Source organism: Rhamphochromis longiceps, linkage group LG1 (genome assembly GCF_057381845.1).
Source record: "Rhamphochromis longiceps isolate RC_006_pf linkage group LG1, R_longiceps_female_GT1.1, whole genome shotgun sequence".
In the NCBI taxonomy this organism is placed as follows: Eukaryota; Metazoa; Chordata; class Actinopteri; order Cichliformes; family Cichlidae; genus Rhamphochromis; species Rhamphochromis longiceps.
In genome coordinates, this window is record NC_140557.1 from 17,436,890 (window position 1) to 17,581,068 (window position 144,179).

General features: G+C 39.6%; 1 protein-coding gene across 1 annotated transcript; it reads left to right on the forward strand.

Moving 5' to 3' along the window:
* Positions 1–46,970: 46,970 nt before the first annotated feature.
* On the forward strand, positions 46,971–118,875 carry mafa (MAF bZIP transcription factor a). Its single transcript, XM_085400766.1, has 3 exons — positions 46,971–50,183; positions 57,588–57,655; positions 116,217–118,875. The coding sequence occupies exons 1-2, from the start codon at positions 49,216–49,218 to the stop codon at positions 57,613–57,615; spliced, it is 996 nt and encodes a 331-aa protein (XP_085256892.1). The 5' UTR covers positions 46,971–49,215; the 3' UTR covers positions 57,616–57,655; positions 116,217–118,875.
* Positions 118,876–144,179: the final 25,304 nt, after the last annotated feature.

A 144,179-nucleotide genomic window follows, 5' to 3' on the forward strand; every position in this document is an offset into this window, starting at 1 on the left:
TTTCTTCAGTCTGCTGCCTACAACACAATGACTAGCTGGAGACTCGGAGGTTTTCATGTTGCAATAACTATGTTCACCAAAATCAATAGCTCAGGAGAAGGGGCAATAATGCAGACTAAGTGAAAGGAATGAAATCAGACAAAACAAGAGGGGACAGAAGAAGTAAATAAGGTGATTTGTATTGAAGAGTAGGCTTTTCATTAAACACAGACCTTCTGAGTGTTGGCCTGCAACATTCAATTCTGGACCAAGTATTCTTTCAAATCCCAACCCTAAATTAAATATTCTGTGTCAGCACTATTTCATTATTGCTATTTCTCTCAGGAAAATAAGCAAATCATTAAGAATTTAGCTGTGTGTTTTACATCCGCAGTAAGAAATTTACTTTGTATACAGGTCTTATATAAATGCATCTCAACCACTGTATGTATATGCTGTTATAAATTTCACAGTGTGCGAGCACTGGCAACTTTTCTCATAAACATATTCCTTTTATCAAGTTACTTAAATTTCTCAACTTGTCTTTTCAGATTTTAATTAAAGCACACCACCCTACCCTACTTCCTTCCTGCAGTCCTGAGACCCCTGTGCAGGAGGATTATGGGATTACATCAATAGGGTCCTAGCTTGTGAAAGCCCTCTGTAGCAACTAGTGTACAGCTAGAAGCCCTGTGGCACAAAGGAATTCTAGGTGGAATTCTTCAGGACGACTAACAGAGCCGTGGCCTTTGTAAGCACTAAAGCACCTCTGCCAGCATCTGATGGCAAGTTTCCATAGTGGCCCAATAGTGAGAATAACAGCAACTGATTATAAAAATGATTATCCATGTATTGAGCAAATTAGAATTCCCTCAACTTGCAATGCCAAAATTAACCCTGAAGTGGTATTTGTGTGTGCGTGTGTGTGTCTGTGTGTGCGTCTTTGTGTGTGTGTGTGTGTGTGGTTGTTGGTAGAGGTGTGGTGAGGCTAGCTGCTGTTTGCCCCTGTAAGTGTGGCAGAATTAATAAGACCATTACCTCAACAATTACTGCTCTATGCAGCACCCAGGATTCATTTCTGTGGAAACTCAATGCTACTAATTAAAACTGTTGCCATTGCTCGAGCATTAGAGTGATTGTTTCAGAAGATACATTCCCCACCAAATTACAAAGGCAATTTTATGAGTTGGAAAACTGAGGGCAATTATTTTAACAAGCATAAAGCATTTTCTATCGAGCAGCAGTCTTGGCTGATCTAATATTAGTGCCCATACTAAAAAGAGAAAAATAAAGAGTGAAGCCAACATCAGGAGAGAATGAGGCTCCCTTTCTCAGAAATCTGTTAGGCAGCAACGTGTAGGCCTCCTGCTGTTACTCTCTGTGTGGTCACAGACTGCCTGGCCATTTTTACAGGATGCACAAAGACACACACAGAGTAGTTTGTAAGGACGCAATATGTTATGAATGGCACACACTGGACAGAAAGACAGTGGCTTTACTGCATGTGTGTGTGTGTGTGTGTGTGTGTGTGTGTGTGTGTGTGTGTGTGTGTGTGTGTGTGTGAAGTTTATACTACAGAAACTGCAGCTGATTGCTACTGACGGTATCATAATGACTCACTTATACCAAGATTTTATTTGCATGAATCTGGTTTAAAGCAAGTTTGCCATTATATTCAAAACTGGAAAACTGCCAGCCAATTACATTCGCAGATGAACACCACAAATGGGTTTGTATCATCATGTTTGAAAGTGTACTCTGTGTATGTAATGTGAGACTGTGGGAAGGATTTTCATAAACTTCAAAACTCCACATTCATGGTAAAGAAGCTCTAAGGATTACATTTATATCCAAATTACTAGTTGGTTGGATGGGACACCTTTTAACAAAGAGTGTACTCTAGTGTCTAATTTTTCAAAAGGCAGAGTTTATATTGGTAATGGGTCTCCTTTAACCTTAGTCATAATCATTTCATAAGCTAACCAGTTAGCTTTTGCTAGTGAATTAAGTTAGTTAGTGAAGGCAACATAACGGCCGATGAACATAACTCTAAAAAACAGAAAACAAAGTTCAAGGCACCAAGAGCCTCATTAACATGCTTCTTATTTATGCCAACACCACTACCTTGTTATGCGCACTTGTGCTCTTTCCAAGAAAAAAAAAAAAGTTGGCTCTCCGAGTCCATTATTGCTAAAAAAGACCTTTCAAGTATGTACAATGCCAGAGGCATCCGACAAAAAAATCAGCATTTGATAGCCCGGGATAAGAAAGTGTTTGACTGCTAACAACACTAACATATTAACACAGCATTATGATTATTGTCATAATCGCTAGAGGTGAGTCACTATGTGAAATATTGATCAGTTTTTACGTATGTCTATGGTTGGGGCCTGTACGAAGCAAGGTCATCATTCCCAGAATGTATTTTCCTTATGTGGCTTCACTTACCCTAACATGGTCAATAAAGCTAAGCAGTCACTTGAAGGTGGCTACAAATTTGATGAGTCAACCCCAACAAGTAAGCCAGTCCAAAAAAATAACAGTGGAAGTGAATCTGGGGTCCACAGAAGCAATATCCAATGTTCAAAACAAAATAAGAACATTCAGATAAAGGGGTGGTACTGGCAGCATATGACCAACCTAAACATAAACATGTCTATTGGCAGAAGAGCTGCTTATTTTTCTGAGTCAAAGCCATTATACACTGAGCGTGTTGCAAAAGAAACACCACCGAAATTCAGAATTTTTCTGATTCAAACTTGTCATGCACAGTGTGCACACGGTGAAAATGTTGTGCTTTTGCTGAAAATGTGTTCTTAAAAACTGCCCTGTGAAAAAAATGAAATTGATGTTAAGTCATGACGAGCTGATCCTGATGTTTCTAAACAAGAAAAAAAGGAAACAGAGATTCTGGTTTCCATGGAATTCTTACAAGAAGGCGCAGCAGGGAAGATTTGATGGTTTGATCCCAGAGTTGAAGCTGTATCACCACCGCTTTCATATGTCAGGATGTCAATGGGGCAGTTTGAGCTCTTGTCAACACAGTTGGGACCACATCTGAGGATGCAGAGAAAGAATTTTAGAGAGCTGACTGACCCAAAGCAAAAATGTGTCACACACAGACACTGCCATAAAAGCTGAAAAATTGAGCCAAAAATTAAATTAGGAAAATTACTCCAGTGAAATTATGTGGTCAGTGTGAATGTGTGGGAATAGGTGAATCCAGAAAATATTTTTAACGCATGAAATATTTGCACAGATTTTACTGGTATACTGGTGCTTGTCCTTGCAGCACTCAAAAAGTCTCATAATCAGAATCAGAGTCATAATGTTTGTCAGTGCTAATCCAGTGCAACTGAATTAGCAAAGATGTGACATGTGATAAAAGTAAGAGCAAACCAGAGATTTAACGGTACCATGCAAAGTGAAAGCTCAGTCAAAAGGTAGCCCACTGCTCAAGGATGATTTAGGTAGTGTTTTCATTGCCTAAAGCACAAATCTGTAAACAATCAAGGACTTGTTAGTCATCAAACTTTTAATAAAGTCTAAAAAATAAATAGAAATTTATATGTATTTTCATATAAGCATACTTTAGAGCTGAGAAATATATATACCTTCCCCCTGTGTTTACTTGCTCAGATCCACAATGTTCCATAACCTGCAGCACCATGTCCTGACCTCATCACACTAACTTATAAAATGTGACTTTTCACACAAGGCCTGAACAGTATGCTGTCTCTCCTTGCCAAAACACATGAAAGATTCCCCTACATATCCAGTCTACACACATTCGTCAGGCCTCCCACTTAGTTCAGCGGTGTCCCTTCATTCTCCATTATATTCCCAATTAGGGTGGAGTTTCTGGATTTAACAATATTTTCCCTGGTAACACCCACTGTTTACAATACCAGTGTCTCTATGGATGTCACAGGGAATTTGTCAGATCTAGGAAACTGAGACCATTAGTGGAAGGAGAATGCTCTGTCATTGAAGGGGCCTCTTTAATAATAGTCATGACACAAGATTTTGTTAGTGAAAGTTTGTGTTGTCCTATTGACATGTCAGTGGTGTGCTTTAAGTCCCAACACGTGCGAAACTATGTATTTTCCAGCAAGTTAAAACAATATCTAGATGCTTAGATCCATAAATAAATATCACCAGCTAAATCAGGCAGAGCATGGATTTTGCTTTGTAAAAAGGCACTAACTCAGACATCAATAATAATAATAATAATGGATTGGATTTATATAGCGCTTTTCAAGGCACCCAAAGCGCTTTACAATGCCACTATTCATTCACTCTCACACACTGGTGGAGGCAAGCTACGGTTGTAGCCACAGCTGCCCTGGGGCAGACTGACAGAAGCGAGGCTGCCATATCGCGCCATCGGCCCCTCTGGCCAACACCAGTAGGCGGTAGGGTAAAGTGTCTTGCCCAAGGACACAACAACCACGACAGAGAGCCCGGGGATCGAACCAGCGACCTTCCGGTTACAGATACGCTTCCCAACCCCTGAGCCACGGTCGCCCCTAAACAATATAATGCAAGATAAATACGACATGCATTATATTACATAGCAGACTGTCATGTGGGTACTGCATGTCAACATGAGATCTGGACAGAAAAGAAATTTGCTACTACCAAAACAAATTCACTGTGGTATATGGATATCCATGTAAAACAGTATACATGGTAAAGAAATATGTAACAAGCTGTTTATCTGGCTCTGTCCTCAGTCTCCTGTACAGTCTCCTGTACATCTGGCCCTTAAATTACAGCTGCTGAAAACAGGGAGAAATTTACAGTGATCTTGACAGGGCTTCAGACTGGGCACAGAGCCCAGACCCCTGCCTCACACAGGCTTGGAGCCCTGAGCACACATGGGGGCCATTATTTGTAAAGTAGCTGCGGTGGCACCAGGGAATGATTTGAAAGTAGCGAGTGTGTGTGTGTGTGTGTGTGTGTACGCGTGTCTGTCTGCATGTGTGTGCTGGAACATGCAGCCCGAGTATGTTTACTCTTAGTTATCACATCCCCACATCTCCAGTAAGTGGCAGGGAAAAAGTGTGTCGTGTAGAGAGGCAGATATGGAGAGATTATTGTGCTGTTTAAACCCTAAACTCTCCCACCCACTCCTTTCTCCGTAAAAATGGATTATCTTTTCAAGTATTGTAAAGCACTTGAGTGAAATATTCACACACACATTTATCTCACTTGCCATTTGGCAGTGAAACTCTGCCAGATGTGTTATTACAGCACTAGATAAAGCACAACCTAGAAAGTGTGCCTGGATACCAAAGAGATCTGGAGGTTTATAAGTGCTACTACATTTAATTTAAAAATAGAATATTAAATAACACATTAACCTGGGAAAAAAAAAAACGACATAAATGAGAGCGAAAAGAACGAGGGGTGGTGGCTAAACGAGGGGTGATATAATAATAAGGGAAAGGGGATAATATCTCTGGCGTGCAGCCCCTCAGTAAAGGCACTGGTTGGTCATGGCTCTGGGCTGCAGACGGACCGTCTCCTCGCAGCGCTGGGTGAATTAGGCTGTGGTTCCTCAGCAAACCTCAGCCAGCCTCAGCAATGTGCTAAACCCAGACGTGACTTATGGCTACCCACCAGAGATTTGGCCTTTGGACCCAGGACCTACACCACAAAACAGAAAGCCAAAAGACGTTTTATCACAAATACTGCATTACCAAAGAAAGGACAATGCATGACATATGCACTGCTACAGTGTGGTAAGCTTCATGCAGTATAATTGTTCTAACTTAGCATGGTCAAATGCAGAAAGGCTGGGTTCTGACCAGCCACTGCCTGGCTGTGTTCGTGGTCTGCTGGTCAGTACAAAGCCACAGGGCAGAGATGTTCTGAGACTTCATGACCACAGCTCATAGGGATACTCCCAAGTGGGACAGCTCTGAGTAACAGTGGTTAAAGATGGTTTAAAAAACATGATTTCTTCCACTTTATTCTTTTCGGTTGGATTTTTCCTAAATAAAGGTTTTTCAAATCCTTGAAAGGGAATTTTTGTCTTTCTAGGAAGAGCAAAAAATGGATTAAAGTCCCTCTCAGCATAGATATCTTGCAAAATGAGAGCCTGCTTCATGTCTGTATTTAATATGTACCACCAAAGGTATAGTAGAAACCTAAAACTTTTTTGTTTCCTTTCCAGTCACAATTAAGTCATTACATAACAAGTAAAACCGCAATGTCAGTGCTGTCTTAAGGGTAAGCTCCATGTGTGTCAGAGTGACTTTAAAGTTTTTGCCTTGTTAGAACATGTTCTGATAGTTTAATACACAACTCTCATTGTCATTCAATATGGGACTCTTTCTCTTTTCATATATAGCGAGGCGAGTAGCGCTTGATTAATCAGACTCATGTATCAAGCATCTTGCTTTTCTGCTTGCCATAGAATCTGTTTTTCATGCTTCAGCTAATAGACGCCATGCCCTGCTATCAAGATAGAGTTTCCCTAAATAAAGTGACTATTCATTTATTTGTCAAAGCTTCCCCGGGGAAAACTTCAGCACAAACTTGTACCATATTTTGTCATTTTATTACAATCATATAAGTTAGAATTGTGTTATTATACTACCCTTAGCCTTGGCCCATATTTAATATGCATGAGGTTACGATAAGCAGCAAGCACGTTAGCTGGTATGTGCGCTTGACATAAGAATTATGAACTACCATTGATGAGATTTACAGTTTCATTTGCAGCATGCAGTCATTTATTGATCTGGAGGAGCTTATTAGCGATCCCTTCCACATGCTTTATCAACAACATGTAGCTGTCATCCCTCCTAAGCAGCAGGTTCCTGTGAGAAATCTATGGCTTTGTCACTCACTCTAGGGAGTTAAAGAATGCCCTGTCACAATACACAGCTGTCTATTTTATACAATATACATCATGACACAGCTTCAGGCTATGCTCTCACTATTCTACATTTTGGGGCAAGGACATCCTTTAACTTGCTGGTCTTTTTTTTTTTTATAGATTGGCCCAAAACACTTCACATCATTGTCAATTCTTTAGTTTGAGGTAGTAAATATTCTACTTCTGCTTCTATTGTTTTTGTTCATTTAATTGCATTTTTTAAGTAGATGTTTTGTTTTGTTTTTTAAAGTGGTCAGTGTCACTCAAGTCTGACACTATTTTGCATGTAGGTTTTGTATTTCATATATGTGTATAAGACAAGTTCATAATAAGAGCAGCTGGTCAGCTATGCAAAATGTTAAATGGACTGGTTCTTATATAGCGCTTTTCTACTCTTTCCGAACACTCAGATCACTTTACACAACTTGCCTCATTCACCCAAGGACTTTTTTCTATGCTCTTTCTATGCAAGTGCTTTCTGTCCAACATTTGCGTGCATTTATACTCTTACAGACAGACTGGAGAGAAACCTGGGGTTAATATCTTAGCCAAGACTATACTCTTTGCATGCAGACTGGAGCAGACAGGGATCGAACCACCAACCTTCCAATTGGTGGTTCTGATGCACCTGAGCTACAGCCACTATTGAGGCAAAAGTGGGCATGTCTTCATTTCGCCACAAGGAAAGGCATACTCACATGAATTCTGTCTACAGCTAAGACTAAGCTTGTAAAGCAGTGACTCAAATGTTTATAACTTGTGAACTTCAAGTTGATTAAAATCTGATATTGATAAATCATATATTGGTTATCCCAACTATGTTTGTGATGATTCAGCGCCCAGAGCTTGACCAAATATACACGTAAGACACGTGATGTCAGTGGCTTGAAGCCTCATCTTTGCTCCATGTTTGAATTTTAAAACACGCATTTATCCCAGATCATTTATACAGCTTCGCTCTAACACATTTATTGGCCATCATCAGTCTTGCTTAAAGTATCCATGCATTAGAGATGGGGTTGCTGGGGGGGAAATTGCCCTAGTTTGATAATGAGGCCTGCAAGAGGTAGGTTGATGGCGGTGGGTGGGCTTGGGGAAAGAGACTCAGTAATTAAAGTGTACAGGTGATTCATTCAAAGAGAAGGCAGAGTATGGGAATGTGACAACATTGCAGTGAAGATGAAGCTTAATTGCAAATGTTGGCTATCTCTGAAATGAATTATTCTTACTGGGGTGTCCGTCTTAGCAGAAGCCGTGCTGTGAGGATGAGTTTATCTATGAGAGTTTTACTTTACTTTGTTTGTAAGTATAAATATAAAATATGTCTAAATCTTTTTTTTTCCTAATTTTTTCATACATGTAAATGATTCACATGATGGTCATCAGACTTGTGTACTGGCCAACGGTCATGATATAAGATTGTAAATATGATTTAAGGACAAATATTTCTTTATCTTATGCAGTTACATACAGTAGAGCACATCCTCACTCATGTTTATTAAAGCTGAAATGTAAAGCGTAACTTAATATCAGTAAACACTCATATTTTACTAAATATCCCAATGATTTCTTTATAGCCACCATTAAGGACAACCTTAACAAGAGTGTGCAATGTATTTAATTGAAATAGCACTTACAAGGAAGAATGTAGCCTTGAATGCCATAATAGCATGGCCTAAACCAGTGCACTGAACTGAACACTGATCTTAAATAGCTTAATACCATTAACTTGTCCACTCATTCTGTTTACAGCCTGAGAACCATCATCGTGTGCATCTTGTGACCAGTGGTTAGGAGATGCCATTGTAAATAGCTAATGGCCCAACATTTTTTAACTGTCCACATACAGACAGATCTTGTCTTGTACTTTCTTTTTTTTTCCAGCATAAAACATGTCTTTAACTGTATTAATATTAAAAAACAAACAAACAAACAAAAACATTGGATGCATTTCATAATTATTTCTGCCTACGGTGGTTCTGAAAACAGCAGCTTAAAGAAATTTGGTAGTTATTGTAATTGAACAAGTTCTGTGCTCCTAAAATGGAAAAAGGGCTGAAAAGTCAGAACGAGGAGAATTAATGCTCTAAAATGCAAAGGAAAATTCAAATATGAGGTCTTATAGAAAGTAACGGATTTGCAAAGTTTAATCCCTTTTTAAATAGACTGTACAGTGAAGCTAGTCCTTAATCTAGAGGAATTCACAGTCCATTTCAGATGTTTGGGCATAGTGGCTCCACAGGGGTGTCACTGTAATAACCCCGAGTAGGAATCCAGCTAGTCCATCCACAATAATTACTGTTATTACCAAGAAATGAATCTGGTCTATACTTAATAAGGCTCAGATGAAGACTTTTCTGACATGAACATGTTGACTTACTTTGATCTCAGTTGAAGAAAATGACACAAACTATCCAGTTCTCGTAACAGCAGTCCTGAGAATAAAATTAAATTCAAAATCTGTGTGCTATGTACATCCACACAGCTATAAACAAAACCATGTTCTTTTTCCTGCATAATAAATATTTATAAATATTTATAAAAATTATTTTTCTTAAGTATATTTCAAGTGTTAGAAAGGTGTATGGAGATATGGAACACCATTCTTCTTTTGATGATTGTAGTGGACAGTTTTGCGTTACAAGCCCTGTGCTACTGGAAGAGACTACTTCCATCACAACATTAAATTGATTTGTTCCCTCTAATGGGATACATGAACCAAAACCATAAATATATATGTATAGCTTTGTACAGTACCATTAGATACACAAAGTAAATTTGTGTAACCAAAACATGAAAACTGTAGTGGAATCTTTTGTGGTCAGAGAGGTAAGATCTGCCAACACGTTTCAGAAAGAACTCTGCATTGCTTTTTAACTGTGAATAATTAATTCCAGGGGCTGAAAAAAAATTAGCTATTCATGACCTTGATAGTGCACACATTAAAGAGGGTAGCGTTTGCTAAACGTGAAATTATATGCGACTAGAAAGGCATAGCTACATCACTGAAGTCACCCCAGAGTAAACAAACGAGTTCAGCAAGCAGAGGAGGGATTACCATATCTCCACTTAACTTATTTTATCCTGTGAGAATCATCAATATTAAAGGGTAAGGAGAGGGAGAGAAAGTGCTGAGGTGGGCTTTTAGCAGCAGGGTGAACCACTGTGTTTAAGGAGAGAGATAAATGAAAGATCTCCCTGGAATCTACAAAGAGAGTAAATATAGTCGTTTCATCTTTTCTTTTAACTACACAAGGTCTCTTCATTTTAAAATAGTTTAATGCAGTTTGATGTAACAATCATCCACATTCCCGTCCTCTCGTGTTATTGAATAACTTCTTATAGGTAATGTGTTTGTGTTGTCAACCTTTTTGTTTTCCTGTGCAGAAACAGACAAACACAAATATTGACTGGACAGTTTTGAACATATCTGCAGCCATGGTAATATTATTATTAAATCAATCATGGCTACATTTTGCAGGTCATTGCAGTTTTGACACATAAACACAGTGATTCTAACTGAGGCGTGACCTGTGTTTTTGTGCCTTTGGGCAATAAAGCCAGTGAATATGCTGTGCTTGCCTGTCATACCAGTATTTTGTACCATACAGAGGTAGACAGTGCCCCAGGGCTATCAGAGTCAGCATGATGTCTTTGCCAGATAAATAATCCTACAGGGACAAGTACTGGATTGCAGATCTATGGACTTTATTTCTGTTACTTTACTTCTCTTAACTTATCTGTCAGTCAAAAGGGTGTGACATTAAACAGCACACACACACGCACACACACACCCACCACCACCACCAATACAGTGTTTTCACACATGCCACACACATGCTAGTCAAGGCAGACACAGCCCAGGAGGAGGCCACTTGTTACACAGCCAACCTCCAGCTGATATAAGTTATTGATATTTTCCTGGCTGCTATTAAAACTTTAAAGAGGCTGTGATTAGATGGCTCTCAAAGCCTTTATTTAACTGTATAAAGGTGTCCCTGGTGTGTAGCACTGTGGGGCCATACAGGTATAACGAATGAACATCTGTGCTGCGGTCCTCCAAATCTTGGGTTCCATGTAAAGGACTTTACCGCTACTTTCTAAAGTTGTTCATTTACATCCTTAAATCTATTACAGTTTTTCTCAAATGCTAAAACACATGTCACAAACGTTACCACCAGGTCCCCCAATGTCCAAACACAACACCCTTCTCTAAAGCTACATAAACACAACCACACCTTCCCACTGCAAAACTCAAACTCCCACACCAAGAGAGCAGCTCGAAGCTGTCAAAACTGTAAACACTATACACAGCATTACACACTACAGCAAAACAATTGAAAACACAATGCTCAATTTGTGAGAAGGTTCTTTGTTTCATAACTGCCAATGCATATTTTAGAAACTATACAGTAACGGATCGTCGTAGATCTCTGCAGAAGATTAGGCATTTAGATTTGTGAGTTTCATATGAATAGTATAAATCTATAGAAAATCCTGCATGTACGTACACTACTGTAACACAACTCAATGCAAAAACAGAATCTATTGCACACAACAGTAATCTTGAAAACATGAACAGGGTGTGAAGTTTTTTTATTTACGTTATTCACACCACACACACACCACAATCACTGTGCGGCATCATGTCGCTGAGCTGTTGCTCGCATCTCGTCCGTAATGATGGTGCGAGGTTGTCTTGCTCTCCCTCCTGGACCTTCTCCTCTCCCATGTTGGCCTTCTCCTCTTCCTCGTTGGTCGCTCCTCTTCCTCCTCTCATTTGAACTCCTCTTCCTCATTGGCCTGCTCCTCTTCTTCCAGGGCCAGCTCTTCTCCCTCCTCTGCATCAAATTCCTCTTCCCCTGACTCTGCCTTCATCCATTGTGTTTGTTTGGAATCTTCAGCATACTGTGCACTCTGAACTTGCTTTTACATGTGGGTACAGCATTAGCAACAAGTGTCTTCAATTTTGAGACATTGTGTGTAGTGAATGACGCCAGGTGTGTTCCCTGTGTTCAAAGATTGGTGACTGTGGCAAGCATTTTGCATCACATGGGCTTTCATTTGAGAATATGAGCAGAGTTGTTTTGCAACATGTGTTTTAGCAAGGAAAAATGTGTTTAGATTTATGAGTACAGAGGGTTGTGTTTTGTGACTTGTGTCTTCATGTGACATGTGTTTATGGTACTGGAATATGGTGGCTACATTTAGTAAATGTGTTTAGACTACTGGTCATTTGGGTTACAGGATTGGCTTTTGTGTTTTAACATTTGAGAAAAACTGTAATAATGTTAGTAATTCCATAATGTAGTGTGATTTAATTCTGTTACACTATCCCTCCAAAATGCTTATTTTATGTTTAGTAAACTGTAATATTTGTTCTAGGTCACACAATATCCATTCCCCCCCCCCCCCCCCCCCCCCCCCCCCCACACACACACACACACACACACACACACACACACACACACAAATAGTAGAAGTTGTGTTTAAGCCAATTGTCTGTCACTGGAAACATCTTTTTTCTTTTTTTTACATGTTCATTGGACCTATAAAATAAGCTGGATCAAAAAAAAGAAAGAAAGAAAGAAAGAAAGAAAGAAAGAAAGAAAGAAAGAAAGAAAGAAAGAAAAAAAGAAAGAAAGAAAGAAAGAAAGAAAGAAAGAAAGAAAGAAAGAAAGAAAGAAAGAAAGAAAGAAAGAAAGAAAGAAAGAAAGAAAGAAAGAAAGAAAGATGTTAAGTTTGCATTTCATGTTTTCCCAGTCTTGTTTATGGTAAAATTGCATTATGCCACTATGGTATTAACCTGCACTATAAGTATGTAAAGTCTTTGAACCCATTATTTTTTGGACTTTTTTGGACAATTTGCAGGAGTAGACTTCATTTCTATTGATGCCTTTGCTATACAGCAGAAAAAGATGGCTCAATTTCATGGCCACGTTTCATCTCTTCACATCGTCTACATAATTTCGCTGTCATGTTTGCTGCCAAACTATCAACATTTTTCAGTCAGGAGGAATTTATTTGGAATGATGATGTCAGTCATTTGTCTCATACAAGGTATCTTTTTTTATTCTTTGGGGTCCATTTATAGATGCTTCACACTGGACTGTGACAGACATTAGTGTGCGTCAGTACCATCTTGGACAGTGCTAAAGAATCATGACTCTGATGGTAGGGAAATATGAGGGTAATTTTACTGCAAATAAAGAGTACACTGTGCTCCTTTAAGGCATTTAAGGCAGTGAAATACAGTTGAGCCCCTCAAGAGATCACAGGGTTTGGTTTTGGATTTTTTTGATTGATTAATTGTTTGCTTGTTTATTATTTTGATCTTATAGTAGTCACAGTACTAACATAGTGGAATGCCTCATGTTTATGTAGCAATCCAGAATGTAGAACTTTGGCTGCTATTGCCTGACCAGAGTAATAAAGCATATATTTAAAAACAAATTCACAGTTACATAGACAGGTATAATAAATTAATCTTCTAGTAGTTGATACCACACCAAAGCTTTCATGGTAACAATAAGGATGTGGTAAGAAAATGTAACTGACAATTAAGTATGAAACCAGGGCTTTTAGAGTACTGTTTGATACTCATACCGAAAACCTGAAGTAGGGGAAATATCTCTGTGTAAGAGTATTACTATGTTCATTTATATTGTATACATTTACTTCTTTATTTATTTTTAATTAGCAGCTGTATTATTGTTCACATGTTTGCACAAAACCTGGGATCAGCGCTGAGGAGTAGAAAGCCTAGTCTAGGGTCATTTCCCTGTGCACTGACCATCCTTATTATAAGGCAGCTGGAATCATGGGAACTTTTAACGTTGTGGTTACAGTAACACGAACAGGCCACAAACAACACCCGTTAGTCTCAGCCCCCCCCCCCAATAATTCATTATTTTCTCCATTATGATCTCTCATTCACTTAATATTCACCCTTTCTTCCGCCTCCCTTGTCTTTTGGTCTTTCCTTCCTCTGAAACACCAACTGAAGCCCTTCAGGCTCACCGTATGCTGAACACTATCCTCTAAGACTATGAAAGGTTTAGGTGAAAGATGAGCTTTACGCAAAACAACTGTCTAATAGCTTGGAAACAGATATGCTGACATAACATCTGTAATGTCAAAATATCTTAATATGACAAAAAACAATAAAACAAAAACCCAAACAATAAAAAAAAATGTATGCAACAATTTATCCCAGTGTGTGTTTGTGTATATATATATTTCTCTCTCTCTTTCTCCCTCTAAACATTTTTTTAAACACTTTTGCACTACATGAGTAGATAGAAATTTGGGATATAAATTATTTATAACCTCACTGAAGATTTTGTGACAAAAATTATGTAACAACCTCAGAGAAGGTTTAGTAATAGCAGTCTATTAACAGAAGAGTCTCACTGAGGTTTCAGACCAGCTTTCATTAAATTCTTAATTAAAAAAAAAAAACTACAGAAGCAGATAGAAGTAAGTGTGCTATACCACTGAATGGAGCAGTTTATTACTTTCAATTTACAACAGATTGTTTTTGTGTGTTTTTTCAGGGGATTTTGTGGAAAGCTTTTTTTTATTACCACAACACAAATTATAATTAAAAAAAAGGAAAAGAAAGATAAAAATGTAAAAAATACAGTTGTAATGAAATTCTCTAGTAATTCATTAAAGGTGTTTTAACAGCTCACAGGTAATTTTGGTGAGGACTTTTATGGTATTTCCTTATTTCATGGTAGATTTAGATGGTAGCTTCCATGAAACACTTATCTGTCTTTCTACCAGCAACTGCTTCGTGTCTCTTTTTTCTGCCCCACATTCCTTGTTATTCGTTTTGTTTTTGTACCACTAGTGCTTCTGTCTTCCTTGATTTTCTTTCTGCCTTCAGTCTTTTCAAGCTTCCTTTACCTTCCTTACTTTCTTCTATTAATTGCACAGCTTTGTGGGCTGCTACAATTCCTGAGGGAGGTTCTACCTTGAAGAGCCAGTTTTGGAAGTTGGCTCTTTCCACAAGTACCACGTCCAATTTGGCCCATCTATGGTGGAAAAGCCGAGTGGCGACCACATAATGACCACTGTCTGAGGGCCTGGCTAATTTTTCATGTTCAAACAGGCGGCTGACTCCTGGACCCAGACTAGGTCTAATGTAAGGTTTGTAAGTGCCTCCAGAGGTCATAAAACACGGTAACCTGTGTGTCTGATCTCTTTTATGTAATCTAAACCATGACTTTCATGACAGCCTGCTGTGGCAGTGATAAATTCACTAAGATACATTAGAAAAGAGTCTTAACACATTTTCCTAGAAAAGTCTGTGTCTTTATCAGTTAATTTAACACAAGACTGCTTGGCATAATAAAAGAAACTTTTGCCAATATGTTCTTTCAAAAAAAAACAACTCATTTTTAGATTATGCATTTTTAAAAATCTACTCTCTTCTTCTGCACCGATCTCATCATTTCTGAAACAGAGGGGGTAATTTAGGTGGTGTGCACACGAAAACCAGTTTTCCTTGCTAGAAATGCCAGGCGCTCATCTGAAAACACCCAGCTGGGACCACTTGAGAGCATTTTGGAAGCTCAGTGTTTTATCAGCTGTGAAAATTTGGTTGCTGTGATACAGAACTTGCTTGAAAGTAATGTGTTGGAAAGGAAAGTACCAGAGTCTAGCTGACTGCTGCTTACCTGGTAGACCCACAGTACAAACTCAATTGAGTAATACACCCAGTTATTCTCTGTAACTCTGTTTCATCGTTTTATTTAAAAATTTGACTGAATTCTCTACATCTGACATCTTGCCGTGTTGGACCTCATGCTCCTCATCTCTTGCTCAGTTCAGGTGTTGAAGAACATTTAAAAGGTGTGCATCTGTTGGAATTCCAGACAGTGTCTTGATAGTCCTGTGAGAGTACAAATATTGTGGTGTGTTGGGGGATTGTTGTATAGGTAATAATATAGTTTCTCCTTTGCTTTCCTTTGCCTTTGCCTCCTTTGCTAATAGAACTTGAACACTTGAAGTAGGATGTAAAGTCAGTCTAGTATTTGTCCACTTCAGTTTCACTATAATTGGATACCTTGGTAAAAATAATGATAAAGAAAGAAAGAAAAAAAGAATAAAAGAAAATAAAAGAAATAGACAGTTATGAGCTACTTCATTTAATTCTTGGAGATCTGAAAAAAAAGGGTTATAATCACTTTAACCATTATAATCACCTTGCCACAGTGTTAGTGTTTTTAGCATCTTATAAAAACCAATCTAGCATAAAAGTGGATCTAACAACAGAGACTTCACCCACTGGTTTTGGACTCTGCATTAGAGCATTGAACATCTTGCTTTTTTGAAGCCAGAAATGATCTTACATGAGACGGTAGACTGCACAAGTTTTCAGCTAATAATAGCTAGCTTGGTTAAAAAAGACCTTTAATAAACTTTATCTGTGCAGCTCAACACACAGAGACAGTGAGTACAAAGTGACAAATAAAATCACTGAAACTGAAGAACAAACTTCTTGGACAGTCTGGACCATGCTGTTAATCAAAGCACCTGTCGCTCTAACTCAATTATGCAGATGGATGAATATAAGAAGAAGAAAAAATCACCCCACTCATGGTTTTTATTACAGATGTCAAAACAGGCTGTAAATAAACTTTCTAATGCTGTAAATTTGAACATTTATCATAAGAGTTTAGGTGAGTTTAGACTCCCTTTCAGTACCAAGTGGTACAAAGAGGAACTGCAGTTGTGGGTTGGGTTTTTCAGCTCTGGATGTTGCCCCATGGTAAAAATACAATGCTCCTAACATTTTGGCTTTATAAAAACACTCCTGAGTAAATGCTCCCTTATGTTAGCAGTTTTATTTTAGAGCTTGAAAACATGTCAGCTAACCCTTGTACATATTGTCTGAAACCGAAGGCTATTACTCTTGATTCTGTCATGTTCCCATTAGTCCCATTATGTACATTTTCTTTTGACCACAGCTCCCCACAGAGCAGCTGCTCTTAGCTTTTGGGGCCTGTTGCTTGAGTTCTTCACTCTCTTTCCAGCCTGTCCAAGTGACATTGGCTTTTTGGCCTGATTCTGTGTGGTTTTGCTCCAGTAAACTGCACACAAATCATGCTTCCAGCAGGCAGAAAGATAAACATCCTAAATGTATTAGCAATAGCATTCTCACTGCAGTATGGCAAAGAAATGAAAATATGGTTTTGGAAGGCAGTGCATCATAACTGTTAAATACGGAGTCAGCTACACTTTGTGGGGGTCACTTCAGATTTTAAATAGGTTAGTGGAAAGTATGCAGCAAAAACAAATGTCTTGCGTCATCTCAATCCTCTAATTATTAGTAGGGATAAAAAGAATAAGACACGCAGATGAGCCACAGTAAGAATAATAGACCACCTCTATTGTGACCTAGATAATCCATTATGTAAATGGAAATATTCACTGCTCATATTGTGTTAGCCGTCTATATTAATTTCTACTGTGTATTTGTGGGTGCGGTGGTTTACCTCCTTGTGTTTACAGTGAGTTGTGAAAATAAAACAAGATGTAAGACAAATCCACAGTGAAGAATTGCCCCTTTAGTATAATTCTTGTACAGTATAATAAGTATATCTTATTGTAGAAGAATATGTCTTAATTATTTTGAGTGATCACCTTTGCACCACTGTTGTGTGTAGCCACATAATTACTTTGCCACCCAAATACATTCTGGCAGAATAAGGTAACCTATTGTTATGATGTGTCATTGTTTAAAAAAACAACAGCATTTCACTGACTTATATGAACTTTCTTCAGGAACCTTAAATCAAATTTTAACCCTAAAACTTAATAGCCCCCTAAGAACCAAGGAAAAAATAACCTTCCTATTGAACTTTGTTTGTGATTTCCTGCCTCTTTGGAGCTAAAAGAGGCCACCCAAACACATGAGATATCAATTGAAAACCCAGGATGCCCTCTATTTAGCACATCAGGACTAATAGGGTAGTAATAGGGTAATAAGTCAAAAGATACAGACCAAAAACAAATGTCCATTACAGAGGACATAAATAAATAGGCTGGTTCTCAGGAGCATATAGAAATATATGATAATCTGCCACAGTCTTCCTCTTCCTGTAAGTGAACACCACAATAAGTGATAATCTGTTGCAGTGTTCCCATTAGCCTTTAGGTAATTTACATCATAATTCTTACAGTGGATCACTTTGTCTTGCACATCATCTTTTAAACCATATCCAGTAAACATACGGACCCGAACTGTTCATTCTTGCACTGACAAGCTCTTTCTCGCTTACTCGAAATGCCTCTTTGTGGATTTCCTGTGTGAGGAACACAGACTAGTCAGCTTCTCAACGAATCCGGACTTTTTCTTGAGGTCTTCTAATGAAGGGTGTTGTTACTGCAATACAGGATGTAGCTCACTGGCATCTTCATGTACAACTTAAAACTTGAAACCTCAATGAAAGTACCTTGTGGCCTTGTGAAATACGAATGAAGAACTGCTTTTTAACAATTAAAAAAAAAACTTCAAGCAAAGGAAACGACTAATGCGAGAAAGTTTTCCTCGTGTAGTCATTTCATTACTATAACAGTTGTGGTTTTAGAAGGTGATTACACTGCATGCTCTGCAAATTGTCAGTCTAAAAAGAGTTATACATGTTTTGAATATGTTAAGTACAACTGTTGTTAATGGGGCAGTGCTCAAGGAGATGAGTGGGAGATGTGTTTTCTAATGCAGAACAACTAGACTATGTACTCTCAAACACTGAGGTCTATTCAGACACATATTCAATTTAATCTCTATTTTAAAAATGGTTGATACTCAAATCTGCACTTAAGGAAGCATGGGTTTCTCATTGCCCTTGCTGACATACAATATCCCAATAATTGAGTTGTATTTATGCCAGTGACTGGAAATCTAATGCAAATGTGACGCAAAACAGGGCAACCTAAAAAGATGGTTGGAAAAAGAAAGGACAGCTACTCCACTTCTGGGATTGTGGCTGTAAAGTAGCTGCCAAAACTGAGACAAACTCAGTAATTCACCCAAATGTTAGTCTGTTAATTCATGGTATCTATACCAGACAACTGTAACGCCAACAAGAAATCTAAAAAGACACAAATGCGCAATGAAGAAACTGAAAAGCAGTGGTTAATTCTGTTCTGCATTTCTGAAGAAAATAAAATATTTTTGGGTGTGAAAAATCTATGTTAGTTTAAAAAAACACATTTGCCCACTTGTACATAAAACTTCAGATCATCTTTTTGTGCACCACAGACGATTTAAGGGGAAACACTGAGATTGATGCAACAAATTGACTTCTAAGTGAACAAGAATTACAGTCTTCTTTTAACACTTAGTAGGTTTGAGTTAGACATCATCGACATCATCTGTAAAAAGCCATCAAATGAATTTTAACCAATATTACCACTTTCATCTACACTAGGATGATGTGTCCTAAATCAATAAGTAATCAAAACAATGTATTTACATTTACTGCCAAAAAATGCACGGTAGTTTAACACTGCACAAAATAAACCTGTGAAAGTTAATGACCTGAAAGCTATTCTATTATAAAATGCTCTTAATCACAAAATCCGAGTAGACGATTGGAATAACAAAGGAAGCTTCAGAGAGAAACTTATTAACAAAGACACCTCTAACCTTAAAGGACACACATTTGTTTATGTCTGGATGTGTGTATATTTTTTTGAGTGGGGGAGGAGGAGCTGTCAGTGGCTTGTCTCATCTGTTGGCAGGCCTTCCATCCATCAGGGCTTAAGTAGTTTTCCAACAGTACATTGACCTTGAGTGCCTGGTATCGATTTCCTGTGGTGTCGCACTGAGAGGGGTCGTTACCACGTGGCCCCTGCCGTGGGGTGTGATCAGGAACAGATTCTTGAAATCCCGATGCGATGGTGATGGATCGGCAGCCTCTGCAGACCATCAATCCTCACCTACCGTAACCAGGGTGACACCTGAACTGAATTTATCATCATACAAGCCACAGACGTGGCAAAGACAAGGATGCAGTGTTACACTGTCAAATAAACTTTCACGCAGGTACAAACAAATACACACTCAGTTGTGTGTACTATATCTGACCTTAGCTGAGAGCATATCCTTTTTCTATCTACGGTGGGCCCGTGATTAAACTGAGGATAGAATTTAGATTGCTGATGTGACAAGATGATGTATGACTAGATAAGAGTGTGTCCAGATATAGTTGTTCAGCTACATATAAAAGGCATCAACACAGTAGTAAAGATATCCTCTCTGTCTATGTGACATTGTAAAGAGGAGAAACTGAGCGAGCGCAAACTTCTTTAGCATTTAAAGACAAAAGCTCAAGTGACCTTACATGACTTGTCATCACTGGGTGTTATGAGCAGGTTTATTCTTACGATAGAAAGGTTATAAAATCAGGTGAAAAAAAAACACTCTCCTTTTTTAAAAAGAAATTAAATTTGTTGTATCTATATTTTCTGTATCCCTGATATTGTCTCTCTGAGCAACAACCATGGTGATAAATTCAGTTCAGGTACCTGTATTATTTGCTTTGTCGTAGAGGGAGTAGTCTGTCGTGCCCTCCAGACCACAGCTCAGAGCCACAGCTGTAGGCCCCATGTGGAGGACATCAGCTTACAAGTGATACCCAACAGAACGCTCTCACAGTACAATGCTCCTTTTCTCTGAGTTCCCCAACAGGCACCACACGATAAGATTGAGCCAGAGATTTTAAGAGCAAGCAGATACACGCACACACACACACACACATACACACACACACACTCGTCCAAGTTCTTATATACTTATTTCATTAACTCTGACAGCAAAAGAGATTAATGCAACGCACCAGTAATAGCAAAAAAGCAGAGTCTAGAGGCCCAAAACTTCTCCATATGCAGATGCCTCACTCCCAACATCCTCACAGTAAGACCTGGATTAGGTAGCATCAAAGGAAGACGACTGTAATCAATCGATTTCTTTTTTAATGTTAATTCTTTCATCAAAAGTAAAACTTTAAATTACTCTTACTTTTTATTTTCAATTAAGATAGATAGATAGATAGATAGATAGATAGATAGATAGATAGATAGATAGATAGATAGATAGATAGATAGATAGATAGATAGATAGATAGATAGATAGATAGATAGATAGATAGATAGATAGATAGATAGATAGATAGATAGATAGATAGATAGGTTCTTTCTTGAATTCACATGATGAACTATGTACAACTGTTGACTAGACATACAGAAAGATCTTGCTGTGATAATTGTACAAACGAATGCCTTTTCATGTGCTAATGTACAGTTTTTTTTTTCATTGTTCTTTGATCTTCTCAGTTTGACAGTGGACTGGCCTCCATCTCACCAGTTTGACTGAGAACCAAAGCAGACAGGACTAATCTATCCACACACAGAAGATGGCCTAGACCGTGCTTCAGAACAGCACGCTGCTTTGATAAGGAATGGCTTTGAATGATTCCTTAAACTATTGATTGGCTTGAAGTTGACATCCAGCAGCAGGAGAAAAAAGACAAAAAAGAAAGATAAAATCAAAAGGCTTCTTACTTATAACCCTTTAAGGCAAAAGTTTTGTATGTGAATATCTACGTAGTTTTCCTACTTGTTTTCTCTAAAATTTCAGTCTTACTTGCACATAACAATTTATTTCTATTTCTACAAATGTTTTTAATTAAATATCAGAAGATGTTTTATGTAATTAGTATAAATTGTCCCAAGAACTAAGAGGCTTTACCAATTTAGGTGTCAAATTAAAAACATTTTTAGTGTTTAAAATATACTGATATGAATTTATTTAACAAAACACAATACTAATGATAAATGACAGCACTTAAAAATAAACCTATGGCGGCATCAGCTTGCATAGTTTCCTTCATATTTGCGGTTTCAGTGTGGTACAGTAAATACATAAATAAAGGCATTGGGTTGGAGGAGTTGCAATGAGTCTTCCTGTTTCCACTTGTGGTGTCCTTGTCCGTGGTCTGCTTCTGGCTGCACAGGCTGTTGTAGGAACAGCTTCTCTCTGTGCACCACATAATTCAGCCTGGGAGGTAAGCTCACCCCCTACAGCAAAGTCGAGACAAGACATTGCTCAGTTCTTCCACTACTCCATGTACTTCTACATGAATTAGTGGAAGAACATGTAACCATCCACATTTCTTTCTTTTTTTGACAGAAACAAGCTTGGGAATCGTGGCTTTTCGAGTTGTTATAGTTAAAACGTCTGTATTTTCTGATGAATTTTCTTATAAAAACATAAAAACATAAATAATAGCAATATGCTAACAACTACACAGGGAATTTTCAGGATTCTACAATCCTTTGTTCATATGTCTGTGTCCTTCCAACCACTGTGCGCCATTCCTCTTGCCTCTCTCTCCGAACATTGACAACAGCGTAATTTGTACTGCTTTTCCCAGGGGCCTAATCGTTTACTTCCTGCTTGCAGAATATGCAAGTATTGATTAGATATCAGACCCTAATTGGGGTGCAATCTCTCTCACCCTCAAATGTTCAAATCTATGATGGAAATGGCAGAAAGTAAATAAACTAATAATACTTGTAAATAATTCTGGCCACTTGCCCTGCCACCACATAAGTACATTGTCTAATATTCATTCTTTCATTTTAAACCCAAGCCTTTAAGATCACAACAGTGGAGCTAAACTTTGCTTTAGCAAACATCTGCCTATTAGATCCATGTAAGTGATAGTTTCACTCTCTGTATTGTATGTAAAAGGATTGACCTACATGACCCCAGCTCTAGAAAGCCTGCACAGCTTTCTGCTCTGCTTGGCCTCTTTGGAATACTGTGGGCGGCTCCGGGCACACGGTGCAGAGCATGGCTGGAATGGGAATAGACAGTTAATGGGCACTTACAGGATGGTGAAAACATTTTCCTCTGGAGATTGTGTGGTTTGGAGATTTCTCAGCAGGACGTAGCATAGCCAGTGTCCCGCCACTCACTGCCTCTGTGTCTATGTCAATTTTTTAGTGTACTTACCCAGTTTCTCTTAATTTCTGGTGTAATAGCATTCAGCTGTCGGCATACCTCAATGGTAAATTGCAACTGCTGGTATGCTGTTTACTTATGCCTATCTGCCCCCCTACTAACTTTATTTTTCCTTCATTCATCCCATGGCACTCCACTGGACAGGTTTTCCACACACCAAAACCAGTCTGCTTATGGTGTGTCTGAGGGTCTGGATTACAGTGGAGCTTTTCGCTCACTGCCCAGCAGTGTCTGGTGATGGGTACTGGCTGGGCCCCAAGCCTCACGTCCACTCCAGACCAGACATATGAGAATGCCTTTGAGTCTGGTGTCACCTCAGGATACGTTGGAGTCAGCTGCACATTTTCCGAACCCTTCGTTCTGCTTTTTACTATACTGCTATATCTCTGTCCATTTAATCCACACCTCATATAAGTTTGGACTTCAACCTTAATATACAGTAGATTTTATGATCTATAAAAAGCACTTTCCCACTTTCACTTTCATGTTTTTTTTTCACTGAATATGTTTGCTAATGTTAGGTCAAGTGTTTGCACTGATTCCTACTTTTCCACAGAACTGTAAAATTTTCCGATATCTACATATGAGGCTTACTTTTGTGCCAGTCTTTTTGATTGAAAAACAGCAAAAAATCTGAGGCACAGATTAGATCACTTCAGTTGTAAATGCTGAAGAACATACAAAGGCTAACGATGGCTAATGACTGCTGACATCTCAGCATTGTAGACTGTTTTCTGCCACAGTACAGAATATGCCACAGAGGATTGTTGAAGTGTAGGTGTAGTGAAGGATATGTGTGCCTGTGGGAGGGGTGAAATCTGCAATGGAAGGCAGAAGTGTCCAAATGTGACCCCCTCAGCAGAACCATCCAACTCTAAAGGCTATCTAATTGACTGGACGGTGCTCTCCTGCCTCTGTCCATCCTCCCCCAGTCCCTGTGGATAGCCATCAGATGGATTGTGTGAACTTGCCCCTAATCAAGACCCATTCACCACTAATGAGAGGACGGTTAATGACCAAATAATGTGTGTACATTAGGTCAGTGTGTCAGTAAGGCAGAGGGATGCATAAAGCTTTAGACAAGCAGGAAGCTTGAAAATTTAAATAGTCAGATTTAGCTGATATGGGAAAAAAATCAGCTTTTGAAAATGAATAACAATAAACTGAAAATAAAGAAAATACTTGCTTACTTTTTGCTTTTTAAACATTTGGAACGCTGACTCGAAAAGTATTCTCTGTCTATGAAATTGGCTTGTTTTCCACTAAATTTATTTGGTAACACATTCAACATTATATTTGTTAGCTGTTATGAAAGCTCACTCATCAGAGAAACACTCTCTAAATAGCTGAACCCATTTGAGAACTCATATCAGTTGTCTCACGAAGATGCAGATAATTTTCTTGCCCACTGGCTAGGCCATAGTTGCACATCAGTCATTGCTCACAAATTTAGCTATATTTTTATGTATCTAAATGTGCCATTTGTTTTAATACCATGATCACAATGTTACTGACGTCCCCACCATCAACACACTTTAAGCATGAGGAGGAAAAATGGATGTGTTAATGGTGTAAGTGGAACAATGGGATATAATTATTTTTATTACAGAGCAAGTATCTCCATGCCATCAACTGGAAGTAACACAAAGCTGATGCTCAAAAAAGGAACTTTATGCATGAATTTGTAATTAATTTGAATCGTAATTAATTAATCTGCATTCTGTTATTCTATCAGGTCATCTCTACAAAAGTTTAAGAAACGAAGCAAAGAAAATTACCAATTAGTAAAAGAAACAATATTACAAATGTAACTGATAAGCTTCCCTAGAGTTACCACCAAACTTGGTAGTGAGACCTACATTTGGTAGGGGGAAATGTTGATGGTTAAATGTAAAACAATAGCCTAAAAGCAGGCTCAACTATAGCTCTGTTGGTTGAGCAGGAAACATATATGCCAAAAACCTGCTGAAGCTTGGGTTCAACTCTGCTCTAGAACATTTCCTGTCTCCTGTGTTTCTACTCTGCTTGCACCATAATGCTAATAAAATCTAACTAAAAATTTTGTTTTTAGGCTCTAATATAACTCTCATTTTGGTCTCCCTCTTTATGAGTCCATAATATGACGTTAATAGATCTATTTAAAACTGGAAACCTGGAAGTAGTAGAAATAAGGTCAATGACAAGTTTAATGAATCTTGAAACATCTCTCTCCAACTCTTTGGGATGCTAGGTGTCCTCATGAGAATTTAGAACCAGACTACTATTTAAAAGGCCCTGGATGACCATTTTCCAGTCTCAAATACCCCTTTCAGAGTCCAGGTTAGTGTAATAAATGTCTATTTCTAGCTGATTGTGTGTCATCCTTGGACCGGATTAGTTAGCAGGCAGCGGGACCTCTGATGGACCAACATACCCTCTTCTGCCACAGGAGAGACAAGCATGAGGATTCATCCATCATTGCTTTTATGAAGACCTTCCTCAAGGGAATGAGCAACTACTGACTGCTTTGCTAGGGTTGGAGATGAACCTCTGGGGTACATCCTGGTCTTGTTTTCTTGAAACTGTGAACTGGATTTGATTTTGATTGCTTGATTAGCTAAATGCAAGGCAATTTCAAAAGCTATGCCTAAATAGATAAGAGCTGTAAGTGTTTGAGACTGTTGCTTTCACTTTCAGTAGCACACTATAGGGTTAAGCAGAGTGCTGCTCAGGCTGGATTGTATTCTCTTCCTCCACACTGTGCGGGGCCAAGGAGGGGGAAGGGAAACAGGAGATTTATGTCCTTCTGTGACACATGCTGCTCTAGGTCTCATGTTAGTGGAAAATTAGATGTTTAAGAGTCTGGCAGAGAAATACAGCTCTCTTTAAATCCTCTGCTTGTCAGCCAGTGTAACAGCATTATAACTAAAGTCCAGCATGATAATGCTTTTAATGACAGCAATATGTCACCTTTTCAGCAGATTTTCATGGTTCTTTTACTCTGTGTCCAAGTGAAGCCCTCAGCTGTTTAAAATACAGCTTATATGATGCTTTATGACTTGTCATGTTAGGCACCTACAAGAAAAAATGTAACTTGACTTGAAGATGAACTTAAAAAATAAAGGGTTTTTGTCACTTTGACCTGATTAATATTCAGACAGCAAGTTCACTGACAATGGAAGCCCAGTTTATCAACGTGCCTGCCCACTCTGCCTGTACACAGAAAGGTCTATGAGTGAAAGTGGCTCATAATGCTTTACCTAAGGTCTGTGGGAAAATGACTTGGGACATAATTTGGCAATCTTTTCCAAACAAGAAGTCACAATTCCATACTTTCCACCCATGACAGTTAGCCTTTGTCCATCCAATCTGACATTCCCATAATGCCCACGTGTTTCAGATGCCTCCCTCTTCCTTGTTTCTTCAATTCTGTGTCTGTTTACTTTCTAAAGGGCTCTCTCTGCCCTCTGTTCTCAGCCTTGCTGCCCACTCTTCTGTAGGAGAAGAATGGAGACTGTAGTAACTGCTGGACTTCTCGATGATGCTGAGGCTTGTGCCATAAGATACACGGTCCAGAAGCTTTTGAACCATCCATCCATCCATTCTCTTCTGCCTATCCTTTTTCCCATTACACAATTTTTGTTCTTCAAACTGAGTTTCATCACATTTATTTTGAATACAAAATGTAAATGTCATATTTAAATACCAAATACCAAAAAATGATCAAATATGCGATCCCCAGTGTTGTTTATCAGAAGGACGGCATTGGTTTGGGTTGTCTGCAAATAAACCGAGACCCTACTAAGGAAAATTGAAATTTTCAAGTTGTCGAAATGATCAAATTTATCTATAAATGTTCATGGCTGCCTCTTTTCAGTGATATACTAGTAGCCCAGCATGAAACCCACAACAACAAAAACTGAAAAAATTAGGGGTTTTTTTTAACGAAAGGGTAGATTTAGTCTGTCAATCACAAAGGTTCTATGAATGTCAAAATTAATAAATGTACATGTGTAAAATAGGCTAAAATATCAACGGAAGCAGTAAAGTTAATGTAGCAGTAGTTCAAGCAGAGTTTTTTTTTCTTTTGCAAGAACATGTTCATACAATTACCAAGAAAAGCAGTTTCACTTCACAGCTGAGATGTGACTGCAGCAGAGGATATCTGTGACCTTATAAGGAAATCTGGATGTTGACATCTGCTCAATACTCTGAAGTTTGAGCTTTAGGGTACTTTCACAAATGGGTTTCCCAATTTTTCAGAATTCAGTTGAATTCAGTTCAGTTTAGTTCATTGTTATGTATATAGTATCACAACAACAGTTGCCTCAAGGCATTTTTTATATTATATATCTTATTATATATCTAATTGTTATAACCCAACAATCAGTATATCCCCTTATGAACAAGCGCTTGGAAACAGTGGGAAGCAAAAACTGCCTTTTAACAGGAAGAAACATCTGGCACAAACAGGATCAGGGAGGGGCAGCCATATGTGTGGTGAGTTAAGGGTGAGGGGAAAAGAAGCAAGCAGAATGAAGAGAAGTTATTAGTTATGGAGAAATGTGGTCTCTCTTTCTAGTCCCTGTCAGATATTCTCACTACAGCATTTTGGATCAACTGAAAGCCCTTTAAGTAGTCCATACTAAGTATCTGGTTAGACACCATGTTTCTAAGATTCTTAGGGCCAGGTACAAAAATCTCAGTTTGATGGGTTTGTGTCATCTGGCTTCATGGACAAATAAAGTTGTGTATCATCTGCGTAGCAATAAAAACGCATGCTATGCCTTCTAAGAATAAATGATTGAACACGTAATGTTCTAATCTCTGTTGTACAAACTTTACAAACTTGCAGTCAATGGTGCACTGAGTGCACTGAGGTTTAGCGGGACAAGCATAGAAATTAGTCCACTATGAGAGGCCACAACAAGATCACTTTTTAACCTGCATTAGTGATGTTTCTATACTGTGATGACAGTTTTACAACTCATCTTTCAAGAATTTTTGAAAAAGAAGGAAAGTTGGAGATTGGCCTATAATTAGCTAACACAGCTGGATCAAGTGACAAGTAATCGTTTTTATTACCGCTCCTTAAAGGCCTGCAGTACACGGCCCATTAATAGACTTATACTGATCATATTTAAGACTGAAGCAGTAGTTAATATAAGGATTTCCTTGAGCAGTCTTGTATGAATTGGGTCTAAAAGACACATTGATGGGTTGCAGGAAGTGTTTATTGATGTTATTCCAGAAAAACTAATAAGAGAGAAAGAGTAAATATCATTAGTACTGTTAGTAGCTTTACATAATGATATATTTGTGAGGATTATTGTGAGGGATTACAAAAGTCACTGACAAAAAGTCATTGACAGAAAAAAGTTTTTCATAAAATATCCAAGACGATATTTATTTTTACTTCTTCTCTGTCAGCCCAATTTTATATTTTTATATTTTTAGAATAATGATTTATCTCTATAGAAGCATTGATCTAAAACTTTACTGTTTGCAATTGAAACACGAAAGACACTTCATCTCATTGCCTCATCTGTAATGGCTTCAGGACTATCATCAGACTTATACTGCCAGGAGATGGTTATCACCGCCGGACATCCCTGTTCAAAACTTCAAATCCAGCTCACCCTCATCAGTGAACCAATCCCTAAAACAACAATAGGGGAGATAAAAACAGTGCTATATAAACCACAGCAGCTTGTCTTCCTCTTGAGCACAAAACCTGTGACCACTGCTTCCTGGGTTAGAGATTGCAGCCGGATTTCATCCAGGAAAGGACGAGTATTCTCTTAGCTAATCCCAGTTCTATGGATGTTGTGAGAAAAGCTTGACCAAAGAAAAACACTGGACTCCCATGAAAAGAACTGAATAGAAAAGCAGCTGAAATTTTTGTATAGTATATGTGGGTTTGTGCAATTACCAGTTATTTGACGCATAAAGGAGAAGACGGTGGAAAAATGTTCTTCAGATGGCATTTAATAAGTGATTTGTAACGCTATAGCCTAGAGATTATGCTGTTTGTATACCACACAAGGCCATCCTATTTAATCTCATCAAACATAACAACCCATATCATGTCTTCTCTGCCTGGCACTCCTTAGAGATATACACAGCCTCATTTATCTGGTCTGGACTGGGTCCAAAATCTTCCAGCAAAACCTAAATTTGTGTAACAAGATCTGGACCTTGAGATGCACGCCTGCCACAGCAAATTGGCCTCATGTAGAGAGAAAAAAAGAGGAGAAGTAGGGGAGGGCTGCAAAGCTAGTGAAGATGTAAGCTAGCAGGGGGAGGTAATCTTAGATCCTACATGGCCTGGAGTAGCGTGCCCCCTGATGCTAAACATTTGGCAGTGGACCAAACTGTGAGGACAAACACCATGTCTTCTACAATTAGACACAGTTCTCTCAACATAGTAACATGGTGCTACTTCAAATGCGTCTCTTTTTTTTTTTCAGAATTGTTGGTGTTTAATTTGGGTTTGCCACTGGAAGTGGCACTGGCTTAGTACATACAGTCAGTGAGCTGTAAATCCAGTAGGTAGGTACAGTTAGGGTTTTTTGTGCATGATAGAAATTCTTGCATTTATCATTGTTACAGTTATTTGTTCTGGAGTTTGCAATGCAAAATAAAAATTGCTTGATTTCAGACTGAGAAAGATTCTGTCATTCAATGATGTTTAGGACTGACTGTTTGAAAATCAAATATTCTCTCATGGGAACACTTTCTGTAGTCTCTCTTTGTTCTGTTTCCCTTTTTCTGTCTGACAGCAGATGTAGGTGTGAGATAAATGTGTTCTGGTAGTGTGTTGCATGGCTGGTTGCAAATTTAATGTATATCCTTTTTAATCTGAAGTTTCTCTTGGTTTAGGTCCAGTTCATATCCACAGCCTCTATGTACTGTTTTCATTTCCCTGGTCAAGTTTTTCTTTCCGTAAAGGTGCAAATGAAATCACTTTTCTACCTGCCAAAATATTTACAGCTGCTTAAACAGCAATATACCACGCCAACTTTATGTCAGTATTTCCTTATTACACATTTGTTTAATAATAATGAGTTGTTAATTACTACCAACTTCCTCTCCTTGTCCAGAAGTGATTAGTGAGGTCCTTAATCAACTCATAGACAGAGAGAGTTTAAGACACGCTAAGAGAAATCCACCAAAACATTCATCTGCTTGGATCGTATTGAGATGCAGCTTTTCTGGGGGTGAATGAAGCACTAGAAGTACTATCACTGTGTACTTGAAACAGTGCATTTCGGGTAGCTACTGAGCTTATAGAGTGCAACACTGTGACACTAGCGATAGTTCTCCCATATGGTGAGGTTTACATAGTACAGTAAAAGCACTTTGGTTTATGTTAGTCAAACACTGTGGTCATGGTTAGAGGCTGATAAATACAGGCAAAGTCACTGTGAACATTCATACATTAGAAATCTCACCAAGCCACACATTAACTAACCTAGGCCAACTGGGCCAGAGGCTAAACATAACCATAAAACATAATAATTTCACTCAAGAGGGTATTATACAGCAAAATCGGATCTTTTAGCAGAAGGCAAATCCATTCTCAAATATAATAAGTAGCATTTTTAGGAAATTTAATCGGTGTGCATTTACCTCCCTTTAAAAAACACTGGCTCTCAGGAGTGGATCAAAAATTCAAAGAACTTTATCAACTAGTTTGTTCAACTTTCTTTCATTTGTTATTCTATATTTGTAGCTCTCCTTTTAGTATATAATATAGATTTCCTACACTATTTCCACTGTATATTTTTTATGCACAGGCCTTTTTTTGTGCTGAATACAAGGCCAGTTCGTGCCACGAGCTGGAGAAAATGAAGAAACCTCAGCTCAGTTTATGCAGCCAACACTGTAAAATTAACCCTTTCCATTCCTCAAACTGGCTTTCCTTTGACCATTTCTTGTTGAAGAGTTATTGCATATGCATCACCCTCCGTTGTGCCTCCTGAACACAATGGGTTAACACAGACACTTCCTGTGTTGGCAGCAGTCCCAGATAAAACATGCCTCTGCACGTAGACGTGCAGACGATGAAACATCTGTGTTGCAGAATTGACACATGCATACAACATTTTACAGTTCTGCGTGCGCACCCCCCACAAATCTTCTTTATTGTTTGCCTTTTATCATATTTTTAGATGAAAAGATAACAGTGTGTGATTCATGAGTTTATTTCAATTCAGATTTGGAAAAAGAAAAAGAAAGATACTTTATGTAGCAAACTGCCAAGTCATGTGAAAGACTCAAAACGCTCATCTAATGTCACTTATTAACAAGATTTAATGCTACTTTTAAAAAACCAGTGATTGCAGTTGCCTTAAATGTTTGCATTTTAGTTTGTTAAAGAATCAGCTCTTTTGTGAAGTACTTATTTCCACCTTCCAGTACTTCATTACTTTGTTACTTCATAAACATTTTTGCTTTCTTTATCTGTTGCAGGATAACAGGGTCATATAGAATGCACAGACAAAGTCCTGTTAAGTAGAAGTCAGAAAAACCCAAAGGTTTACTCATGTTGCTGGCGGTGATTAGTGAATTTTAAATTATCCCTTGCTGTCTTTGTTACTGAACAATCATAATCACATTTTGAGTACTGGGAAGCTATTCAAACAAATCAAATCAACCTGTGTGTCCTCTGTAGATAAAAATGAGCGTCTGATTTGATCTTAATTTAAGTTATATGCTCATTATAACATGGGAGTCCAGCTTTTTTCTTTTGTCAAGTGTATGACATTGGTGACATTAACACTGAGCTTTGAATAATCCATGAACTTTAATAATACAGGGGTATTTTCCCCCGTCCTCCCCCATGTCTTCCAATTTGTAAACGTGAAGAATACATTGCACTTTCTACAACAGAGACCTTTTGTTTATTTAAAGGTTGCTATGCCAGACAGGCGGTATGCAACACTAGAGCTGCGGTGCCCTGAAGCAGTCACATTAATGAAAATCAAAACAATTGTGAGCAGCAGGAACAGCTGTCGTGCATACACGTTGGCGAAATGAAACTGAGAAAACTGAGAGGAGGTAGTCCCCCAGTCTCCATTGCAGTATTAATGTGAAGGAAATTTACACTACTACTTTTAGTTTCACTAGACTTTTCAACCCATCTCAGCTATATGTGCATAACTGTATCTCTCACTTGTTGCTTGTGTCTAGGTGCAGGGAGCTGGGTGTTTCTGCCCCAGGTGGAATTACTACCCTAACCATACCACTCGACTCGCTCATCTCCTGCTACAGGTGTGTTGTCTGATCTGGAAATCTATGGGAATCAGTTCTCTCTTTGTTCTGTTCCCCCATTATTTTCTGTCTTCCAGGAAAGGTACGCCTTACGATGCCAGTAAGGCATCTAGTGCAGATGTCACACCCCCATCCATCGACCCAGATCACGTCACTCACTAAACTGAAGATTCACTAAGATACAGAACTTCCGTTAATGACTTTATGCTACATCAGCACAACCACACAATGCTAAACCATGCTAAACCACACAAACTCAATTAAAACAATTAGTTATCCACAGTCCAGCTAGTGGTATAGCATGAGTTAGATTTATTTGAAAATACTTCATTTTCTTTGTTCCTCCATGCATCCTCTTGGGATTGCAGAGTAAGTTTCATGATGGGAATCCTTGAACTGGATCAGTGAGGTTTAAGACCTTCAGAGGAATAAAAGCTGTATCTTTTTATCAGACTTTTCCCCACAGATGACAGACAGTTACAGCAACACAGGAAACATTGTAGTGTTTTAACACGTACCAAGTCCGGGGTTCCCCAACATCTCAGGATGTTATATATGAACTTGCGGCATCACATCCTGCCTTCCTCTCACTGCTCTACCACATCACATTAAAGAGAACCTATGCACACACACACATATATATACAGACAAAACAGTACACAGTACACATACACTTGAAAATATTCCCACACTGTGGTGTTTCAGTTTTGTTTTCTTTGCCATTGTACTTCACCTACTTTCTAGGCTTTTTTTTAATCACTCATTGTTTGTAACTTAACCTCTTTAACCACCTTTGAAGTAGAATATTCTCTTATGTGAATAATGTAGACCATGCTTTATTCGGCATGTAAAAAAGTTAAAAGATTGCTTAGCATGTCTGCTCCTGAATGTCCTACATTGTAATAAAAGGATGACAGACCTTGTGAATATTAAAATGTCTTTCAAATGGGTACTGAAGAGCGAAAATGGAAATGTTAATGCAGAGAAAGAGAGACAGATCCGTTTTGCACTGTCCATGTCTGACTCAGTGCTCAGTGTGCAATAATGACAGAAGTAAAGCACACCACAGTGATCAGTTGGGTAAGCTCCTAGACCTCCAATACACCCCTCTTCACTCTAATTGACGACTGTAATTTGATGGCACTCGTAACAGAGTTAGAAAGCAATTAGCGTCATGGCCCATCGGCACAAACAGTGCAGAGAGGCCACCTGTGGGTCACTTTTTAATTTGGTGAGTGCTTAGTGCTTAGCGCAGGACTATGCCTTTGATATACTCCGTAGATGGTAAATCCTGTTAGTGCTAACTTCACAAACTACCCCACCAACCAATATCCATCTAATCCACTGGTTAGGAGCTCACCAAGCCACACAGCAAATTATTAGGGTGTCATCTGGCCTAGGATTAAAATCCAGACTCCTTCGCAGAAAAAAAAAAAGAGATGAAAAAGTGGAGACGAAAGAGAGGGGAGGGAAGAAGGACAAGGCAATGATGGGGGAGGGTGTTTAATTAAAGCGACTGATCCGTGCTGTTTGTTGAAGGACTAATTGTCTTTCCCCTGAGGAGGCTGTTTCCTCAAGGAGCCTCTCCAAATTATACTCTAGACGGTAAATCCTTCTTGGTGGTGAGGACTACAGCTCTAACTGGAAAGGAAAGAATAATTTAAGGAAATAAGTTTATTTCAAAACAGTAACAACATACAAGGAGATTTCCTTTGTTCCTTTTGTTCTATGTAAATACTGATGGTCCCGAGTGTCTGTGTTTGTTCTAATTAGGCCAACAGTGTTGATCTTGTCAGACACTGTGCTGTCCCTTTTTTGTTTTTTACCCTGGGGAGTGTGTTTAACATGTAGCCTGCAAGCAGGGTACTTGACCCAGAATGACCTTTAACCTCTAATTAAACCAGTTTGGGTTTTCCTCCCTAGCTGTTATCCTCTGGCCCAGATTTCTGACTTTCCTGCCTTTGACTGTAAACCTGCCTTTGAGCAAAACGCCACATGGTTCACCAGGACACAGTATAAGCTGTTTATGGCAGTCAGTACTCATTGTGTTTATGTGCATTGTAATGTGTTAATGAAAAATGCATTGTACCAGGTGTATAGTGGATAGAAAAAGAGAGTTTGGCATAGTCTGTTTCTCAGAAAGAACGTTCCCATCACATGTTTTTAGGGATCAGTGTTTTCTTGTTTACAAGACTTGACCCTGGTCTTGAGCAGGAGTCCAAATTATATTTTGTCTAATCTGGTCAGGTGGGGTTATGTTGCATTGCTGGATTTCAATATGACTAATTCCTTGATGGATCTAAACAGACTCCCTATTAGCGCTGATCAAGTGGTGCACCACTATCATCACATGTCGGTTTTCAGGTGGGACAGAGAGTGTGAACTGATGAGAATATGACATTTATTCCTACTCATTTTGACCACAGCTGCTCATTAATGAGTAGCACGTCATGCTGCTGCCAGTTTTAGTGTTCTTTAATTGGGTCTGTTTGGGTTTACCGCATTTTCAGATCTAATTATCCTCGTGTTCGACAGTCTTTGGGTACTATTTGGTTCAGGTCTGTTTTTTGAAAGCTAATTCAAGCACATCTGGTCCAGGGAAGTTCTTCATGAGCTTATTTGAGACTGTTCTAAAATGTATTTTTCAGAACTTGAAATATTAATAAAATTGGCACCACAGCTTTTACTTTAGAATCTATAACCCTTCATTTAACAATTCTGATCAACTTCAGTTAACAGAAATCATGATTCACACAAAATTTATGATCTATCGGAGAGGAAAAATCCTCTAACTGTGGAAAGTTACTGCTTTCTGTTTTTTTCTTTGTTTTACACAAAAATCTAACTATGTAACTGAACTCACATAATCACCAAATCAATGTATTGAAGCATGACTGACCTTTGCTTTTTTTGCTTTGCTTATTCAATTATCAGGAGGTAAGACTCTTACACTAGACGTAGGTGTTTCATTAGAAAAAAAAAATATTGCACAACCTTCAAAACATAATTATACATATGCTTTACATTCTCCATCAGTAGCTCAGCACTGATTGTGGGTTTTATGACTGAAGGTTAAATCATGGGTTTTTTGTTTGTTCTGTTTTTTAGAATATACATCCAACAGGTCCATAATAAATCACATGTTCAATTCCAGTATGGCTTCTGATTGGTGAAGAACACACTGTCACTAGGCAGTTTTAACCAGTTACATTTCTCAAAACTCCACCTACATAGACAAAGCCAAAGCTCTGGCCCCCACTTGACCAAACAAAAGAGGAGAAAAAGAAAAGAACTGAGAGATCCCACAGTGCTGGACAATGACACAGTGTAGACTGGACATGTGTGAAGTGTGGATGCTGTATCAGCTCTTTGTGCTACGACTGCTGAAAGCCTGAGTCACAGCAAAGTTCTCTGGGTTGATTTGTAACTGGTCATAGTAGAAAAATACTAGTTATTCTTTTCTAATAACAGGACTTGAGAGAAATATTCCAATAGACAGCACTATAATAAGTACTGGTAAAGACGTTTGAATGGCCCTTTTAAGCTAGTGCTGGATTACTGAAAATTCTTCATAATATAATATCAGAACACACTGTCCTCTTTTACATTTAGTTTCAAACGCCTGCAGACTAAATCAAGATACTCCACTGGGCATAAAATCACAATTGCATGCATATAAAATGTAGTGGTCTCTAATGCATCCGTTCTCCTGCAGTCTGGAGCTGAGGTTTGTCTATGAGGCCTGTGTGGACGCGTGAGTCTAACTGGCACTCTTGCAATATTTCCAGCCGGCGCTAATGTCTTTAACAGCCAACTGTGGTCTGAATGGGGTGCAACAGGAAACACATAGCTGACATCAAAACACACTTTTCTGGTCAAGGGTCCTTACGATAAATAAAAACAGGTTTGATTCATGCACTGACTATATTTTCGTGATCCCAGATAAGCTTGCCAATTCACTGTCATAAACAGAGTGAATTTACAGTTCCTATTTTGCATTTTCTATGGAAGGGAGAAGGTTAAGTAAAATCCAATGGCAACATATTCTGCCTTGTACGAGAGTGAGCAGTGCTGTGTCTTCACTTCAACTGTGCATGGAGTGGGAGCAGCAGTCACAGATGGTGAACAAATGTTCTCTTGAGGGAGTGTTGCACAAGAGTAGGTTCATGCGCAGCCTAGCAGTGAGCTTTGCTGCTGATGGTGTGAAAAGCAGCCACCAACAAACACGACTTCTTCCATTGATCTATGGTGCAATTTCACTCGAAGAGTGGGAATACATGTTTGCTTTATAGCATGTTCCCCTTTGTTTGTGTCTGAGCCCTTGCCAAATCATTTTACTCATTGATCAGTATTGATCAGAGTAGCTTAGATATGGCCTAATCAGTCTTAAAAATTCTGTAAGAGCTGTTGTAGATTGGTTTTACATGCCATGTATTATTATTTAAAATAAATCAGCATCCTGTGTTGTCGGTCTGTAAGATATAGGTTGTAATGTAGCACCACTGAGTTTGGTTTTAAGAGAAATAATATTAAGACAAAAAATATTAAGACATTTCTTGAGATTTATGTAGGGCTAAAGCTATTTCCATTACATCTGGAATATTTCATCTCACACTGAATAACAAACCAGATTTTGCCCACAAAATTGCAGAGCAGGCCATTAACACATAATTACTTGGTGTGAATAATGGCTGCATATATGAAATGCAAGCATTTGGACAGCATTAACTTTTTTCAGGTTTATGTACCTTAAAGAAACTGAGAAAATTAACAAAATGTGTCAGGAAAGGGAGGCTGAGTGTAAGTATGGACACAATATGGTATTTAAATGATCTGGAAATGTGTATTCTCTTTAAATTTACGTTTTACACTGTTTTATTGGAGGGGCAACCTAGCATAAAGTAAATCAAATATAATTTGTTCAGGCCTCATATCTTTTATCACTGACATTTGTATTTTCTGTCTTAAAAAAGTAAATAAATAAATATTACACCCAGTTTTGTTTTTCATGGTACACCTAGATACCAGTGTACAGATTTCTAGGGAAGATGTCCCACTTGCAGATATTTTTTAATAATTTTTTTTTAACACATCTGCTCTTTGGTGGAAAAGACAGACACACATACATGTTGCTCTATCTTTCTCTTTAGTGTTGAAAATGTTATATTTGATTCAAGTCACGTAGCATACTTGGCCAGGTCATAGTTTTCACTTATTTCTTCTTTAGAAAGCCTCTGTGTAATTTTGGCAGTATGCTTTAGATCGTTATCATGCTGGAATGTTGCTCTTCTGTCAGACCTTTGGCGAGTCGGACTCGTCTCATCAGCCAAAATATTGGAATTATCCACAAGCATTCGCGGTGCCATCAATAAATTTCATCTCCCAAACACCTTTTGCACTCCATATGCATCACCATATTGTCATACTGTCACATCCCTGCTTCACTTGCAAAACTACACATTCACTTCAGCAGAGTTTGCCAGGCACATGCCAAACATGCTGGACACCATGTGCATTCATCTTTGTGAAGTTTCAGAATGAGATTTCTCCAGTTCCTCCGAGAATTCCTTTTCTGTGAAGCCTTCATGCAGACACAAGGACAGACACATCCCATAGATCCAAACCAACATACTTCTATTGCTCACATGTCATTATATAATCATGTTCATGAAATTAACCTAATTAATCATGGGTCACCATCAAAGTTTCAACAAACGTGTATTTTCGTGGAATTCATTTTCTTCTTAAAAAAAAATAATTTTATTGTTTATAAAAGGAATTTTTACTTTTCAAATTATGAAATACTTGATTGGTAACATAGCCTTCAATTGTTTCACAATTGAATAGATTATGTTGCACAGGGCGGTAGTCTCTTTTTTGTGTAATGCATTTTCCAGGAGGACCCCTGATTTTGCAGTGACAAGACAGATGTGCATTGTGTTATGTATGTTGGTAAAACAAAAGGAAAACAAGGTCAAACAAATGTAGCGCTGTAGGGAAATCATAGATGAATTTGGAAACATTAATTGCTATTGGGCCTGACAGCAAACACACTACCAGGACTTGTTGTTATGGCCTTTACATTAATGTGAAAGCATGCAATGATTGAGGATTCTTCTAATGAATGAGTTAAGATTAATAACAAGATTGGACCAGGAGCAGAGGGGAAAGGCAGACAGGATAATGAGGGTTGCCCTTGTGTGTGAACAGTTATGCCATTGTCTCTGTGAGTAGGTGTTTTGGTCTGGATTGGTGGGCCCTGTGCTGTAATTGCGGCTTGGAATGTCAGTCTTGTTAGAGGATGTGCTTCGACTACTGGGTGTCATTGTCTGTGTGCAGTCCAATGACAGAGCTGTGGAGTCACAAACTACAATTTAGTTCATGACTTTTTATTAGCCAATTTAGTTCCTATGTCTCCATGGGAAGAACATCTTGCACAGAAAGACATTTGACTAACTGCTTTGACAAGCCTGAATGTACAACAACAATGCCTAGCTTGAGTGTTAAGCATATTCTATGTAGTTTATATGCATAGTATAGACTGAATGTGTGTGTGTCTGTGAAAAGTACATGTGTGGTGGGTGGCAGAGTGCAGTAAGCATTAATACTGTATCCATACGCAGGTACCACATTGGTTGCTAATTTACTGAAATAATGCATTAATGTGGCTGCCATATTGTTCTGAGGTAGGCCTCTTAATGCACGAATGCCTGTGGAAGGAGAGGTCAATTACAACTCATTACTTGGTGAGTTTTCTTTTCCATTTTTATTTATTATTTTACACCAGCAACCTTATCTGACATTTCTATAACATAAGGTTTTAAACTGCTTGTCACTGACTCTACAGTTTTAAAAAACTGATGGGATTAATCATTCATTTACAGTAGCTGTCTGTCCTGCCTGACTTTAAATGAAAGTTCCAAATTGGTAATTTTGTCTTCTCTTCGTAGCACTGTGGCCGATGAATATCGTCAAACTGTATCTTTTAGGAAAACTTGCGCAAAATACACAAAATAAATCCACCTGAAATTATTTGAATGTGTTATTAACTACAGTTCAGAGGCCGCTAGCTGTCACTAAAGGACATGTTAGTATCGTTAGCATTCAGAGAAATAGCTTACATAATTTAAAGTCACTTTAAACATTTACACATACTGTTGCATTGAAAAGTATTACTGATCAACTCACTCATTTCATCAGAACATGAAATCTCACAGAAATCTGGCATTTAGTCTTGTGGCAGTTGCAATACCTGATGAAGTTACATACCAAATTCAAACCTGTGACATTCTACTTTGAAGCTACCATTAAGGTACCAGCGTTCAGTACAAACAGCCTACAAATAATGGTGCTAAGTGTTTTGACCTCTACTGAGCATTAAGTCCTTAGCACCTCACTATAAGGTTGTCCTTTATTTAGGCATTCTTTTACTGAGTTGTTGTTGAGTATTTAGAAAAGTTATTCAAACCACTGCTAATAATGCTACTGCTGAGTATGATATACTCTAAAATTCCCTTCTTTCATCCTTTACTTTTCGTGGAGTACACTACAGTGGATCAATACATGGCCAGACTCCAAGCTGTTGGGGTAATAATCCTCACTTTCACCATGTTTTAGACAAAAACAAATGCTTAGCAATTATTCACTCTTTTGCAATAGCAATAATAATAAATGTACGACTTGTTTTTGTGTAAATTTTGGGTCAAACAGCCAAAAATGTAATGCATTTATTGGTATTCAGGATACTAAACAGCATTTGGTAATGATAAGCCTGTGACATGCATTTTAGTATGACACCTACAGATCCATAGATACTTGCATTTATGTGTGTGTGTGTGTGTGTGTGTGTGTGTGTGTGTGTGTGTGTGTGTGTGTGTGTGTGTGTGTGTGTGTGTGTGTGTGTGTGTGTGTGTGTGTTTTTGTGCGTGCGTGTCAGGATGCAAAGGGAATTTTGATGCTTTGACACACTAATCACCACATTGACTGAATTATCATCATGTGCTGATTGCAAGAAAGCAATGTGAACTTTTATCAGTTTAGCTGCCAAGAGATATAAATGTACGCATTGTGCAATGGTGATCTATCTCTCTATCTCGCTGTTTTTCTCTCGCTCGCTCGCTCTCTCTGCCTATCTCCCTCTGTGTCTCTGTGTCTGTCAGAAGAGCCCGGAGACTCATTGTTGCGCAGGAAATGCTCTCACGATACAGACTGCTAGCTTGTATACTCTAGATTTAACCCTATAATAGCAAGAGCGACATTTAACTAACCAGCTCCTGTTTGCCTAATGTTAAACCCTCATTCCAAAAACAAACTGGACAGACTACAACCAAATAGAGTTACCAAGAATAACCTAGACAGAAGATGAAACTGAAAAAACAGGTGTTTTTTCAAATTATATTTGTATTTTTGATTGACATTATGCTTTGGAAATAGAAGATATATTTCTTTTTTTTGTTTTTTTTTGTTCATGAGGTCTTTACGTTTACAGACACTGACAATCTCAGTGTCTGTAAACTGCTTCTGCTTCTGCCGCTCATAAAGACTGACAATTATTTACCTGCACGTCTTGTGTCTCTCACGTACAAATACAGTGGGGCACTAGTTGCCTTAGCTTAACAACATGTCTCCAGAGGAAGAGACTTTTACAGGCCAAACAGCCCTGTGAATATCTTATCGCCCCCCTCCTTACCTATGCCTCTTTTATATGAGTCCACACTCATCAATGTCCACACTAAAATCTCCATTAAAATGAATCATTAAAATAGAGTTTGCAAATGAACTAAAGCATATCTTTTGAAGAGTAGCAGGCCTTTGGCTCAGGATTGTTTAGCGCATTTTTTAGGCTCATTTAACAGTGATAGATTTATTTATCCAGAAGGTGCTTCTCTGATCTTTTTATCAGTCCTGTAGGCTGAGAATGGGCCTGACTTTCAGCCTGCCTCCTAAGCCTCGTCAGTATCTTCCCATTTCATTAGGAATCACTCAGCACTTCAGAGAAACATTCAATTACGCTCCAATGGTAATTAAATGTTCTTCAAATGAGTTCATTTAAATCATCGCCATTTGGGCTTCAGTTGGGTTTTTAATGCCGTGCTCAACACAGAGCTCAAATGAACGTTAAGCGCCTCACCCAGTGGGAATATTTGAACGGCCATGCTCACAATCACAGTCAGATGACTTTTAACCAGCTTAGCACCGTTAACAATTGAGAAGATATCATTACTAGGAAAAGATCAAGACTGCAGGATTTAAACATGCAACAACTCTGATAATATTGGTAACTCTCTAAAGCAGATGGTGTGTACTTGCAGGTCAGAAATGAGCCTCACAGTTTCAATGTCACAGTCAGTCTTATTGGAGAAGAGCAAGTGTGACATCGCCTGAAGTTGCTTTGCTCACCGTGTTAGATTATGTCTGATTTGACATGGGTAATAGAGGGGACAAAATTCATCCACTCACGTTTCATTGTGACGAAGGTTTCCACATTACAGGTTTGGAATGTATGACGATAAAAGGCTTAAATGTCATTGCAAATCCTGTGATTAGAAATGGCTGAAATCCAAGACCAGATTTTTAACATTATGGGACATTATGGAAAACGTTAAATATGACGAGGTAAAGCCCATAATGACACTTTGTACTCTTTCTTTGGCAATAGTCTTTTTATTTAGTTAATCAGACAATCCATTATGAAGGGCACAGCTTTAGTTTTACAATAGCTAATGCACCACTATAAAAGCTGTAAAGTGTTTTGCTCTTTTGTTTTTTTACTGATGCTACCTTTAGAGCAGAACATAAGTACTGAGTACACTCGTAGAGAATAAACTTTTAATTGTTCATATTGTGTGTTAAAAGGACCACCTCCTACCACAATGGACCAGCCCTGTACAGTCCAGCATAATAAATGCAATAATTATGTGTTTCTGATATAACTGTAAATCATTTAATGACCCTACAAGCGAGAGTTATTTTTAAAAGGGGATTCATCAATATTCTCCAGGGGTGTATAAAGAAAGGTCAGAAAATCTCTTATTAGGCTTGAGCATGCGCATGGGTGTGTGCCTCTCTTTGCATTTGTATATGTCTGCATGTAGTTGGGAATAAGTTTGTGCAATTGTTTCTGCTTTCATGTATTTATTTAGATAGAAGAAATGTCCTTATCACCAGTTCACAAATATGTAGACGTATTTCATCACTTCATCACACAAGACTGATAAAAAATGAAGATCCTGCTTTTCTAAACATTATAATATTATGTGCCATAGCCCTGAGGCCACATCATTTATTGCATATGAGAAGTATTAGATTTATGTACCAACATACAACACACTGGATTTGAGAACCCTTCTAAAAACTCTGTGGATCTTATCAAACTGTTGTTTGTCATAAGCAGACTGTTTATCTTCACTAAGTCAATAGTCTGTATTGGCATATTTGACAAATACTGTGTTGAACATAATAAAGAGATAGTCTCATTAGGTTCACTGTAATGACCATGTAGAAGGTGACAAATGAATGGAAAAACAACATAAATAAGGACATGTCCAAATGCTAAACTAAACCTAAAGCCCTTGTATAGAGTCACATGGAAAGGTATAACATTAGGTGGTATTATATCATATTATTATTTACCACTGCCATGATGATCAACTCAACAAAAATGACAGGAGTAAAAAAAGTTATCATAAAAAAATTTAGCTTAAAAAAAAGCAAATAATTATTGTTTTTTGATATTCATTGTGCATTTATTCATTTTTGCATTTGTGAAAATACACAGCAGGAGTTAGAGGCTGGATACTTTCCAGATGCTTCTTTACAACACAACAACTCCCCTGAACATTGCATGTTTGCAGCTTAAAATCTTGTAGCCTGGAAATTGAGAAATAGCTGCTTTATGGTAACGAACGTGCTATATCAGCACTGAACTGCTATATTGTATATTGTATGGAAAAACACCCCTTAATTGTTTGTAAAACAGCGAATGCAAACAATGAAGTAAACATATTTCATGTTCCATCCATCCATTCGCATCCGCTTATCCTTTTCAGGGTCGCGGGCGCTGGTGCCTGAAAAAAGGGGATTGGCCAGCTCTTGGATTTACGTAAGCATCTTGCGTGTATTTAACACAATTGCCTCATGCTTTAAAGTTAAGTGTAACTACATAGTGTAGAAACTACATGGTATGCAGAGAGGCTGTTCATATCATGTTCAAGTGAAGTAAGTCAATAATATATCAATGTTAAATCCCGCGACACCGTTTCAGACTCGCGCTCTTTAGATCGTGGTTTCAGGAAGGCATCCATCTCAGTCAAGTCGAGCAGCCACCTCTACTTTTTTTAGTATACCAAAAAAAGTAAATTGGGTGGTTGTTACATTAAAAAAAGTCTAACTTGTAATTTGAACACAATAATTTCATGTTTCTATGAAATTTCTACGAAATTCAACAACTTAATTTGTTCTTGTTGACATGATACAATCTAGTAAGAGTGGTTAGTTGCTGAACTCATGAAATTCACAAGATCGCACAAGATTTCAAACTGCAGGAAAATCACTGGAGTTATAAGAGGCAGACAACTACACACGCACCACGTGCATGCTATTGCTATTTATTGTGTAATATTACAAAAAGAAAAAAATTCTGCATCAAATACAGGAAATCATAGCTTTCCTAAGGTCCTGTGTTCAAATCCACATTCTGGCTAGTTTGCAGGTATTCTGGTTTCCTCCCGCAGTTAAAAGTCATGCAGTTATTAGAGTTAGGGTTAACTGATGATTCTAAATTACCTGTGAATGTAAGTGTAAATGGTTGTTTGTTTCTATGTGATAGACTGGTCAGCTGTCCAAGGTGTACCCTGCCTTGTAACCTATCACTTCAGGGTTATTTCCCAGCCCTCCTGCAACCAGGATAAAGATAGAAGGATGGTAGTTGTTGAAGACCCATTCAATTTTTATGGTAACCAGGATCTAGACTTTGTTGAAGATTATGTAATATGAAGACAGCATGTAGTATTTAAGTGACCAAGTAGTATTGGGGTAAAAGTTATTGAATAGTGTTAAAATAAAATGACAAAATTGTGAAGGATTAAAATATTCCAAGAGCTCAACTTACTTCATCTGAACATGTTTCAATCACGTTTTATGAACACAAAATGCACAGGTTTACTGAATATGAAAAAGTTGTGTTGATTTAACTCAGTTGTTTACGTTTCTGCCAAAGCAAAACATTTGTGTGCAACCAATGTCCACTATTGAATCAAGTAAATCCAACATGGACTTTTTTTCAGTGTATCCCAGCTGTCATAGGGAAAGAGGCGGGGTACACCCTGGACAGGTCGCCAGTCTGTTGCAGGGCTAGCACACAGAGACAGACTGTCATTCACACCTATGGGCAATTTAGATTTTTCAATTAACCTATTCCCACAAAGTGCACATCGTTGGGAAAGCTATCCACCAGTTAATATATCATTTAATTGTGATACACATTAACCTTACACATGACAGTAAACCAATACATTATGTTCATGTGAATGTAATTATGGCTAATATGCAAACCACTCTGCCAACTCTTGTACAATATTGACTAGTCTTCTTCGATTACTTAGCATGGGGTGAAGAGAATAGCATACATTTACTGGGCACATAGTATTAATTAGCAACCATGTCACTGAACTTGACAAATATTCAGCTGGGGGGGAGGGAATGGAATATGAGAGATAAAACCTCAAAACTCATGTGTCATCCCAGGGTCGTGTGACACTAAGACAGTCTAGAAAACATGTGTGACTGTGCTGTTCACAGCACTGTAACACATTCACTGGTTTACTGCTGGTTTTTTGCCATGAAGCCAAAGAACTGATACTAACTTGTGTTCAGACACCAGAGTTCTCTGCTTACATAAAGCCCACTAGCTGTAGGCTACGAAATATTTTCCACCGGTGTCACAGTGGCTAACCAAACTCCACCTCAGACTACAACCCTGCTCTCCTCCTGACCTTATTTTGTCTTCTCTGTCCTCTATCACACCCTTCTCTGCCTCACCCTTCTTCTGACTAATGGATTAAAGTAATTGTGACATGGCTGTGCCCACATTCTGTTGGTAGGGTGAAAATTGATATGCCAGCTTTGTTGCTGTCACTAAAGTGTTGATGAAACTGCATTGCAGCAGTGCAATACCAGCTCGTCTCGTTAGTAAAGATGTAAAGCATGGGTTGCCTTTCTGTCTTCTTCATTTTACAGTTAAAAGTAATGCTCAGAATGCTATGTTTTATTTGGTTTCTTGTTTGGTAAAGCCATACTAAACTTTTTTTTAGCTAAATTGCCTGTATGGTTGCAGGCTCTATCGGCTTCCAGGTATTTGAGTGCCAACATGGATACAGTAACAGTCTCTGGTTAGCCCTGCCTGAAACTGAGGAACCCGCTTCCCACCACACACAAAGTCTAACAGATACAAAAGACAACTTACTGACCTCTGATCTTCCCGCTCAGTTGCCTCTAGAGCTAACCAGAATGAGAGAAGTTCAGACAGATAACAGCAAAAGACCAACCTAAAAGACAGTATTCATGTTAATGCTAAAATTCTCTTCTAAGGTTTAACAACTACTGACTATATACTTTGTAAAAAAATAAGTGTCACCATAGACAAGGAGTCACACAACAGATGTGTGTAGAAGTAATGGAGAAGTAAATTTGAGTCCTTATCTTATCAAAGCCATTTTTAATATTCAGATCTAATCTGAGGTCAGAAAATCAAATTAGAACATGACCAACACCCTAGATTGATCATAAACCATTACAGACCGAAACTACAAATCATGTTGTTTTGTTTCTTGTTTGTTTCTTGTTTGGTTTTTAAACAGTACACTGTAAACAACTACACAGTGTTTAATGCATTACAATTGACGGTTTACATGATGCATTTTAGATTAGCAAATTTAACATAGTCAAAGCAAATGAATTGATAACATGTAAGTGGATCCATAATTCAGTGTTTAACACATTCACCTAACCTGTGAAAGATCCCCAGCTCAAGAGTGGGAAGGGACGCAAATCCCAGAGAGAGTTATGCCAGGAAGGGCAAAAATCCATGCCAAATCAAATATGTGGATTCATCCCTTGTGGCAACTCATGAAAATGTGTGTTAATTAAATAAAATGAGTGAAATAGGTGACACACAAAGTGAGTATATACACAAATAGCCTTCTTCAGTCGTGTCTCACGATTCTTAAGTTTGGAAAGCCAATGAACACATTGAACATTAATGACTACAGCATTCTAACAAGCTGCACTCTTCAGTTTCATGTGGCTGCTGTGGTTTCAAAAATCCTCCAGATTTTTTTTTCAAATTGCTGAAAAGCCTGAGCGAAAAAATGAGGTGACCTATTTAATGAGGCTGGATGGTTTCATATCTTTATAAGTCAACCTCGCGTTGCTGTTCCATCTCATCCCATGAACTTCTGTCTTTCCGGTTCGATAAGTTGTCTTCACAGCATATACTGATCTCTCTCCATGTAGATCTCTCACAGGTCTGCATCATCAATAACTTCAAAAGCACAAAAGCAGCTAAATTAGGTTCGCCACTTTCTTCTGTCATGACTAATGAGCTTTCCCTTCGTTTGTATATTAGTCTCAGTCCGCTGTGGCCGCACCCCAGGGAACAGGCCGCTGCTGTGCCTTCCTGTGAACAGGTAAGCCCAAACAGATGACAAGGCAACAGAATGGAAATACAAACAATAGGGTTTTGTTTGAATTTTATTTGAGCCATATGTAGCGTTCAATTACCATACAAATGGATACATCCACTTACCCTTTAATAAAACATTCAGTAACAGTAATGATGATGTTTTTACACAAAACACAGCCTTATAAAAAAACTTTTATTCTGCATTTATTCTAATTTATTCAACATGTAATAAAATATTTGAAAGTCTGTTGTTTTACCAAATTAATAATATATAACTAGTATTTCTCCCATTTAAAGATTAGAAAATCAGAATCAGAATACTCAAATAACCCCCATAATGTTATGTCAACAAAACATAAAGACATAACCTGAACTATAGTTTTGGGCAGCCATAGGCCAAGTGTTGAACTCCCTGTGGTTGTAACATATCTGGTTTATTGTCAAGATCATCTTCCACATGACTGAGTTGAACTATCATTAAATAGGACGCATACAAAAATCTAAAAATATACATCATTGCAAAGATGAGATCATACGCTTGGCGAGAGAGTGGGAAACAGGCTATGATTATAGGCTTTTGTCACAGGAAAGAAATGGTTATTTGTCAGCACCATGTCAAAATAGGCCACAAAAGAAATCAACACTCTTGTGGCCAGTAAGACAGGGCCAGTGTGGCTTACATCACTATTTTCCCTAACAAACTTCTTTATTTTTTTTTTAAGTGAGCTGCTATTAGTCATTAGTTAATTGCATTTTGCCTATACATTAATGGGAGACTTCAACAATACACTGTATACAAACTGTATACAAACCTTACTATTTATTCTGATTTTTAAAAGTCATGCTGTGTCCACTGGGGTAAAGAAACTATAACCACCTAACTAGACAGGACTTACAGTGGAAGCTGGATTACCAAGACTGACTCATGTTAGTGTTGTACACAAGTCAATTAAATGCAGGAGACCTCTGAACTGAGATAAAGAGCAATGTACTCAGATAAAGTGAGTTTTATGGCTTCCACAGAATATCAGTTTGCACTGAGCAGCGGGTTCACTCGCATCCACTTCCTCTGATATGACTTCTTCCATAAAACACAAAATTGACTTTGTTATGTAAGATGTTTGAAATTCAGTCGGGGTACCGTGTCTTTTTCCTACTGAAGTGAAGAAAACAACGACACTCGGACCGTGTACATGTGTTTGTGTTTTGCAAACAGTATATGTTTCATTCAACTTTCAACTCTTCGAAAATTGTGTGGACTGGATGGGGAGGGGAATCCCTTTCACTAGCGTGCCCAAAAGGTGGCAGTGTTGAGTTTTACAATGGTGTGCGAAAACATGACAACCTCTTCAATCCGCCTTTCATATTTTTTTTTTCCTTTTTTTGTCAAGTTACCGCGCAGCTTCTTACATGCCACTTTTGTTTTATATTTAGTTGATAAAACATAGTTTCTAGGTTTTAATTGTGCTGTACATTCAGACAAATAACAGACATTGCCATTAGGAAGTGGACGGGTTTTGTTCAGGTAATGTTCGCAAGATTAAGACTTATGTCTTAAAATGTATAACCAGTTTATGCTACAGGGTTACGCGAACTATATAAGGTCTGTTTTATGATTGCTTTCTCTCTCTTTTTTCTATATGTCAAGCATTACAACTCCGTTTTGTAATTAATTTAGAGCATGCTCTGTTTCGTTCCACTTACAACTCATACTTCGAAAAATTAAAGTAATAAATAAATAAATGAATAAATAAAATGAAATCGAAATTACGATAAAAAGAACAAAAGGATCTATGCTCCGACTGACAGTCAGCTGGTGTCCATTGACGGTAGATAAAAGTTTTGTTTCTCTGGGCTACTAATATGTTAATTAGCTGTTAGAGTGTGCGACCCTATTGGCTCGTCGTCCGAGTCAATTTCCCATTTCCAGCCTGACGTCAGAGCGGCTACAATGCTTAAACTCATCTGCTGTGTGATCCCACTAAAAAATCGCCCCACCAGACAGCGGGTTAGAACGTGCAAGTGAGCTTTTACTCCCTGACTTTCGGTGTGTTTCCCTCTCCGCGTGCGCAATGTATTCATGAAGAAGTGTTAAATGTTTGAAATCCAAAACCGCCGAATTTCACATGCTGAAAAAGGACTCCGCTACTCGTACGCGCGGCACTGGTGTGTCAGTGCAATAGACTCTGCAAAGAAACTCTACTCACACACGCCTGCAAGTCCGCGGCTGCAAAAAGGACGCCGAAAACCTAAATTTTTTTTCAGTTTCCCGACAAACGCGTAAAAATCAAACTGGCTCACGTTCTTCCCAACCAACCCAGTTTGACAGCTGCTCTTCACCCCGTTTGGAGGACTGTCAGCAGCAAGAGGATGGCATCAGAGCTGGCAATGAGCAACTCCGACCTGCCCACCAGTCCCCTGGCCATGGAATATGTTAATGACTTCGATCTGATGAAGTTTGAAGTGAAAAAGGAGCCGGTGGAGCCCGATCGCAACATCAGCCAGTGCAGTCGCCTTATCGCCGGGGGATCCTTGTCTTCCACCCCGATGAGCACGCCTTGCAGCTCGGTGCCCCCTTCCCCAAGCTTCTCGGCGCCCAGTCCGGGCTCGGGGAGTGAGCAGAAGACACACATTGAGGATTTCTACTGGATGTCCGGTTATCAACAGCAGCTGAATCCAGAGGCGCTGGGCTTCAGCCCCGAAGACGCAGTCGAGGCGCTGATCAACAGCAGTCATCAGCTCCAGTCTTTCGATGGCTATGCCAGGGGCCAGCAGTTTGCTGGTGCAGCCGGAGGAGGAAGCACCATGGCCGGGGAAGAGATGGGGTCCGCCGCGGCGGTGGTGTCGGCAGTAATTGCTGCGGCAGCCGCTCAGAACGGAGCGCAACACCACCACCACCACCATCACCACCACAGCAGCAGCCACCACCAGGCACCGGGCGTCCAGTCCAACGGCACTTCTGGGACAAATCACCCACACATGCGCTTGGAGGAGCGGTTCACAGACGAGCAGCTGGTGACCATGTCAGTGCGGGAGCTCAACCGGCAGCTACGGGGGGTCAGCAAAGAAGAGGTGATCAGATTGAAACAGAAGAGGAGGACCCTAAAGAACAGAGGCTACGCTCAGTCCTGCCGGTTCAAGCGAGTTCAGCAGCGGCACGTCCTGGAGGGAGAGAAGACACAACTCCTGCAGCAAGTCGAGCACCTAAAGCAAGAGATCTCCAGGCTGGTCCGGGAGAGGGACGCGTACAAAGAAAAGTATGAGAAGCTCATCAGCAACGGCTTCAGAGAAAACGGATCCAGCAGTGACAACAACCCTTCATCCCCGGAGTTTTTCATGTGAGTTTCGACATTATCGCGAAATAAAACTATATCAGATGAATAACTCACCCCGCGTAAAAAGTTTTCATTCTGAAACTTTTTTTTTTATTATTTACTTGACGCAAATCCCACTATATGCCTAGATGAAGAACTAATTTATCAACTTTTTGATTTTTTTTTATTACATTTTTTTTTTTTGAAAATAAGTTCCCTCCATTCTACCACTGCTGTAGATTTGGAGGGCTTTGTTATCCGCATTTTTTTTAATCTAGAAGAGGCGTATTGAGAAAACTTTCTACTTTTTGCTATCATACTCAGTATATTACACATAGTTTGTCTGTCAAGATTTTTTTTCATCTCTGTTCATTAGATTTGCAGTGTTTGATATTTGAAAGTTGATCCAACTTTATGCCGCAGTATACCAAGTGTGCATGCAAGCACTAAGTATACTCCTTTGAAGTTCATCAACTTGGCCCTTTTTCATCATTTTAGTTTTGATTCAGTGTACAGATTCTTATCAAAAGTGCATCCATCGACAGTATGTTTTTTCCTTTTTTTCTTTCTTTCTCCTTTTTTTCTTTTTTATTTTTTTTGTCTGCCAAACTTGGAGGATTGCAAGCCTGCCGTTTGACGCCACCTCATCTCATGCGTTTGCTTGTTATTGTGTGGAGCAACAAAAGACTGTATCCATTACAAACTCTTCATTGTTTTAAAGAGATGTGTTATTGAACTGCCCTGCATGCTGGACATGTATGGTTTTTCTTTCTATGCTTGAAGATGTCCTATTTTGTCGGATGACTCCAGCATGGCACTCATACTTCATTTAGGCCTCCTCACTTTTTTGGGACAGAGACAAAAAAGTGACAGGACTTCCCACCCCCTGTAGTGGTGCATTTCAGCTGTGTTGAAGTGCACCACCATCGGCTGTCATAAGACTGCAGTGAATGCGCTGGCATTCCTGGTGGAAGTTTGTCGGCGGGGACCCTGGTGCGAGGGGAAAAAGAAAAGACTTCAGTATGAAGGAAATTACCAGTCAATTTCCTGGAAGTTTAGTCTGTTGCTAAGCCTATGTTGTTATTTAAATATATTCCATTGTGCATTTGTCATCATTTGAATAATTTTTAAAGCGTAATTTAAAGACAAAGTTTTATAATCTATGATGCAAAAGATATCATGTGCTACAGCTTATGTCATATAGATTTCTAGGATAATTAATAATAAGATTGCTGCCCAAAACTATTTTTAACACTGATTAAGAGAAATTGGCTCGGCTCCAATTTATACAGTGAGCAGTATTGTGCAGTGCATAAAACAGCGCTTTTGCAGCATGTGCTATAAACCGAAGTGTGAGAGATCTGGTGTCCGACACACATTTTATTATTATATTTTAAATAACTATATTAAGAAAAAGTATATTTGGAGAAGACAATTCTCACAAGTCTAAGTAAATTACTGTGCTTTTGAAAATGTGTTTCTTGATTGAACTGACTTATTCTGAACAGAAATGCACTAAAAAAATGTCATGTGGAAAATTAGCTTTCCATCTCCCAAGAAGATAGATCTGACATTCGTTTACGACTTAGTCGTATCATTTGGAGATATTAGCATCAGTTCAGGGTATACTGTTGTTTTCTCTTAAATAAACGTAAACATTTGCAAAGCAATAAGTAATTATTCTAATCTATAATGTCCGGACATTATTAGATCGTCAGGGAGTGTCACCCTGCATGTATAAAAGGGGGGAGTACCATTCGCCAATAAATTTTGAAAATATGTTAATTAATCTTTCATCTTACATATAGTATATATATACATATATATATATATATTTTGCTGTGCAAAATTATTTCATTCACTAACCATATGTGATGTTCATATGTGCTCGTTTCTCATTTCATACAATTAAATGATATGCAATAAATGTATGTAATTGTCTTCAATAAGTTTCTCACTTTTCTTTTGAGTTGTCCTGAGACTCTTTGTTGTTTGTGAGTGAAACACACAGAAATGAAACTAGAAAACATGTCATCTCCATATTACTGCCCCACATTTTAACACTGCTTATAGGGGTCTTGTTACCCTCTTTTTAAGGCGTTTCTGCCAGAATTAATTTAGTAAGAGCTTCTTACACCATTTTGGAAGAATCAGAAACAGGAATGAATTGAACATTTAAGGAAAGCAATTCAGGCTGGCAGTGTAAAAAAAAAATTGTAAAATGTAGAGATGCAAGTCCATTGTTGCAATAACTTAATGAAGCCTAATAATAATAACAATAACTCACACTGGCGTGCAGCTAATTAAACATTTCTGCTTTGACAGTCTGTTGAATGATAGAGACGCATGTTTCTTCACAATCCATGAATTAACACCAAATAAAAATATATGTATTTATTATTTCCTATGATGATGATCCTAAAAAGGAGAAACAGACCTTACCTGCTGACATTTTTCATTTAAAGTCCAACGTGATTCTATCATTATAATAAAAAAAATAAGTGTTAGAAATATTGTGTTTGCATCTCAGTTCATGAACTTCATCCTCATTTTTATTTGCAGAAGTCCAATTTGATTTTATGTCTGATAAATCATGTTAACATTATTATGAACAGTCTGGTCATGTGTGAGCCTTTCTATTTGTGCATATGTGTGTGCTTGTCTTAAGTGCTGCTTCATGTGGGAGTATGCAAGCGTGTATTTGGACTTAGGTGTAAATCTGAATGTGTGTGTGTGTGTTTCCTTGAGTGGCAGTATGTAATAATGACAACACTGTGAGTTTCTTGTGGCTGTGCATGATGCATGCTCCATATTTGTACCCTTCACTTACCCTTTTTACACATTCTTTGCTTACTTATCTGTTGTGCCCGCTTACCGTGTTTCTCGGACACTCTGCACTTACAGTCATTAGCATGTCATCGTTTGGCTTTCTCAGTTTCATCCAGCTCTTTCCTTTTTGTCAGTGGGTCTGGACGTTGGCCTGAAGCAAACATGCTGTGGGAGACGGGGCGCACGGAGGGCACAGCCATGTCAGGCATGTGAGGGGGCGCTGGAGAAGGTGCCAATTTATGTCAGCCACTGTGGTTAGCAGAAGAGTCTCTGCTCTGCTGTACCCAATCTTGCATTGCATTTGGTGTTTTTACATCATATGCTGATTTTCTTTTTAACATAACTTTTGGACTGCACTTGGACACGAACTAAACTTGCCACTTTCCAGAAAGACAAGAGGAAAAGTTCTTTGCTGAGTTCACAAGGAATAGGCTTGTGGGCATTCGGAACAATTTGTTTGTTGAAACAGGAAGACCAACGTGCCAAAATACACTTTGAGGAAACGCTACAGTTTCTGAAGACAGATTCAATCTGGATTTGTCTTCTGTTTTGCAGTTTAGCCACAGATTATCAGTGTCCAACGGATACAGACAAAAAAACGCCTTTCATAAAAATGAACCGCACTGTCAGTGTGTTAAAGCAGTAAGTGCTCAACCGTTCGTAGTCTTTGCCATTATAAATTTCATACTTGTTAAATTTGCAAAAAAGCAAGCTTCTGCGCCATCTGCCAATGATGATGTGCTACACAGCTCATCAAAAAGGAGAGAGAGGGAGAGGGAGAAAGACAGTTTTAACCCAAGATCTGAGGTGTGCACTGCTGCTGTGGTGGCTGATTTGCCCAGAGTGAGGGGAGAAGCTGAGACAATAGTCAGGCTTGGGCTGAATTAAATGATTTTGCTGATGATTAATAGTGGTGTGGGCCAGTGGCTCCTGCGATGTAAAGATGATAAATTGTGAGTGTAGCTCTGTGCAGCTGTGCCAGTGTTGGGTCTTAGCATGTACACACCATGCAATTTACAGCCAAGCCGTTCTCCTTCTTCCTCAATTTATCTAATTACATCTAAAGCAGTAGTACCGTTATAGTCTGATATGTCACATTAACCACAACAATGTATGAAATGACTTTAGAGAGGATAATCATTTGCTTTTCCCCTCATTTAAAAGACATGTTTTTGTATTTGCCATTTCAAAGAGGAAATAATTTCCTCTTTGCTTAAGAGTCTCTTCTTTTCTGCCTCTCTTTAAACCATGCTTTCAGTGCAGTGGGTTTTTTGATGTGTTTTGAGTGGCATGTAAAAAATGAACATTTGTTTTTTGCTAGGGGCTTCTTTATAAGACTCTTAAACTTATTTAGTTTGATTGTTTCCTCATTGGAACAGATCATTTAGACCTCTAATGTCCATCCACTAAAACACAGTCACCGCACGCATACTAAACATGAAAACACACTCACCAACTTACAATACGAAAACAAAAGAATAGATTTGCTCCATTCTTTTGTTTCAGACCATAGTGTTACTTGTGCTTCTCTGTGTGTGTGACTCAAACAGTCGAGTCCCCGAGCTAAATGGCATTTTTTGCGAAGACAGATCTAATTTGTAAAAAGATGTTTCCTCTTATATCTGTGGTGCCCGTACGCAGCGGTTATGTAAGTGATAAAATGATCGATCTTCCAGCGAGACACTCATGTGGAACGCTGGCGCTATGCAGGTTGACAGCATAAGATGCAGCACAATGTTCAGTTAAGTACCAGTACGCCAGTCGACACAACCAAAAATAAGAGCCGGTTGGGGGTTTGAATTCTTACAGGCTTTAGAAAGTGCCAGAGGAACAATTGGAGCAAATCTTTTTGTCTTGCTGTTTCGCACGGTATGTCATGTATGTGTTTGTAGGTGTAGATGCATGAATCCGTGTGTGTGCATGCATGTGTATTTCTCTTGTTGTGTTTTTTGTCAAAGAGGATGAGCAGAGGTCAAAAGTTACAGCGCACAAGGCTGCTCTCAAAGTCATTAGAGTAATCCCTGCCCTGGGGAACTCGTGCTCATTTCCTCTGCCCAGAACCCAATGAATGAGATGTACACACACATCCGACATAGGATAGTATCCAGTAAATTCAGCACAACTCCCTGCTATATATATTTTTTAATTATTAACATCCTATATTTCACTCCTGTCTTTACATTTTTTGAATCGCAAGAAAACAAATAATATATTTTTGACTGTGAAAAGATTATATAATAATACTATACTATAATAGCACACATACAAAAGGAGTTTAAATACAGGGTGCAGGAAAAGTGTCTATTAAATATGCTGTGAAGGGCAGTGGCACTTGGCTTAAGCTGGCCAGGTTTATTTTCACGCTGCCATTCATTCTGATTATTTTCATGTATTCATTTATTTATTTATTTACTCTGAGTCTGGTAGTATTTGTGGCACACATGGTGAACATTTAATCTTGTTCTCACACCCACTTCATTCAACCATTTCATTGTGGGTGTTGCAAAACAAAGCAGCCAGTCGTACATGGGGTAAATTCATTGTTCCTGTCTTAAATATCAACTGACTCAGAGTGGGTGTGTTAAGCTGTGGCTTTCTGTCACATTTTACACAACTGGGGTTAATAAAGACTCACAAAATATCAAAAGTGCCAAGTTTCAACTGTGTTTTTTGAAAACATATTTTTCTAATCTGTCTTAGTGTGATGAGAAATCCTAAATAAATGGAATAAGATCTTTCTTTTTTTTTTCTTTGCATTTTCACATTTGTTCGTCCTACCTTTGCATGGAATTTGCTTCTGTTTTTCATTTTTACTATTTTCATTTTCAACAGTTAGAAAATGTTTTATATGAGTTTGGTTGTGGATAAAAACCACTGTCGACAGAAGATTGGAGAGAGGATGTGCAGCAGCAGTGGCAGTCATGTGTCTCAACACAACCAGGTGGCAGCCACATCTGTGAATGGTCTGTCTAAGTAGAGAAACAAAAAAGGAACATTATTCTCACATTCATAGTGTAGAAGAGAGGAATAGTACAATCGTATAAGAGAGGAATGGTGCAATAGTGCAGTTCACTGGGAATAAATAAATGCCAAGCATCAATACTTACACTTTACACTTTGCTGTCGATGATGTCTGTACATTTCTTTCTTTCTTTTGTGGCAGAAAGCTTGCTTCAAATAGACATTAAGCTGATACATGTGGTGTCATTAGAGAGTCGTCCTTGAAAGACTGGCTGCAGGTTATGTTGGTAATGAGGTGGTAGGGATTTGCTGGAGTAATTTTATATGTCTGTAAATGGACCCAAACCAAGAGCCTGTGACTTAAATAAATGCAGCAGCGCTAAAGCAAGAGGTAACGGAGTAAAAGAAAAAGTGAGACACACAGTCCTTCAAACGGGCATATGTTTGTGAAATGTCTCCCACTAAAAATCTAGCTACATGAGTGAAATCCCTCTGTGCTCCACAAATGTTTTTGTTTTCTACACATTTAAGTCCATTCCTTTGGTTCCTCAGGTGTAACTTTTAAAGCAGATCAGTATGAAATAGGGAGCTGCATGCAGAGCGATACACATGAAGCATAGATGTAAGTGCAATTTTGTTGTTTAGGTAAGTCCAAGTCATATCTCAGCATATGTATTTTTACACTTTCAGTACTTTCACCTTGAATGACAGGTGAAATAAAGCAAACCTAAGACATGAAAAAGATAATATCCTGCTATATCTAACAGGTGATATGATTTGTCAGCTGATTGGCTGCTGATCACAGTTTAGCACCATTAGGAGCCTTTTGGTTTTTTTTGTTTTTTTCTTAACATCTGTCATCACAACAGCTGCCTCACTGCCTTTGTGCCAGTTCTATGTGGCATTTATTTGAAAATCCAGTGATTTAAAATTTCTCTCACAGTAGCGTACAGGCAAATTACTTCCACCGCTGTTATTTTCCAGGAACTTTAAATCGGCCCGGCTTGGAATCTGCAAAGGGAGCTAAGAGCTGAGCTAATGTTTTTACTTGTGCTGCAACATTTATAGGGGATATGAACTGTATTTGGACCCGCCTAAAGAAACATGCCCACTTTTGTATGTTTTGCCAGGGTACTTCTGAAAGTTTCAGTCACAAGGTAGCAAGGAAACAAGACTTTATCCCTCTCTTTTTTATTTGCCACGATTCCTCCCCTGTTAGAACAATTCATTATTCAACTGAATGAGATGAACAGAAATAAATGCCTCTACAAAAAAAAAAGAAAAAAAATCTATTTTGCCTTGTCTGTGTGATGGCACGCCGTACGTACGCTTAGATATTTTAGTTTTGTCTCTTGTGTTTTGATGCATGGGTTCCGCCTGTAGAATCTATTTGCATGTAAATTTTTACAATTCCCCCAGCATCAAACATTTACTATGATACATGTAGTGTATTTCACCAAAGAGACAAGGTGAGAGAATGAGTCTGCTTGTTTCTTTGTGATTGTTTGTGTGGGCCTTCTTGTGTGTATCCGTGTCTGATGCAGACAGAAGGGAAGAGGGTGAAAAGGTGACACCAAGCATATTTACGCTGATATTAATTTATCTGATCTGTTTGTCCAATCTTTTCTGCTTCTTCAGGTCATCAAGAAAATTTCTCCATCTGTGATTTCAAGCACCATCCCTCCGTGCCCTTGAGGATTCTTGAGGTAAATGTCTGATAACTTTGGCCTTTTTTTTTTTACATTTTCTGCTTAATAATAGTGAGCAATATCAGATTTGTTGAGTTTACAAAATATTCCTTCTTTAGAAAAATACCACAGCTTTGCACATGCTACCAAACATAGCTGTGTTATACAAGTATTATTTGTGGTATGCATTTTTCATTTATAGCACTACACAATTAAATCCATATTAACTATTCATTAATATCAGGCAGTCATATTAAACGGAGAAAATAGTCACCACATATGCTACTGAATGTTTTAAAACATAATGCATGTCTGTAAGCTTTTTATAATGGATACATAATGCATTGTATATGCTAAAGAGCACACACCTTCTTAATGTTGGCAATATCTCTCTACATCTATCTCCCTGATGCAATAACGTTCCTTGATATCGTATCCATTATCATACCTTATTTTATCCATGGAGAAGAAAAATCACACGACACATGAAGTTTTGAGTCTAGGGCAACATCCTTCATCCCCGATCAGGACAACCGGCAGATTAGAGCCACTCATTCAAATGCAAATTATATGTTCGTGTTTTGCACCAGTGACAAAGAGTGAAAAATAAGATTTGAATCTTGATATCAATTTGCAGAGACAAAGGGCAACCTGGGAGAATGTATATTGCAAACCCAAATGTTCCTGTAATGGTTTCACTGATTGTTCCAAAGCAAACAGCTGCAATGTGCTTCATCATGACACATAAGAATGAAAGAGCACTTGCATTCTAACTTTTTCCACCAACGTAAAGAAGAATATACTGTAAGTGTGTGCGTGTGTGCTTGTGTACATGTATTTGTATCTGCTGTTATTTACTTGATTGTCTCTAAGTGGGGAGCGGGATCAGTAGCTGGCCTTTCGCCAGATCCACTTAACTTCAGGAGGGGAAGCAGGACAAAAGCCATCAGGGAAGACAAGGACAAATCATCTTTAGATGAAGTGTTTTAAGTGCTCTGATTCTCCTCCCACGTCATCACTGTGAATTAGGTGCCCTCTGCTCACTGCTAAGGGGTGTCGAATATAAACAATGCCATGGGAACGGATGTTAAACGAATTAAAGTGGAAAACCATGAGGGTGTCTATCTTACGCGGCCTCGTAAATCTCGGTTCTCCTGCCATGCGCTATGCTGATGTTGTGCTCTGACAACCTGCCAGCTGAACTTAGAGGTGCTGCGTGCGGTGTGGTCTGGTCGATCCCGTTCTTAGCAGTTTCAACCATGGCAGACATTCCAGGCAGAGCCATGTCTTTGTTTTATGCAAATCCATGCATATGAAGAATGGGGTGGGGGGGGGGGGGGGGGGGGGTGATGAGCAGTCTGGCCACGTAGCTCCAGGAGGACAAGCTGAGTGATGGAGACGGAGAGCCAGGTCTTGGTGTCCTTGCCTGGGGAAACAGTGTCCTGACTCGAGCCTGGACTGCCACCAGGACACTATGTCACTGCGCCTCTACCTAACTAATCCTAGAAGAAAAGGATTTTCCCAGGCACAAATGTATTTACGCCACAAGATGCAGAGCTGGTATGAAGATACTGTAAATAGAGGTTAACATTGGTATAAAACTACCTGCCAGTGTGCTTTTCCTGTGTGTTGTAAAGGTAGGCACAGCTCAGGGGATTGCCATGCAAAGAGACACTGGAGTTCAGAGCCCAGTAGGGAGCTGAAGGACCCAGAATATGCTGACAAAGATAAAATGCCAGGTGTGTGTATATGCAGTGTAAGAGGCTGTGAGAAAGTGCAAATATAGATTGGGGGGGGAAAGGTCTGTGTGTGTGTGTGTGTGTGTGTGTGTGAGTGTTTGTGCTCACATAAAGATACAGCATACAGTCATGTGACCATTGTATGACAACGTGGTTTGGGTGAAACCTACTGAAGCAGCATCACCCACATACCACAGCTCATCGCACTGTTCAATTTCCCATCTTATCAAGTGTCTTTCGTTTCTTCACATCTGTGTTTTTCCTCTGTGCAGTAAATTATGTTGTTTTTAAACTTCCCAAAACATCTTCTCTTGCCCACCCCTTCTTAGAGTTGCTTGTTAACGGTAATGGTTAGTAGGAGGCGAATCCGTCACAGTGTGCTCTATTTCTGGGTGCCAGGATGTTGGTCTCAGTCGTTGAGGGCAGATGAAATCGATCCAGATTAACCTGTCATGTGGGGGAGAAAATGAATGGGACAGAGGGGTGCAGAGGCCATGGAGAGAAGGGGGGCAGTGTGAAGTATAAAAACAACCTCCTCCATATGGGTCAAAAGTTGTGGGATGATTTATTCAAGACTGGGTGCTATCCCACCTTCCCCCCCTTCTATCTGCTCCACCTGCCTCTTGGAAAGGAGTGAGAAACTGGAGACTGTTCAGGAGGAGGTGACTATATTTAGCCTTGGTGACCAAAGACACTGTGGTCTAACTTTAAAGTTAAAAATACATATATCCATGTACAGTGAGATGGACACAGTTTGCGTCATCACAAGGCACCTATCACAAATTTGTCAGCTTGAAGTGACTCGTGAAGAACGAGTGCAAAGCAATGTGCAGCTTCCAATGGATGCCTTTTCATTAAAAGACTGTATGAGATTGAACTAAGTTTTAGTACCCCTGATTAAATTCATGCTATTAAAAGTTATCATGAAACAAAGATTTTACTTGTAATTGTGAAAATTATGTATCCTAAGAAAAATATGTGTGTGTGTGTTTGAAGGGGGGGGGGGGGGGGGGGGGGGTTACGGGGGGAAACAAATAAGCAAAAACAGAAGAAAAAGAATTGAGATTTATAGTTTCATTTGACTGTGAAGTGCTACTAGATTTAGCCTGTGTTTGGGCAGAGCTCCACTTTGCTAATTATTTTCCTGTGGCAGAGTTCTCAGCATGGCGCTCCTTTCTCACTCTGAGAAGAGAGACTCACTGGTAAGTGCTTAGTCAGCCCTACTCTGGGTGTGAGATACTGTTGAGTCTCTAGTGGACTGTAGGGAGGCAGAGCAGCGTGGGACCAAAGCCATGACAAGGTGAAGGCTTTAAAGTGAGGGCGGGCCCATCATCACCCATCAGTGAAAGGAAGAGAGATAATATATGAAAGTTGGGGACACTGAAAAAGAGTTCTGTTTAGTATACTCCTTATTCTGTACTGTTAAAAGTGTTATGGGAAATATCATTGCTGTGTTGTTTTGCTAGGTTCTTGATGCCTCTTGCAGAGGCCTGAAGAACCCAGACACTGAGCAAGAGCTGTTATAAAGCTCCATAAAGCCAGCGGCTTCACTCTTTATCAACTAGCAGTGGCATGGACTTTAAAATATATCAACACATCATCATCAGATTCAAGTTATGACTTGGTGGTTCTTGACTTGATCTCTGGAAATCCTGCCTGCGTTCTGTTTCTCTCTTCCCTCTCTATTTATATTCCAATGTCAAACTTGCCCTTCTTTCTATCGCTACTCCTCTTTATAGAGTGGCACACAGCTCCTCCTCTTCTGTCTGCCCCGCTATCCTCCAAATGACTCTCCTCCCAAACAAACTTAGCTTCCTTCCCCTCCCCTCTGTTCCCAGCGTCACTTTCCCTCCCTCCCTCCCTTCACCTCACACTGCACCTGCTTCCCTCCCGCTTTCTGTTCCCTCTCCAAACGTCACTACTCTCCCTCCCCCCCTCTCCACTTCTATTCTCCCCCTCGTTAGCTTGATGAATGGCTTCACTGCAGGGAAAGTGCTGATTTTCATCCCTCTGTCTGATTTCTGCTGGCTGTTATTAATTTCAAACACTCAGAGAAAAGCAAGTGAGTCAATAAATAAGGAAATGAACACACTTCATCCTGCCATATAGCAGCTCTTGCAGTCATTCACCCAGGGTGCGGGTCCTCTGTGGAGGCCAAGTCTGCATTTACACTGATAGAGTTCAGGTCCCCTCCTGAATCACAACACGGCAACATATTTTTAAGGCAAGAATAAAAGTTGTCCAGTAGCACTGCATCATATCAAATGTTCCTGTAATATTTTTAGTATCTTGCTTCAACAGGGCTAGGGGGGAGACAGAATGGTACAAAGCTAATAGCTCTGAAGAGACTTCCAGTGTCTTCTCTCATCTTTTCTCTTTCACCCTATAGTGCACCATTTAAGAAATGTACACACAGAGTGACAAAGAGGAGGAGAGAAAGAGAAGCAATGAGAAGTAACAGGCTAACAGAGTTATTGCTGTGCATTAAACAATGCTGTCGACGCTGTGTAGTTAGGGCCGTATGTCTAAGCGCACATTACTTACATTCCTGGCTTAATGCATTGTGCGTGCCTGCTAATGTCAAACACAAATAGCCTCCGAGAACAACACAATTCTCTCAGTTTCTTGCTGTCAAACAGGAAATTTCCAACCAAAAGTTACTTTTCTTTACTTTCTGTTTTCAGTTAAAATGCTAGGGTATTTAATCAGTCCAGGATCCCAGTAATGCATGCAGAGGGACAGATATTAGGCCTAAGATATTATCACACTGTTTACAAAGTGTTAAGACAAGCAATCAGGTGGGAGCTTTAGTAATGCACACACATCATTAGATGTTTAGTCTGTGCTCTAGAGCCACAAGCCACAGGGCTGTTTCTCTTGGCCATTAAAGCAATATTTGGTTTTACCTTAATAAACATACAGATTTTTTTGTAATTAGCTGATAGATTCCTGACACCTTACTAACTTTCAGCTTTATAGAGCTCCCAAGCTGAATCACTTCAGTGTTAAACAGTGTTGCAAGTGCAATTTAATGTTGTTGTTTTGCAGGCGTACGTTAGTCATAACTTGACTCGCCTGAACTTTTAGGCAGCATTTTATATTTAGCACACTTAATAGAAACTCACACATGGCTGCACAATGCACAGTCAGACAACTTGGACAATTTAGACAAAACTGATATTTCTCAAAACTGATAGTGAAAAAAAGAATACATCAGCTGATAAGATTAGGTGTATTTAAAAGATCATGAAGAAAACTGGGTGTTAAGTTAATTTTGCTAAACTGATAGAAACATATGGTGTGCGTGGACGCCAAAGCCCCTACCCCTCCTTTACGATGTAGGGACAGGAGTGCTGTAATAGAAGAAACAGTTAGAGCATTTAACACTTTGTAAATAAACATCGGGATTCTAAATGCAGTTCCATAACTAAACCAGAGGACATTTATGGGAGGTGAGAACAGACATAACATATTTTAACTGTGTATGTTTGAGAAAGTCCAGACTTGGTGTTCGGTCAGAGAAGAACCAAATAACATAATATAGAAAAGTGTGTGTGACCTAAAAGATTGTGTGTTTAATTTAAACAACAATAGGTTTTGCTTCTTTTTGCTTACACTGATTACAAATTATGTGGGAATGTATGGTGGAGGAAGATGAAAACAAAGCTGTAATAATTACTTAGCACTCTTCAGTTGCACCCTGTTAAAGATATGCAAACTTTGCTTTTATAAAGGGATGACATATGTACATGAGAGGAGAGGAGAGGAGAGGAGAGCTGTATTAGTAGTAGCTGCAGGGGTAGTGGAGCCTGTATGTCTGCTTCATGGCTCTGTGAGCGCAGACATAACTATTGTGTTTACAAGGCTGAGTTGCTCTTACTGTTAAATTATCGAGGTGGGGGCGTGTTAAAAGAGGAGGAACAGAGGAAGGGGTGGGGAGGGGGTAAATATTTGTCCGTCTCTCATAGTTCTGGTTAACCAGGCTGAGGAATTCTCTTTGCATCTTATAATTACAGAATTTGGGTAGTGTCACTCTTGGAGAGTGCATGGCCTCAGAGACCTGAAAGAGGAGGCCCCTCTGACACAGCGTGGAGAACGAACCTTAAAGTGTGGAGGCGGGAGAGTGGCACGCTTCTGCGTCTCACTACTGTCAAAGAGGCTTGTGTCAGGAGATTACACCGTGAAGTTAAACACCGTGTTGGTCACTTTTTTCTTTTCATTTGCTCTCTTTTTATTTTGGCTTGGACCAGTGTGAGACCTTTCGGAAAGAATGTTGTGGCTGAGGCAAAAAAAAAAAACTAAAATGAAGAAAGAACCACAGTCCTAGTTTGCTCAGTCTTTCGCGGAACGGAGGAAGCTCTTTCCTCTCCCTCGTGCACAGCCCCATGTATTGAACAACATCTTCACTCCTCTTAGTTTTTATTCCTTCTTCCTCTCTGTGGCCTGATCATTAAAGGAGAGGGATGAGTTCACAGCTGATAGTGTCTGGTTGCAAGAAGCGGACAACGGTATAGGATGACATTATCGGAAGCGGCTGCATATAGATGCTAAGACCAAAAAAAAGACACAAACAGAAAGAGAATATTATGGCGTACTTCTCTCAGTATAAACGTCTGTCTGCTTGAATTACAGTAATGACCCCTGACAAACCATAATAAGACACATGGATCTCTATGGATACAAGCCATGACCAAAGGAATGGCTCTCTGTTTACTTTCCATTTTGACATTCTGGAGTATGAGACTCTTGTTAGCAAAAACTAAAACATGATTAGTTTCCTGTTCTCTTCTAAAACTAATAATACACTACACACACACACACACACACACACACACACACACACACACACACACACACACACACACACACACACACACACACACACACACACACACACACACACACAGAGAGAGGCACACAAACACACACACAAACCCATATGAATAAAAGAAAGAATATTAGTAACTTACAGCCAAGTATGGCACAACTGTTATTAGTGAGAGAGATGTGTAAGGAGGGTGATGGAGAGGGACGAAGCTTACCCTCTGTCTCTGTGGCTGAAGTGGAATAGTTGTGGTGACGGGTTGTGACAGCCGAGGGAACGAGGGAGCAGGAGGAGAATATCACTCCAAAAATCCCCAGGATACAGGGAGGGAAGAGTAATTTAGAATGAATGGCCTGCCGTATGCTCTCGAGCAGTTCCTCTTGTCTTTCTCACTTATGGATATAGAATTGCATGTGGACAAGTCTTTTTCTATCTCCTTCTCTAACACACACACATGCGAACACACACGCGCTTGCGTAATAGATATTTACTCTATGAATTCTTGCATTAACTCTCTAGTCACTAGATTATCATAATGATTCAGCCAATAAGTATTAATACTGGCTCCTTCGCTGGATCCCTCGGGTCAAAATTAGACATACATCACACATATGCCACACCAGAATGAGATGCGCACAAGTCCTGTACACTGACTCTCATTTCCTTCCGTCGTCTCTTGATAGTATCCCTAATAGACCTCTCTCCCAGTGGCACACTGCTGTTGCAACATTCACCTACTATTGCTTTAATGAGATGTCTGCGCCTGTATGAGTGTGTGCGCATATGTCTGTGTGTGCCTGAGAAAGAAAGATGTTAGCGATCCTTGCGGCCCTGTTTATCTCTACGCTTGTGTTGGAGTAGAGGGAGGTCAGAAGCAGGGCTGCTTGTATCCATCTCCATTCCCATGGCTGCTCTGTCACAGGCACAGTGGTCACAGGAGAATGAAAAGACTATGGATTTTTTCTCCTCCTCCCTACACTCACCAGAGTAGGAAGATTAGGCAGAAGATGAGCACAGCCTGGCCCATTCAAAGCAGCTTTAAGCCCAACACTGGAAGCATCTGACCTGAGTTCTCTGGTTCATGGAGCACAAGTACACACAAGACATGCATTCGCGCACGCACACATGCACAAATCAACCAGGGAAAGATTTCTTGGTTTACTTTTCCGGTTCAGAGCTTGGTCACATGGTGTCTGGGTGTTAAATGCTGACATTGTGGCCTGTGTACATTAAGATGCTATAAGCACACGCAAGTGCACACACCTAAAACACTGAGAAATAAGCCTTCGCACTCCCTGCTCAGCAGCCCCAGATGGAGGCTGACAGTTGCATGTGCATAAAAAGATATTTTTAGGGAAAACTTAATAGACAATAAGGTGAAGCGAGTCAGGAAAAAAGAGGGGAAGGAGGGGGCATCCACTCATAGGCAAACAGTAATAGGGAGATAAAATTCAAAGCTCTGCAGCTCTCACTAGCAATTAAAATAATTTCCGTATAATTTGAGAAAGGCCTGACCCGCCTTATCGGTTTCCAGATAAGTCTCCTCCTCCTTCTCCTCTTCTTCACCCAAATGCAGAGGGCCTGATGACTGAAAACCGACAGCGCACTGATAACCACCGCCATATGGGCTCCCTCTTCTCTGCTCAACTCATTTCACTTGCTGCTCTTCCCTCTGCACAAACACTTCAAGATGCAGGCACACAGTCACACATGCAAACACGAAGCAAGCGCCATGATCAAAAGCTTCCCTTGTTTCTTGTTTTATTGTGGTGTGTGTCCATGCGCGTGTAATTTGTATCATTTCATATTCTTTGTTTTGCACCTGGGTGGAGAAGAAAAAACGTTAAGCATTTGTTTCTTTTAACTGAATGGAAATTCTGATTGAGAAAAAAGCGTAAGATTGAAAGAGCGAAGCATATTCTAGAGAAAGTGTGGGTGAGCGAAGCGAAACTAAACAGGGCCTGAAACCTGATGCCGTCTCTGTTTACGGGGGTTTTGTGTAAAAGTATATATACTATATTAGATAAAACTAATGTTGTGGGCAAACGTGGACTGCAAAAATTAAGCTTGCCCGAATGACATATAGATGAGGCATCATTTAAATATCTTTCACCGGACTTGATTAGAGCGCTTAGAGTGGCGACGAGTAACTGTAACTACTTCACACCTAGCAGATGTATTGCTGGGGACAGGCAGTGTCAAGTTACAATATATTTATATTAACTAATATATATTCCAACATAGATTAAAATAAGTTGTGGTTAAAAGCTGGTTTTTGATACTGTGTTTCACCTGGGTTGAGTGCTTTGTTCTGCTGTGTGTGGGAAAAGATTCCTACATTGCTAAAAACTGACACAGATACACATACAGTGACACAACATGCAGAGGAGAGGAGAGAAACTAGTGTGGTTGTAAAAGATGCAAATAAAACAAACTGTGCACGTACTTTAAATAAGCCAAAGAACAGAAGTCAGAAATTTGTTTACGTGTGTTATTTTTTTAATTTACTTTTTGTTGGGTTTTTTTCATTCCTTCAATAATTTGGATGATTAGTTCTTAAGAAAGTTACAACTTGAACACGCCCATTTTAACAGGAACTTCTGATGACAATTTAACGTGAAAGTGCATTAAACCTGACTTGAGTAAACGGGTGCCACCGCAATATGGCACCCATTTGGGAAGCCAGTAAGTAAGGGTTCCAGTATTCTAGTGATGGTTCTGCAAATATGAACTAAGTTCCTCACCTACAAGCTACATGGGAATCACTGTGGTCAAACTGTTGACACTCTTCTTGGTAGATGATAGGATGTGACAACTGACTACAGACTTTTTGCTACTTTACATAAACAGTTGTGGTGGGAAATGGTCAGTGGCAGTTATGGCTTGTGTGTCACAATGTGTCAAGTAGGCTGGTCTCAGATGGCCCATTTGGGTCATGTGTGAAACAGTGATGTGACACTGTTATTCACGAATGGTGTTTAAACCACAAGCATCTGTAAGTGTGTGATCTGCAAAAGAGAGATCTCGGTTTTTCCAAGAAACAACAGTTTAGATTAGGTGTCATTTGGTGTGCTTTATTTAAAATCAATGTGGGATTTTTTTTTTTAAAGGCGGTTACAGATTTAAAGAATGTGCTCTTGTGCATTGGGATGTTTGTGTATCTTTTTTACCTGTGTGTGCAGCGCAAGCCTCGAAGTTGGTAACATGTCTGAATCATTTGGGAGGTTGTGCTGTCACGGACGCACAGAGGGCAACGTTCCAGTGAACAGGAGGTGGGTGCAGTGACATAAGCGGGACGCAGTACATCTACTATACGCGATGCTCTCACAACACCTACATATGGAGGGGTCAAGGACATGCACACGCTAAGTAATGCATATACACTATCGTGAGATGTAATTTATTTTACATAACACTGACTATTTTGAAGACCAATTTCAAGACAAATTCTGTGCAACATTTCTTTGCACCATTATACTGCATTTAAAGTGAATACAATTTTTTTTCTAGTCTCTGAACAGATACAGTACAATAAAGAGCGAGTCTGGTTTCATATACTTGGCAGCATCCTGCGCACACACTGTGTGCGTGCTGTAAATAGCCAGAGTGTGTCGTGCATCTCTGCTGTGTTTGGACCTATTTTAGAGCTGACACAGGAAACAGGGCCATTCTGACAGCCACCCTGCCAGCCGGTACTGCACACAGCAGCCCCGGAACCTTCTGTCACACACACAAACACGCACACACATAGACACACACACACACACACAGTCATACACACAGAAAAACTAGAAGTTTTTCATAAGATAAGATAAGATAAGATAAGATAACCTTTATTAGTCCCACACGTGGGAAATTTGTTTTGTCACAGCAGGAAGTGGACAGTGCAAAAGTTATGACGCAAAAATTAGAATACAATAAGAATAAATACAGTACACAGCTGTACAGAATAGAATAAAATAATATACTATATACAGTAGAATAAAATAGAATAAAAATATACAATAAGATAAAAATAGAATACGAATGCTATATACAACTGAGTAAAAATACAACGATGCCAGAAAAGATTATTGCACTTAGTGTTATTGCACATGTGTGGATGTGTGTGTTTGTTCAGTTAACAACCTACCAGTCCTTAATCCACCTCATAGGCTTCCACAAATCATTTAATGTCCTCTTTAAGGACACATTTTTGTGTTCACCTGTGTTTTGTTTTTGGGGTTTTTTGCAGTTCAACAATAAAGACCTTCAACAAAAGCCCTGGACCCCCGTTCTCAAACATCTCCCATCACATCTTAATTACTATCAATTTCAAACCTTGCAGTACAGAAGTGATTTCACATCTGAATCAACTAGAAAAAAAATAGCTTCTGTGTTACAGATCCTTGCATAATATTAAGAAAAACGATAACTCTGGCAGAGAGAAGCTCAGTTACTCAAGACACAGGTTTCTGCTTTCAGCTACATGAGACAGCTGGAGATCCAGTCCACAGTTAATTTAAAGTTCATTCGTGTTGTTCAGTGTGTTTGCTATTCTGCTTCCTTGTTCCTGCACCGTCCTATTTTTTCATATATCCACCAGGGTGATGTAATTTAATTCAGCATCTTTGTAATTCATTCATTTGGTAAATATTTTGAGGGACTTAGTAATATAGAGGCACAGACTGCGGGAGTTTAAAACCTAAATTAAGCTGCATCTCAGTGATATGACAGTGCTAGCTCATTTAGAGACAGTTAGTATACAGACATAAATGCCTCTTCAAAGGCTGCTGCAGAGTCCCACTCACCAGCCTCTCATGTTTGGGGTGGAAGATAAATTCTGCAGGCTGCTTCTGCCTTCCTGTGTAATTATGTGCACGGTGATGTGCCTTTACAGCCTGCCTAACAGTCGGAAATTATCTCCCGGAAATGAAGTCCAATTAATTGTGGCACTTTGCAGGCGTACATGTGTGCAGAAACACTGTAATGACACTTAACGGGAAATTGGCTCCTGTTGAAATATTTAATAAATAACTTGCGAGGTGAAACAACCTCATATGATACTGACAAACGTAGCTTGTTCTTTTGGTTTTTTCTACACACACAGACACGCATACACTTCAATTTAACAAATTTCTCAGTTGCTTAGTGTAAGGCATCACACTAACCGGTAGTTAAAAAGACGCATACTATGTAAACGTATCACAGTTTTTCCTGTGGACCTTTGTCACATGTCACCCATTTCTTTTTCGCCTCATGTTTCCAGTCACTGCCTGCTGCCAGCTACTGAAGAGAAGAAAAATGCCTGAATTTATCATTTTTTTAAAGAAAAATTAAAAAAAAAAAATAGGTAGATTTTTTTTTTGACCTACACGTGGCTTTACAGTATCGATCCAACCTAAAATGAAAAGGTCTATAAATGGAAACAGCAGTCTTTTAGGGTCAGTGACACACCGTGTCACGCCACAGCAGCTCTCTATTGTAGGGCACAGTGTGTTGAGTCAGCACTTTTCAGAGAATAGCACCTTTTGTTTTTGTCTCTGGGAGTCTGGGTGTTCTGCCCAGAATCACCGTCCAGACACAAGCCATTCGGGAATTCGATTTTTCTTTCTAATAAAAAAAGAGATTTGTTTCTTATTATGCTCATTTTTTTAGTTGCTCTCTGAATATATTTGAAGTTTTAATTCACTTTTGACATAGAATATTCCCCCTGTGATTTCTTATTTCTGAAATTATGTGATTACTAAATGTACAGCAAACAGTTACTTTCTGTACTCTCATACAAAAGCTGTTGGAGTGGATTTGGTTGATTGCTCAAGCACTCCTCAGCAGCAACGTTTTACAGGAAGTGAGTGGATTTGAACGCCCATGCATCTGATCATCATCATAATTGGCTTCAGATTAGCTGCGACATTCCTTTAAAAGTTGATGTGTTCACCTAATTTAAAAATTCCCATCCTACAAGACAAGTTTTCTCAAATGTGTATGAAAGGATGCGTGAGTTTACATTCACCTCTACATGTTTATAACACTAAATGACATTAGGGCCATTGTGATCTGCTTGGTTACACATAATAGAGTGTATCTGGCCAGCGTGTGAGTCTGTCAATATGTGTGTGTGTGTCTCTCTCAGTGTGTAAAGACCCGTTCAGCTCGGCAGTATGGCACATAAATGGCCACAGAGGGGTGCGAGTGTCAGCCAGAACGCGTGCTTGGCAAGCACAGAGCTATGCTATTAGCAAGCGCTAACAGTTTTATTATTAGAAAATAAACGGTGCGCTGCAAAACTCTGAATGTTATTAGCACCTCACCATCTGGGTCTGACAGCTGTGTTCAGCCACCATCATGGCTGTTCTGCTAAAGGCTATATCTGAAATCGCCACTCTTTATCTACAGCACTTTCACAGTCGTCCTGTGTCTGTCAGTTTCCTCTCTTTCTCACATTATCTCTTTTTCTTCCTCTTGTTGTTTTTCTTGCAGACATGAAGATGGGTAGATAATTCGCCAGCGCAAACTCTTGATTTCTCACACTGAAAGAATTCAAACATTTTTTATTATATCAATAGAGGTTTTGTTAGTCCTGTGTTTCAAAGTGTTTCACTAAGATTTAATTTAAATAAGAAAAAAAAAAACCTAAACCAAAACCACAGGAAGAATTCTGCTCTCACAGAAACTCAGTCCTTGACTATTGCTCTATTTTATATAAAACATGTTTTACACACAACAGACAAAAAGAGCGTGGAAACAATAAGTCTCATAATGCTTTGTTAAAAGAGACATACTGTCTGTGCTTGCTTGTGCGCGACTTCTTGCACACTAAAATGTGTTCCCTTTTTGTAAGTGCTTGAAAGTGTGTCTGCAGGGATACCTTTAGATTTCTTTCCCCCGCATGTGTGTTTTTCCCTCCTTGATCACACAGCTTCTGCAAGGCTTTATTTAAACAGATAACCTGCTACTAGAAGCCCCCAGCACCCCCCCAAAACCTCCTAAGTCCTCTCCTGGCCTTCCAGTCTTTAACAACAACCCCCATCGAAAGGAGACACCTCCAGAAATTAGCACTCTTATTGCAGACACTGCAGAAAAGCCTACCCTCCAGTGTTTCTCTTTCTCGAGCAGAAAATACTTTTCTCCACTAAAACAGGCCAACTGCTTCTAGGCGTGCATCTCCTGTGCCCGACCTAATCTACATGCATACTTACCTTCCTTTATACTTATGGGCATCGCTACCGAGAAGCGTGAAGGACTCTGGATGGCATAAGAATCTATTTCACATATAGATGCACAGGGCTTGCGCACAGGAATAGGAAAGAGAGCAAGGAAATAGGAAATATGTTTTCAATTTCACTGACCCTCCATTGTATTGTGCCACGGTTATCCGCTGTCTAATTCTATTTGTTTAAGTGTTCCTTCACTGTCTGGTGGGTTTAAAGAACAGCGTCAAATAAGCTTTACAAAGAAAAAAAGTGGATGATAATAATTCATTATTTTATTTTAAATGCGATTCTTTCATTTACACAAGCAGCACATATTGAAAAATCCACAGTATGGGTTTTAGATAAGCTAAGAGGTGTCCAGTACACCGCTTAAAATTGATTGAGATGGACTCAACTTTTCTTCTCTGTCCAGGTAAAAGTGGTTTATTTTTAAATCTTCAAAAGCAAGTCTTCAGGATTCAGTTTTGGTACAAAAACTTGGCTTTAATTTGTAATAATTGTGGGAAATGACATATGGATGCAAGATAGAGAGCAATTTATACAGACTTTAAATGAGTAGTGAGCAAGTGAGTCATTCTGGCAGAAGAAAAAGACAATATTTGGCTCTGGACTTGTTCAAATAAGTTACACAGCACTGACAGTATGCTTGTATTTTCTTCAGCAGTATGGTCTAAACAAACAGCTTTTGAAACGCTATCAGACACAGGGAAAGCAAGCACACTCATTTCACACTGCCTGAGGTTTGCAAAAGGACCATTTTGTTTTGATGGTGTGTGCTTTTGTATTTTTATGCAGCTAAACACATCTGTGTGCAACGTGGTAACACACTTGACTTGAGCCTGACCACAAATCATAGTGATGGTTGGTGAGCACCACATAAGAGAACAGAAATGAAGCAGATAAGATTTGAGATCAAACAGACCTTCCCCAGTCGAAACTCCCCTCAAGGGGCAGCACGGCTACAAAGTGCTACTTAGTGTGTGTCTCATTTAGTGGAGCCACTACTGCAACCACTAACGAGGTGATAACACAGACAGATGATAAGTTATTAGGAAAATGAAATAAGACCTGTTAAGTCACTTTTCTTTGCTTTCTCTGTCTCTCTCTTTCTCCCCATTATTGTGTCATTGTGCAGTATTTAATGGCATCTTTCAGAATAAATTCTGTGTATAAATACAGACTGTGATTTCAGTACTTTAGTGACAACATAGAATGCTGGTCTGAACTGAGATCTAAGCTCAATTGGTCCAAACACAGCAGACAATTGGCCTCCGAGGACAGATGAGGAATGGCATTGATGAGAGGTTTTTGTCACTGGCTGGGAGCCAGAACTTAATGTGGATAGTGGAGTATTTGAGTTTGACAGGACTGAACGCTGTTTGTCTGACAGCTTACTGCCGCATATCTAACTCTAGATAATATCCAAAACCACTTCTGCCCCTTGTGCTCCCCAGTAGCTTCTTCTTGTTTTTTTTTTTAAATGCATGCTGAGATTTTCCCTCTCCTCTATATTCCACATATCGGTGTAATTGGTGTAATTCTCATCTTTAGTTTCCAACACACTCCAGCAAATGAAAAGGTCTCAGTTTCACTACAACCTAAGTGTAGCATATTCCAAGTCTAAACATGCACATATACAGGAGCACGTACTGCTGCACAGATTCATGCGTTGTAAAATTATGAATGAATTTGTGGAATAAGTCTGCTAAAGCGAGCCCTTGTGAGAAAACTATAAGAATGTGCCAAATAAAAGGGGTTGGGAACCAGTGCTGTTAATATCGTTGTCTATGTGTGAACTGCTATCCCTCCAGTTTTTGTTAACTCTCCCCTCTGTTGCTGTTTAATGTATCAGAGGTAGCCACCATCCTTCTAAGAACTGGGTTTTGGCTGACTCTATTAATGGCAGAGTGACAGAATCAAAGGCGGCTTTATAACCGTTATCCCCCTGTTGACAGCCAAATTGTTCTGTCAGAGAAATCCTGACTTATCTTATCCATTGTTCCTGTGGTACAAATTCAACCACAAAGCAATGGATACAATAGCACACTCTTACACTTTAAATAACTTGAATTCAGCATCCTCTCCTTTTGTGTTTCTTTTTTGCAGTGTAATACTCTAAAGACATTTAGGATTTCAAAGAGGACAGATTTGATAACTTGCATCTCTGCTGGAGGAAATGTGCAGAGTGTGCGTGCGGGTATGAAGGGCGATGTATGTTGCGAGTAGTGGATTGAGAAAATGTTATTACATAAATGGACTATGCAAGACAAAGACGCTGATATTATCATAATTAAAAGTGAGCAGCACCATATGGTGAGGGAAAGAAAGCAGCTCATAAACAATCAAATTGAAAGCCTCTTGGTAAAAGAGAGGTAGAAGAACAGACAAAGTCTGAATGTACACTTTTCTATAACCTTCTCCTCTCCTCATCTCTTCTCATCCTCTATGTGAGTGCATGCTTGGTCAGTGCCCTGGTCTGCTAGGGGTCTACAGTATGCTCCAGGAATAGTCCAGTCACGTGGACGCACTGTGGGATCTGTTCCCCTGGCAGGAAGCTGTTATATGGTTACAGTTATTTTTGTTGTCTGTCTGGGGATAGTTTTTACTGCGCTCCAGAGGATCAATAATTGTCATAAAAGGACTGCGTCACCTGGTGCCTTCTTTGAGCAGGGCATTGAGGCGATGTGTGTCTGCGTGTTTACGTGTTTGCAAGTATACACTGTGGGCAGGTATGAATGGGTGAAATGCTTGGGTGTTTGTATATTAACTTAAGAAGGGAGAGGGGTCTGTCGATCTAAGCGTGTGAAAAATTGTGAAATGTGTTTGTTACGTGAGAGGAAATGAGCTGCAGACAGTGTGGTATCCGTGGTTATGAGATGTTTTTTAGATGTGTTACATTTGATATATAAGGATGAGGTGACATGGGTCAGTCAGTGTGTTGGTGAATTTGACCACAGCGTGCACTTTTGTGATGGTTTCATACTTGCGATAACAGTACATATTGCCCTTTACCTCTTTGACCTCTTGTGTCTGTCTGCACTTTTTTTTGTCTAGAAGGCCACACCACATCCCCGTCTGTAGCATGTCTGCCAAGTATCTGTGTCTCTCTTATAACTTGTCTACTGTATACAGTATATGTACCACCACAGCCCTGAAGCTGAAGTCAGCCCTGGGGACTCAGAGAGGAGGTCCTATAACGGCACAGGCAACGGAAGCTGGCTTCTAGCTAATTGGTTCCTGTGTTAGCGGCACACAGAGACGGTGTCAGACTCAGCACTTTCCCCCCTCGTTCCCTCTCCTTTTCCCTTTCTCCATCCATCCATCCCTCCCTGCCTGCCAGCCACAGATGCCGCACATTTAACATCCCTTCAGGACACATTCATGAGCTAATATGTGCATTGCTTGATGCCTGTGTGCTGTGTGTTGCCAGAGAAGTTAGGTGTGGCTCAGGAGCTAATAGTTTGGCAAAAAATAAAAACAAAAATTGCAAAAACAACATAAGAAATTTGGGTGAAAAATAAATAAATACTTAAAAACATGGTTTAAAATTAAGAATTTATTTTTTAAATCTATTTCCTCTTTGAGGAAATCTACACCTCGGTCAGTGATATTCACGGTGATTGCTGCTAATCTATCCATCTATGCCTGCAATCTTGCCCATCATTGTCTTCTTTGTCCTTTGTATCTGTCTCAACCCACAGCCACAGCCCTCTCTATGGGTACAGCTGATGAAGGTCATTGTCTAACTCTGTTTATGTCCACCCTCCCCCCCTTCCACAAACACATATGAACACTCCTTCAACCGATGGTCCCAATGACAGGGAAGGCAGACTTCTAGTCCAAGTAATCACAGCTTGTAGGTGTTTGTGTTCCAAAATGCACACAGATGCCTCCACTGTGAGTGCGTGTGTGTTTTCATACTGTGGGAGGAGATGACTATGAAGGGTATCCCACTGAGTGTGAGTGAATTTGAGGAAAGTGGGCCTTTTCGCGACCCAATCACAGAGTAGGTGTCTGGTTGGTCACCGCCTAGTGCTGTGTGTTTATCATCGCAGGATGTCCTCTCACAAATGGGCTCAAACTTTGTGAGCCACTCGCTAACTCACATTCATAAGGTATTATCCTCTACATTCTTGTGTTCTTGCCAGAGGGTAAAATACTGTAGCACTGTCTGTGCTGTATTTTCTTGCAGTTAATGTTGATGGGAAAAAAAATAATCATACATATTCTAGATACACAGAGAAGCTTAGCAATGCTTTGTCCAACAACTCAACAACAATCAATTTTTTTTTTAAAAACAACAAATGCACATTCATTTAAACATTTATTTTCAGTATTTAATCCTTCAAGTTTTCTAAACATCACCATAAATGTTTGCAGTCAGCAGGAAGAAATATTGTGGGCTTGGAAATGTTGTCAATGAACATTTTTCATTAACTGAATTTAAATATATCCCTATGGTATTGCATTTCCTGCTAAATGCATTTGCTAATTAAAAAAAATGTTATGCATGGAAATATGTTTTAGGCTGATGTGCTGAAACAAAGCTTTACAAAAATCTATGAGATGGAATTTCTTCCACGAGACACTTTGTGCGACAGACCCTTGTCTCCTGTCACACCCTTTAAATCGCTATGATCTCCCTCCACCCTGACGACTCCAGAGATGACCTCCTGTATGAGGGTGGCAGCACAGGCTTGGCCCCCTCTCTGCTCCACTGCATTAAACATTGATGGAGCTGTAAGGGAAAGCTGGAGCCTGTCTCACACTGTGGTCTGGCCCTCACCTATAGCAAGTCTCTTCTCTGGCTGCAACCTGTCTCCTTTCAATTTCTCCCCCTCCTTTCGTAATCTTTACGTTTATTACTGCTGTGGTTATTTGAATGTGGTTGAATGAAGCTGTCTGCAGCAAGTGCTCCTCAGTATAAGGAGACACATCAAATCTCAAGAAATGATAAGTGTGTGCCTGTGGCCAGTTGCACTGCACAACGTGACTTCCTGGAAATGACTGCGTGTGTGTGTGTGTGTGTGTGTGTGTGTGTGTGTGTGTGTGTGTGTGTGTGTGTGTGTGTGTGTGTGTGTGTGTGTGTGTGTGTGTGTGTGTGTGTGTGTGTGTGTATTTGATTTCTGTATTTGCATCAGTGTCTGTGTGTGGTACATTTATGTTATGCATTATGACTCTTAACCACAGAGCACAGCTATATGAAAGGAAGTGGTAGGAGACAAGACGGCAAATACTTTCCTTTCCTTATCAGTGTGTGTGTGCTTGTATGTAGCAGAAGCGGTGCATAACATCAGACCATCAGCACCCTGCTATTTTCACAAAATGTAAAAAGATGCGCAATTGCTTCTAAAGCACTTTCAGATGCATATGAATAAAAGCTTGATTAAATCATACGCACAATGCAATTATACCTTGAAAAAATAAAAATAAAAGTGTATGAAATGTGGGGGCCTGCAGTGAGGACGGCATCAAAGTAACAAGCATCGCTAACAAGTGAAATTTACTCATCCATTAGGCCAGTTGAACAACATGTAGTGACAAGTTCAAACATGAATATATCCAAGAGAGATTTAGTTACTGCCACCCTACCTCACCCATCTGTACCCAGTGCAGACTTACCATGGGAGATCTGCCACACAACCAACAAGTGGTAAAGTTCAGCTGCATACCAGACCTGTTAAGACTGTAAATGTATTTATAGAGTGCAATATGAGCTGGGTTCGGGTGTTGGACAGTAAGAGAATGAGACTTTGTAATCTACTATGTATGAGAATCAATGTCTGGTGTTACTTTGTGTTAATGTGCGAGGTCTGGCAGGAAGCATGTGCCTTATATGTTTGTGTGCATGTGTGTGTGTATGTGTGTTCCTGTGGTGAGGATGAATGTGTGGGAGAAGGCTTGCGTTAATTAGGATCATGCCTGATTATGTGGCTTTAAGGCATGGAGAGTTTGTAGATAATCACAAGTGGTTTGTGCTAGTGTGTTGGATCCTGAGAAGGTCTACTGATAGATCTCTCTGCCAGTTACCTGCTTTAATAGTTCACAAGCGAACGTCCATTCAACACATGTAGGAGTACAATAGGACTGTTTTCAGCTCTGAATTACACAAAGCAGGGATATGATACATCCTGCAAGTGCTGAGTAATATAAGAGCAGTGCACTTTTGAAAATAAGATCATCATGATGCAGTGCAAAAACATAGAGGAGATAAAAAGTGTAAGACTCTAATAAAACACTCAACCGATGCGGTACATTCCTTACTTTTTTTTTCCTAGGTATTTTAAAATGATCTGAATTGGCAAAACTAAGCATTCTCATTAATCTGAGCATCTCAGAAGAGTTATCTGCTTTAAGATGAGAGAATCACATGAGAATAAACCTAAGTGAAATAATCACAACTCTGAGCAACAGCAAACGCGGATGAATAAATAAGGCTGACTAAATAAATGATCAGTGATTGTTTGGCTCTAAGTGCTGTTGCTGTAGCTCAGCATCCTGATTTAGTCGAAGCCTTCAGCCATCCCTCAGCGGCGCTATGGTCTTAGCGGAAGAGAAACGGCTAAAAAGCCCCATTCTTCTTCATACCTTCAATATTCAATGAGAGTGCTAATTGCAACGTGCTGAAAGAAAGAAAAAAGGGAGGGAGGTGCAGTGGGGAGGTGGGAGGAACATACTGGCTAATGGTCCGTAGGGGGAAAATAAAGAAGAGGAAAAAAGGGGGATTTAAAAAGTTAGACATATCCTCAGGAGGTTCCTTCTTCTGGGTTTTTACCTGTGCGTCTCTTAGCTCTAATACTAATGCTCATTAACCAGTCTGTGTGATATCCGCCATATCACTGCTACTGTTAGCCACCATCACCGGGAGCACTCTGGTGAAGCGAGTGCATCGAATGGTTACACATATGCTCCTCTGTTGTCAGCCGGAATACGACCCCCCCCCCCCTCACACACACACACACACACACACACACACACACACACACACACACACACACACACCTTTTTGGGTTTTTTTTTGTTTTACCTCAAAAGTTAGTTGGATAGATAGCTTGGAATATATTTGCTCAAGGTGCACCCATTTGTGAAGAAGAATTTGGGGATGCATATGCATTAAAAAGTCTTTGTGTGTATAAAATGCAAGCACAGCACTTTAGCTTTCCCTCATCTTTCTACCCCTGTTTCTCCCTTTAATCTTTGGCTGAGTTATAATACAATAAGTCTCTATAATCACTGAATCTGCTTCTCTCGACTTTGCTGGGATAAATGAATGGGCTCAAAAAGAGGTGAAGGAAACAGGAAAAACAAAATAATGCAAATTTAAACTTGATATTAATCATTATAGAATAAAAAGTGATAAAATATCATTACGTTTAATACTTTTTGCATTGCATTCCACTTATGACCACCAGAGGCAGCATTTCCAACATGTCTCTCTTAGATATTTTAGCTGTGGTGTTTCCTTGTCCTATGTCTTGCAGTCAGCCCTTTCACTGTCCCCTGGTATACAGCAACTGAAATACTGCTGATAGGAAGTTTTCCTCATAAATCATGCCATTCACCAAACAAAGCAATAAAGATGTCTGTTTGCATTATTGAAGGAAAACTATTGCCTGAGGTCAGCTTTAAGCAGTGGCGTGTGTGTGTGTGCATGTATGCATTCTTATAATACGTGTTTACTTCTTTGTTTTCCTGCCAAGTATTTTTTTTCCAGGTCTAAGGAAAGCACATTTTGTTCATTTTCTATTTTTTCCACACTGGATCAGGTAATAGTATTTCAGACTGCTCAGCCAATCAAAAAACAGCAGTGTGTGTGTTTGCGAGCGCTTTTGAGTGCTAAAGTGGTACTGGGAAGGGGGTTCTGTATAATGCACAAACTTAAAATATACGTTTGGCTGCATGTCTGTACTTGTGCATAAGAGCTGGTCCGCTTTTATGTTCCAATGGGATCTTTGGGGATTATTTACAACTCTTGACAATTTTATAACAACCCATTTGGTGCTATTTATATTGTATTTATATGCTGCCAAGTACAGACTCAGAATAAAGGCTCTTCCTGAAATGTATTCATTCTGGGCTTTCTGTTTTTTACTCTTTCCTCCTCTTTTCACTGCCTTACTGCAGTTTTGACTTGCTTCAAGTTTTTTTGTTTTTTTGTTTGTTTTCGGTGACACATGCTCTCTCCTAAAACTTGTCCCTGGAGTTACAGTGTGGCCCTCTTATTAGACACACATCATAGTATATGTCATATAGACCACTTTCAGTTTGCAAAAATATATTTGAGGTAAAACTGTGTGTTTTTCGCCACGCTCATGCTAGACTCAAAAAATGAATATTAGTAGTATATCAGTACTGATCAGTGACGTCTGCCTAACCCTTTGCCTTGTTTGTGTTGTGTGGCTTCTGTCTTTCTATTGGTGAGTCACACAGATACCCAGATAAATACACAAAAAACACTCTGTGGTTTTGTGTTTTAATTACTGAAGTGAGTCAGGAAACTGAAAATCACAAAAAAATGTTTCTAAAAGCATGTCTGACATAAATGAAATACTCCATATTGTCTGTTTGACAATATGTCAAAGGTCAAAATGTTGTCAGTACCTGTGCAACATAGCTTACACCTACTTGATAATTAGAGAGCAACCCAACCCAGGTCTCTATCAATAGGACCCTCTGCACAGTTGGTCAGTAAACAGCATTCCAGATTAAGCCTGAACCTGGTACACTCGTTAAAATCAAACCCAAGTATTTGGTTTCCCGTCATGACACTTCCATGTGATTCATCACTGCATGTGTTTGTTCAAGTGTGATGAAAGTTTATAGGCAACGTCTCCAGCTGTGCTGTAACTTAACCTAGTCCATGGGAGTCTGTTCTGGGCTCTCATGGCCTTCAAGCAGTCAGCACTTCATCAGAGGGAGAGTCTGTGAGTGCTTTGCATGGCAAAAATACTACTTTTATACCGAAACCAAGAGGGAAACTTAAAACACAACTTGAGAACGTTAAAAGACAAATAAGAACATGGGAGACAGGTAAAAGGTGTGCACTGGAGGGCTTACATATAGGAAACTAAACAGCTTATAAGAAAGACATTACTTGCTTGCTGTCCACTTACTTTAAAAACTTTTTACGATCTTGTTTATGCTGCCTCCTCATCCTTGCCACTCCTCCCTCCCATTCTGTCACAGAATGAGTGATGGTAAGTGGCTTCCAAGCGGGTACTGCAGAGTGAGGGGACGAGAAAGTACCTGCTTTTGTTATCTTAACACGCAGCACCATGCAAGAGACAACCATCAAACATCCTGCACCACACTTGACAAGACCAACCTCTACTGATGTGAAGGGAGATGGGATTGACATGCTTGGTAGAGTGCGCTGCATCCCTGGGCCCGGTAGCTTTATGAGTCCAAGTCGACGATAAAGACACAGGCTTCCATGGCCTCAAATGCTCCCCGGGTTAGGGTTAGAAAAGCATATAAAGCAGGGACAGGATGCCTGTTTAGTCAGAGTTCAGTGTTATCTGAGTAAGCTCTTCCCATTCACAGAAGCAAGAGTAACCACAGCTCACTAAGACTTGAACTTTAAATAATATCCGTATCCACATATTACCACTAATTTTCCATTCAAGGTCACACAGATGCATCAAAATGAACAATGCAGCTTTATCTTTCCACGGGCACAAAAATAGGCAACTACACTACACGATAGTGTATGCAGGCACAGTTATAACCATACACAGTATAAAAAATGTAAAAAGCTACTGTGACATCACCTATTGATTTTGGACTCTTCAGTGTTAATGTTTTTTTTTCCTGCTACCACATTTGGATGGCAGTGTCAGTGCACAAACAAGTATCACCACCAGTTAGTGCAAAGTAAAAGACCAATGAAACACTAAAATTTCACACACTAAAACTGAAAAACAAAACTCTTGGATAGTTTGTACCACACAGGAAGCATATTTTTAGCTAGATAATCTATTAAGGATGCCCCGAAAAGCACCAAGATCACAAACACTGTGTAGTGAAGAGGTCCAGCTTTGTTGAGTCAGCCACATGTCAGACCTACAGAAACTGCAGTTTTCTGAACTTACATTAGCTTCATTTCTCAGTTTTGCCTATTAGTTAGCTTTGCAGAAAGGTGAAGATAATGGTCAAGTGAGGTCATGGTGAAAACACCAAGTAGTAAGGCTGACCATGCAGCACTTGGTAATTGCTGCTGGGAAGTGCAGCCAACGGCTGAAGAAAGATGAACATGTAAGGAGCAACAAGAGAACTATCAATAATGGGGTGAGGCCCACGAAGGTAGGACTGCAATCAGGTAGACAGGATTTGTATGGACCTGATGCACACAGTTACTAGTAAGTAGACTACATAAAAACAAAGAGCTAGGACCTGAGTGTAACCATTGAGCAACACAGGAAATAGAGGGATAAAGTACAGGGAAAAGGGGAGAAAACAGAGGGCACATGCTGAACAATGGCAGCCACAAATGCAGACGTGAATACACTGGAAGAAAAGATTATTTCCTGCTTTTCACATACCTGTGGCATGTCACTGACAGATGCTTGTGTCAGTGTTTGTTTTAGCAGCTAGGTTTTTGGATGACAGGAGGAAGCTCTGGAAGAGCTCTATCAGTGTTTAGACAGATACCACTGGGCCTGAAAGACACGCAGGCTATCCCCAGGCCATCAGGTCACTACTCCTGAAGTAAAAGTATCTGACCACAATAAATGGACCTTGACCAATTTATAATGCCAGATAATTGGATGTATTAGATGGGTAGTTTTACTGGCTCAGGGCAGTATTCACTTTGCGCAATTGAAAAAAATAACAAATTTAAGAAGAAAGTTGTAATATATGTTTAATCAAAACTAACTGTACGGGCCGTGCTAAACCCTGTCCATTTATAGCTAATACCATTAGGTATGAGTAATTTAAATGAGTAATTTAACATAACCAGTGACTGACGTGACAGTCTGTTTGACCTCGTTTTCAAAGCTTTCTTTATGACTGGAAGTGCCCCTCTTTGCAGGAAGTTGAACAGTGTTTCATGGAAGAGAAATCTTCATTTCCCTACCCTCATGTTCGGGAGTTAACAGGACCATGATGAGGAGCAGGCAGAAAGAAGATGAGGAGCACAGGCAAGATTAGACACAATGAGAACACACAAGTAGGCCTACATAGACATCTGTTCCTACTGAGAAACTGATGAAGAACAGACCTTTACTTTCTGTAGGTACAGAGACACACAAACACATGCTCCCAGCTGCACTTAATGCACAGCGTACATGCTCATGTAGCACAGATGACGGACAAGTTTTCAAAACATTTTATGGATATAGTTCAGCATTGTTAAACTGGAAATAACAAGGCTGCTGGTACATCTAAATGCAACTGAGAGACGGTGGAGATGTGAGTCAGTGCCACAGTCCAATCGCACCCTGTTTTTCTAGGCGTGTGAGTGAGCGTTCCCTTGACAACCTCTGACAGTAAAGTGTGAATCATCAGTTGTTTCATCATCATCACACTCCTCCCCCGGAGCACAGTATGGGGGCTGTGACCGCTCCAATCTTGTTTTCTAGTAATGTGTTAGCCAACAAAGCTTCATACACCTTTCTTCCTACTTTTCTAACCCGCCCTCTATTTGTATGACTTTGTCATGCTCTCAATAAAGTGGATCAGCTTCATCTTTATATGTATTTAAAGGAAATCCATCTATGCACAGCAAATTATATACAAATTTATTTAAGTCTTTGACATTTACGCTAGGCTTTTCTCCAGAGTAGAATTTATACAGATTGTGATCGGGTCACTTTCCTTTTTTCTTTTTTTTTTTCTTTTTAAGATGATTTAATTTCAGGAACATTTCTCTCAGAGAGGAATTAGACTGGGAATTGGAATTAATTAAATAACTCTGTGGGTCAGTGATGAATGGTTTCAAATGGTTCATGCAACAAGAGAAACCACAGCCCTGCTACTTGTCTCTAACAGCTCCTCAAACTGGAGGGGGGGGGGGGGGGGGGGGGGGTACGGGCTGAGGGGTGTGGGGTGAGGGCTTCCAAAGGCAACCTGTGGTAAAGGTGGTCACACTGAGGTTCACAGCTACGTGTGAGTGCTGTATTGCTTTTGTTCAGATGAACTTGTGCACAACTGCAGGCACAAACCTACATCCGTGTGGGGCCGAGAAAAGGGAGAGAGGCAGGTAGTGAAGTTTCTGTTGCCACAGATAGTGTATCAATTCTCACCGCCTCAAAAGTCACCGGAATGCGAGACTGCAGCTTCTGCCACTGCTGTGCAAACAAAAACACTAACAGACTCTGAACATCTAAAATGCCCGCTGACATGTTCCACTGAGCGAGCTAACATAATGAATGTTGGTTTTCAGCAAACTGTCTTGACAATAAATTAACTGGATTTATTGCAACGGTACATAGTGACCTGGGCTTTCTGCTGTTAGAGACAAAACACTAATGCATCCAGTTATGTAGCTGTATTGCCTTTGTAGCTGTGCGCATTTGCGCCTGTTGTGGAAAGGTGTTTTATTTATAGTTATATTGTTTGACATTTCTAAAAATGCATTATACGTGAAAGGGGTGCATTAAATTGCCTTGGAGAAAAGTTGATGCATGAGATTTAGGATGGAGTGCAGTGTTTGTGAGCGAAACATCAGCGGGCTGTTTTGGCGCCTGCACACCAATGCTGCCATGATTCACTCTTGTCCTGTGCACAAATGAAAATAAAATACCCAGCTCATGTCAGTTACAGCGGCAGTTGTGTAGCCCTTTGTAGGTTTTATGTGTAGCTGTGCATGAGATCAGTGGATGCAGAGGTGTGGGCAAAAAAAAAAAAAAACCCTGAATAGGTGAAGAGAGGCCAAATAATTGCAAAATGAAGCAAAAATGTGAAAAAATTTCACAAAAAAAACTGGTCACAGTATTTTAGCGTTGATAAATTCTACTTACTAGTATAATGAACTGTTAAATATTGAATTTTTTGTCTTGCAGTAGTGTTTGTTTTCTTCTGTAATATGATTGTCCGATATGAGCTGCACCTTCCCAGCACTGCGGAAAGAATGGTATCTATTTCTTCTCCTTCCTGCCATGGCTTATAGAGCAGGCATCCATATCTTACCCTAACCCCATCATAGTTCTCTCAAGCCTGATATCTTTGTCAACCGCACTGAATAAAACGCTGCTTCCTGTTTGGGTTGTCCAAGCAGTGCCAGCTCTCTCTTACTGGCTGCTCTAATGTTCCTATGTCAACTTTGACCCTACTTAACTGAAACCACTGTTATCAGCCTGGTTCGCCCCAGTCACAGGAAGTCATGCTCTGAACTCAAGGCCTAAGACAGGGTTATGAAAGCACGTTGAAAAAAAAAGAAGTGAGGGGTGAAAATCTACTCAGCAGAAACATTTTGTCCTTTCAGCCTGCAGTATGCACGTGTGTAGTTTTAGTGAAAAACTGAAAAACAACAACAACAAAAGTTCTATCCTGGTTAGTGATGATGCTATTGTGAACAGAAAATAGGTGAAAGAAAGAGCATAACCTGAAATGATGCTGCTTTGACTGGGTTGGATTATTTATGATGTTCAGTATGGGTGTATGTTTATTGTGTTGCAGTCCTTTTCTCGTTTAGATTAAACAAACAGCTCAAGGTTTCAACTGCTTCCAGAGTCTGTCTGGTATAACCATCATCTTTTCATTCACGCTTTCAGAGATGATGTTTATTTGACTTCCTCTTCTATCCTCCTCCATTTCTGGTGTACTCTAAACCGCTACACTCCCACACGGAGTGCTGCAGCCCAGCAGCTGGTAAGACAACGAGTAAAAAAATGTAAAAAGACAGACCTCTTTTGGCTTGGCTACAGGGGTAGTCACACGCAGCTAGTAGGTGCTAAGTCTCATGCTGAGTCTGAGTACAGAAGACTTATGCTCCAGCAAAGCTCTGTCTCCTTGGTTACAACACTGCGTTGTGTGCTTGTTATGCTGTTAAACATCCAAAGGTGGACTAAGTGACAAATTATCTGATGGGAATCTTTGATGACGAGTAAGAAATTTTAAAGAGTAAAAGTAGGAGTGTCTGTCTCAGCGAGGGTGCATACATAAGGGACAGCGTAAAAGATGAAGAGACTGAAGTTTGAAAGGAGGGACAGACAGCATGACAGACCACTGAGTGTCTATGAAAGTGAGCATAGCACCGTCTCCATCTTTCTTAATAGAAACACGCACTAGTCCATTATGGGTAGGTGTTTGAGAATAAATCATCTAACAGGGCCCTTTTCAAAGCATTACCCTGTCAAACCTAATCTAACCTACCTCTGTCTGCCTCTCTCCTCCCCTCCCGTACCATCCCATGCCGCACTCCCTCTCCTCCCTCCCTTAGTGAGCAAAGCCGTTTGCCGCCTCAGGCAAGGGCTGGGAACATAAGCAAAGTCAGAGCAGAGTCGTAGATTCGAGTCACCACCACAGTGTCTCCTCTCAGACTGCATGCTTTGCCTCGCAGAAACAGGCCAGCATTATGAAGAGAACACTCTGGGTGAACACCATCAATTTGTGTTTGCTCACCCATCGCAATATTTAGGCCTCAAAAATGATGCACTTTGTGTTCCAAGGACATTGTGAGTGCGGGATTTGTAAATGAATTTGTTTGTGAATTTAATTTTTAGAGGAAGAATGCCGGAGCCTTTGGTGAACCAAAAGAAAACAAGTTAATAGCATTTGATGTGACCACTGCTGCATTGAACAGAGATGAGAACTACTTTCCTCATGTCTCCTCTGTGTCTGTCACACAGTGTGGTTTTCACCACAAGACACATCCCCTATCCTTCTGGGAACCATAAGGCCAACCTCTATAACAGCATGGCAAAGCAACAAATAGACTAGTGCAGAGACTCTGAAAGCCAGAAAAGTTTTTGGAAAAACATGCAGAGCGATGCTATCTCTTATGCGGCTTAAAGAGGGGACTATTTGACTTTAAATGCTCAGAAGCTTGTCTCTTTCTCATCTTAGCTGATTTTTTTTTATCAATTAAGTTTGAGAGGTGTACAAAAACTTTTGTTTTCTAATTTGTATATTCAGAATTAACAATGTAAGGTTTGGCAAGGATTCTGATACATGAGAACTGTTTTGCACAGCTTTGCACTTCCGTTCTCACTTAAGGACAAGCCCCATTGATCGGTTGGGATATCGGGCAATAAGCCCTGTGTGTTTTTCCATGGTTCCCTCCAGAGCTAAAGCACGCTGATGCACAGGGCTGCTATGACTGAGATGGCTCGGCCCACTGACTGACAGCACTGGATAAGGGATAGTGTGACTGTCCTCAGTGCCAGCACAGCTAGAAGTGATAAACACCAGAAACCTGATCCAGAGACAAGAGACGCCTTTGCCTTCGACAGAGCTCAAACTTAATGCACTTCTGTTCTTCTTAGCCAAGCCCAGATTTGCTTGGCTCACTCTAACTGAGCCCGATATATTCTGGCCAGGTGGAGGTCAGTGGAGGCTATTCTGGTAGTTTTTTGCCCACTTCTGATTGGCTCTTCCAATTTCCAGTCTATCAGAGCACTAGATAGACAAACCATCAAACTTTCAATCTGTGTGCTGCCTCTGCATTATACTGGGCCTTTCAGTCTCCATTATTCCAAAAGCTTGTCCTATCCAATATTCCTAAAGGACATACAGGACCTGAGCATTCTCTCCAGTCTGGAATATTTATGGAAAGTTTATTTTATCTGTTTTTTTTATTGCTACTCTTGTGCAAATAGCCCCCCATAGAGTCCCTGGTCCCTGCCCTTGCAGTAATGGCAATGTAAACATGGGAAAGTAATTTGAATTCTAACAAAGTGGAGATTAGCTGGTGACAGTTTGTGGCATGGGCGATTATTTCTAAAATAATCCTGTTTTGATATGCATCTGCGTCCTGGCAGGGATTTTCAATTTGTTTTCCCATTGCCGCATGTAAACAAGCTCTAGTGTCTCCTTATCATGGCGTCGCACGGACAAGGAAAGCGCGTATTCCCCCCACCACCCCACCCTTTCCATCTCACCACACAACCTGTCTCTTCAAGCCTGCATCTGGTTAGAGTCGCTGAGCAGCCGCGCTTGTCTGGGTTTCAACAAGTCTCTCTATCGAGAGCAGGTAGGGGGTTTTATGTGTGTACCTGCAAGTCATTTGCAAACATGAAGTCCTCAAAACGCACCTCCTGAATATGTTCTGCTTGAGGGGTTCTGCCCATTCCCCGTCTGAATAGGCAAATATGCAGCATGGCAAAATGGCCTCCTGTCTGCCAAAGGAGGCATCCTACCCACAGGTCTGGGGCATGTGATAAATGTTTACACTTTTGATTGTCAACCAGCAGTTCGGAAAGAATTGACTATTAAAATGAATTACTTGCCTTAAAAAACCACTTTAAAGTTACAGACTTAATCCAAAATATTACTGGAAAATGCTGTATTAGAAAGATTTATTGTTGCAAGTCTTATCTGTCACTTCTGTAGATGTAACTAGTGACGGGCTTTCCACATGGTATCATTTCACATGGTGCTTATAGAGGTGGTAAAACCATGGTAAGTTCTGAGCAGCAATATATTAGCTGTTTACTTGTCCTTCTTTCATGTGGATAGAAAGCCAGGGAGCTATTTATCTCTCTCTGATTGATTGCTCCTGCCTGAAGCTAATCAGCATGTAGCTTGTTGTGTCTTAATGTTTATGGGGATTAAAGGAGGATAAACATGGTAATCCCTAGTGTTGTGCAGGACTTCCAATTATCACGCTGCTTCACCAAAAATAAGGTCACCATAGATTTAACCTATTAATACGATATAAGCCAGCCAATATCCCCCTGTTGTTCATTTCACCATAGCTAAACGTGACATTGGACCCAGATCCAAACCCACAAGAACAGGCTAAAACTTACAGGTGACTCATCTCCACGACAGTAGGTTGTGACTGGAGCTGACCAGCTGGGTTAGGCTGTGGTCACTGACGTGCCAGAGGCAGGCTTCCTTACAGATAGAGATAACAGGCAGAGGTGAATGTCTAGTCCATGCTGACAGTCTGGATCGATTAGGGATGGATCACTTACACGTACCGATCGTTACAACCCCACCCCAGCACTCAGGTGGAGCCATGGAGTGCACAGCAACATAGAAAGGTGATGGTCCTGACTGAAGTGCGTCCTTGCCCAGATAGCTGTTCTTTGGTGGAGGTGGCATTTGCGTGAACTTACTTTTAAGAGTCATTTCCAAAACTGTTGACAAAAGTATCCTGCGATCTTTGACTGACATAGATTGCAGGATTGATATACCTTCACATTTCATACCATTAAGGGTGTAGGAAAAAACAGAGTGGACTGGCTTTCAGTACAAACCACCTCCATATCCTCCTCTCATTAATCTACTCTAATATATTCAGTGCAAAGAGCTGCTTTCCTGGGGAAGAGCAAGCAGGCCTTAAATTACAATACAGAGGAGTGGAATCATTACTACCTTTAATGTTCCCAATCTAATTGAGGTATTAATTTAAGTAGAGTCTCCAGTGAGGATTATTCATAACTGCTTTTTAATTTAGAAGGGTGATCAGCAGAAATATTCCCAGATCAGAGGCAAAGTTCCTCCCCTGGTTTCCCATTTCACTGCTTTTGAAACCCCCTGACATTTACATGGTGAAGCAGGAAGAAAATACAGCAGAAGAGAACAGTCTGGGTTTTTTCTTTTCTTTCTTTTTTTTTTTTTTTAGCAATAAACGCAAACAATAAATTAAATCTACTTTGGTGTGTTTCTTTTGTAATGCTAAAGATTATGTGTTGCTCAAGGCACAACTAGACACAAGTGTGGCACTGACTATGTAAAGTATGCTAATCTAAGTATTACTGAATGTCTCTAGTCGAATGATAGCAGAGAGGCTGATGTGTTAATTAGCTGCTTCTAATGAAGCATAAACAGTGGATTGAAACACAATATCAGTGTTCTGTCTGAATGAGCCCAGTCAAGTGTAACAGAAGCTTTAGCCGAGGAGAATATATGTATGTATACATTATTCCTCCTACAATGAAATGTTTTTGGAAATCCATGACAAGTTTTCGCAGACTGTGTTCTTCCGTTTGAAATCACTTACTTAAACAGTGAGGCTCAGCGGGGAGGATTATTTGTGATGGAACTCCATATTGAACCACAGCAGCCAAATTTGGCCAACGGGGAGAAATCAGCAGCCCAAGAGAGAAAGGCATTTGACTTTAAAACACACACACCCCCCAAAAAATGCACTTAAGGGACGCGCATGCACGCTTACATTCACATACCAAAACAAGCACACTCACACACACATGCACATGGACCATGCCCCAAGGCACTCGAGTCACGCCGATACTGTCGCAGTCCCCCTGTGGCACAAGAACCAGGCATGGCATGCCATCTGGAGTTGGGAGGAGGGTTTGTTAGAAGGGTGTTGAAACCGAGTGGTACATGCTTCGACCGTGCGGCTGACCATCTGGCTTGGCATACTGTGTATCAGTAACTTTGAGCATTCCTGCAAGAGGGAGGAGAAGGGGAGATGGATGGATGGAGACAGAGAGGTAGATAGCTGTAGGGTTAAAAGCAGCCAGAGCACAGTGGCACCAAGCTGATGGATGTATTCTGTGCTCGCTCTCTCTCTCTCTCTCTCTCTCTCTCTCTCTCTCTCTCTCTCTCTCTCTCTCTATTTTCTCTTTTGCATTTGTGTTGAGAAAGCAAAGTTGTCAGTTTTGCAGGGACACAATGAGCACACTCTGTGCTCATAGAGATTAAATAAAATTCTGCATGCAATACACAACATTAGGAACAGAAATACTGATCACTATTCTTTAATAAATCCATTTAAACAAGAAATTCTAGAGTTTAAAATAGTTGAGTGAGTGTGTGTGTGTGAGTGTGTGGTTCACGCTGGTTTAAATAATCTGAGGTATGATAATGGTGATTTAGACAGTAAAGGATATGTTTTTTCAAAGATAAAGATAGCCGTTGAGTTAGTAATTATGAGGTTTGATTAAATAAACTGTTCTAGATTATCTTTACTGTCACTTTTAGATCACTCCACACAAGTCTTATTGCAGTATCATGCACTTGTACTGAGAAAGTGGATGAAATATGAAAGTTTGGCAATATATCCAGGCAGTAAGCAAAGACTGTTGGTATGGTTAAAAAGTAAACGTAGCTTCAATATATTATGTGTCAGCACTCAATTTCACAGTTCACAATATATATATATATTGGAATCTAATTTTAAATGTTAGATAAGCTACACTAAAATCTGATAAGGTTTTTGATTTGTTTTCATGGCCCAGACCTTCCAAGGACCTTTTGATCACACCTCTCAGTCTCCAGTAAAAACATGCTTTTACCAACTAAACCATCATTATCAATACAGGTGTCACTGATGTCAACGATGTGAAATTACATATAGAACTGTGGCGAGAGACAAAAAGTCTATTTTTAGCTGATTTCTCCATTGATGGGTTAAATTATTATCATCAATATGAGATTAATAATAAATTAAATCAAGTCACTACAGTTTCAGATAACCGGCACTTGCAACACAGGCATTCCTGGACTTCTGCATGCTTTGAAATCAATGTGGGTGTGTGTGCAGAGTGGCGATACTGATCCTTCATTGTCATCTTTATAACATTCAAGAAGAGAAGTGTATTCTGACAGAGTACATGTCTGACAGTTCAACGGATATTTCAATTATAGCTGAATGCGAGTGTGCAATCAGGGACACGCTCCTTTATTTCATATACTGAAAAGCCTTTTTATAACAATTATGGTAAATCTAATTCGTTCATTTTCATATTCCAACATGTGAAAGTCTCTTTATGCTGGAAATGAGAAGTAAACCCCTGGTGTGTAGTCCTCTGTCACTTGTGTGCTAAGTTTTTCTTTTGTTGTTTCATTTACTTATTTATTTTTGGATTTTATGTCACACATTGCGGATTATGAAGGGTGCATGGGACTACCCTAATGGGCGTACATTAACCTCCTCTACCACACTATCCCAGCAGTGATGCTATCGGTCATCGATGGCACAGGGACGACGAACGATTGGACTATGGAACAGATCGCCCAGTCCTAATGACACATGAAAAGCTTGGCAATGACATGAGATGCTAAATGGCTTTAAAAGCACATGCTATGATGGAAATCACAGTCGCTGAGTTATAAACCTTTTTGTTGGCTGCTTTGGCTGAATTTTGTGCAGCTTTTTTTTGTTGTTTTCTTAAATAAATTGTGTAGTTTACACACATATTTTAAGTCAGAAGTGGGACATTACTGATCTTATTTCCAAAAAATAACGTTCCCTTAATTTATTGAAGTACAGGGGGAAGTTTGGAAAATGTAATCATTCATTTATTTTTAGTGACTTCTGATCAAAACAATGCTTTTTCTTCTAATCCAGTTCTTACTTATTACATAGTGTGCATAAGCAAAGCAAATGACTGGCACGATCGTGGCTCAAGAGTTGGCAGTTCGTCTTGTAATCAGAAGGTTGCCGGTTTGAGCCCCGGCTCGGACAGTCTTGGTCATTGTGTCCTTGGGCAAGACACTCCGCCTACTGGTGATGGCCAGAGGGGCCGATGGCGTGATATGGCAGCCTCGCCTCTGTCAGTCTGCCCCAGGGCAGCTGTGGCTACAACTGTAGCTTGCCTCCACCAGTGTGTGAATGAATAGTGGAATTGTACAGCGCTTTGAGGTTCTTGAAAAGCGCTATATAAATGCAATCCATTATCTGTGATGAAAGTGAAGACAAAATAAGTGCAGGAAAAACCAGTGCTGAGGAACTCCTGCTTGTGGCAGACCTGAAAAGAGCCGACAAGAACGCTTAAAATCTGTGTAGCTTGAAACTCCATAACATTTTTTTTTTTACCACAAAGACTGACAGAGATAGTAAGGGAAGGAAAGCGCGAGAAAGAGATAAAGAGAGAAAAAGAAGATTTCGCTTGTGAGCTTATGTGTGGCCTGACTCGTGTCCGCATTAAGCCAAGTGAGGTATCCACTTCCCCTTAATATTTTATGGTTTCCTTCAAAGAGGTCCTGCTGCACGTACTAAAGTCTCTGTAAGGGTTCAGTGAAAGAATTCAGACTTCCTACCTGGTATCCTGGCCCTGTATAGAGTTACCCTCCCTCTTTTGCTGATCTCCTTCCACACACACTTAACTGTATTTCCCCAAAACAGTGACTGCGCAGTTAACCTGAACCCATGAGGAGAAATCCACCGAACCATACTGACTGGATATATGATCAGACAGCTTCTTAGCTGAGGTAGATAAAAAAACATGAGAAAAAGCATTCACTTCAAAAACATGAAAAAGCTTTGATCTTATTGGCATGAGTACGTGTTACGGTGTCATGGCATGCTATATATTGTAAAGCTGTCAAATAATGAAATGTGTCAATGAAAACAGATTCCAGACACTGTTAATTCGATCTTGTTGAAAAACTCGGGAAAATACATTTTTAAAAAAAGAAGATGCACTATATGTATTTATCTTGGTGCCCAATTACTGACCAGTGAAAGGGACCAAAGATTTTCAAGGAATACATAAAATCTGGCCTTGCTTTAACTTCAAAGCCAGGAAAGGGTATAGGGTTCCTAAACACATCATGAATATTGCAAGATTGTAAAGTCACTCTTTCTGATCTGAAACAGAAACTTTTGAAGAGCTCCACCCCCCCCCCCCCCACCCCCCACCCCCCTCCTCTAGCCCTCCAACTTACAGTAGCAAAGCGGATGGGCAGTCCATTAACTATTTAAATGCACACAGAGATGTGAGAAGTACTGGCCAGCATTTTAATGAAAAACAGAAAGTGAATTGGCTCCTGGCGGGACCACTCTGTTTCTGATTACCATTACTACAGCTCAGAGTTACATTTTATAGGTCTGGATGTGATTAAAGTTACATTGCTATTTTCTTTTCGTCTTTTTCAGTCTGCATATGCATGCTCTTTTCTACAAAACCAGATGTGGATACATAACCTTCGTGGCAGATCCATTTCAATGTCTGCAAGTGTAGACGGTGACAAACTGCTACCAAATACAAATAGGTTTGAGTCAAAGCCAAAGTGTCATCTGTCATTCCTATTTTCTAACCCTTGGAGCGGTTCTCACCCCTCCAGCTTTCATGGTCCTATCTTTTGCTTGATACAAAAAGCAACATCTTGTATTTATGTTGTGCTCTGGTTTGAGACTTGGTTTCTGTCAGGATGAGACATAGAGGTTGAAAGATATATCACACTCATTCTTTCAGAGTTTTCCTGTAGAAGCGGGTAGCTTTTTACATTCATTTTTAGGTTGGTCCTTTTTACCTGAGCGTTTTTTTTTTTTTTTTTTTACCTTACACAAACATATAAATCACATAAGCATGAAAAATGCACTTAACATAAGGGATGAATCAGTGTTGTATCTGCACATAACAGACAAGTTAGCAAGGACCCAAATTTAAATTGTATCTTTAAACACTTTTGTTACTATCACCCTTTTACAACAATATATAATTTGTTCCAGCTTCTTTAGTTGAATCCAAAAAAATTGTGTTTTTGTTCCAGTAATGTGATTATTGTTCAGTGAAACCTCATCAGCGATGGTCTGAGTGGAAGCCTGGCAATCAAGTGTTTGAAAATTTGGGTTCCAGTTGTTTTGAAGTCAAGCAGAGAAGCAGAGCAGTGAGTGTCTAAAGCCATCTGTAAAACATGATGGAGGCACTATCGTAGTCTCGGGCTACATTTTAGTCACTGGTGGTGGGATCTTGTCATAACCGATGGAATTATGAACATAGAAAAGTACCACCATACAAAACCATCTGGAAAGCCTGGGATTGGCAGTGGCTTCATTTTTCAGCATGACAATGATCCAAACACACTGTTCATTATATATTCAACTAATGGGTCCCAAACTGAACAAAAGCTGAATACAAACATTTTAGATTGTAAAAGTGAAGCATCTCTAAAATCACCCTCTGTTCTAAATGCACCATGAAAGAAGGTGCTGCACATGTAGGGTACAGTGCACCACTAGATTATGTGCTTCAGTTGCAACCAAAGTATGAATCTCATAATACATCCACTCTCTTGCTAACATGGTCACTACTTTCTCTGGTGTGTTCCAGTCACAGCACAGACTGGAGATTTTGAGAAATGTTAACTTGGTCAGGGGGAGTTCACACTAAATAGAAGCCTAAAAGTAGAAAAAAGATAATAACTCATATAGAACAAGATTACAATCTATTTCTGACTTTGCTGTGAGCTCTGTTATTGTTCCACACATGAATGGTCTCTTCTTTATTCTTCTTATATCTTTCATGAATGTCAAGTTTGTTTACATTTCACGTTGTTTGATGCAAATTCATGTCAGCAAAATTTAAAATCTTTTTTTTTTAAATATCTGGAAACACAATACGACTGAATTGTGTGATAATAATTACAAAATTCAGGCAACATTCACTTTCCTACAAGCATATTATTTCTGCTATTGTAAATGATTTAATACTATAATATTTTGGAGCTAGATAAGAACATCTGGACATAAAGCACAGCAATATGTAATCTGATGCCCACTATCTTAAGTATGTGTGTAACAGATCCATAAAGTGATGCAAAAGGTTTTACATATATTCTGACCGTTTCTTTACTCAACAAGTCTATTAATGCATCTAAGAACAGAGAGTGAACTTTAATGAAGCATTATTTCAAAAAGTATGTACTGTCTTTTTAAGAAAACGATCCATCTAAAGCACAGTTCTGTTCTTTATTTTCAAAGCATCTGACTCTTTAGTATTTTTACCCGAGATGTTACAGCAACAGCCACTTGAGCTCCCTCAGGCAGGGTGCTAAGTGGCTGAGAGGACTGGGAGCACTTGTGCAGAAGACTAAAGACGTGCCTCTGTAGACACGCATGCATCTTTGCACCGCTCCTACTTCACACACAAGCTCTCCCCAGCAGAGTCAATAAACGGTTTGTTTTAAGTGTCTCTCTCACTTTCATTCACTCCGTGTATCCTTTGCTTAGCTCTGTGCTCATCTTATGAAATGCCTTTCTCTCTCTCTTCTCTCTCTTTCTGCGCTTCTGAAGCAGTGCTCAATCTTGCGCTGCAGCGCAACAGGAAGCCATTTAGAGTGAAGTCCCCACCATTGTTCCAGTCTGTTTCTCTCAAAAAGCTTTTATCGCTTCTACTAAGCGCTCTGCCAGGGGGAGAAACAAAGATTTGTTGATGGTTTGCTGCTACTAAAATTGCACCCTGGAGGTCCACACGCTTAACATGTGGAACATGTAATAAATTAGGAAAAACGATATGCAAACGTGGATGATGGAGGATGTTCCTGTGAGTGATGACAGTGGGGCATGTACCATGGCAGGGACACTGCCATTTCCTCTTTGCTATCTAAAATCCCTCACTCGAGCTTTCCTGTTGATCTTAAACCTTTTCCTTCTTTTTTCCTTCGCTTTCCTGGAAACAATCATGTCTGTTTAAGCCCAAGTCTGTAGTTGTGAATGTCACAACAACAGTTAATAATGTTTATTTAATGTTTAACTTGACACAGCACAGCTTACAATTCATGCATAAATATTGCATTTGACTTGTAGAAAGACAGTAAGAAAATGCAAGACAAAAGGACCCATCTTATCAAGAACCAAGCACTACAGATGTCTGAAAGACACACAGTGGAACTAATGATATTGGGATTTGGTTCTCAAATTATTATTTTTAATCACCTCATTTAAGGAGTATATTATGACCATTGGTTTCTTAAACACTGAATATCAAATTAAGCTATGAACAAAAGAAAACCTTTTTGGGGCGGGGGGTATGTGAAGAAAACAAAACAAAATGAAAAAATCTGAATCACAATGGGCAACACTATAAATATAAAAAGTGCCTACAAACTTTTTTAAATGTGAAGATTTACATTTTATTGACATTCATTTTCTTTGTCACATTATCACAAACATCTTTATATAAAATATTTGGATAAAAATCAGGCAAATAGATTCTGGAGTCATCAGCATATTACGCATAATATAGTCTCACGCTTAGAAGGGTGTGCCTTTCTCTTGACTTGTTCAATTCTGTCTTGTTTAATGCTAAGAATCCAAGTCTGTTCCTTGACCCTTGCTACGGTAAGCTACTTTTGGATAATCAGTGAACATAAGTTAAAGTTAATTGCCATGTCACAATGTCACAGACACCACAGACTCGCCATTGAGGACTATGTGTGGGAGGCAGTTGTAAGAGGATTACAGGGACCAGATGTCTGTCTGTTTAGTTTAGCTTTAGTCCAGGCAGGTTCAGGTCGGACTGACCGCCAAGGTGAGTTCCCAGGAAAAAGAAGAAAAAAGAAAAAAAAAGAATTTATGTTCCTGAAAATGCATCTTGTTTTATTAGAAGCCACGGTGTTGCCAGGTACTGACAGTTACACTGATGAAAATCATAAGACCAGTGAGAGCATGTAGTACAGCATATGTTACCATGCAGGGGTAGCAATATCACCCCATAACTTCAGGACAGTGCTACACTAACAGGCAAGCAATTTCTTTTTCTTTTTTTTTTGCATAATATTACACTATAACCTTTATGTAAATAATTTAAAATGCTTCCTGAATTATTCATCAAAAGTGGCTATAAAGCCAAGGAAGCACTCAATCTGGCGGTATTCCATTTTTTTTAATGTTCTTTACTATAGTAACTATATGTATTTATTGAGAATACATCACTGCATTTCTTTGTTGATGCCCAGCTAAATGCATAATGTGAACATATACAGTCTTCTGAGCACAGATGAGGGCTCATTGGTGTTGCCACTATGTCTACAAGTTATGGTTGCACAGTAGTGCACAGCTGCTTATGATATACAAATATGCTTTTAAAGCTGTACTCATCTATAGTGAAGCATGTTTATGTGACAATGAAGAACCTCCTTGGGTTTCAACATATCTGTTGTGTGGTGAAAACCAGCTACGACTGATCTATAGCTGCTCTTACAGCAGCATACAGACTTTATCCTAGAGATAGAGTCTAAACATATACTGTTGCAGTTGAGAGACCACACAAGATATTGCAGATGTGCTCCCTACTTAATTCCCCCAACCTCCAGTTGACAACTTTGTAATATCCATGCTAAAGTCATCCTCTCCTGCCTGCATGTGGCTGAGTAGAGACTTGAGTTGGATACCGTGAAGGTTTTGGGACTGGAGCAAAACCTTCACCTACTGTATAGGATCCTGAAGGTATATTATGTCTACTCTGTCCATACCAAGGACTGAAGGCACCCATCAAAGCCTTTTGTCAGCCTGTCACCATCTCTTTTCTGTGTGACTTATGTCCCCTCAGGCATCTTTGGGGCTCCATTACCTTTGTGTGTATTGTGGGAATGCCAGGACCTTCCCGTGTGTAGAGCGTGTGGCTCAGATTGATGGGCAAAGGTCTAACTGTGACCTGGCTCACTTTCGCTTTGAGCACATACAGATTTATATGGTGCAGGGATGGGAGAGGATACAGAGACACTCAAGGGAAACATTTAGATGACTGATTTACAAGCATACAGTTCCTGAAAAATCCTTTAAACGAGGACAATGGATTTTTTTGTACACATACACAAAAAATTGTCATTTAAAACCTGTTAAAATGACAATCAGAAGACTCCAAGCGGTAAACAGACTTTAAAAAAAAAATTTTATGTCACAGCGGCAGTGTTGAAAGGATGACTTATGATCTAAAGGTTAAAGTTAGTTTCACTTACGTATTGGGCAGCTGTGCAGTGTTTCACTGCTGGTAGGAGAAATGTGCCACATTTGTGATCTGTTGATCCGTGTTTTTTTTATAGAAATTATAATAAACACTCAACAAGACGCTTATTATTTGCACAAAAAGAGAATTTTGCTATACTGTCTGGGAAAACTATGCCAGCCTACTTTCTATAGTCGTGGCTTTCTCTCCATTTCCACATTGAAACACTTGAACACATTCAGTTGTCAGTTCATTGGGTTGAGGAGCGTAGTGTTTTTTTCCCTCCAGAGAAACTGTACAGCGCCTTGAGCAGAGAGCTAAAGCTTTGTAATCACTGTCCTGTCTCAGCCTCTGCATTTCTCTGTCTGTGTTTTTTGTTAGTATTGGAGCTGACAGCCTCTCAGCGCAGGATGGGCTTTGAACCTGGGGGCTCCTCTCTCTACCAGAGGCTAATCGCTACTTCAGAACAGGGGACTGCCCCTAAACAAACATTTACTGTTGTAAAAAGAGGGTCAGCCCCTAACGATGTGGGTCAGCGGGGCCTTTTTACTGCACAGCCTTTATGGAGACGGATGCCAGAGATGGACAAATATCATGACATTAGCTGTCAGCAGCACCAGAAGGGGCCAGATCCAGTCATACTTTAATAGCTGTTTGTTGGTGGAGAGGAAGAGCCTCATAAAAGAGGAGACTCTTATCTTCTGCGGACCCTGTGTGCTTGTGTCACAGCCAAGATTGACCACAATGAATCACCACCAGACTGATTCAGGCCAGAGATGGACTGCACTCCGTCTAATTGCAGTGCATACTTCCATCTACAATGGCCTACAGAAGGAATTATAAAGTTACATTAGCATTAGAGTCTAGCTGTCTTTATAGCATATTCCACATAGGTTATTTGTCAACACTGCATATACATTAGTTTAGGTGTCATGTAATACAATGATATTTTGGACAGCATAATCAGTTCATCCAACAAGGTTTTATTTGGTGACAGCGCTGAGGGTCTTTCTCAGCCTGAGGATGTACACTCCCCACCTCCACATGCTCACACCTTTAACGACTTCTTAAATGTCACTGAATGTCAGGCGGGGGGATAAAAGCAGAGGACCTCCTCCTGCTTGCCAGTGATCCTCTGTAGTTTTTACTATGCTACAGTGCTGCCGGGCAGGACATATGCACTCAGGTGTGGCCCAGATTTCACCGGACCGGCTGGTGACATGATTTAATGCATTCACTACTAAGGAGCCAAGTGAGAAGAACTCCTTGTCAGTGGAAGAACACTGATTGAGCACAGCATGCATGCACCAACAAATGTATCCTTTGTGCATGACACTTAGGAGAAAAATCATCCATCACGCGTGGTTTCATACAGTATAACACTTCAAAATAAAAAGTAGGCACAGAACCAGGACCTTCACAAAAACCACACTATTTACTTTCCTTTGTTTCAGAAAGATTTAAAATCATTGTAAGTTGACTGTGTATTCCCTGCGGAATGGGCTACTGCTGTGATGAAATAAGCATCAACTCTGCTCAATTTTCCATTGAGCTAACCAGGCAGCTCATCTCCATTAGTGTTAGTCTAACCAGCTCCGCTCTGGATCTCTTTAGCTGTGATCTCGCCAGAAGCCAGCTGGGTGTTATATGTGTGTGTGCGCATGTGGGTTTGTGCGTGAGCTTGTGTGATTTTGTGAGAGCTCAGTGCTCTGAGCCCTACAGCTGTGAGAGATCTGAGTGTAAGGCCATGACGGGGCTCAGTTAAGCTCAACAGCGTGAGCCTGTATCAATTACGCTGCAACAGCGATACGGACACAGTGTGCGGTCTTCAAAGACAAAGACTTATGACCGCCCAGCATCTCAGTTCCTCTGGCCACAGAGTCAGCTGGATAACCTTCAGACAACACACACTCAGTAGGGGGTGGAGAAAGACACAGAGAGACGATTTTAATACTATGTGCTAAAAGCATTACAGCTTACGCACAGTTCTTTTCATAGAGATGTAAATCTACTCAAATAAGAGTTCAGAGTTTGAACATTAATATAGTGTTAAGTATTGCATTTTACATTAATTGTGCTGAACTAGAAAACCACAGGCAATTATCTAACTTTGCCAATGTTTACAGTCTAGACTGTAAAGTCTGTTACAGTACTCTGCAACAATCCTACACATCTTTGAGTACATAATAGAGTAACTTTTGCAATTAAGGAGTTTGAAGTGAAATAACATAGGACAATGAAGGACAATGGTACCTGTCTCACCTCTCTGCAAAAAAATCTGTGGTCGAGCACTCCTTTGAACATCCTATGGATCTAGGTCCAGGGCTGGAGACTAGTGGTATAGATGTATAGATGAGCTATAATCCATGCAGGTGTTTCTCTACCTAAAATCTTCTTTCCAATATCTTTGTACCTGCACATCCAATATTGCTCAAAAGGCAAGCCAATTCCTTTGAGGATATCACCAACTTTGAGAAATTCCAAAGGCAAAACTGTCACGCACATTATGTCTGGTATTTTCCTCTACTCCAGTTAAAGAAATGACTGCTGTATCAACCAGTCAGCTGTGGACTGTAGGGAATGTAAAGGTGTATGTGTGTGTGTGTGTGTGTGAAGAGTGGTAATGAATGAAGGTAAATGGCAGGGTATGAAGCACTTCCTATCGTAATTTCACACTTGTCAGCTCTTGTGAGGAAACTTCACCTTTACACAAGGATAGCAGAACAGGCCAGACTATAGAAAACAGAGAGAATATGTCTTCATGTTGTGAGATAAATTCTCTATGCAAAGAATTTCCCTTGCAAATATGTCCTGTTTTTAAATCCAGTAAAATAGTGGTGTTTTGACAACATTTCAGTTGTCAATCAAAGGGTATTTAATGAATACACAATATGCATTTAAAAAGTCAAGCCAAAAGACTGTAGCATTGTATACATTGCTTTATAGAAGCAGGTGGCACGGAGTTAAGTTGTCGTGTACGTGCACAGGCACACGCGCACATGCCCATGCACACATTAAGTTGGGTGGTATCTCATTAAACTCTGAGGTGGGTGCGTTAAGTGCAAGCACATGATATCCATTAAAGTCGCTTCTTAAACCACATTAATAAAATTCATCACTGCTTGATGGGAACTGCTTTTCATTATTAATCCTTGTGCATGTATGAGTTAAATCCTCACAGTGACTGTGTGATGAAAGGACCCTATCATGCTCACGTTCCAGGACCATACAGCCGATAATCTCCAGCTAAATTGAACCGTTCCTTTATTATTTTTAATTATTTATTATTATTATTTTTAGTTTTTGGCAGTCAAGCTCCAGTTAACAACAAGAACAGGGACAACAGTCACCCCGAGCCTAATTCCTTCAGTTAAAAAAAAAAAAAGAATTGTTTTATGCATTGTTTAACATACACAACAATAAAAATTTATCCTCAGTGTAAATTTTAGCTTCGGTCTGTTCAAACATTTATTTTCAGTCAGCGCATTTACTCATAATGTATTAAATGAGAGACAGACGTTATACAACTCTCTGCTGATGCAGCACTATCCATATTCATGTTCCATGCTTTTCACTGAGCCCTTCAAACTTTTGTAAGTGCATTACTAGGAAAATCATTATCGCTTCTATAACATTTACTCCAAACAAAGCTTAAAAGCTAAGTTTAAAGTACAAAAAGAGATATTCCAATATTAATGATATTGATTAAATATGGACGGAGCTGAAAAAATAATCAATTGATTCATTTGCACATGTCAGCTTCTATCTATCTGTTTAATATGTGATGCGAGTTAGGGAGCATGAAAAGTAAGTGTTTTCGTTTGTGTGAGCACGAGAGAAACAGAGCAGGGATGAGGAAGGGGTGAGTAGAGGGAGGATATGGGAGCCTCCTCGGGGGACCTTAAACAAACTGACTAAAGTGGTCCTGTTTTCTGATCAGGCACAGAGAGGAGAACACTTAGCACTGCTAGAGACACTCTAAACAGCCACTGAGGAATTAGCCTGTTACTGGGGAACTTCACAGCTCCAGTACTGGGCTGTGTCCCTGACTAAGTAATACAGAAAATAGAACAGACAATAAACAGCAATAAACAAGTGCAAGCATGCACACGGCTATTCATACTCCACCCACACTCGTTCACACATACACAGGTGCAGCAGGATGTTCTCTGTGTATCCAGCACTCTGGATAGTTGTCTCAAACCAGCACAGATAAACATATAAGTACAAAAAACCCAGGATACCATATGCAGAACGGTTTCTCTGAGGAAAAGTTGCAGATAATGAATGGGCCCCTCACACATTTCATAAAAGTGTTGCATGTGACTTAAAGAAAAATATGTTTCCACTGAGGAAAAGCGATGACCTTATTCCTTCTCCGTGTCCTCCGTGTACAGTTTCCCCGCATCGCCAGGTTTGTGCAAACAAAGATGAGTTTAAACTTGGGCCCCATGATGTCAACACAAACACAGGATAGAAAGTTCATCTTTAATTAGGTGTCCCCCCTTTTCTAAAGTTCATTTCAATTAGTCCCACCTCGGCCCCACTTTCAGGTCTCAGTGATTTGTCAATGCCTCAACTTTTATGTAGTGCAGTGTGGTCACAATGCAGCATGCAAACAGGCGCGTGTATGTTTTCTGCATGCGTGTTGCTGTTTATTCTGTTTGTGTGACCTCGACCAAAAAAAGAAAAGAAAAAAGGAACTCCTGTGCCCTTGACATTTCTTTCTTGTTCTTATGATGAATTGCAGGGGTTATTTACTAGTTCATAGGAGAGAATCCCAGATCCCTGCTTTGTTACCAAACGCTCAAAAAGAATGTAGAGACATACATAAAAATAACTGCTCTGGAACTTTAACTGTTTTAACTGAAACGCTAGTGAGAAATGCACAAGGTGTACTACTATTAACCTCAAATTATTTTGCAATTTTCTAAATTAGGACATTAATATTTCTAGAACACTTAATGATTTTGTTAATATCAAGAACATGATTTGTTAGTTAAAAGACTTGGACAATAAGAAAAGGTCTTCTTAGTCACATCAGAGAAGCAGTTCAGTTGCTGATTTGAAGTTTAATAGAAGTGTTGTTTATACAATAAGCACTTTTAATCAAACGCTGTCAAGTGCCAGTGGGCTGTGTACAAATCAAGCATCAAGAACTGTTAAAGAAATATGTCTCATGATTTACTGTATATCAGCGTCTCATGTAGGAGCCTTGATAAATAGCCTATAGGTACTGTATAGGATCCTGAAGGTATATTATGTCTACTCTGTCCATTTTGTGACACCCTAACATAAGCCGATCAATCAGCTGTAATGAAACCCATCAGGTCACCTTTGAAATTTATCATTTTTTTTTGTGAGCGTAAAATGAAACGCCCCTTGATGGTATGGATGCTAAATTTAGATTACCTATGCTATATGCAAACATATGTCTCCCCCTCCCCCCTCACAAAAAAGAGGGGGGGGGGGGGGGGGTTGTGAATTATGCTGAGATACCGAGGCCATATGCTCATGAACTTGTGGAAGGCGAGTCTCAGATGAGACATTTGACTTTGTTTTTGCTTTTTTTCCCCCTTTGCAGCAACTGTTCTGTTTAAACATAAAATTATGCTCTTTTGTTAAGAGCAAAGTTGAAAATGTAAACGTAACATATAACAGTGCTTTGTTGCTCATCAGCGAAAGAAAAATTGAGCAATCACCTGAGTGTTTGACTCGCTTTCACCCTGTGGTGTGCTTTCCTCTCTTGCTAAGGTTTGAGGTGCTTAGCATCTCTTGTTTGCACACAATCCGTCTGTGATTATTGCCCGCTTCAGGCTTCATGCACAGTGATGCGTCTTTTCACAAAGCAGCTTAATTTGCATAGATTTTGCCAAGAACCTCTCAAGTCTTTAGGAGTGTGCTTAAATGAGCAATCATAATGACAGATCTTCCAGTTTGGTAAAGGCATGCGATATCAGTATCAGCTGAGTTGCACGCAGTAAATTGGCTCTTCAAGTCAGAGAAGGCTCACAAGAACTTATAAATAAATTTGTTCTGATGTGGTGGGAGGATTTCCAACACTTTAGTGAATTTTCCACAAGTTTTCTTGAATAGTGAGCGCAAACCTGTCTAAGTGCACTCCAGGTCCAACTCTACGGTTCACTTTCTGCAGATGGCACACAAAAAAGTCCTTATTCGAGCATTTGCAAAGAAATAAGCTTCTCTTATGTGTTTGTTGATTTGTTTATTTATTTCTTTATTTTGTTGTTGTCATTTTTTTTCTGCTGAACACAGCTGCTTGGGCTCCGCCATGCATAAAGGCCCAATATGGCTATGTCTGTAAATCGGAGTCCGGGGGCCACAAGACAGAAAAGAGGGGAGAAACACCCGGCGAAATTTAGCGCACGATGGCTCCCAGCGGGCATCATTTGGGGACCAGAGAGATTTTTTTTCCTCATTCTCTTTTTTCCCTTTTTCCTGCATGGTGAGCAGGTTGGAAAGCTCAACCCTAACGTTGCTGCTGACACAACCACTCAGGGACGGCTGTAACAGCTCTCTTAGCATGGCACCTGTTATTGAGCCATCAGAGGGAGAAAGAGAGAGCGAGAGAATGAGAAAGAAAGTATTGCGGGGTGGGGGGGTGGGGGGGGGGGGGGTAAGTGTGGAAGCAGGAAGGAGTGAAACTCAATTGTAATTTCAGGGTTGTCACAGTTCTCAGAGCCTGTAATTCTGCTGTCGTATTGGCGAGTGGACATACTACACTGACTCTTCGTGCTGAGACTGATCTCATCTTCACAGTGCTGCCTTCCTAAATTTTCATTCATCTCAAATCAAGTAAACAAACTGATTATAATTAGAGTCACATCAGGTTACTTTGTAAACAGAGAGCGGTGTGTGTCTACGTAGCGGTCACACTCCTGCTCTTACTCTTTCTCCACTGTTGTGTTTGTCTGGCTTAACACATTTTCTTCCCACTGTCTCTTTTCCATTTTATTGCATCTAAAATTACTTGGACAATCCAGTCTGCCTTTTATGCAACTCCTTTTCATTTGTCTTCGTCCCCTGAATACAATTGGCTTTTGGAGTGAAGTGATTCATAATGCTTTCATCAATGATTCTAAGACTCCCTATGTCTCAAGCCTTACGAAGATAAATGAGCTAGTGTACAGTCAAAGAGGGAGTAATAATAGCAGTGTTTTTCATTCATGATCTATTTTCTCTTGAAATGATAACACGATAGAGAACAGAGACGTTTCAAGGATTTCCATAACAGGTCAACATAACTGATAGTTGAGAGAAATCGTACAAATATCGGTGAAGAAAACAAAGACAAACACTAGTCTTGTTTTTTTCAGTTTGAGACAATCATAAGAGGTGCAAGGCAAGTTGTTGTCCACTCAAGCAAAGCAGCTGCATTCCTCTGCAGAGCAATCAAAATGGATTAAACCAACCACGCTCCAGCTGCCTCCACGCAAATCAGATATGCCTGTGATGATGATAATCAATCCATAATAAAATAACACAACATAAATCTGATAGTGTTGTTCCAACAATTTTAATAACATAGATTTAAATATTGCCATGTGCACTGGAGTGATTTATTGACGAAAAAGTGCTATCAAGCTTATATACACCCCGTTCCTGGTTGCCCGCCAATAATGCCATTAACTGCATTGTTCAAACTCATTATGTGATGAGAAACACAATAATAATCGCAGGACTACAAACGCACAATTTCTCCCATTGAGCTAATCACTTTCGCTAGCATTATTAGTCTCTCTTCCTCTCTCTCTTTCTCCCTCCCCAGTTCTCTTTCGCCATAAATCCTGGGAGAGGCGGGTGTATAAATCCCTAGCGCTGAATTAGTATTGTAATTTCTGGTATCCATGCATGCTTTGCCAGCACAGACTTTGGAGTTATTAATCTGGGGAGACAGGTGCCACAGAAACAATATGCTGAGCGGTTGGCCTGGATACTGGGCCGACCCCACCCAAGTTTAAGTCCTCAGTGCATTCAATTAAAATTACAAGGCATGGACTGAAGCCTGCTTTTAGAGAAAATAAACAATCAGAGAACTGCAGGGATTTTTATATGTTTTATTATTGTAAGTTACTTTAAAAAAAAATGCGAACTTATAAAAAGTAATATGGAACTTAAAAGTGGTGGAAAAAATGGCTGTTTTTTTCTCTTTTGGCATATGCATTGAGACTTCTTTTAAGTCCTATAATGTGCGAGTCAATGTGGTTTGCCACATTTCTGATAGAAAAACTGTTACCGCACACATTTGGGCGACCGACGAACACAACAGATGAAACACTTTGTTTGCTTTTGTTTAGGCATGAACTCTTCTCCTAATACAAGCCTTTTAAGTGATCAAAAAGGCCTGGCAATATTTGGTGTTGTCTGCGTGAAGAGGGGGAGGCAAAAGAAGTGTCATCGAGTGATATACAGCTCTAGTCCTCTGTCACACAGCGCAGTGTCTGCTGGGAAATAATCTGACATCTTGCGCTCGACACATTCAAGCGATGAGTACAGCCGGGTGGAGGAAAAAAAAGGAGGCGGGGGGAGAAGGAGAGATGGAAAGCAGAGTGATGGGACAAAGAGGCGAGGGAGGAGAGAGACTCCGGAAGAAGTAGGAGTGCGAGCAGAAAAGTGAAAGGAGAGAGAGGACACAATCAATTCACCAGCCCCGTTTCCATCATGTCATCGCCTGTCAGCATAGATTTAAGAATAAACCTTTTGAGAGACCTTCCAGAGCTTTAGTCTGATCGATGTCCTGGCAGTGTTGGCCCAGATGTCACTGACATGAATCACATGGCCTTCCATCAACTCATCACTGGGAACTATCTGACCCTACTCTTCACTATTCTAAGTTTGTAGTGGCACCCATTCTGTAATCTTGTCTTATATCTATACACGAGTATCCACATATAATCCTACACAACCCAGACAAACTAGTTCAGATGCTAACCTTGCACCCATTACTAATAATATCCCAATGGGACAGAAAAGTGAAAGCGCATATGGGCAAAATCATTAGAAAAAAACAGAAAGACGGAGAGAAAGCAATAGTGACGGGGTGAATAAATGAAGTCATTAAGCATGTGTTTGTGGGAGCCTGACTCCCATATGACAGTGCAGGGTGGCAGGATGCTTCCTCCGCCTTTTGCCATAAACAGACAAACAGATTGACTTGATCGTCTCTCTCCTATGGGCAGCTTTTCGCCTACTTTCTGGGGACCACTTAGGACTTTGGCTCCCCTGACTCTCCAGAGAGAATGCTGCTTGTGCCACTGCAGTGCATGGCATGGCTTCTCTTAATTAATCATTAGCTCTATCAGATATCAGACTGATATAAAAGCTGATATTAAACCATTTAGTCTGTATCCACAAATAAAATGACATGTATTGTGTTAATAATTTACTGAAAGCTGTCAAAGAAATAGAAAATGTTTATTTAAGGTGTAAATAGTTGCTCTCTTTTTCTTTTTCTTCCTTAGTTTACCAGCTACAGTATAGTATGGAGGATTTTTTTTATTATCACCACATTTGCCTGAAACCATTTGATGTAAGTAAAATGTAAGTAGAATTCCAGGCCCAAATGTGCATACTTATGGCTTTCTGCTGACCCAGCTGTCAAGGATGTGGACTGGCAGCTTCAACAAGAAACACTATCCTGTCTGTTGTGAATTTCCGGACTGAAAACACTGCCTTTAAAAATAAAAACTGATGAACTCATGAATCATCAAATGTTTATATATATATATATATATATATATATATATATATATATATATATATATGCCAAGAGTATCATGTTTGGTCATACTCTTGGCATAAATAACATTTTTGTTCTTCGAGTCTTCAGTAGCGAAATTAGTGCTCACCAAGGTGATTTTTAACATAGGCAATACTGCTCTAAATGCCTGAGACAGTTTAGGTTCATTGCTAAAAAATGTTAATGACTGGGCCCTATAATAATAATCCAGGATAAAATGAAGTGTTAAAAATCATATCTGTCAGCAGAGTGGAACAAATTCTCCTCTCTGGCCAATGGAAAGAGAAAACCACTGTGACTCCATCTCCGCAGCGCATAGTGGAAAATCTACCTCTGAGTTCAAAACCTTATGAAATCATGAAAAAAAATGTTCAGTTTCATAGATGAAACTGAGATAAAATTGACTCTTTCCTCTCTCACCGTGTTTGTGTAAGATACGTGAGCTGTTATTTTTACTTCCGTTAGTTCAGTCCTTCCCCACCCTCTCACTCTGTCTCGTTATGTGAGTGATGTTACCCATCAGTGTAGTGCATGTGTTGTAAAACTGTCAGCCACTGAAAGATTGACTGACATGGTCAGCCCTAAGATTACCACCATAGAACAAGCAGGGGTAGAGAGAAAGAGATACAAACTGAAAGACGTGCAAAGGGGGGGACATGAGGGGAAACAGGTGCGTTTAGACAGCCACGTTTTATTTTACTTTCTTCTGTGAGCACTGATCAAATCCGGCACTAAAACCATAAAACAAACACTGTTAGCATTAAAAAGAGTGAAAAGAATGAAAAATAAAAGACTGATCTACAGACAAGGAGTGTTCCCGTGCAATTTCCAACAGCTGTTGATTCAAAGGGAAAAACTTTATTTGGTCCAGATGGTCTCAGTCAGTGGCAGAATGAGAGAGCTGACTTCATTGGCTCCAGCCATGTGTTTTTCCTCCTGATAGAAATTAAAATGGTCGTTCGTTTGTCACCGCTCACTACACAGCTTAAAATGTAGCAATGAAACGTTCCTTGGCGATAATGCACCATAATTACTCAAACGCCTGTTCTTTATCTGCAGCAGAGGGAGGACAGAAGGAGCATTTCCTCAGATGAGATTTTAAAACCCAGAGAGCTGTCTCAACCCGCAGCAAAAGATGGAGAACACAGTCAAAAGCGTTGTTCTTTTTCAGCTGGAAAGAGACATAAGCCTGTCATCTTCTTGTTCAAACCGAGGAAAATGAAAATCCAAGTGTTGTACGACTTGTAATTCTTTTTTTTTTTTTTAAACAGGACACGTAGACAGTTTGATCAGAGCTAATCTCGCTACAGAATGAGCCTGAGTATCTCTGCCTCCGATCAGATGTAACGGGCTGTAGTAGTGTGGTGTAGCAAGTATCCCGCTGTGATAAATGTATTTATTTTAGCAGTCTGATGGGTATTGATCTCTTCAGCGGCTCCTCCACAGGTTAACATTATGGGACCTTGGAAAGGAAGATAGTAGGCGATTCTCAAAGAGCACACATCTCACACCTTACAAATGAGGTGAAAAAAAAGTCTGTTGTGGAGGTGTGGAAAGGTTAACAGTGGCCGTTTGACTGCCAGCTAAACGTAAAATCAGTCATTTATCGGAAATAAAAGTAAGAGTATCTTAGCAGATGCCGATGCCGAGATGAAAGACCTAACATGACAGAAGTTGAGTCACAGCAGCGTGAAACTGACACACAGTGGCGAGAAAAAGAAAAGAAAAACTATCCACATGACATTTTTTAAAGCTGTAATGTGCACATCCAAAGGCACTCATGAGTAGGCAGCAGAGGTATGAGATGAAGTAGAAGAGGTAGATGTGACCTGTGGTTGTTTGACTCAAGCATCCACTACAGCGAGGATGCTGCTTGTAGAGGACACGAGTGGAGCTCACTGAATCATACAAAAAGATATTTTGAATGGCTGATTGTGACTGGCCTAAAACTCAGCCGTGGGCGAAGTCCAGTCATAATGCTTTGTGAGAAATTTCACAAGCACTTGCTTTTCAGTTCAGTTTCACTCATGTATTTTTCTTTTGATCTCCCTGTCTAAGCCTTTTCATGTTAAAACTTTGACAAATGATTCACTGAGCTTTTTCTATGCCTATTGAAAATGTCAGCTGCATAGCCAAAAGAATTGGAATAATATGAATAAAAGTAAAACTATGACATTAAAACATATATATATATATGTATATGTATGAAATGCATTTGCATGTATAACTATTAGTTATACAATTAAATTTACAATTCCCCAATTTAAAAAGGGTTTCAGTTTTATTGAGTGAGCATATAGCATATAGTAATATTTTACATATTTATATTTTAAACAGAAAATGAAAATAATGTCGTCAGACTGAAGTGCAATGAAGCAAAATTTTATTTTTCTGTTCTGTAGATATTTATGTTTCTTAAATTCAAATGAACTCTACTACTCATGTGTAAACTGAGCTGAAAGGAAAGGGTGTTTTCTGGCATAATGTATTTTACGATGACTTTAAAGAAATCAATGTGTGTGCGTGCACTGGAATCAAAAATTTAAATATAAGAAGATAAATGTGGAAAGGCAAAAGAAGAAAATTGTATGAATGCTAAAAGTTATTTACCTCAATGTTTGGCTGTGCGGATGACGCTAAATAGCCGCAGATTATGAAACACTAAAGGAATGTGGTGTTGCCCTCATTGTGGCTGATTCTTTGAACACAGGATCTGATTGGGTAATCCATGTCTCCGTTTAAGTTTTCTTAACAGGGGGACTGTAAAAGGTTAACCAGAATAATACAATGTTCACAGACATAAATGCTGAGCAGATATTATTAATAATAATAGTAGGGAATTTCCACACTTAAGTCTATTGTGATATCAAATCAAGGTCTATTCTGATTAGTGATGATTTGCGGTCGGTTATGAACACGTTCATGGTGATTTTATTGCGCATGCAATAAAGTTGTACATTCCTGGGTCACCTAAGTTTGCTAGAGACCATTTAAATGAATTCACAGAAAATCTGAGTACAATCAAATCTTGTTTTTTTTCTTCTTTTTTAATCTTGTTTCGCTGTTGTCTTTCTCACTCTCTACTCTTTCATCTGCTAGAGCTACTTTTAGTCACAATGTCTAACTCATATTTCAAAAATTCATTTAATGTTACATTAAGAATTTTTTTTCATTACATATTCTCTTATCTTTTCATGGCAAATAGATGTTTAAGTGGGGAGTGTTTTAGTCGGTGAGAATTTTTTCTCTTTTTTTCAAAAAAGGCTATCACCGAATGTACCACAAGCATTTGCATCTCAGGAAATGTGTCACCCTTATGGGACAGTCCCAGTACCAAGCACTGAATGTGGTCGATTGTTTCAATTCTTTTACTGGAAAAAACTATACGATTTTTAGAGATTACACTGTGCAAGCTATGGCTCTAAACTACATTACCTTTTTATTATTTTTAGTTTTCATTATGTTACTCGACGGTATGCTATATGTTTCCCTCTTCCAGTAATATTGCATTAGATTTCCAATATTCATGGTGTGTTTTTCCATCTTTCACAGATCAAGACTTCATGGGCTTTTTAGATGAAAAATTATCAATACAACATGAAGCATCAGCAAAAAACCAGTGACACATTGCCAACATGCTCTTGTTCCCGGTGCCAGCATCAATAATTCAAACACTAGCTCATAACTTTATTTTCAATGCATAATTGAGGCCAACCCGTGATGGTTGGTCTTTCTTTATTCAGCCATTTATATGTTGAGCAATTTTTAAACAATAAGAGCAGCAGTCCATTAAGCTTTTAACATCTCCCTTTCATATTCCAGTACACGCTGGAAAGTATGGACAGTGGCCTGTGCTGCTGCTTTACTCTGTGCTTTGTCGTCAGTGCTGTAAGTGGTGGATTGCTTTCAGGTGCTTTTTTTTGTCTGTCGTTGTATCTAGTGAGAGCATGAAAATCTTAAAGTGATAACTGTGGGGAAAAGCTGTGGTGTGGAAGTGAAAAAAGTATAGACTCCACATTTAAAAAGTGTGGTTTGGAAAGGAAGGGGTCTCAGGCTGAGGTGAGAATTTGCACCTGCAGAAGCACTTCCATTTGTGCAGGGCATGGGTGTCTGTGTCTTTCTAGTAATTTACAGCATGCCTAATTCATTTCAAAGCTATTTTCTAGCTTTCTAAGTTGTTTTCACAGCTAAATATTTGCAGTGGAGAATGCAACTTGGAAGGGCACAACCACTACCCTGTGACTCATTATATGACCTGGCTACATTTATTATGTGTTTTGTACTACTGCTTAATAAATATTGATTTACTATTTTAATTACATGTTAATCTCAAAACACATAGGTACCAGGGTTATTACTCTCTCAAGTCATACTGCAAATTTCCTGTTTGCAAATATTTGTTGAGGATGACATCCTGAGAGGGCCATAAAAGTGAATAGCAATCATTAAACAGAGACTAGCTTTCTACAATATCTGCAAAAGTGTCAATATCAGCAGCACAGACTGACCCAGTCTTTAATCAATTGCTTTTACACTTCTTTGTCAAAAGCAATAATTTTCAGGGCATACACGCAAAAGATATAGGTAGAAATCTCAAAAGTCCCTTTCTGTATTTAAATATGGATTTAAGAAAAGAATCTTTAATGTTTATTTCATTTTCTCCTTAACTTAATAAAACCAAATAATCAGGTTTAAATTTCCTGACAAGCTTTTGAACTTTCCAAACAGACAGAATGACCCCAACCAATTTAATGAAAATGAATAATGACTCCAGTATTGTTTTGAGATAAGTGTAGTAAAATGTTAGTACAGTCCCAGAGCAACTCGTGATTGAACTGATATTAAATGAAAGCATGAAGAAAAGACAGATTAAAAGGTCCCTTTTTATTTATTTATTGTATGAATGAAATTATCCTAACCATTTAAAGACTCTTTTTTTTTGACAGATTTGAAGACCTGTTAAAGCGGCTCTTTGACACTAAGTCCAGGTAATAATTCTCCTAAAGGTTGCAATCTCTTCCGGTTGCTGTTCACAATGATGCAAATCGAATCAAAGGAATTTAAATAACAAGCATTAACTAAGCTGTGTGTGAACTTCTTGCTGTTGTTATACTAAATTATTTTCCAAACAAGAGGGACTTTTTCAGGCCTTCCAAGTTATTGAGTTTTAAAATGGGAGAAAACAATGGGGAAGGTAAAAGCTATTTTTTTCTCTGTACTAGAAGGTTTTTTTCCTTCTCTGTTGCACATAAAAAGTGCTTTGCGTGAAACCAGTAAACAGTAGTTCTTTCATAAGCACATGCTTGACATTTGTAGTTCAAAGACAAAATACTTGAAACTCAAACATCAATCAAACAAACTCAGATTATACCCTGGTAAAACAGTTCCCAGGAAGGAAAAGGAATAAATAAAATACAAACATGGAAATAAAAACTCATAGTTCCAACAGTATTCCATGTTCTTATTACTATAATTTATCATTGTATACTATCTGTAAACATATACTGTATATATACTGTCATAGTTTTTTTTTTTTGCTTGGCATGAAAACCTGCAGACCCCTTAGGCCCTTTCTGTATATGACTCCTAAAAGGTTATCATACAGCACTGGTTCTTAAACATTTCTAACATGTCCTCTTTCAAATGCCAGAAAAAGCTCAGATCTTAGAGTTTGTATCAATGTTTAACTAAATTAAAATATTAAAGGTGAATTCCAGTAAAATAAAGGTGAGCATGACACAATTGGCTGGCTGTAGTTAGTTCATCATATTTGCCTCGTATTTTTTCTTTGGTCATTTTGCCTGAACAAAAGTAAAAAAAAACATTTACTTTTGATGAGGGTGAACAACACTGAGTGTGTGTTTGGGAATAATCTATGCAGTATGTAGTATTCACATGGTTTTTTCCTGAGATCAAGGTGGCTGGTTTAATTGAGCCTGTACTGGACCCAGGGCTGAGAGTGCAGGCAGAGGAACATCGATAAACTATAAAATGGTTCCAATATGGCTAATCGATGTGGCTTTGTGAGCAGCTCCCTTGGGACTTTGATTTTCCTCTCAAACAACAATTCAGGATCTCTGGTCTTCAAAGCCAAACTCCATCTTTGCTGTTATTGTAGTTGTTGCTTTCCCCGTGTTTGAGTGATGTCACTGAGGTCGATTTCATCCCTGTCCATAAAGACTCTCCCACACTTGAATCACCCAGGAGACAACTTCGCTTTGTCTGTGCAATGGTAACAACAACCAATAAAGGTCAATCTCCCATGGTAATGGCCAATTGGGTTTGTTCCCGTTATTGGCCCTCTGAGCAGTGGTCAACAGATGGAGAGCTGGCATCACTGACGCAAGTTACACTCCAACCTTCTGTATCCAGGCACTGCTGTGTGATTCTACTCATCTTCTCCCTCAGCTTGTGTTGGCCTGTACATTACTCTATCATGCACAGCTTTTGTATGAGGAGGACCGTCACAGTAGAGTCACAGGAGTGCTGCCAGTGAGGGCTAACCGTCTAACCATTTCAGCTAATTGCCTCATTAATGATTCACTGGTGTTAGGCTGCTCTAGCACTTCGCTGTGGGGAGCAAATTGTTCTGATTGGTTTGCCTCTGTCAATTATTGATGAGGCAGTGAGCTGAAGTGCTAACACCTGGCTTTAGAAGTCCAAGTGGCCCTGCATTCCCATCACATCCTCTGTTATCACACACCTTGGGACTACATTCTGTTTGGAGAGGATGTAGTCTTGACGGTAGCAGTTCTCTGAGAATGGACGTAGCATGCCCTGGGGTAATAGCTGTGAGCATGTTAGCTCAAAGAACACGGCTAGCTGATGTGCAAAAGCTGGACAAAAAAAGACAGTTGTAGTGATTTGTGCCGTAACTAACCGAAGGCAAACGCACGAAGAGGCACCACTGATGAAGCTAGACTGTGTACATGTATTTATATGCAACTACAAATAACAGCAAAATCTAAAATACTTGATTATAATAATGGAAAACTACTAGAAATAATAATCATAAATCATATTCTTAAGTGTATTTTACCATCACTCATCATGTCCTTAGGAATCATGTTAGGCAAAATTAAACAAAATATAAATAGATAAAAGTAAAAACATTTTCCACAAATGGATACAATGTAAATACAATGACATAAAAAATGTATAGATTCTACCAGCATCAGTGGAGCTGTGATGGTATGCAAAGCAATGCCAATACTTTGTTTATGGTGATTTATAATGGGTGCAGGCAGTACCTTTACAGTAGGGTCATGTAATTGGATCTCCAGTAGATAGCAGCTGAATTCCACTATAGTCTCTGTGTCTAATGGCCCACCCACAAAGACCTCCCTCTGGCCACATGAATCATTCTTTCACAGTGCACAAGATGCTGGAAGGTCTCCCGAAACTTTTTAGAAACACACAACACAATAAAGAAAATGTGTAAAAAAAATGTTTACGGTTCAAAATGGTAAATCACAACCAGACTAAATAATATTTTTAATAGAATTAAATTAGACTCACCCATGTTGTTAGTGAATTGCCTCATCTCTCCTTGGCCTTAATTGAAGCTGATTATAGAGTCACCCCCCCATGCTGACGCCACTGTCACTCTGAATCTCAGCCAAGTGGGCTTTCCATGTACACTCACAGGGTGGTCATTCTGCCTTTGTTTTTACACTGGGACCAGTGACAGCAGAGCCCATCCCACACTTCAAGTGCAGTGACTGTTGCTTACTGTGTGTCACAATAAACCCTGGACAAGCACGCGCAGTTCAGACAAGGGTCCTGTATTGCTCACAATGTGGACTTCACTCACAGTCTTGAGGTGTACTTTGTGTGTGTGTGTGTGTGTGTGTGTGTGGGTGTGTGTGTAGGTGTGTGTGTGTGTTTACATATCTTTGTGGGGACCAAAAAGTTTACTATACTTGTGGGGACCAACAGCCCTTATGGGAACAAAATGCCTGTCCACACGAGTTTGAAGGCATTTTTGAGACTCAAAATGTGGTTTTAGTGTCAGAGTTATAATTAAGTTATGGGTAGGTTTAGGGTAAGGGTTACGGTTAGGCATTCATTTTTGATGGTTAGGGTAATGGTGAGCAACTAGGGAAAGCATTATGTCGCTTAGATGTCACCACAAAGATATGAAAACACAACTGTGAGTGTGTGTTTGTATGTGTGCGTGCGTGTGTTCACGGCGTACATGGAAAAGCAACACTAGTCAATTGCAGTATGACTCCCACTTTAATTCTTGTCTTCCTTTCTTGTCCAACCCCTCCTCCCCCCTTTCTCTTTCTGTCTCTCTCCATTAACAGATAACCTAATGACTGAGCAGTGATGACATCAAAGCGACTGACCAATTGCACCGAGACACCTACAAAGCACAACATTCAAAATTATTTCCCGAAGAACAACAAACAAGGCCCGCTGGAATTCTTCAAAATCTCTACAGCGATTCTTGAAAAGCCTCTTACTACCCCTGTTTCCTTTCCCAATATTTTACCTCCAGCTTTTTTCTACAAAACCACAAAAATAAAAAAGAAATAAAATAAAATAAAACAAAAATAAAAATCACAGAGACTCATAATCAGGAGATGGTTGATTCTCTTCGATGGGAAGATCACTGATGCATGCTTCTGTAAATAGATCACAATAAAAACCCTATTCTTATTCCTAATATAGGAAATGTACCGAGTTGCTCTCACCAAATTCATAAACCTTCATTACTGTGAATAGAATACCCATGGTTCAATATTTTCCATATAAAATCAGTATTCTTACCTATTCAGAGCCAATGTAGCTATCATTTCAGATATTGCTTCTCTAGTCTTTGAAGTTAATTTAATTGTAAAAACTGTACTTACAATTGTTCTTATTCTCAGCCTAGTCTTCCTCTCCAGTATCCACACTAGTACGTGTAAATAGAGACAAATGAAGACAACCGCATGGATCAGACTTTAGTGTATATTTACCACGCTCTTAGATCACAAATCTCAGTATGTGGATATTTCAGACAACATTTTTGAAAGTTTAAAATAGCTGAAGATATTTTCTGATGGCCAGTGATTTAGTCTCAGATACCTGGATACTGTCTGAATAGATCAAATTTATCCGGCCACATTACAATGATTATACAACAGAAACTCCTTTGCTATCATCAGTGAATTCCATTGGGAAACAGGCAAATTGAACAGAAGAAGCAGGCAATTTCCCAAAGCCATGATTCTAACATAGCACCTCTAAGTATTAGGTTTAATATTTGATGTACTTTTTTTTTCTTTTTGTTTTTTTTTTATATATAATTTACAGATTTCTCCCATTGTCTTCTTATTTATTATTTTCTACTACAACAACTGCCCTGCCCTCTCATGCCCACTTCGTAACTGTTGTAGCAAAGCTGCTGTTAGCCTGAGAGGGACACGTTTTTTTCTTTGCATGGTTTGAAACTGTGCTCCAGTCCTGAGCCTACACAGGGGCAAAAGAAGACCTCAGTAACTGCAATGTAGAAATGAGGATTCTGGCCTCTGCCTTCAGTGGACTATGAAGCTAACCAAAAGGACTGACTGACATCGTACCAAGCCAATGAAGAGATGACCTCAAGGATTAGGCCCTCACTGGTGAAGACAGAAATCCTTTTGCATGGACAACAGGGATAATTTCTAGCTTGTTGAAGACCTCATCTCCACCGTTGTGCATCCTCTACCTCTCAGTGTTCTGCTGTGCATCAAGAAATCCATGTCTTCACACTGACCCCCCTCTACTACCCCACGTTTCTGCTGCATGTCCCTCTAGAGCCTCACGAGGAGAGTTCAGCATTAAATGCTTTGGATGGATCTATATGGCAATGGGAGAAACCAAACCAATGCCCAACAAGTACACACATATGACGCATGCATAGAGATGCTCAATCATACACAATGCCTCTCGAATATGTTGCTGTATATATGTACACTATGTCAAGTATGTATAGTCTCAGATGCTGTACTTTGCATGTTGATTTGTAGATGGAATGTGACCTTTATTCAAACAAGAGGATGAGCAGGTAGTGAGTGGGTTGACTCTCTAAACCAATGCAAGCCCTTTGACAGCTTTACATCTCCATATTTGATGGCAGGAGATTTACAGTAAGGTGACAGAAACAGTTTGATGTCTACTGTGACATGTTGTCTTCCAGCAAACAGCAGTTCTGATAAGGTTTAAACTCTCTGAAGGAACACATACTGTCCCTGCTGATGTCACACAGAATCTGGCCACAGCGAATGTGGGTAGAAGAAGAGAAGGAAAACTGGGGCGCTCCAATTAAGTGGCTGCGCACAAAGTGGCATAGGGCATCCTGCCAGCAACTGTCTATTCATCCAGTGTCAAAGGGATTTGCACGTCTCAATGAGTGTATGCACTGACAGAGAAGTCCAAGAGCAAAGCAGAGGAGGGGAAGGAAAGGAAACAAGGCTGGGCTGAAAGGAGTTTTTTTTTTCTTTTTTTGTGTAATTTCACAGCTTCTGATCAAAATTTAAGGTTGTACTAAGCTGATGTTGACATACTTTACTGGTCGGTCCACTTATTTGTCAATTTTTAAAAAATTTTCAATAACCCCTTGACCCCATCTATTACTATCATACAGCTCTCTGGGCTGTCATGACCTAATGTCCTGTCTAAGGTTAACTTTGTGTTAATGAGTATGGCCCTCTGCTCCACCAGATGTTCACCCTTGTGGCCAAATACCCAATACCCTCTATGCTTCTGTAATGCCTGCCCACTACATCTGTACTCTTTCTGGATGCAGCTGCAGAAATTTCTCAACCATCTAAAATGCAGTTGAAGTAGGAAACGACATCAACTCTGCAAAACAGGTGCTTTCTTTTGGAGTAAAATTAATAAAAGACATAAATCAAAATGCTGCACCATAAAAATAGAATTTTAGCAGAATACATGTGGTTGCCTAATTTGTGTGTCTTACACAAAGTAGGTCTTACAATTTATGTGAGCAAATCTTCTTAAATCAAATATTGTCAGAGCACACCAAAGCTATTTACAGTCAACATGTAAACTGACTTGAAATTTGGACTTCTGACTTAGTGGTGATTAGTTAAGGAAGATTTAAAACACAGAAAGGGATGAAGATGTCATTCAAATATGAGACTGTGTGTGGTCTGAGTGTCAAGGCTTTCCACTTTGTTAGAAGTGAAACAAAGATGAAGCCGTATGTGACAGGTAGATGTGCTTTCCATGTTTTTGATTGCAGTGTTTAAACACCACCCAGCAATAAAACTGGACAGGACCAGAACAATATAGACAGCTATACACCTGAACACACAAAACGTGTGTAAATGCCTACAAGCACAGAAGCACATCCTTGATCTTTTTGTGACAGACGCACACACACGCGCACAGCAAACTAATCTAAACAGCAAGGCTGTATGTAAACAGATCGTCGACATAATGGGATTGTTCAGTGTGCAAACAATAAGCTGTTAGTGTAATCACAGGTCAAAGATATATTACCCAGAGGGCCACGCTGTATGTATATTAACATGATGGATACGCTGGAGAGGAGGGGGCAGGGATATCAGGGATATAGAGCTCTACTGATTCGGATTTACCCCCTACTGGGTCTTGCCCGCTGCCTTTCTCTCCTCTGGCTCCTTCATATGGGCCCCACTTAATCAGTCTTCTTCTCATCTTGCTCCTCCCCCCATTCACCCACCCCTTTCTTATACACCAAATTCTTCTATTTCTTCACAACGCTCCCTCTTAACTACTTCAGTCATGTCTTTAACACAGTATCTTCATTTACTTATTTCCTCTCCCTGTCGCCCCTGGGCAGATTATGATCAGCTTCGGTAAAGTGGTCAGTCCATCTCTGTGGTCAGTGGGGTATCAGGATAAAGTAGCTCCACAATCTTATTTTTGGATTAGGCCAAGAGAGGTCTGGCTTATACTGGACTACTGAGGTGCTTCACCCATGTCTAATAAAAACAGTGAAAGAGCAAGGCTAGAAAATAAAAGACAGCACCATGTTGGGGAAGAACAATGCATGTGATAAAGAGAGATTGCTACATGTTCCCCTTAACTATGTACTGTGCTTGTGTGTCACAGTGAGTAGCAGCATACTAGAGCCATTTCGGGCAGGATAAATGCCGCAGAGCTTACTTTATAAGATCTCACCTTATTAACTTATCTCTACTTTATTTGATTATGATCTAGCCCATTCTCTAAACTGGTTAATAAGTCCATGTCCTCCTGACTAAACACTTGATTAGTGTCATCACCGGCTAGCTTGTGTGTGTGTGCTGCATATGCCTGTGGATCATTGAAGCAGATGCACACTGGGGCCAAGTGACAGAGTAAACACATAGACAGAACACTGCAGAGGAAAAACAACCTGAATAAAACGGGCCTGTTTGATTATTTCAAGTCTGTCTGCCTTCTGGATGTGTGGCTGAAGATATGGTGTAAAGCTTTTGTGTGGACAACCAATGCTCAATACAGAATAGTGAAAAGGCAATGTTACATCAACTACTTCATTACAGCTGCTGGCAGGTCAAATCCCGTTATAAAACTATCCCATGAGTGTGAGACAGTTGCTTGTCACAGGCAGCTAGTTAATCCTATGCCAGCTGCTAAGCAAAGTTCTGTTACCTTGCCTTGTGAGTGATTGGTTGTTGCTATGACAATCGTGCCAGCAAAGATACTTCCCAAGCCTCAGGCATCTTAACCATCAAGTATTGACACTACGCATACATGTGAATCCTGCCAAGGACACAATGCTGTGGCAAGTGATAGCTGCCCCCACCCCTGGCACACAAGAGAGAGAGATCACTGTTCTGAACAGGGAATAGCAAAATGTATCATAGAAAAAATGCATAACTAAAAGGCGATTTATTGGAAAATATGAGTATAAATTTGACAAGCTAAGATTTTCTAGTAAGACCCCAAAATGATTTTTAGTCAAAAAAGCTACAAAAGACTCACTTAACACTGTATAACAGAGTGGCATGGTATATGGAGCTCTTTAAGTAACCACCAATCATGAAGGATGGCAGTACAATTTCCAGTGTGAATTTTAAATTCTTATTTTGTGTTTGTGTAGCATTAAGCTACACAACTATAAACTTATCCAGATGACCTCTATCCTCTATTTCTATGTTAAGTAATACTGCAATCAAAGTTACATACAGTAACTTTGATGACAGACACATGCTTGACAGCAGCTCTTCTCACCATGCAACTCTGTACTGCAGAAATATGCAGCAGCATACATATCCATGCCCTGCTCTTCTTTCTGTCACACACAGCTCCTTTTCATACACACAAAAACACACACTTTGGCTGTCTGTGTCTATGTCTGATGGAGTGTCATGATTAGCAGTGACCTCAAGCTAGACAGGGATGGGGTAGTGGGAGTGGGGTCAAAGGTGGTAGTATTACAGTGAAGCAACCCGTCAAGTCCTCTACTTCAATCCTGACCTCCAGGCTGACCTGAGCCTTTTGAAAAATTATTCACATGTATGAGGTCAACATACTGTGGGTACATCAACACATTACTCACAGAATATCTAACTCATGTGTGTATTTGAACTAAGAGAGGACTCTTAAAATGCTTGAAATGTAACACATGAAGTGGTGTGGACTTTGACGTAGGGATACAGTGGATGAAGGTTGGTCTCACAACCAGACAGCAAGAAAGACAGAACAGCCCTCCTTATGCCACATAGCTAATGGCAGGGATGAATAATAGAGCCTTTAAAGCCCTTACTGCCACCTCATTCTGGCCTGCACATAAGCTTGAGCTCTAGGTGGGCAGTTAGCCATCAAGCCCCTCGCTGAGATGAGATGAGCTCCCAAGAAGATTGGGGATGGGGGTGAAGAAAATCGGATTAACCAAAATGCCTCAATTGGAAGAAATGCTCTGGGCTGACCTCATTGTAATACCATTGATAAATGCTGTAAACCAAATCTTTAGCATCTGATTAGATAATGGAGGAAATCACAACCTTTGTCTGTGGGATGCAATGGTTCAAAACACACAGAATGTGAGTTTTTAAAAACAAAAAAACGAGAGACAATAGGGACTTCTACAAATAGCCAAGTTTGCTACTATAGAAACAAATAAATGGGGAAATAATAAATTGCCAGGAGCTGTGGACAGGTGGCATTTCAGTCTGCACCGTTTAGCTGTGCAGTCTGGTTTCTGACAGCTTGATTTAGTCTCCCACACCTGAGCCAGAAAACAGAGAGAAAATTAACGGCAGGGAAAACAGCTTAACTAGATTCCAATTTGCCTGCTTTGAAACACAATTGATGAAGCTAATGCACATGGAAAACACAGAATGCCGTTTTTGGTAGAGTACCAAGCTTACTTTGATTGTGCGAAGTCTGTGCACACTAATTCAGGGTCAGACAGGAAGGTAATAGTACTAATTTAATTTACCCCTGTTTTGTTCTATCCTGCTTCGGGGGGTGGGGGGTAAGGGTTTACCTTTAGGGTGTAAAACTGAGATTATAGTGGCTCAAGAGGAGATAACATGCTGTTCTCCCTGCTGTGATTCGGGTGTAATCCTTCAGTTTTAGAGAAGTGAAAAGTTTGTAAAGTCCAGAAAGTTATGAATACATCCCTTCTGGGCCCCCTACAGAGCAGAGAGTCTGAGACAGCAGGGGATAACCATATGCTATCAAAGTGCTCTTCAAAGCTCCCATCTTTAGTCGACTAAATTATACAGTATCATCACATATACCTGACAAAAATAGAAGAAACGTAATTATGCAGCCTAATGTACTAATGGGGGGAAAAAACATTACTAGAAAAAATATGTATTTCGGAAGTCTGGCCACTTTGAAAGGTAAATAATTTTCTTTTTCACTCGAATGCGTTTGTTTAAACTGCGTTTGTGCTCCAGTAGTGTGGGTCAGCTCATCATTTTGTTTTTACATGCTTTTAAAATACTGCTGCTGGTGAACAATTAAAAATTTATGATTCCTATCACAATGAGCTCCTTCACTGTTACCAGAGGTTAATTTGTGCTCGCCCCTCATTTCAATTGTACCATAGTAAATGTCCACATTATTTCCCACATGGGCCTGGATGAGGGGTTTGATTATCCAAAGGTAGACCTTGGTTGGCTCTGTTATTATCAGAGGGGCCGTAAGCTGCAGTAACAGCTTCTAGGGTCTTATTGCCATGGCGATCAGCCCCTTGCCACTTGGCCTCCGTGACCCTAGTCAGAGATAAGCTTTATGGGAAAGCACATTAACATGCTCTGGCAGTCACCTCCCTCCTTTATCAAAGGCAGTTCTGTGAAATCAAGTGTTTATGGACCCCCAGTGAGGGTATAGTGCTGCTGATTGCCCATATTAGAGGTTGACTGTAAATGAGCTCGAGGTGGACAAAGGACTTGTAGCAGTTGGGAGAATTGAGGATACGTAATAGTGATGTTATCCTCACTAAATGAGCAATATCTTTAATGACTGCAACACCCCATGAGCAGGTTACTAGCCCCTGGATTACAAATGCTGTCTGCAGCCTAAATATATCCATGTCTTCCATTCTTTCTACAAAAACTGACAAAACTATAACAATAAAAATGCAAAATCTGCTTTTGGATATGGTGTAACATATTTTGTAGTCATTTATTCTATTCGCACTATACTGTAAGTGGCAGCTTCTTCTTCGACTGTCTTCTCATTTTTGTTGCACTACATCCATTAAATAAAACATTTTAAAGGCCTTTTTTCTACATTTCCAAGCACACTGATGTGGGCATTTTTCTGTGGCTATGAAAGGCACAATTCGAAAAAGAATGTGTCAGTGCCGAGTGCCTGCTTAGAGCCTGATCGCTGATATAAGATCATCTCAGTATGTCCGCAATGATGGATGGTGATAGCCCAGTGTCTTTGTACAAATCAGGAGGCCCTCCTGTTGTCACTGACTGGACAGATACAGGAAGCATGAAAGAGAGAGACGCAGCCACAGCTTAATGTCCTTCTCTGGTGCTGTGCATGCTCTTTCCTATTTGCTTTTCCCTTCACGGCACGGTTAACATCGTAAATTAACCTTTCCAAGCCCCCTGTGCTCAGAGACTAGTGCGCAATACAGACAAAGGGAAAACTAGATCTCTGTTATGCAATGCGGTAGCACTGGTCAGAGACAAAGCCTGTTACAGAACTGAGCTATTCCTTTTGCAGTGAAGGGGAATAAAACAACACACCTTGTTTAGTCGAGCAAACATTCTCTTTTATGTGCATGTCCCATGTACTCAAATCGGTATGAGGCTGCTTTTTGTTCTCCATCCTAGAAATGTAAATGAAACACATGAAAGAAAATGTATTGTAGTCTTTTCTTCCTAGTTCAAGTCTGTAAATAGGATGTAAATACCAAACAGCTATGCATGCTAATATACAAGCAATTTGTTCAGGTACTTTTGTAATCCCGACTTCTCATATGGCATGTAGTGACGACAAGAAGCAAACACTGAAAATCATAAGAAATTGTAAACACGGATATGGTTTGTAAACAACTTCAAAACTGAAAAGTATATGTCTTTGCTGTTAATGTTTTCTTACTGATAACTAATGCATTGGCCTGCCATTTACTACACTGCTCTGCTCATGTTACTTTTTATCTTTTTTATGTTTCGTAAGGTAGGGCTGAGGCAAAAAAAATAAAAAAATAAATCACTGGTTTGCGGTCTAGTTGGGATGGGGACTAAGAAGCTGAGGGGAAAGCAGTCAGATCATGTTTGTAGGTCTTTTGCTTTTTTGTTGATTTGTTTTTCTTTTCTTTTTTTGAGTTTCTTTTTTCCATTGCCACTGCATGTTTACATGCATACGCTTAATAATTAATGACATATTCTGAATGTCTTCCACAATAAATCAAGTGTTGTGGCAAAACTACTTAAAAGTAGTGAAACTGCGGTGCAATTTTAGTTATTTCACCAAAAAAGTCTTATCACCAGCTTTAGAGTGTGCTCTTTAAAAAAAGGCATTAATCTGTTTTCTATAAAAGAAATAACAATTCTGTAAATGTCTGTAAATTCCGATTAACAACAAACTACAAAGCTGGTACAACAGGCAATTTTGACTCCAAATTGTCCAACTCATGACATGCAAGGGAAAGAGTTTTTGATATTTTTTTTCTAATATTAAAAGAATAATAATGTCCAATGAAAAATGATAATCTATATTTCAAATTTGCCTCTGCCCTAGCAACTCTAATGTGACATTTTATGAAAACAGAAATAGGGAGGAGTGAAAATAAAAAATTGTTTTTGTTTCTAGAGGATTTATTTTCAACCATGTTAGAACCATGTTAAATCCCAAGGCGCTCATAGTAGATGGAAGTGTCTAATTTTTAACCTGTGCTAAAGATATTTTGAATTTAATAAATAATTATTGTAAAGAGAAAACATGTCTGTCTTCTGAAGTCTCTCTTGAATCCTTCTGCGTACGAGTGATAAAGTAAAACTAAACAGTGAAGGGAAACTAAACACAATTACAGAGTTTAGTTATAAAACGCATTAATCCGGTGTTGTGTCCTGATAAACGCTAGCCCTGGTCTGTAAGGGAGCCTAACTGCTAGATTTTTCCTCTTTTTTATATCTTTGGTGGAGTACAAGGAAAGCAATTGACACAATGACCTTTGACCCCTGGCGCCCAGTTGTATAAGACGGAGTGGAGACCTCTCACTTCACCTTGGCTTTGGTGAACCAGACTGTCTATTATATGCCACTTTAATATCGCAGAGATTCCCATAATATTTGTGAGTTCTGTGGCATCTGTTTAATTATCATCATTCTAAGATTACTCCTTGCCTGAAACTAAAGGAATGGCTAATACTTTTGTGAAGGTTATCAGACTCGGTCTTCAATTAATTAAAAGTCTCTTGCACAGAGCAAGGGAAGTTTGTGCTTTGTATGTTTCAACAAATTGTTTACAAGAGGACACATTCAATTAGTTATTTCATTATCGCCCTAGGTGTAATCAATTGACAATGCCAATAACAAAGCCAAATCAATTTGTGAGCTGACTTCAGCAAATTTCTGTAAATGACTGAAGAGCACTTCTAGGTTCGTGTTTTTCTGCACCGTTTACACAGAAACCCCAATCACGGGCCATGCTACCGTACAGGCCATGAGAATATTTGCAGATTTGAGTGTTTCAAAGATGTTTGATTCGGTGGCTTCGGTCAGGAATTCCACATGTACACACTGTCTTCTGCAGGGAGCAAGGTTCTGTATTTTTCTTTGCTCCTCTTTTCCCCTCGAGTGATATATGGCAAAGAAAGAAAGAAGCACTCGCTTTCCCTCTGTCATTCCTTTCTCTCCCCTCCTGTAGCATAGATAAACAATGCGAGTGACAGTCTCTCATCACTCAAGAGGCTGAATCTCTGGCCCTGACCCGATAACATCAAGTGTGTGTGTCACCTGTCAAGTGGCTTCTGTCACACTTCAGTGGGAACTCAAAAACAAGACTCTGTGCATGTGTGTGTGTGTGAAGTCGATTGGGGGATGGTGTTGTGGGTTTATCAGTGCCTGTTGGCATGCAAGCGCAGGCCTCTTTAGGCATGAGTGGAGTTGAGAGTGGCGAAGGGGGGGGTTGGTGCTTCTGAAGGTATGCCAGGAAACTGAGAAAGAAGGAGGGGGAGGCGTAACGACCCAAATGAGAAGGACTTGTGCAGACACTGTGAAACTATCTCATTTTGTAGGCTCCGCTAGTCTCATTCTCATGTTCAGAATGGACAGGGTGATCTGGGAACGCAATTATTTTCACCTATAAAAGGCAACATATGCCAAGATCATAAAAGATCTTATTGGACAGTAATTTATTAAAGCAAGTCATAGAAATGGAGAGAGGTAGGGCACTAGCTATAATACGAAGGTGTCATTCTGCTTCTCATTAGGGGCCAGTGTCAGTGAAATTCAATACTCCAGGTGGCTGACAACAGAGGGTTAGAAGAGCTAAACAGAAAGATGCCCTCTCTTTATAAGATCCTGGGGAAAAGGGAACATTTACTGCAGCTATATTGTATTGAAATTCCATTCTTGATTCGTTTTCTGTGTTTCACTGGAAACTTCCAAAGCTGAATATGTGCAGGACAGGCATCCTTACTATGATTTATTTTTCCATTTTATTGGATAAACACGCGTTTTCTTTTTCCAAAGGTACGTATGAACTGTAGAGCTTTGAGGCTAACAATGATCATCATCCTCATTGCAACAAACAGCTGCTACTAAGCAGAACTGGCATCCTCTTAAATGGATGAGTGATCTGAGACAGCGTGTTTGTTCCTATATTTCGAACGTTTAAATCACTGTTGAGCCCTGAATGAGCAATAATAAACTATCATTGTGATCCTCACAATACTGAATGATGTGGATTAGCCAGTGGGGAGCAGATTGTATTGAGGAACTTATCAGCATCTTCTCATTATCTAATACACGAAGTGAAGGGGGAGATGATTATGCTATGGCACATTTAAACCAGAACAATAGAAGCGTGTGTACCTCTGTTCATTTGTTGCACAAAATGAACAAGGCAGATATATGCTATTGTCTGAGGTTATTGTAATGTTAAAATACAGTTTTTTTGTTAATGTAAATGATTGTAAATGACTCTTCTTTCAGACAAGAGCAGGTTTTTGTATTCTTCACTGAGATAAATACCATCACAAATGAGGCGCGACAAAACAAAAGCAGAATACAGAGAGAAACGGGCAATTGTGATCGAGGGAGGGAGGGAGGGTTTTTGTGCAAACCTATTGTGTAATGTTTGGCAACACGCTTGCATGTTTGTTGTCGTCTTTCACACTGACAACCACGTTCTGACACACTCAAAATGGAGGAACATCCTGCACTGCCTGCAATTTTTGCTCGTTTTAACCAAAAATGTGGCATATGTCAGCATGGTGTGCAGTGTGTTTTTAAAAGAATATAATGGAACATTTCTGGCCTCCCCAGAGCTCTGATCTCAACGTTATTGAATCAGTGTAAAATCGTCTTGATAGAGCATTGAATGTCCTTCAAAAAGCCTGGAGAACAATTGCAGAAGACTGCTTACAGAAATTAGAAGGAAATTTGCCTAAGATAGGGTGTGTTGAAGAATCAAGGTGGTCATAGCAAATATTGACTTTCAAGCTTAGTAGAATTGTCAAAAGTTTCTGCCTTATACACTGGATTTCCATTTATGCTTGCACATGCTTCAAAAATTACATAATAATGGATTTAATTGGAATTAGTTCCCATTTTACTAGAAAAAAAAGCATGAAGGTCGGTTCTAGACTTTTGCACAGCATTTAAGGATTTAAAGTTGAACTGCCAACAACTAGACAGAGATAAAAGTCATATCATTCCATAACTCCTGTTGACATTTCAAATAATCATGTTATTAATTTATCAACATCAGTGATTTTTGCCCTCATTTTTCACTTTAAAACGTTAAGAAACTACATTTTAAAATAAATCTGTTTATCTCAAGTATTCCGTAGAACAAAGACAATCTAAGAGCCTTACATCTCTACAAAGTGCTAATACGTTATCTATATTACAACACACAGAAGTGAAATTGTGTTACCAGCTAATTAGTCAAATTTACACATTTATGCAAATTCTCAGTGTGTATTGACATGATGTTTGAAGACATTTGCTTTTGGCAACTTCTAAATCTACGTTTTCCCATAACCTTTGTGTTCAGTTCAATCACGTATTGATGTAAACTTGGTCAAGGTTGCACAGGCCATTTGGTCAGCCTGTCGAACACGTCCAGATCATGTCTGCCCGAACTGTCCAGAGAACACAGAAAGCTCTAATCCCTTGTTTGCACTGTAATCAATGTCAATATAGATCTCAGACTAATTACATAATCATACTTGTATCAATAACAGATGGAACTGATTTCTAGACAATCCTTTATTTATAAAAGTGGTGTAGCCTCATTATAAGGTAAACACAGAATGTATCCTTGACTTTCAGATACAAATAGTACATGCAAATTCTGAAAGCAAGTGAAGGAGCTTATTTGAAGTCCCTCAATGAACTTCATTAGTCACAGCCATGCATTCTTGAACATACAGATGCACATCTTAAGTCAGAGTCATATATGGACACACACATGCATCCAGTATATTCACACAAGCACACAGCCCCTTGGACATGTCTCATTAAATTCAGGTGAGCAGATTAATTAAAATGATATTTAAATCCCTCGGGGCTGTAAATCTGCACTACTGGGGGTATATGTCACACACGCATACAGACACACAGACATACAGATAAAGCATATTGCATGCTGCATAGAAATGAAAGGTAAAGGTAAGATGAGTCATTTGTGGGTAGGCATAAACAATTATGCAAGCAATGAGTAAATCAAAGAAAATGAGAAAATATCAGAATGCAAACTTTCTCTACTTTGTCTGGATTTTACATGAATAAATAATTTGATTACTTATTAGATCAATGCTGAAAATGTTAGTCTCAATTTTAAAAATCTTTTCTAGCATAAGTATCAACTTTTGTTATTACTTAGAACTGTCACACTCTGAATCCTTCTGCTATGAAGAAAAAAGAAAAACAAATAGGGGCGAAAGGAGAAAAAACTCCACCACACGGCATAATTATCAAAATTATTTTTTTTTAAATGCTTGTCTTACTGGATCTTTTTTGCGCATGAATGCTAAAATGTTTCATTATTACGTCTAAACCACTTAAGGCTACTTCACCACATGGTGACACTGGGGGTTCTTGAAAGGTGAATCAGCCATCTGTATTCATATTGACATGGGGTGTTTATACACGATATCAACAAAATGTCATTGCATACTAACACAGAAAGCTCAAGTGTTACGTAGGAGGTGTGTTTCGCATATGCTCACCTACTTTCCCACCAATCACATCGAGATAACGGATATGAAATGAAACTTCAGAGCACTTAGATACGTGCCTATCATCAAAAAGGAAATGATGACAGGAAGTGTCAGGTGTACATAAGTCTAATGTCTTTCTTCTTCAAGTTAGCCTCTGCATTTTGAAACAGAGTATATTTTAAAGTTAATAGCAGTTTTAACCGCTCGTATTTTTCACGCTTGCTTCGCGTTATATTTATTCATATTCAGGTTCAGTGAATTGTTTGAAGTTGACCCGAAGAAAGAAAGTGATTAAACATGAAAAGTAAACGAACAAAATAATAAAACCATCAACTGGTATGCTCCGAGCCCTCTCATGACCTTCACCTGCTGGAAAGGTGGAGAGGCAAATTGCATTAGAGAATGGCACGTCATTCATCTGGGCTGTACTTGGAGGATCATTTAGCTAATTTAATGATTAATAAGTTTAACACCTCTTAATAATTTCATTTGGCCCTCTGATTGAAATCCTGGGCTGAGCGCAGCGGGAGGCAGATGAGGATGTCTGCGACTGAGACTGCCTGTTCGAGGCTGAGCAGAAACAGCGAGGTGTAGAGGAAAGAGAGAAGAAAGAAAGGAAGAAAAAAAGAGAGAGAGGGAGAATCTCCCTGAGGACGACAGATCAGTCTATTACCACCATGACCTTTTCCCTTCACTGGATATGCCATTAGAGAGGAAATCTGAAAGTAAAGCCTTGATTAACACAGTTATCCAACATGTTAAAAGAAAAAAAATGGAAAAGAAAAAATATGTTCCCTCATTAGGAAAATGTTCTGCATTATTAATGTTAGAGAAGCCCGGCTAAGTGGACCTCAGAGCATTTAGAATTCTTGCTTTAACCAGAGGTGATCACTGTAGAGACTCACAAAGACTATATGATACAACATGATTGTGCAACAGAGTGACAAAAGAATTTACTGGAAATCTTGAGACTAATGAATCTTCAGTGATCCAACCTTAATTCTTGGTGACATTTAGTCCAATTTGATGATGTGTATGACCTTTTTAACCGCTTCCTGATCTTGACAAACCGGAATTAAAATACACTGAAGAAGAAGAAAAAAAGACGAGCGTCTTCATTTTCACCTGTTACGAAATAAATTATGTGGTCAGAACTTTCCACGTTTTTGGCGAACGTGCATGTTCATTTTTCTAGTACATTTGTTTCCATCTTCGACACACGGAGGAAGTAAAACATCAGCGTGTCAGTTCTCACGATCTAGCAGCAGAACATCAGCAGTTAGGCAAGAATGCTCTCGACCGAAACTCATGACAATCATCCGGGGGTGAATCTAAGCACAGTGAGCTGAAGTTGTGGTAAGATTACAGTCAGACCTGATCACAGAACTCTGATGGGTGTCTCGTAGGTGGGATGACTTAGCTCTGAGCCAAAGCTTCACAAGCTCGCACACATTCATTTTATAAATACCCTTCACCTCAAGCGCTATATATGCCTCTTACTCCAGTAGCAGTTTCACCTCAACAGTCACATCTACACAGTCTGTGTAGCTTAAGCTGAAAACAGAAGAGTAGCCACAAACTGCTCCAGTATCATTGGAAAATGTGTCCCTGAGTGTTTTAGCCACTCGGTGTACTTGTGAGATCTTAGAAGTCCGGAAAAAACTCAGCAAAGTCGTTGATGTACAACACGGTAAAAAATCATGTTCGCCAAAGCATTAAAGTCAGATTGGATTAAAATGGGACCTTGCCCCTTCTCACCTTGGTGTCCACATCTATTGATAAGCCCATTTGCTGTGGCCCATATCAACTAACTAAGCAACCTTGTAAAGCCCACTGAAAAACACAATGACCTTGTCTTTTTCTGTTCTGGACCAAATGCTTTACATCATCCCCACCTTTCTCTCCTCATGACCCAGGCCACACAAGGTCATGACAGATCTCTCCCCCCCCAATGTTCCTTTACTACTCCTTAGAGAAGCAAGCTCTGTGAATGAGCAGCCAAACAGTAAAAGACCTCCAGACAACCTTGGAGAGTCTGTTCCAATCTATACAGCCAGCAGGTGATGTTTATCTCTAGTATAGCAGGAAGGAGTCCTCTCTAATTGTTCAAAGCCACATATTGTCACGGTGGACAAAGAGAGTCTATTAAGTTCATGCTATAAGATTCAGGGGAAGCAAACCATAGCATGTGATATGTCAAAACCATGCCAGCTGGCACCACCTCTACATGTGTACACACAAATTTGCAAATGTTATTTTCAAATGTCTTCATTAATAAAGCCATTTATTATGTCTTGCACAGCTCAAGAGGCGAGGGATCTCTCTCCCTTAGCATTCACAACTGGACTAAACCCAACAAAGGACCAAAAATGTGAAACATTTTGCAAAATAAAGCCTGTTTAACTTTATTTTTTAAACTTTTTTTTAACATTGTAAAAACTCCTTTCTGGGCTCCACAAAATTCCTGGCCTGCAACGCTTGCCTTGACTAAAAACAAACTTTTGCACCTAAGGCGTGCAAAGGTCTGTGGACGGACACAGTGAGCGGAAATGGCTACGGTCTCTGTTAGGTTACATGCTGACACGCATCGTGTGTGTGCTTAAATGCCTTGGTGAAACTCTAACCTGTTCAAAAACTACTTAGGAAAACAAACACAGCTCTCATTCCAAATAAATGTCTGTTTGAAATGAAATGTTGAACAAATATTTTGGATTTGCTTATACAGAGAGAAAGAATGGAATACATTTTGTAAATGGACTTTGAGCTGAAGAGGGAACTCACTTTGAGGGTGGCGCAGATCAAAGGTTGTGCACTGCCTGTTTGTAAGGGCAGAATACCAACAGCCACATTACTCTGGCAACAGGACCCTTCCTCAGCAGGGTGCACCTGGAGAACACTAAGGCCAGTGTTTTGACCAGAAAAGTCAGAGGCTTCACTTTTAACTGCTTCTCTCCCAATTTTCTTTCTGAAACCCAAGCTACTGTAAGACTGAAGAACATAAGAGAAAAGTCACCCAACACATCTGAGTATACATTTTCATAATTTATATGTGTATACATGCACAAATAAAAGACACAAAAGCACTCATAATCTTGCTGACTTGTGTTAATTGCCATTTAGTTGCTGCAATTTGCTCATTTTCAAGTGAGTCCTACTGAAGTGAGTCCACGGAGGGTTATTAAGTAATTTATTTAGCAATTATTATTCTATCAGCAGCTTTTCTTCGTCTGATTTGTGTTTATTGGCGATGCAGTCAAGTTTGTGTTGGTGCCCTGGATGTTTGCTCTTTTTTTTTTTAATTCTTCATTTCTGTTTTAATTGCCTGTTTCCACCTGTAGAGAGAGGAATGGAGAGGTTTTCCCCTCTCACTGACAAACACAGTAGGCTTTGAGATGTCAGCTGCTCTCTTTAACAGGCCAATGATAGTTTCCTCCTGTCACAACTCCGACTTCCTGTATGAACATAACCTCATTAAAACTGCCACCCTGGTCTGTGGGCGGGCCTCTTGGCCCTCCCCTCCAATTAAGAGCAGCAAGGGCTGTCGCACTGACAACTCCCACTTTGAGTTAAAATCCTAGCGCTCTGGGGGCTAACGCCATGTGTCAAAACATAATTATGATCTCACCCGTACCTCAGTCCAAAAGAGAAGAGGGAGTAGGAGAGAAAAAAGGAACTAAAGCAGAGTGAATGAGAGAGGAGAGTAGATGGGGGTTGCAGGTTTGGGGTCAGCGAACGGAGGCAGTGGAGGGAATAATGAAGTGTGAGAGATAATGAGCACATCTGACCATAGTGCATTATCAACCCTAACACATATGCTTGTGTCTTCAAAATAAAGTGTAATATTTATTCTGAAATCATCGCTGTTGGGCAAGGGCATGTTCATCAATTGTGCGCTGATTGTTTCCTCCCAGCGGTGAAGGTTAAGTTCAGCGGTTAAAAAGTCACAGCCTGCCTCTGTTAAGGATGTCTGGAAGTGACAGAGGCTGATACTTACCACGTTTGAAACCATAAACCTCATATACACGTGCAACAATCGACATATATCCATGAGAATCCACTCCCTCTAATCTCTCGTCCCAGCAGGTGAGACATGTTTTCCATGCCAGCTGATCTGCGTTATCCCTATTTTATCTCAGTGGATAGCACATAAAGATGAAGAGGCTGAAGAGAGTGGAGGATGCAAGCGGGAGGTCACAGAAGACTGACACTAAAGGCCACCCCCTGTCTGCAGCACACAGTGCCTCAGTGACCCAGTAACAGAACACTGCAGGGGCCAACACACTCCAAGCTGTGCCAACTGTCACAGCTGCCAGTCAGCTAGCCTTGATTACAAACAAATTATAATACCTATGTACCCCACCATGTGAATCACACACTGATAAAAAAAAAATCTTTAATTAAACCCGTGCTTTAGAAAATTAATAGGGCAGTAATTGAGTCATAATTTACTACGTGCAGGGATCCTTCCTCCTTTCAATACACAAGATGAATTATCCTCTTTTATTTCTCCACAACCACTCCCATGGTTTTTGTCCTTTCCCTTGCTCATCTTGTGTGACCGGGGTGAGGTGGGGCTGGAGACATGAACAGACAGGTGCTCAGGTGTGTGATGTTTGACATTCTCACACAGCATGCGTTCATCACATGCAGGAGATGTGTTTGACAGCAGCGACTCCCTGACCGTGATTACATTATCTCTCGGTGTGCTGCTGAAGGTCAGGGCACAGGCGTCGTTGCAGTGAGGAAAACCAGATTTTTAAGGAAGGCAGAATTAAAACAAACACTAAATAAAATATTAAATAAAAGCATTTCAGTGTGTTGCATAAGTCTGTTTACTGTTAATTCAGATTGAGAAGCTGGTGGTTTTTTTCTTTGTCTTGAAACAAAACCTATTCATGCTGAAATATGCAGTTAAGCAAAGCGTTTAATTGTTAAAGCAAGGAATACACCAAAAAAAGAAGAATATATCAAAACTTTGATCAGCAAATGCAACCAAAAAACATTCGCATTATTGTTTTGAGTAATCATTACATAAAACAAGTAGAAAGTAAGTGCTTACACAGTGAGATGAATATCAAGGTGATGTATGATGCAAAAGGAAACCTGCATCTTTTTTCAGGATGATGACGGGCATACCCATTTATAAATCACTTAGTCAAGTCAATCTGTGTCTGTGGTTGCTATTAAACACTAAAAACAATGCATATTTTATAAGGGAATGTTTACATTCTGTTAATATGGCCTAAAATGCCCTTAACTCTTAAAGCATCCTTACTTTCGTCATAGTTTGTCAGCTTTTTTGGACAAACACGCATCTCGAGGAATGAAGACACAGCTACGTAACCTTTTTTTTTTTTTTAAATAAGAAAAAAACCCTGAACAAAACTGCAGAAAGTCACCTTGGAGAAAGGCCTGACAGGAACAGGTGAGAGAGAGCAGAAGAGTTCTTAAGTATCAAATTCCTACATTAATGGAATGCAAAGAACAGACGATATGAATGTGCAGTTAAGATTTGGCAGAGGACAAAAAGTGTCCAAGACAGACAATGAGATGTAAAGTGGAACGAACAGATCATTTAAGGCTCCTTCATCTCCCAGTAATTAACACAGTCTAACTTGGCTTCAAACAAGAGGCTACTCAAATTAAATATGAAATATTTGTCTGGAACTCATGAATTATACAAAGCTTGGGATAATAATACCCTCATTATTTGCTCACTTTGGTTTTTCCTTCTGTGCTGTTCATTTTTGTTGAATATCAACAAATCAAGCAGAGCAAAACAATAAACATTAGCTGAATAGAGATGTCAGTTACAGTGGGTCCAGATCCATTATATGGGATCGCCCCTGGGGTGGCAGTGTGACTGGAGAGGGGGGGGGGGGGGGGACACCGGGATAAATGGGTCCAGTGTTTGTAATAGAGAGGAGCGTGGCCGCTAGCCAGGGATTTGAGTTAGCAGGCCTTGTCCTGGAGAGGAACACTTCACAATCTGCCAACTGGGGCTGTCCGTGCAGGGAATGGCATGGGGACCGCTCTTTTCTCTATCTCCTTATCCTTGTGTGTTTGTGTGCGTACATGGTCATCATAGTGCAAGAGTGTGTGCATGTGCGAGTGTGATTAAGGAGAGTCCTCTGGAGCACGCTACTCAGTCCTGCTCTCTTGTGCGGCTGACAAAGCAAGCGCGGCTCAGCTTGTTCGCAGCATTTCCCGGTTGAGCTCTGGGGTAGCCATGGTGAACTTGGGCTGAAATACAGCATAGTGGGAGCCCCTGCATCTGATTTGAGAAAGTCTTTCTTGGGCTCTAAACAAGCAGTTTTAACCACTTCTTTTCGCAAACTGGCAGGACAGTTGGATTTTACCTTTACACATACACGCGCTCATAAGAGCAACAGAGAAACACACACATACACAAACACTAATTGCTGTAAGTGAGTGAGTGTTTGGAGTGGGTGGACAGGTCTGGCTGAGTGGACGGTTTCACGCGTTCATGCACTGCTGCTTGAGCAGCATAATGAGGTGTGACGCATCAGACTAAGTGGCTAATGGGGTGTGAAGTCATTAGAATACTGCCTGTATCCCTCTAGCTCTCCCTGTCTCTAACTTGATCTCTCTATGCAACTCCATCTCATTTGTTTTCAGTTTCTCCACCCTTCCTTCCTATTCACGTGTTTTTTGGTTTTTTTGCAACTTCTCTCATTTCTTTTCTTGCAGTGGCCATGCCAATCTATTTTTAAAGTGATCAACAAGTCAGCATCAAGAGATTGACTTGAAGATAAGACAATTACATTTTATTTTTTTCATTCTTCTAATAAACTAAATAAAGAAACTTGGAGAAAAGCTTCCTGAGGTTTGGTTTCAAAGCTGCTGACTATAAAACTGTTTAGAGTTTACAATACATATAAAGTTTATTGAACAACAAATTCTAAAAAGTAAACCTAAAAAAGATAAACTAACATACAGCGAATAAGAAATTGATTACAGTTACAACTCACAAATGCTTCCCTGTAACAAATGGTTATAAAACTGAAGAAAAAAAAACAGACAGGGAGACACTACCATCTGTACTTTGGGATCAGACATAGTTGTTAACAGCTGTAAGAACAGAGAACAGATTGAAGTCAGTGAAACTTAATATCTTTGTCCAGCTGTCATTTTTATACTTTGGCTTCTTTTAATACTCAGCTCACTCTTGGCCACAAGGGTAGATCGATTTATCACTGGGACGTTTGACCTGTTACAGTAAGCAACATTAGAGAAAAAAAAAACATGAATCATGGATCCTCCAATCGATAGTATTTTGGCTTGTATTTTTTGGAAGCTAACTGACTTAATTGAAGTACAACTTATCTTGTGGCACCAATGCTGCACACACTCTCCACACAGTTGTTCCATGCGTAGTTGCTAATAGTACACAGGACTAAAAAAAATCTAATCTAATGCTGCCTTAGAGGTGATGACGTCTACTGCTCTGTAGAAAGGCATATGGGATACACACTCTGAACATAGTGGAAGAATTTGTCATTTTATGTCAAATTTACGTCAAATTTATGTTTTTTTCTATAACCTTAAGAGATGTCAGTGTTTTCTTTTGTTTTGCTCCATGTGTTGTTGACATGGTTCTGGTATCAGGTACAATAAAGCAGTTATACTTGTTATACTTGACACAAGTTAAAAATTGTACTTTTAGTATTTTTCTTTTTCTGTCAAACTTCTAAAGAGGTTTGTGTCTCATCATCTATGATATGAGCAGGTTACAGATGAGCCAAGTGATCAGAACAGGCAAAGAAGAGGTAAACAGAAAGCGGAAAGTAAAGCACATATAGAGCAGTTACCATAAATGCAAGGAAAGTGGTCAACGGTTTCATATATATACGTAACTGTTCGCAGTTTCGTGTATTACCACATGTCAGTCTATCCATTGTGCTGTATGTTTAGATAGCAGCTTCTTCTATCGGAAATGCACGTGTATGGAATCATTTCACAACTGGCCTTGTTATTTTTTCCAGGGTTCGGTTAAGTGTGCCCGTCTGTGAGAGAGCAAACCTGCAGCTGTGGCACAACCCCCTGCATAATTTAATTAACCTTTAAGCAAAACAGAGCATGTACAGATCCTCCCAGTAGATCACAAGCAGTGAGTCCTCCCACACATTCACTGAAAGTTACAGCTGTATCATGTCGAAGGTGTTAATCCATAAAATTCTTGTTTTCTTTATTTTGTGTTCATCATCACTGCTTTACTGTTTTGCACTCAGTTTACTCAACACGTATACTGGGGCTCAGTAGAAGTGACAGCTAGTAAACAAAAGCCAAACCCCTAGACTATTAGGTAAAATGAGCTGCATTACCCTTCCCTGTAAGTTTCAGTGGAGAAGTTTTATTTTCCCTCTGACAAGGTAAGAGCTGAGGTATCTTTTCATTGTTGCACATATTTTTGTTTGTTTGTCTCTCAGTCTGTGAGCACAAATATGCAATAGCTTCCAAGCTGAATTTAACTTGGTGGGGGATGGAGCATGGGCAAAGTCAGGACCCATTAAATGCTGGTGCAGACCCAGAGCACTTTTAAATTACAAAATAAGGCAGAAGCCTTGGTGCAGAATGCATTCACCGAGCACCCAGGCCAGATAAACACGCAAAAATCAGCAGAAAGTGAATGCGACCTGCAACAATTCAGAAACTTGCTTTCCAGGATGGAAAATCGTCATTTTGCGTGTGTGTAACTGTGCACCCACACACATTCACGCCCGATAGTGTGAGAAGAGAGAAGTCTTGAAAAACAATGAAACACCATATTCCCTCGACAAAGGCAGACACTGTCCCCAGGCACTGATCCAGGTTAACTTTCACATTCTATCATATAACAGTGAGGTCAGGAGCTGTGATAGGAGAATCTGATTCCACACCAGCCCGTGGTGATTGCCCTTCCCACGGAGCATGTCTCCTCCCACCAGGGAGAAGGAGATAACACTGGCAGGCCAGGGAAGCTCACAGACTGGAGAAATCAACAGTTTAATGCTGCAGACTTCTCAGAAATCCCATCAGACCTCATCAGTATTGGAGGGTCTTTGATGACCCATAGCAGCAGTTTGCATATCTTTGTACATTTTTAGTACATCAAGTACACTTTAGAAAACAGAGAAGCAATTTTTTAAAACTATTCTAAGCATCCTTTACTTGTCAGTTAGTAGACATCAGTAAGAAGTTCTCCATTTGTTTAATTTCTGTTGACACACTGTATTTATCCACCTTATCAAATGCAACAGTAATAATGATAGTATATGCATCTCAAGTAAGTCAGGCTCCTAGCTAATTGAAAATAATTATCAATAAGGTAATTATTTTTTTTAAAAATGTTTCATCCTGGTATGCGCAAGACTTTAAATGTTGCCCCTCTTCCTACATTATTTTATTACTACACTACCTGCTGCTTACCCAGGTCTACAGCTACGACAGCAGCAGTGCCTGTCTGTGACAGGAGAGAGAAGCGCCAACTTCAGTACTTAAGAACTCATGCTCCTCTCTATTACAAACACTGGACCCAATTTATTCAAGCAGAATAAATGGTTGTATGCCAGCTGTGTTAGAGTAAACTAATACGAAACCATATAACCAAAGCAATGTGCGACTACATTTTGCACAGGTGTGTGCAGGATCTTGACTGCTAGCACTGCTAATGTTGGCTACACTGGGCAAAATAATCAGACATCACCTTTGTACAGCATTATACACAACGCACGGTGACATACATTTCAGCGGAATTAAACCACTATTTGTTTCAGGTTAATGTTTTATGTCAGGATCAGTCAACTAACAGCTAGTAAATAAGTCACGAGGAGCATCCCTAGTTTCATTAATAGACCATATACATACCCATTAAACTCTCATGCAGAGGGCTGCCATTAAATGTCTCGCTGCTGTCAAACAGACAGTTCAAAACGTCCAAACTGAACAGGAGAACTCTAGTTCACTATGAAGAGATGTCCCAGTAACAAAGTACTGTGGCTCTGATTCTTGGTAATTCTCCCCCTCAGCTGACTGGTTTCTGGAAAACAAGAAATCGCACAAAGCAGCGCAGCTACTGGAAGCTTTCTGAAGCATTGAAACAATGTTGTTTTTACAATAAACTTTAAACAGTTGTATTTGAGTCTGATTTATAGTCAAGACAGAAATGATCTACCTAAAAGTGCCATTTTGCTCCTCTACCAATGTCCATCTGGGGATACTTACCAGCTGACTAGATGTCTTAATTGCCATGTCTTATAACTTGTGATGCAACAGTAATTTTATGTGCAAATAATGATAAAAGGTACATTCAAGATGCATGTTGTAATCAGATTTGTGCATAGCATTTTAAGTCAATTAATACACAAGGGATGAAGCACAGCAACTTTGAGTCATAACAGTATGCGTAATTTTGTCAATATGAATTGATAAAAATGCACTTGTACATGAATATATCACTTTTTAAAAAAAAATATACCCAATCAAAGAAGAAGTTTTATAATGTCACTGTATGTTATGCATAAACCTACATGTGTTGGGGTTAAAGAATCTAAGACAAATTCACTGTTTGAACCTCGGGGGTATTTTATTTTTTTGTTTCTGTGTAAAGCTGGTTAACACTGACCTATTAATCATTCAGGCATACAAATTGCTCAAAACTCAAGAGATGATCCAGTGTTGTGTTTACATATAACAGTCAAGTTGATATATTAATTCTACATAGAATAATGCCATTTACTCAGTTAAAAACAAGAGTTAGTATTTTCATATTACATTTGTGGACAGCTTTCTCATCTGCCTCTTTCTTGTTGCCTTCTGCTTTTCCTTCACTATACAAGTCTTGTAGCATGCATTTTAACCACCGAGGAACCTGCAGGTGAAATGTATTTATACATTAAGTTTAATATAAACACCTATCAGATTCAGTGAAACACAACTTTCTTTCAAAATACTAATATCATTTACAGGACCTATACATGTGTGGAGTCTTTGTTCTCAGTGCAAATGTGGCTATTTAAAAGATTCACAGCTTTGCATTTAAGCCTTTTTCTTTCTTGCTCAGCAATCATATCAACCGTATATTTTTCCACACACAGCTGTGGTATTCCTATGAGCCAGCCAAGTTGGGTTACATGTTTGTCTAAACATTATTCACTTGCATAAGCACAAAACTGCATTTCCTCAGAAAATAAACAAAACCAATTACATTTCCAGTCCAGTGCACCGCCTACTACCAAGGGCGCAAAACATGTGTTCTTTAGCAATACACTAAATATTTCACAGGAAAAGAACAACTCCCCGATTAAATGTATGTCCTTAAACTCAAGGAACCCAAGGTTACAAAATAATGTGGGAATAAAGAATTAAGACATTTACATTAATAGAAGTGATGTTAAATTTTAAGTGAAGAATCACAAAAGTTATCTCATTAGTCCAAAAACATTGTAACACTTTAAAACAATAGAATCAGTTATTGAGCTTCTTATGGAGAAGATTAAATGTTAATCTTGTCTGTTTTCTAAAATCAATATAATGCATCTAGTATCAAAATTTTTTGTTAGTGAACAAAGACAATAAAATGTGTTTTAATGTTGTGCTAAAGCTGATTTTTGGAGGTGGAGGAAAGTGACATTTTCATCGTGAGAGCAGGCGGTAAACGGTTTAGAAAAAATGTCGCAACCACAGTACTTGATCAATATACTTTTCATTTTCATATCAATAGTGAAAATGATTAAAAAACAATTACCTAGGAAAACAATTAAAGTATGTGGGCAAAAAGAAATTATATGATTTAGGAATTATTATTCCAACCTATTGTCCATTCACTCTTTAATACAGTTAAATGCTGAAACTGATATATAAATATATCTATATAGAGAGAGGTACATATAAATATGTATTAAAAACAATACAGAATCATAGCAACATCAAGTAGAAGGAACACAAGAAGCTCAAGATGTGAATAAATGGAGGGTGAAGTCAACATGTACACTTTTAAGAAGTGGGCTTCATTTGCAGTTTCCTTTGTTAGTGAGGTTGTGATTTTTCACAAATCCAGTAAGTGGTTGCACACAAAATTAAAATGCACAGTATTTGTTTTTATTATTATTAAAATGTTGCAATTCACACAGTACATGAAAAAGGATTTTAAAAATTAGCACATTATATTATATTTGGAAACCAATTTCACCAAAGTCTAAATTAATATCAAAAACGCTATTATGACTACATCGTTTCCGAGAGCCTGACATATATTACGGGTTGCACTCTGCATATAGAACACATTTCATTTCCAAAGCTCTCCAGAGAAATTCATGTGTAATTAGATCAATACTTACATTTGATTATTTAGCTTTTAATATGAAAAGATTAGAGGTGCCCCCAAAAGGATTAAATGTTCATTTGAGGACCACTGGTGTGTGGCCATTACTCTTGTAAGGATTAAGTAAACTAATTAGGCAGAATTTGCATCTGGAGTTAAATGTGTGCTCCCATTTAGTGAATTGGAGAAACCATGACGCTAACGTTTTCAGCTATCCTTCTTTCTGTCCATTCATGTAGGGCAAATTTTCCATCAATTTTTAAACCACGTGAAATTAAGGGATCACGGCTAGAAGACACTAATATGAGAAGATATCATTAGGGAGAAGTGAGAAAGACTGATTAGTTAGTATAAAACAATAATGCAGGGTTGATACTGGTTCTGTCCGCCTAAACTTCTGCTGTCTGAAGAGTTAGGTCATCTGTGAACAGCCACTGCTGTGGAGCAGGTGTGTAGCCATATGCATAAGGCTGCAGTAGTGTGGCCTGGGACGGAGACAGAAAACTGGGGCCTCATTAAACTGGTGCTAACCTAAGTAAGCAGCAGTTCTCAATAGGCAGAGAGCCACTTCTTAAAGGGCAGGTGGCACTCAAGCCAAAATATTACAGAATAACACAGAGATATAGCACAGACAATAATCGTGTTCCCACAATTTTGAACTTGGCATTTATCAAACTACACAGTCTCTCCTGGTCCACCCTCTCATTCTGTGTCTTTAACCACACATTCCTTCAACTGTAACTACCAACTGATAGCAATAATAGCAAATGATTCACACTTGCAGTTTCATTACACCAATGGTCCCCTTTCTATTACATGTCTTCGTGTGATGTTCACAGCCATAACAGGCAAAGTGAAATTCACTAGCCATGACAGTCTTACTGTAGTCCATATGTCAGAGGATGGCTCTATGGCCTAGCCACAGCAGAGGGGTCAATCTCTCAACCCTAATGGCTCACTTTGGCTCACGTGACTGCCAAGTAGTCTGGAACACTCGTTACAGCAGATAGGAGCAGGAAATGATTATCAAGAGGTCAATTTATGCAAGGGAGAAGGAGAATGACAGAGTAAGAGGTCAGAACTCGTCCATATCTCTAGGCATTAAAGATTGACATGCAGAATCTGAGATGGCCCCCACGCTCCCTCGCTCCTCACCACACACACGCACTTCTCCATTTAAATATCTGACAGACGATGAAAGTGCAGCCATTAAAATGTCCGCGGAGCGCTTCAGGAATGAAATGGGGGAGATAAAAGAATTCCCCTGGGTAATCAACGGAGCTATGAATTAGCTGTGAGTTTTAGACGGGGAGGGGGTTAAAGGATTGGGTGCATGTTTTACTCATTTGTCATTCATTTCCTCTGAAAACATCCGCCCAAAAAGGACGCTAAAAAGCTATCTGCTCTCATACCTATATGGTTAAAGAAGACAATTGGCACATGATGACATTTTAAATCAGGGAGACAGTAGATGTTAAATGCAGATGAATGACTTAACTTTCTTCTAAAATTGTTGACATAATTTCTATTTACACAGATCACCCTACCAGCAGATCATGTCTGATCTCTAACCACTTAGATAAGAGTAAATCCATTCAAATGTATCATTCGGCAGTTAAATTGCCTGGAATACATGCAAAATATTTGTAATACTTGTATGTGTGAATGCCTTTTTCTTGTTAAGCCGCTTGGCATCCTTTAGAAAATGAAAAAATTAGAGAAAAGGTTGAATTAAAACAGATCGCTTCTAGGCTCAGTGAAAGATAACAGTGGGTATACATTTGAATCCCAGGTATATCTTGGCTTTATAAGTAAAAGCTGTGTTTGGCTGCCGTCTTCATAAGGGGTCAACACAGTAGACAGGTTCCACATTTTGCTTTGACGGATCTTTACACCAGATGTCCTTCCTGATAAAATCCGAAAGCAATTTTTATGCCGGATAAAACCAGGGATGTTTGGCTTGTAAATGTGTAGATGACTGCATAATGGGCTAGGGCTGTGCTATATGACCAAAATCTCATATCACGATATAAGACATTTATCGTCCCGACAACAATATATATCACAAAACTTTAACATTTTCTCTAAATTCTGTGAATCTTG

Coding starts and splice junctions, on each gene's coding strand:
- mafa (XM_085400766.1), top strand. CDS start 49,216: ATGGCATCAGAGCTGGCAATGAGCAACTCCGACCTGCCCACCAGTCCC. Junction 50,184..57,587: donor TCATCCCCGGAGTTTTTCAT/GTGAGTTTCGAC, acceptor CTGCTTCTTCAG/GTCATCAAGAAAATTTCTCC.